Source organism: Eleginops maclovinus, chromosome 3 (assembly GCF_036324505.1).
Source record: "Eleginops maclovinus isolate JMC-PN-2008 ecotype Puerto Natales chromosome 3, JC_Emac_rtc_rv5, whole genome shotgun sequence".
Taxonomy (NCBI): domain Eukaryota; kingdom Metazoa; phylum Chordata; class Actinopteri; order Perciformes; family Eleginopidae; genus Eleginops; species Eleginops maclovinus.
The window spans coordinates 20,900,795-21,044,973 of NC_086351.1; the positions used below are offsets into that span (position 1 = coordinate 20,900,795).

The 144,179-nt window shown below is 40.4% G+C and overlaps 7 protein-coding genes and 1 pseudogene across 11 annotated transcripts; 5 read left to right on the forward strand and 3 right to left on the reverse strand.

Annotated features, from left to right (window-relative positions):
* Positions 1 to 2,357: 2,357 nt before the first annotated feature.
* On the reverse strand, positions 2,358 to 6,228 carry zgc:172323 (uncharacterized protein LOC564165 homolog). The gene is made up of 13 exons (XM_063880227.1): positions 6,005 to 6,228; positions 5,675 to 5,828; positions 5,406 to 5,555; positions 4,842 to 4,961; positions 4,662 to 4,757; positions 4,443 to 4,577; positions 4,244 to 4,354; positions 4,049 to 4,159; positions 3,800 to 3,924; positions 3,529 to 3,698; positions 2,947 to 3,318; positions 2,673 to 2,775; positions 2,358 to 2,451 (listed from the first exon to the last, which is right to left on the reverse strand). Exons 1-13 carry the CDS (start codon positions 6,226 to 6,228, stop codon positions 2,358 to 2,360), a joined length of 1,965 nt encoding a protein of 654 aa, XP_063736297.1.
* Positions 6,229 to 9,199: 2,971 nt separating this feature from the next.
* Positions 9,200 to 12,473, reverse strand: tstd3 (thiosulfate sulfurtransferase like domain containing 3). Its single transcript, XM_063877938.1, has 4 exons — positions 12,213 to 12,473; positions 11,416 to 11,583; positions 10,272 to 10,431; positions 9,200 to 9,796 (listed from the first exon to the last, which is right to left on the reverse strand). Exons 1-4 carry the CDS (start codon positions 12,334 to 12,336, stop codon positions 9,739 to 9,741), a joined length of 510 nt encoding a protein of 169 aa, XP_063734008.1. The 5' UTR covers positions 12,337 to 12,473; the 3' UTR covers positions 9,200 to 9,738.
* A 504-nt stretch (positions 12,474 to 12,977) lies between these two features.
* Positions 12,978 to 52,651, forward strand: usp45 (ubiquitin specific peptidase 45). Of its 2 annotated transcripts, none has more exons than XM_063879395.1 (18): positions 12,978 to 13,333; positions 14,286 to 14,388; positions 14,707 to 14,876; positions 15,512 to 15,612; positions 15,929 to 16,029; positions 26,458 to 26,609; positions 28,286 to 28,381; positions 29,363 to 29,493; positions 37,360 to 37,447; positions 39,992 to 40,073; positions 40,892 to 40,983; positions 42,808 to 42,864; positions 43,590 to 43,721; positions 44,425 to 45,070; positions 46,298 to 46,395; positions 46,540 to 46,626; positions 46,813 to 46,957; positions 49,541 to 52,651. In XM_063879395.1, the coding sequence occupies exons 2-18, from the start codon at positions 14,286 to 14,288 to the stop codon at positions 49,669 to 49,671; spliced, it is 2,412 nt and encodes an 803-aa protein (XP_063735465.1). In that variant the 5' UTR covers positions 12,978 to 13,333; the 3' UTR covers positions 49,672 to 52,651. The 2 variants fall into 2 exon arrangements, with proteins under 2 accessions (XP_063735465.1, XP_063735466.1); XM_063879396.1 differs by having other exon boundaries at positions 44,428 to 45,070.
* A 2,428-nt stretch (positions 52,652 to 55,079) lies between these two features.
* On the forward strand, positions 55,080 to 62,106 carry pnisr (PNN-interacting serine/arginine-rich protein). The gene is made up of 12 exons (XM_063879417.1): positions 55,080 to 55,183; positions 55,690 to 55,798; positions 55,903 to 56,079; positions 56,716 to 56,951; positions 57,332 to 57,494; positions 57,922 to 58,112; positions 58,206 to 58,346; positions 58,433 to 58,532; positions 59,149 to 59,202; positions 59,572 to 59,766; positions 60,168 to 61,242; positions 61,733 to 62,106. The coding sequence occupies exons 2-12, from the start codon at positions 55,696 to 55,698 to the stop codon at positions 61,764 to 61,766; spliced, it is 2,469 nt and encodes an 822-aa protein (XP_063735487.1). The 5' UTR covers positions 55,080 to 55,183; positions 55,690 to 55,695; the 3' UTR covers positions 61,767 to 62,106.
* A 728-nt stretch (positions 62,107 to 62,834) lies between these two features.
* On the forward strand, positions 62,835 to 73,133 carry coq3 (coenzyme Q3 methyltransferase). The gene is made up of 6 exons (XM_063878638.1): positions 62,835 to 63,112; positions 64,331 to 64,468; positions 67,390 to 67,489; positions 69,582 to 69,836; positions 71,273 to 71,432; positions 72,376 to 73,133. Exons 1-6 carry the CDS (start codon positions 62,913 to 62,915, stop codon positions 72,540 to 72,542), a joined length of 1,020 nt encoding a protein of 339 aa, XP_063734708.1. The 5' UTR covers positions 62,835 to 62,912; the 3' UTR covers positions 72,543 to 73,133.
* Positions 73,134 to 73,779: 646 nt separating this feature from the next.
* On the forward strand, positions 73,780 to 92,085 carry faxcb (failed axon connections homolog, metaxin like GST domain containing b). 2 transcript variants are annotated; one of them, XM_063878634.1, is made up of 7 exons: positions 73,780 to 74,029; positions 75,595 to 75,716; positions 80,090 to 80,225; positions 80,435 to 80,631; positions 84,790 to 85,007; positions 88,099 to 88,215; positions 88,740 to 92,085. In XM_063878634.1, exons 1-7 carry the CDS (start codon positions 73,994 to 73,996, stop codon positions 89,057 to 89,059), a joined length of 1,146 nt encoding a protein of 381 aa, XP_063734704.1. In that variant the 5' UTR covers positions 73,780 to 73,993; the 3' UTR covers positions 89,060 to 92,085. The 2 variants fall into 2 exon arrangements, with proteins under 2 accessions (XP_063734704.1, XP_063734702.1); XM_063878632.1 differs by lacking the exon at positions 73,780 to 74,029 and having other exon boundaries at positions 75,275 to 75,716.
* Positions 92,086 to 111,522: 19,437 nt separating this feature from the next.
* On the forward strand, positions 111,523 to 129,040 carry fbxl4 (F-box and leucine-rich repeat protein 4). Of its 3 annotated transcripts, none has more exons than XM_063879489.1 (9): positions 111,523 to 111,630; positions 112,993 to 113,623; positions 115,671 to 115,995; positions 117,273 to 117,517; positions 118,490 to 118,703; positions 122,664 to 122,735; positions 124,592 to 124,716; positions 124,860 to 125,047; positions 125,888 to 129,040. In XM_063879489.1, exons 2-9 carry the CDS (start codon positions 113,127 to 113,129, stop codon positions 126,049 to 126,051), a joined length of 1,830 nt encoding a protein of 609 aa, XP_063735559.1. In that variant the 5' UTR covers positions 111,523 to 111,630; positions 112,993 to 113,126; the 3' UTR covers positions 126,052 to 129,040. The 3 variants fall into 3 exon arrangements, with proteins under 3 accessions (XP_063735559.1, XP_063735557.1, XP_063735558.1); XM_063879487.1 differs by having other exon boundaries at positions 111,621 to 111,722; XM_063879488.1 differs by having other exon boundaries at positions 111,629 to 111,790.
* Positions 129,041 to 133,651: 4,611 nt separating this feature from the next.
* LOC134861713 (zinc finger BED domain-containing protein 5-like) lies at positions 133,652 to 136,878 on the reverse strand (annotated as a pseudogene).
* Positions 136,879 to 144,179: the final 7,301 nt, after the last annotated feature.

Below are 144,179 nucleotides of genomic sequence, written 5' to 3' on the forward strand. Positions count from 1 at the left end.
CACAGGTTTCAAAGAAAGTCACAACTTTTGCCCTTCTTGGTGAATATAAGAACGCGCTTTCCCTCGGCTCGGAGTGAAAGTGCATTTTTCCTCTTAGGACGGAGGTTAGTGACCCAATTGGCTCTAGTGTTATTGCAAACTAAAAGTGGGAGCAAAACAACTATGATGGCAAAGTGCATGTTTAAAGACACGTAACCTTGACTCGCCTGTATGTTTGAACGAGGCCGGATATTTTAGCCGATGTCATGCTTATTATCTGAACAAATACCTGAATAATGCATTGTTTTCACCCTTTTCGTTTATGTTTTAGACAGTTAAAATTCACAATGTAGGTTTTGTAGTGGAAATTCTGCAGCAATTAAATACATTCTAGAAATAATAATACATGCCTATTTATAGTAAATAGTAGGCTACTACTATAATAAATACAATAATAAAAAAGAGCATATATATATATATATATATATATATATATATAAATACAAACACAAAATGTTTTAAATATGAAAATCTGACGAATCTTTAAAACAATATAAAAAGTGGGTCATATATTTGCAGATTGAAAATGCTTTGGGGAATGCTTTTTTTTAAAGTAAGGTGTTTGTAAAGGCAGCTTAATTAATAAAGAAATAAATACGTTTGTTTCTTTGTTTATGTATTTGTTTGTTTATTTATTTTAATGACAAGCCTTAAGTCGTTTATTCCAATGCATCAGTTTTTTGCACCGTAAAGACGAAGCACCATGGAGAGCTCCTGCACATACCACACACACACACGCACGCACACACAGACACACACACACACACACACACACACACACACACACACACACACACACACACACACACACACACACACACACGCACACACACACACACACACACACTCGCATGTCTGTTAATTATATTGTATCACTTTGACGAGAAGTGCATTTATCTCCCTGAACCTCAGCCTAAAAATATAGGCTGATTTCTATCCACCTTTCGGGTCGGGTGCACATTAATAACTCTCTGTAACAAAATGTAGTCTAATGATATGAGCCTCTCGCGGATCCTCATTATATCTCCGATTGACAGTTCTAGGTTCAAACTAATTGTCTCCGGCGTGTTCGGGTGGGATGAGCTTGTGGAAATGATGTCCGAGGCAAATATTGATTATTTTTCTACATGATGTCTGAGCATAATCATCAGTGAATCAAAAATGACTTATTAAGCATTGATATAATAGACTAACATCATAAGAGAGACGCATTGTCTCTAACGATAGCTAATTACGGTAATTTGTAGCATTTATTCATTTGAGTTTTTTTAGCTTTACAGTTTTTATTTCAAATCTCAGTCTATAAAAAAATACATTTTGTATTATGTTCTTTGGCAAGGCAAACTACTCAGATATTCTGATATTCAGCATTTTATTGAATTGGAAATGCTGTATTCTATTGTTATTTACACTTTGTTATTTTACCCAATTTGTTTTTCAAATCTTTAATCGCATTTGAAGCAATACATATTAAGCAATTTTCATCATTCCTTTCTTCAAAGGCGAAATAATGTAGGGTTCTACTAATGTAAAATAATATTACATTTATGATCTACAGTTGACCTTATTCAGATGTGTTCATTTGTAATAATGCTGGCAAATTAATGTTATTGCTGCCATAACAACACTGGTCCTGTTCCTATCTTTTGTTACAGATTCTCTCAGAAAATTGGTATGTTGCATCTCTGTTTCTGTTCTACGCCCCTAAGCAGGACACTGAGTGTGTTTGGCATCTGCTGGCCAGATCCAATCGCTCCTGATCAGCAGCAGGAGGAAAAGGTGTGGATGTGGATGGAATGAGGACAGGAAACGGCTGTGTGCCGTCAGTCCACTGCAGGACAGAATTTGACTGAATGACTCCTTAGCCCTCCAGAAAATTTTAGGATGACCACCCCAACCCTCAGGTGACTCTGTCTTTCTCTCAGTTCTACTATACACTCGCCTACTTTCCCTTTTTTCACTCCTTATCTTTCCTAGCTAAAGCTACCTAAATATGCAACACTTTATTCATTTCTTGTAAAAAGTATTCATAAGGCACATCAAACACAAACACTTAAAAAGACATCAAAAAAGACAAGGTGATTGAATGCTGATAGCTTTATTTTCGGCAAGTAGAAAAAAGGGGGAGTGTAAGGCACACTAAAGTTTAGAGGTGTTGGCATTTAAACCCTAAGAGCTGAAGGTTTCACTCTGGTCATGGTCTTCGTGTCCAGGGCAAAGGGTAAAGGTCAGAACCCAGACATGGGCTGGTCAGTGCAAAGCTCAGAGGGGCGTGGAGGATTAAGGGCGAGAAGAGGTCACTTGGGAATTCATGCTGCTCATTCCTCATCAGAGTCATCGGCTGCTCCGGTGATGATGTAGGTTTGTTCCTGGTGGTCCATCTCCAGCACGTCATCCTCATTTTTAACCGTTCTAAACATTAGGGAAGAACAAATAGAGAACTGAAGTAACCCAAAAAAAAGCTTGTTGGACTTCTTGATCTCTGTCTGCCTCTGTACATGGACTTATACCTCACCCTGTCAGAAATGTTGCTAACTTATTCCTTCTTAATCAAGGATGTTTATTTTCTGAGTTTTATTGCAATAATTAAAAAGGTTGTTTAAAAAAATAGGAAAAGTAGATAGTACCTTTACCTAATGAGTACCGTCCTCCTCTCCGTCAGCTCCACAGCCTGCTCTGCGTAAGGCTCATTGACCTCATATCCATCCGATCCATATCCTGTCCCATCACCAATTCCTCCACCAAGTTTTCCACTTCCACCAACAGCGGATAGTGCATCACTTCTACCCAGACTATCAAGTCCCCCACTGCCTCCGATTCTGCCAACCATTCCAGCAGAATCCGTACCTTGTTTGTTACCTTCATCCCCATCTATGGCTCCACTACTTCCATCACCCACCCGTCCACCAACACCACCACTTCCTCCTCCAGACCCCATGCCAGTGCCCCCCATACCACCTGAACCTGCAGTGTCACCACCTGGACCCATTCCAACACCACCCACACCGCTGTTTCCATGTCCGACGGTGCCATTTCCCAAATTTCCACCAATACCCATACCTCCAGCGCCAGTGCCCAGACCTCCAGTACCAGTGCCTACACCCCCAGCCCTAGAACCCAAACCTCCAGCACCAGTGCCTGCACCCCCAGCCCCAGTACCAAAATCCCCAGCACCCAGTCCGCCAGCACCAGTGCCAACACCATGCATTCCTCCAGCACCCATTCGTCCACCACTACCCACACCTCCTGCCCCAGCTCCTACACCAACACCCCCAGCTCCTGATCCATGACCATTACCGATATCAGCCCCTCCTGCCCTACCAGCAGGGCCCATCTTGTCATCTGGACCTCCAGCACGCATTCTTCCACCCATTCCTGCAGCACTGTTACCTGAACTCGTGCCCATGCCACCTGCACCCATAGCACCACTCATTCCTGCTCCACTCCCCATGCCACCAACACCTCCCATCATGGTGCCACCACTCATGCCCCCAACACCTCCCATCGTGGTGCCACCACCCATTCCACCAACACCACCCATGCCTCCTCCTCCTCCACTGAAGCTCATACCACCACCAATGGCGCTCATGCTACAACTTCTAAGAGACAGGGTTTGCATCATGCCAGAGAGCCGCAGATCCTCTCCTTCAACAAGTTTCCTGTAACAAAAACAAATATTTAAAAAGAACCAATCATATTTCTACTTTTTTAATACATATTTAATGGCATTAAATCCATTGTAGCACATTTTTTCCTTCACCTGTATGTTGTAATTTCAATCTCCAGAGACATCTTGACATTCAGAAGGTCCTGGTACTCACGCAGGTGCAGAGCAATTTTCTCCTTGGTGGATTTCAGCTCAAGCTGCAGGGCCTCAATCCGAGCCTATTAGGTCAATAGAGCCATACAATTACTGTATGAATTAATAAGTGTGTTGACTTTGTATCTGCATACATATACACTCTGGTGTGATCACATGCACCCTGGGACTACACAAGCCTATCTTCACCTGCAGGTCTTGCAGTTCCTTCTTGTACTTTTCTTGTGTCTCTCGGATCTTGGCCTCAAGAGCTTCATTCTTGGTGCTCAGGGTATCCAATTCACGGTCTTTGCTTTGGATCTGAAGACATTTCATTATGATTCAATTCATTCAATATAAATTGTTAATCACTCCTTCTTTTAAATGTTACATTTCAATACTCACATCCTTTTTGGCACCTGCTATTTTATCTCTAATGCCTCGAACCTTATCCACATGCCTCGTCGTCTTACTGGTCAGATCTTCAAACTTGTTTTTGTACCATGAATCCATCTCCTTAAAAAAGGAATGACAAATGTGTCTGAATGTATTTTAAAACACAGAGATCTTGACATCTGTCAGTGCTGATGTGTGACTATTTTACCTGGAGATTTTTGGCTGCTATGTCGTCATACTGCGTTTGGATTTGCTTCAAAGCGGCTGCCAGGTCAGGTAGTTCGAATGCACTCTGAGCTGTCGCGTGAGCGGAGTAGATTTTGCTCATGAGCTCCTCAATTTCCTTAGGAAAAACATTTCATATTAACTAATCAGGAAAATGAAAGGCAAGCAGTTTCAATGATTCTTACGTTAAGTTGTTATGCACCTGATGATGGACCCGTTTTAGGAATTCAATTTCAACCTCCAGCTGCTCCAGCTTCTTCTCCAAGGCGATGCGAGAGGATGTGGCTTCATCAACATCCTAAAGATGACACACCACTATTAACTTGGGACTGCAAATTAATTTGATGTTAAAGGAGAAATTGGTTATTTAAATGCAACCTACTGGACGGAAGGTTTCAATGTCTAACTCGGCTTTCCTCCTCAGCTCCACTGCCTCCTCATATTTGATTTTGATTGCCTCCAGTTGAGCAGCTGTGGAGTCCTTAGCAGCAAAGGAAATGTCCTAAAAACAAAGAAGCCAGAAGTAATTTGGTTGTCTTTCAGATTAGGAGGTGTGTGAAAATTGTAGATCAGCCACTTTGTGTTATCATTTTCTATTTTAACTTCATTCCTGTGTGAGTGTGTGTGGTTGCGTGTGTGTGTTCAAATGTAAAATCAAGCCATCTCATCTGTGCATAAATCATAGCTGAAGACAGCTGTGCTCCGGGACACCGTAACACGCGGAGGCACCTCTCCATTTGTCTGCCAGAAATAAGCCTGTTACCAGGTTAGCAACCTTGAAAACACCAAGTTGACGTCTTGTATCGTTGCTTGGATGGATCCAATACAGCTCAGTGAGGTGTAAAACCTCGCCGGAAACAAAGAATTCACTCCTTATGATCTTTTAAGCATGTGAAATATAAAAAGGGAATGGAAGCGATGCGCGGCTTGGAGAATTCTGTCTCACCCGCTGAACTCTCATCTGGTCAGCGATCTTTTTCAGCTCCCTCAGCTGTTCCTCGTATAGCAGGCGCAGTCCTGATGGATTCTCAAAGCGGTTTTGGTACGCCTCGATCTCAGATTCCAAAAGCTTGTTCTGCTGCTCAAGTGATCGAACCTATACAGGAAAACATCTTCTGTGATTTAAAATGCATCTAACCAGACACAGATATGTTTCCTGTTCATTTGCTCACATAGATCGGCAGTAAAATGCGGGTAGTTTGAAGGCCTTCTTACCTTGTCAATGTATACAGCCAGTCTGTCATTGAGGACAATCATCTCCTGTCTTTCAGTTGTACGTGTGCTGAGGAACTCTTGGTTCTCAGCCGCAGCAACATCCAGATCAATAGCAGGTTCTCCAGTAGGCCCAACACACACCATGGCTCCTGCACTCACACTGAAGTCACCCATGAGCAAATACATGACATTTACTGAAAGGGTTGATGGCATATCATGAGAGAATTTCTTGAAATAGAGCAAAAACTACACTTTTAATAATAATCCTATTACGGTAGTTATTGCCTCTCCATCCCTCCATCTGTAGTCACTGCCGCTGACATTGCTTACCCTATTCCACCTATGCGAGTCCTGCGTGCCGCCGAGACATTCCTCCGTCCCGCTGACTCCACACGCATGCTGCCGGCCCCTGATCTGCAGGAGTAGCCGGTGGTGGCATGACGGGAGTCTCTCCTGGTGGGGGATGGGCTGGACACCCTAACCTGGTAGGACAAGCTGCTGCTGTCCTCAAAGTGACGGCGGTAGGACGAGATCCTGTCCTGGCTGCGGCTCATGGTTGCTGCAGTAACTGGGTTTCTCCTCTGGTTCTCTGAAGGGTGATGGAGGAAATCCTCGAAATACTCAAGCAAGGCCTGTCTGTGGTACTCTGTAGTACTGCTTTTCAACCTTGTTTGCGCTGTCTGATTGTCAACCCAGACTCTAGTTTTATACCTCCCATTTCTAGCTAAAGCCCTCATGAGCCATCACCTGTGGAATCTCGAACCTCTGCACCAACTCAGGCTTGACCTGCAGCTCAGATATCTGCCAGCAGCTTGTGAGGAACAGAGCTTAGTGGCTGACCTCATCACCCATTAGTCTTTCTGTAAAACACAGAGTGTGATCACGTATCAGCTTCCCTTTTATCAGATGGATTTTGCCAGGATTGTGGTACATCCACCACCTCAGTGTCCACTCCAGTACTGGGCAGCAGGCAGGCAGGCAGGCAGGCAGGGTCTGGGAGCAGCTAGTAGGTAGAGCAGTGATGTGATGTGCTCTGATGGGACGAGGGACTTTAATTGAACGCTGAGCCGAAGCTGCAGGGTGACCTGATGAGGCCGCGGCTGCAGAGGAACAAAGAGCCCCAGCTAGATTTGACATAAATTAGGACTTATTTGTCTGATCTTTTTCCAACATATTAAAACCAAAGTAATTAGAAAAAAAGGAAAATTAAATGAACTGCTTCTTAGGGAAAATAAGGAGGAAGAAGAAAAGGAAAGGGGGGGTTGAAGCCTGGAGTTTACGGTTGACATGGCACGGTGATACGAGGGAAGAAACAGTGACTGTTCTGGGCCGTTCTTTATCAACACCTACAGGGTCACTCAGGGTCAGTTAATGCTGCACTGTCCTTAATATTTACTTTAAACATGAACTACCAGCTACATTAACCCTCATGGAAAATCTGACATTCACACACACACATATAACAACAGAATACCTGAAACATAAAGTGTCTGAACGTCCGATGATATTGGTTTTCAGCGCATTGAAACCTAAAATCCAATTTTTAACCCCCAAAATTATTCTTACCTTGGATTCTGGAGGAAAACTTTGTTTTTCTCCGTGCCTCCACAGTGAACAAAACATTTAAAAAATACAGAGGGTGTTTTTGATGAGTAAATCTATATCACCATATCCATTGAAACACTCTCACACATCCTTTGCACATTAATCCAAGTCTCATTTATGTAGTCTCATATTCATATGCTTTACAAAAACATGCATTTTCACACAAAGCTTATCATATAAAACATTCCATTACTAGACAAATAGCATGCCTACACAGGTGTGAGACTGATGTGTTTGAATTTTACAGATTTGGTCAAAATTAATGTTTTTGAGAAAAGTAAGCACACAAATGGATAAATGAAACTTGGATTATACTGCATGATTTCTAAAAGAGTTTGTAAAAAGCTGTTTTGTCATCTCCCATTGACTTGAATTCATCAACACTGTTCTACATTTTTGGATCCTTAATTCACAAGCATACCAAAACATCTATTTATCTGTAACTCAATCAAACTGAATATTTGATATAGATTGTCATTTTGTGGGTAAAGTATTCTTTTATTTACCCTTGTGAAACCTTCCTTGATAGAGTAAGAAGGCATCAATATTCCTTTCTATTGACCTCAGATCTGGCAGCACTTTGGGGAAGAGGGGGAACGGTCATTCGTACTTTCCATCTTACCTAAGATGCTCCTTCAATGGTGAAATCAAATAATATCACTGATGATATTGTGTTTTCTATTACCAAATGTATGAAGCCTCACTTAAAATGCTAATATTACTTTTTCTTTAATTATATACAGCTCAAAACAGTTAAGGGTAACATAAAATAAAGATGGACATCCTTTGTTTCAGAGTTATTTCACTTTGCTTTTGAGTCACAGACCCACTTTAATATTTAAATATAAATATGAACAATAATGTGGGGTTTTCCTTGACTGCTTGGAGGATACTGTTTGCTATAAACAGAAATGGCTTTCACACTTCTGAGCCACATTATTCACTCATGCATCACGAAAGTCAATTATACGTCAGCCTCCTATTTAGTGACATGATTCAGAATCAACAGCTTGATTCAAAGTTTTGTAAGGCACTTGGATAAATTCTAAATCCTGATTTAATTCATCTCTGGAATGTCATTTGTGTGGCCTATTTGGACTTTCAGCTCAAGTCGTAAACGGGAACAAAGTCCATGGCCATGGTCGACTTACAGGCATTATTCTCAGTTGAAAACAAACGCATTCATTATCATGGATGACGGAGGAACCTGTTAATGGTCCCTGGAGGGTGGGTGGCAAATTCATACTGGGACACAGTGGATATTAGACATGGACCTTCAACACCGTAGATCATCTGAGTCCCAACGGCTGTCACCTCCGCCGGCCACTCTATGCCTATTTATAGAAGAAATATATTCAAACAAATGTTTTCTCATATCCTTTTTTAATAGAACTGATGGCCATTTTCCAAAAATTACAATGGTTGGATGCAACTAAGGGAATTCTCTCAAGTATTTTATTTAAGTAACATTTCAAGGTACTTTACTTGAGCAATTTCTTCTACATTATACTTCTACTCCACACTGTTAATTATATTTATTTGGCAGCTTAAATTACTTTGAAGATTTCGACTATTAATACAGATAACTTATTATAAAAAGTGTTTATTATTGACTTGATGGAATAAATAATGCAAATTATCTACATTTTTACCTGCAGCAATGATGAAATGATAAACACATTCATGGATCAATAACTGTAATTCAATAATATATAATGTATATGATTCTGAAATGGGCTGTTACATGTCTGTAGGCTGTAGAATGATTAATTTACTTTTGGCACTTAAAGTATAATTTGATGCTACTATTTCTGTACTATAAAAATGGAATGAATATTAGGGCCCCTTTAGGTAAAATATCTGAGAACTTCTTCCATTTGTACTTTGTAAAAAAGAAAGAAAAACAAAACACACTGAATATCACTTTTAATCAAAACTATAATAGTATTTATTGAATGAGTTTGGCAAAAACTGCAGATGCATCTATGACAAACACAATATTTAATATTTACAACACATGATCTGAAATGTTGAACTATCCGTATTATGAGAAGGATGGTGCAATTATAGACAGTGGAGTAGTCATTTGCATAGTCTGGAAACAATAACTCTTTTCATTGTACATTCATGATTGTAGTATGGTTTACAACAGTCACTGGTTATATGTATCTATTGAAAGATGTTATCAGTATTTAAAGAGTTCCATAAAGAAATGAATTTACAAGTACCTTCAAGTGACATTGCAGTATTTTTTAATCAGCAGCAGAGATGTGTTCTGTGCCCTCTGGTTTCAGTCTTTGGGATTCACAGAACATATTTTATTTTTAAAACTGGCTCTTAAAACAACAGAAGGAAGAAGGAACCTTTTAAAAAACCTTCCTCAGTACACTCTCTCACATTCCAGTCAGACCTTGAGTAAAGGCTTTACTCATTTTTTTTTCCTTTTCGTTATTCTTGGATCAGTCCTGCTGCTCATTTTTCGACCAGTCTTGCCATCCACCCGCATAATTATGAACACTAAGGGAGGGAAGAAGGAAGAAAGTGAATGAAATGTTGCATAAACACAGGTGACTCCAAAATAAAACTGCACTAGTTTGACTTTACTCGTTAATAAACATAGTAATATGCTACATTTAATGAAGTTATTGTTAGCATCTTAAACTAAGTCCCCTTTTTTCTTCTTTTCAGTCAGACACTGGATGTGTGGTAGTTCTTAAAAAAACATTGCATGATGGGTTGTCCTCATGCACAGGTCAGTAACCTCAAGTTGGTGGGACTTATTACTGATTCACTATGAAATGTCAGATATAAACCTAGCCATGAAAGTTTACTGGTACACCAGCCTTAGTCCAGAATTGAAAACATGTTTTAACAAGAAACAACAAATATCATTTGTTGTACATGGCTAGAATACCTTTGTTATTTATGGATTTAACAATGAGGTGAGAAGTAATTATTTTTGACAGATTTATGCCAGGGAAACATGTCTCACTCTTTGTATCCCAGAGAGGCGGCTGTGTCCAGTGCTGATTTGCTCCTGATCCCTGCCAGACAGGTAAACACGATGTTGTCTGTCTGCTGGGGCATTTCACCTCCGTATTTTTCATTGAACTCTTCCGCATCCAGCTGGAGGGCAGTGCCCACCTGTGCCACTACAAAGTCAAACAAGCACAGACAAATTAAGAATTAGAAGAAGTACTTAAAATATGTGTTATTAGGTAAAAAAAGAATCTTTAACTGGTCCGGGAACGATGGTGAGTACAATCAAACCCTTGCACCAAATTATATTTCTAAGGATTTTTTAAAAGAATGTCATTTAGAACGTTTGTAAGCAGACATCTAAACTGGGAATGTAATATTGGAGACATGTTCCCATAATTAAGGGCCTGTAATTATAAACTGAGTCAGAGCCCTGGTTGTGGGTGATGATGTATAAATGTTTGGTGTGATGATTTAGGACATTTTTTATGACCCCTAATAACATACTAGTAACACAGTGGTTGTCAATCTAGGGGTTGGAACTCCTAAGGAGGTCTTAAGAGGATTGGCTCCCCAGATGGTTAAGGAGAAAGAGGATTAAAATGAATTCCCCTTTAATCATCATACGCATACATGTACACAGCACACACAGTGAAATTTAGTGTCTGTATTTGACCCGTCCATGTATTAGGAGCAGTGGGCAGCTACTATACAGCGTCCACAGAATAGTGAGGGTGTGGGGCCTTGCTCAAGGACGAGGTAAACTTGAAAAGTAACAGTCCACACTCCATAATACTTGGTTCATGACCCTCTTGTTCCCAAGCCAAGTCCCTAGAGACTGAGTTCCTGCTGCTCAACTTATTATTAAATAAAATATTTAAAATAACTGACATATTGAGACTCCAAGATGGCTGTAATTGTTATAATTTGTGCTTGGATGTGGGTATTATATACCAAAATGCTTAGACACCAACTAATTATTTAACCAATTGCCATGATAAAGTGCATAATGCTGTTTATGCAGAAAGATTATGACCTATCACTGCATTTAGGTGTGGGAAGGCCACCTGAATTATTCTGAAGTAATTGGACCTGACGTTATATTCATGCCAACCTAACATAACATTTCTCATTATTTTAGGAAGTGTAACACTCACGGGGGACGTTAATTGACCCAGGGATGGAGCCGTACTCCCTGAGCTCCCAGGGCTCCCTAACATCTATTACCACAGCTTTCTGGCCGGATAGGAGTTGCTTCAGCTGGTCATAACTCAAATCTGGGTTCAGTGGCGCTGAACTGAACCCGCGGAGCAGCAACTCTGTGTCTGAAAGCAAAACCAGAGGTGGAAGAAGCACTCAGATTTGATACTTAAGTAAAAGAGGCAATATCACGTTTTCGAAATTCCCATACAAGTAAAATTCCTACTTAAGTACCAAAGTATTGACATCACAATATACACTTAAAGTACCAAAACGTATTATACGTAATAGCCCATTTCATAATCTTATATATTAAATAATGGATTATAATTAGTCATGCTTTAATGTGTTACTCACCGGTGGTTAAGCTTATTCTAACTGCTTTATCTTTATTGCTGCTAGATATCTTAACCTTAAATTATATTGCAATGTTTATGAATGCTTTGTAAATATTGGCTTCGAAAATGTAGTTGAACAATACGTTTGAAGTAGTATCACATGAAAAGGCTCAGATAAAATACAAGTACCTCCCAAATTAACTTAAGTATAGTACTTGAGTAAAAGTACTTCATTACATAGCACCATTGAGCCAAACAGAGAGCATGCTATGAACATTTTCATAACATCAGAGTGAGTCACGAGCCAATCAGCTGACATTTAAATGGACAGTAGCCTACAGCCTACAGATAGGATAACTTGTAAGAAATAGTACACCGTAAAGGTGGTAATAATAATAATGTAATGTGAAGCTTACGTTTGCAACCGTGGTGAGTGTTGACAAGGCTGGACACAGAGCTTCGTCCTCCAGGAAGGACGGTACTGTTCCATAACAGCCGCGGAACAACACCGGCAAACCTCCAGCACCTTCTGAGAGCCATGAGTGAACAGTTACACAACGGCTTACACTTATATTAACACTTCGTCCACATAAACCTGTAATTACGCAGCTATACTGCGAGCTACAGCTACCACAATTCTCGCTCCTGACCTGCCAACAATGACCTGCGCATGCGCAGAAGTACGGATCCGCTCAAGGTCTAAAATACCCTCCCCTAACTTCTTATCAAACCTAAGTTATTAACCTAATATATCAAAGGCCAAACCATTATCAACACAAGCAAGTGATATGTGCTCTATATGGCTTAAACCTTTGCACTATGTCACATATTGTATAGTCATAGGAAATACGGCAGAGCGCTATCCATTTATTAATCAAGAGTTATCATAATACATCCATGGCACATGCCGCTTTTCAGAAGCAAACATGGCTTTTATTTCAGTTTTCATTAACACTAATTTAATAATGGTTTCGAGTATACCACTAATTTCACATCAAATAAACAGAAAAACTTGACATAATAATTAAGGTTGCACTTATAGTTGGACAAAGGACATGTAAGGACATCAAGACCGGTGTCTGTAAATAGAACATACGAACAAACCAATCCCACAGGTCCTGGGTTTAAAAACATTGAAAAGGCTCTTGAATGCCTCAGAACCTGTCACGCTTTGCCTTTTGCCGAGACATTTCCCATTGAACCTGAATGCAGCATTAGGCCAAGCTGAGCTGCCGTAGTGCGTCACATGTTGACTCGGACTGCCAGTTTATGCAACCGAAAGCTTAAACAATTTTAGACAGGCAAAGGCCAAAACGAACAATTATTAAGAAGATTATGATGTTACTATCGGTACTCTGTAGTTTGCACTGACATGTTTTAACATCTCCGTTTATTGTTGGCTAAAACACATGTGTTAATGTTGTATTTATTCTGACAAGCTAATGTAGCTAGCCTGTTTGCTAGCCAGGAAGAGTTGACATCTCACTGTTGGCTTCAGGTTAGCTAACACAGTCAACATAGGAGCTAAACTTAAGAGGTGAGTTCATACAGCTTTGCCAAATAGAACTGTGGGGAAGTTATGTATTTATTGTTACATTGTAGGTCCTAAATTCGACTATCGAGGCTGCTTGAGGCTTCTTAAACAAACACTAGTGGGTAACGTTAGTTATCTCTTAACGTGGTATCATCTTTTATTTGGCTTGCTATATTTATTCTTAGTTACGTACTAAGTACGAATTATTTGGAAATTAGCATATTTAGCTGTTTTGGTTTTAGTCAACAATGATTTTGAAATAGTAATGTGGCTTTGAGGGTTTTAGGGTTAACAGTGCATAAACAGTTTTAAACAAACCCTTACATTTGAGGAACATTTAGCAGGATATTTATCTTAAACCTATTACCTACTATGGAATTATAAGGTCCAAACAGTGGAATATTCTTCACAAGCAAAGTAATCCATTCCCCATAAGAAGTATTTAACCAGCTAAATACCAAACTGAGGGTGTTAAACCCCCTTAAACGAACATGAATCTAAATGTCAGCAGTTAATAAACAGGGAAAATGGAAATATCTATTGATGTCAATATGATGTAGAGCTAAGAAAGTAATTGGTTACAAAGGATTTGCTATTTTTTCACTTTATTTGAATTTCAATTATGTGTAATGTATTAATATAGATCAGATTTAATTTGGTGCCTAGTAGATACCCTCATAACAACACATTAGGTTGGCTTGCAATAACTAAATTATTTTAGGTCCACTGAGCCAAGTACAAAAGGCAACCATTATTATGTTACTGTACAGATATTTCTGACCGTGCTCTAGCTAGCTTTCAATATATTGTGTGCTACAATAAGTAAAAATGATCATGGCAGGTCTACCCTTGTGCAAGTGTTGCTACACTGAAGTACTGTTGTTGGAAACACATGTTAAGGTAGTTTATTTTTGTAAAGTAACACCTATGTTTGCCCTTAATTTTTTTAATTCAGATGCGGCTAAAGGACCCCTTCTCCTTGAAAGCCGCCGATATGACTAAGCGGACTAATAAACCGAGGAAACCTCGAGATGAGGAGTCATCAGATGAAGTCAGCGGTAAGTCACTGAAGCAGCATACGGCACCAAACAGTTGACATTGGGGCTTTATATTTAAATTCGTCACAATGTTCACCAAGTTTATCAAATAACTTACCAAGTACATTAATCCCCTGCCCTTTACTCATTACAGTATTTACAACACAGCATTGGTTTCAACTAAACTCCAATCATTATTATTATTACTGTTATTCACTGCAGGTGCTGTGCACATCATCCCCAGTTTGAAATATAATCACAAAACATTCTACAAATGTTCCCAAAAGGTACATTTTAAAGGGTCAATTTTCCATTACAGCATATTTTGTTTTTAATCAGGGTTGACTTGCCAGCATGTGAGTAAAGCCGTGGACCTGAGCTCAGTGAAGAAGTCGGTGCTCTCCAGCGTGTGGGTGGTGTGCTCCGATTGCCTAAAGGAGAGGACCATGATCGATGATGAGCCAGCAGCATCCCATGACATCCTTGTGTGCTTAAAGTGTGGCTTCCAGGTAACAAATATTTAAATTGTATTTTTAAGATAAGAAAAGATAGACCATTATCTATCCCCGTGGGGAAATTCAGGAGTTGAAGCAGCAACAGAGTGAGAGTGAAAAACAGGACAGTACAGACTCACACAAGGTAAAATAATAATAACAAAAAAATAATATAAAATCCAAAATAAACTGATGTAGTAACTGTTGAAACAAGAATCAATAGTAATAGTAGTAAGTTGAATCAATAGTAATCAGTGCAAACTAGGGCTGCACATTGACGTTGGGGCCTCATTGGTATCTCCAGATTAAGGCTTTAAATGAACAAACATGAAGTCCACTATGACAGGACAACAAGATGTGCTTGTTGAACCAGACTGTTGCAGAAGTGTGTGCAAACACAAATATGTCTGCTGCGGTGTTGACAGTTCAATGCGCATTTTCACATGATCCCTGTGGACAAAGATTAAATTGTTTTGCAACGTGTAACATTTGCAGAATTTCCCTAGAGATGCCTTTTTTTTAGATGATTGTTTGTAGGGTTACATGTTGTAAAAAATGGCATGCTGCACCTTAACCTAAGTGGAAGTCCTTATTTTGTCTGAGAATAAACTTTTGTCTTTAAAAAAAAAAAAAAAATGTCTTTCTTACAGGGCTGTAACCAGTCTGGGGTCCAGCACTCTGTCAAGCACCACCAAGCTTTCCATCCGGAGTCTCACTGCATCACTATCAGCCTGAGCACGTGGAAGGCCTGGTGAGAAACCTCAATCTGCATTTATTGTCAACTTTATAAAAAAAAACAAGCCTGCACACACTGCCAATGTGTGTCAACTTGCTATGACACACGCCAAGATGCCTCCAGTGCGTGGCTTTACATAGGAAAGAAATGGCAGTGGGTTTTCAATACATATTTCCAGACTTAAATGTCATTCAACTATTATATTTGATTTTGCTCGTGAATTGATCTCCAATTCAGTCAGATTCTGTACTCAAATAATGTTTCAATAGTTTCTCGAGGGTTTATTTATTTCCCACAGAAACTTACTATCCTGTTTGTCTCATTGTGTCAGGTGTTATGAATGTAATGAGGAGCTCTCCACTCACTGCAACAAGAAGGCTTTGGCTCAGACGCTGGACTTTTTACAAAAGCACTCCGTCAAGGCTACATCAGGTAAGGTGTTCATCAACACGGCAACTTCCTGGAGGTCTAGCCCTCTCCTGATGAAAGCTTAGGTTACACACAATGCATCTTCACTGCAGGGATGTAAACTCACATGATTTTCATTTAAACAACCTTGTCAGTTAAAGTAGAAAACGAGTGGCCTCTGAGACAGACAACCTGTAGGCTACTCATACTTGGATATTAATGGTTCATAATTATGTGTCTGCAGTGCCTATACCCAATAAGCTAATAGCACCATGACTGTATATCTGACTTTGCATGGAATATGAATGAAAGCAATGGACATAACTGGTCAAATAGCTTCAAATGTTTTATTGTTAGTGATCCACCCAACTGACTGCAGTACACCTGCTCCCCCTGGTGGTAGTGGTCATCTGAATCCTTGGCGCTTACCTGTCATTCTCCGTATCAGCCGACGTGCGTTATGAGGCAATATTGCAGTGTGAACCGCCCTGTGATAGGGGCGTTGTTTCTTATGGATGGAGACTTTTCGTTATGCTTAGGGCTTGCATTTTTTCCTTATTGCCTTCTTACGGTTATAAAATGAGCAACAGAACAAGGTTCATTGCGTAGGCTTTCACCTAAATGAAATTTGCTTTGGTGAATTGCTGCACAACATAAACATAGCAAAAGGAAATTAAATTAAAATAACTAAAAAAAACAAGAGATGGGAAGAAATTTGCAAATATTAGGAGGAAAAAATATGAACAATATATCTGAATTAAAATGAAAGATGTATGGAAGAAAGTTACAATAGGAGTATGATCAAATATAATTGTGAGTTTTGAAGTTGTAGTTTTGTCCTGCATGTTAGTATGTTGGACATTAGGGAACTGAGTAACTCATAAAAATAGTAAAAAGAAAAAACATTTCAAATACTTCTGTATTTTTTCCAAGGGAAATCAAATAAGGAAATGCACTTTTCTTAATTATTGGAGTTGCAGCAGGTTGCATTCATATTAATATTTGACAGCCTGTCTGCCTACTATTAGATTATGTCCTCTCACCTCACTAGGGCCACCTGAGCCCTCCTTGCCAGGTCAGTCAACCATATAGATATTCTCACCCCAACCCTCCACCCCTTTCCATGCTTACACACTCCTACACCTTCTGTTCCTGCCTCCCTGCACCTCCCTTACTTTGTGCTGGCATGTTGAGAGGCCTCCTTACAGGCTGTAGTTGATCAGGGTGGTGGGCATCGCCACTCTCAGCCCCACTGACCGCCTCAGCTCGGCCCAGTGGCCAGAGGCCGGTGAAGCTGGTCCCCAATCAGTCTCTCAGCCACAGATTTAGAGTTTGTGGGATTGATGCGACAGAGACCCCCCCCCCCCCCTGCACACTGCATGACTGCACACATTAGCGGAATTAAGGCGCTTGAGTGATGCTTCCCGGCTGGGTTCCCTGAAGAACAAGAGCAGCTGCGCGGGGTTCAGCAGCCACTGCTCTGACGTTCTTTTGTCTTTCTATCGCTATCTGTTTCCGTCCCTCGCCTCCTCCGTCATGCCGCTGTGTGTCTCACCACCTCTGGGCCTGTGTGCTGCACTAGTGGGAGCCAGGGTCCTCAACAAGTCAGTGCGACTGGATCCTAACAGCTGGAGCGCACTGACTCTCAGCGGGCACACGCAGACTGTGGAAAACATCATTCAAATCGAGCAAAAGCACTTTTTTCTTTCTATCTGTTTTACACTTCTTTTTTTAGCTCCTGCAAACCGTTTTATGTTCCAGATTAGAAAAAGGTGAATTGTATTGAAAGAATGTGTTCTTCGCAACAGAGAGCACACGCTGTTCCTGAAACAGCATTTTATTTGTGAAGTACATTGCAAACCTGAGGAATTTGCAAATTCATTGAGTAAGTTGTGTTTTCTGAGGCTACACCCAAGCAACGAGCAGAGTTTTATGGGCCAAACAGGACCTTAAAGTACAACACATTGAATATCAAACATATTCATTCAAGATAATTCAGCCATTGCTAATCATTCTGCTCTGAGTCATGCTGTTTCTTTAAAACAATGTTGTTTTTTCAAAGCCTATGCTGTACAAAGAAGGGTTTTCTATGTTCGTATATCCCTGCTGCCTACCTGTTGTCCACGTTGGTGGGAATCGAACTGGACACTGGCTTCCTACAGCTTTCCCCTTTGGCCCTTTAAATTACCTGTCACCTTTGCTGCCACCCAATTGTTCCACACCGGTCAGCCAGATTGGTATGGAAGCAGGCGGCCATTGTTGTGGCAAAAAAGGCGGCCGTTGTCTGTCGAGGAGCTTGAGAAATTGCATTTCAGTATGAAGGCCATGTGTTCGGTAGCTGCCACCGTTGTATGGTTTTTTCCTATAGACCCCAAACACAAAGGAGCCCCGGCAAGGATCTTTCTTTTTTTTAGAATCTATAATAATTTTGTACAACAACAGCTCAGGCTAGAAAGAAAGTCGATTAACTGTGCTCTCTCGACATCAAGGCTTTCAGCTCAAGTGAGTCCCAGTAAAAAGCGAGTTGACCTCAGCGCGCTAGGATCCAGCTTGATACACAGCTGGGGAGGCTTTGTGGAGCAAATTAAAATTATTTTCTGAAAAGACACCAGAGCATATTTGTCATTGGAATGTGACAATTGTGTTTTGTTTTTTTGGTAGCCATTGTTAAGGGTTCTGTATCATTATATAACAAAACGGTGTATTTTTTTATTTCACATTCTGTTAGGCTGTACTGAAGGTCTATTTTAAAAGTGTTAACCAGTGTGTTTCCCTCATATTATTGTCTGGATGTGCTTGCTTTTGTAAACTTTCCTTCAGTACATTCTAGGGATGTGAACATAACACTCAAGATAAGCTGATCTTTGTGAAATGGAATTATCGAGACATTTATGAATATCCTAATGAGAGATTTGAAAAAAGATGACAGACTTGCACAACTTCTGTTATCCTTTATTAATGCAAGGTTGCCTTATTATCAATCATATAGTATTATTAATGACCTCATCAGGGTTTCCCGCAGAAAATTAGTTAGTTAAGGTGGTGGGCTGTCCGAGGGGACGGGGCGTTGTCGCCTGACCGGGGGTGGGCGTGCAGGGTGAGGTAGGCCTGCTTCGTCACATGAAGAAGCCCGCTATTTTTGGTTTTTCCAATTCATGACACGGTTTAACATTTTTTTTAAAAAATGCGTTCTGCAGAGAAGCGAGGCTGGCGTTGGTCACGGTTTGGAATGAGGGAAAACAGGACGCTCATATATATATATATTTTTTGGAAGACCTTAGTTAAGGCGGCAGGCATGCGTTGCTTAGGCGGCCGCCTAGTGCTGTGGGAAACCCTGACCTTATTTATGATTGTTTAATTTGAAAAACTAAAGCATGTTCTCTGAATTAAATATGTGTCTGTCTTTGATGCAATAAAACAAAAATAAGTGTCACAACAACAAATTAATATCCACGTTACTGGGGGAAAAAAATGTATATCAAGATTTATGTGCATTTGCTCATTCGACTCAACTGTTGAGCAACACTTTTGCAGCCCACTAGTTTTTAGTGATGCGGATGGTGGTCATCTTAACAAAAAAAACCGTTAGAGACTAATATATTAATATTTTAATTGTCGTAATCTTCACAGTACACCTATGCATTAAAGTAACCAATATAAGTGTTCGATTTTTTGCTGTAATGACTGAAAGGATGAATGTTTTAGAGTATAAACCAAACATTATTCTTTTTTTATGAGGACCCCGTTTTGATTCTTTTTGATCAGATAGGATACAAACGTTTTTCACAAGATTAATATCTCTATCGACTTGTCCCCTTGGAGACCTTGCCTGGAGTTAATGACATATTCTGTTATTCTCATGTTCTTTGATTCCTACACCTTTATTCACCTGGTCCACTGCCTCTGGTCTTCCTCGGCTCACCATCAGTTAAGCTCTGCCGAGTCAGTAGCCAGCAAGATGCTTGTCCCCTGGTGGTGCTTTCATGGAGGTAATCAAGGGTGATCCTGTCTTTATTCCCACCACCGCACATGAAAGTAGGCCAGATACTGGGTAGCAAAAGCTGTGTGTTTGTGTGTCTGTAAGTAACACGGCACTGGGTTCTCTTGGCCTCAGATGGCAAAGAAACAGGCTTTTTTATGCCCTGCAGTCACAACAAATTAGTGAATTAATAAGACATTTGGTGTTGCCTGGCCTTCCTCTTGACTGCCTGCTCTGCATGAAGGGAGCTGGCCTTGAACCTCCACACTGCTGCACTGTGAGCGAACATGGACGCATGAAGCCCACTGGCCATACAATATGACGGTCTTAGGCCCAACTGTGCATCAGATTAGAAAGGCTTTGAAAAGGTCATTGAAAATATAGAAATGACATTTCTACAGGCTTTTGTTTTTGGCAAAGTGGCTCTGAGACTTAAAAATGGCATTGAGTAATTTTAGTAGAGCAGCACATATTGCTGTAAAAGAAACCTGAAAAGAATCTGTTTTTGTTCAATGCTTTGTTCAGTGAGCTTAGATTTCCTTAAATGAAGCCTGGTGCTGGCCTTGCTTCAGCTTGACAAAATGTCAAAACAATCCAAACATATGTGCAACAGAAAATTGTGCTTTTCGAATTACTTCCGTTAAGACTGGGTGATTCACTGAAAACAAACTATTGGTCGCCAGAGTGTTGGTTATTCCCAATTTCTATTACATTTTTCCATTTTAGAATGTCTGAATTAGCGCTGACGTTGCCGTTGTATTTCTATGGAGGAAGTGGCGCCAACTGACTACGCGTAAACGCTACCCATGGCGTCACATACCACTCGAAATATCACTGTGTGCTACTCAAAGTTCAAATTATTTAACCTTTGACCTCGATAGCCACTGACCTAACTTACTGTCTTCAACACAAGGCTCGGCGCCAAACCAGGCAGCGAGCAAAGAACGTATCATGTGAAGGCAGCTTTACTGTGTGAGTTATCATGCTATCAATGAGACCACATGTTCCAGATGTTCCTACATTCTGTCCTCAGAATCAGCAGCTGTCAGTCTTTCCTCTGCTCAGAGCATTGTTTTGTTTTTTTCCCTTACCTACACAAATAATTTGTTAGTTGCTGATTCGCGGCACAGGATGTCAAAACAGGATCTGAGCCCAGCGGCACAGAAAGACTGAAGTCAGGTGCAGAGTGCGTCCAAAGCATTCCAAATGCACGTTTTTGAAATTTCGAGGCCAGGCTCCCTTGGCACAGCTTTTGGTGACTTTTGGCACAAGGTGAGATCAGAAAGAACGCATTATTATAGGTGGGGGGTCTAGAGGCTCCCACAGATTGGGACGCTTATTGTTGTCTGGGACTTTGGACAGAAATTATTTAAAGTTATAAACCCTCAAAATCTTATAAGCAGAGGATCTGTGCGTTATTTTAGCCTGACTTACAAATATATGAATCTTTTTTTCAAATCAACTTTAATTGTTTGATTCAATTATAACTTTACCATATGATGCTGTAAATGCTACTTCAATACATTTATAGAACAAATACCACCGGAACCACTGCTGGAAATTGCAGAGGAACCTATAACGGGCAATTACACTTACTATCCGAGAAACAATTTAAGCCACAACTTAGCACATTGACAACATTTGGTCCAACCATATACTAGGTTTCAACTTATTCTGGTTTCTTTGCAAGTACTCTCCTGCTGTTCCCTGTGAAAGAAAACAAGGCGCACTTTTTTTTTTTTTTTTCATCTCTTGTGTGAAAAAGAGCAGGCAGTGCAGGAGGTGTTGGTGTATTTGCTTGCATGTGGACAATCCTGAGCACCGTGATGCTTTCCCCCACCCTGGGGAGAGGCTCCACAGTGTCACTGCTGCCTATACTCGGTGGCTGAGCAAGGAGGGCCAGGTGGTGGTGCCGAGCGCAGCACAGTCAAGCGTGGACGCAGCGCATGCTGACATTTGCCTTCGCTGACTGCTGCAGGGAGAGGAAAAATCTGCTTTTCCATATGCTTGTGCTCGTTGCAACCCTTCCCTCCACCCACTGCCTCATTCTGCACCCCCTTCCCTCTCCCCAGTCTCAACCAGATGGCTCCCTGAACATTGTTTACCTTGGGTGACGGTCCCAGATGCAGAGTGTGTCCATCGGCATCCTCATTCCACCCAGTTAGTTTCCTCATTCCTCTGCTTCCTCTAAGTCGCTGCTCTTACATTCAGGTTGAATCTGATGATTATGCCAATCATCTCACAAACACCACATGTAGACACAGATTTACAGACTCCTCTTCAACCTCTCCATTACTTATTTCTTTGTTCAGCTGTAAACACGTCTCTTCACACCTTCTCTCTTACACCATTCCAGAATGTTTTCCTGATCAGTGCTGCACTCTTTTCCCCATCTCCACTTGTTTTCCATGCATTGTGTGATATGACATATGGGGGCTCCCTTATGGCTGCATATTGAAGATAGAAATAGGCCTCCAGATGTTGTCAGGAAAGAGGGCCAGATGCATTTAGCACCTCTGGGTGGAGCGCCACAAAAGGATGTCGTCCCTACAAGCTGAACCTCGCCCCTTCGTAGTCACAAAACAACAAGATGTGTTGCACATTTTTCAGTTAAGGCAATGTTAATTCAAAGCAACACAGTCGGTTTAGCCATGGGAAATATAATAGCGCCGCAGACCTGAAAGACACGTTGCACTTTCTGTGTGTGTGCGTTCAAGTAACTGCTTTTTTCCGTCTCAAAGCTGTTTAACAAGAAAAGCTGCCCTTTTACCCTCGCTCCTTTCGAGTTGAATTTGATTGACAATAAAATGCAAATTGCCAGGCCACGAGTGAAAAGCCCACGGTTCACATTCCGGTAATGTCCTTGGCCTTGAAGAGGGAAAAAGCTTCGCGGGGGTAGCGGCCAGCGCTGGAGTAACCACCGCTTGCAGGTTGAATAGCTTTTTTCAAAAAGAAATCTGTTACACAAGGAGTGGTTCTATGAATTGAAAATGTTCAAGGGCAAGGCCATTGAATGTTGAGGAGAATAACGGCGAGAGTAAAGGTGCAGGTTACTAGGATGATTACGAGGGTTTACGGTTCAATTGAATTTATTTTGTTTAGATTGAAGCAGGTTCAGGCCACTGACCTCGCTGCCGGCCTGCTCTCTTGACTAGCTTACATGGGTGAAGTGCTCATGGACCAAACTCTTTATTGGTGTTTACCAGCATTTAGTTGATTTCTCCACAGTTTGGAGGCCTTAAGATACTGCCATTAGTCCCTGCAAGAACTTTTCAGAGCTAACATGTCTCATTATTTCCTTGCAATAAAGGAACTTGTAAGAGAACAATAGCACCTTCTCAATCGTGTAATCAAAGCAATAATCTTCTGAACAACACCAAATATTTTTATTTTTTTTACTTGTAATGTCCTGTAACACGCGTAAGAAGCATTTTTAATATTTGTTCATCATTTCATATGACGAAGCATTTGCTATAAAGCAGCTATTGTTGTGCAATTTCATCTTGTTGGTGTATTGGAAGATGCTCCAACGTCTGATCTTTTCGAGACATTTTATTTGCAATCAAACAATCTTTCTTGAAAAACATTGTAATCGTAGCAATTTTTTTCATCTCAGTAATGGTAGAACAAAACAGGACAATATCACTCAAATATGAATAAATTAGTATATTTTTTAAGCCATTAACGTTTCTCTGATTCAGAATTCCTCAAAGGGTTACTGCAAGCAAAAGGTGTACGTGTATTCTTGTGATTGTATTCAGCTGCTTCACTCTTGCATGACGGAAGAAAATGGTGTAAAATTGTGGAAATGATGCAGGAAAGGGAGAAAAGTTTCATCTTTTTTTCCTTGATGTTTCAGAATAGGACATAACCCTTTTTTTCTCCTTTTCCACAATTAATAGTGATCATCTCTGGGAGTTAATTTTTTGATTCTACCCTTAATGCTAGACATGATGCAGGTATTTTAGTTGGCTAGTCACACATTGCAACATTTTGTCACTTTTTGACTTGATACATATATATAAGTTACTGTATGTTTTGCTATACAGACCAAAAGGACCATGTTATACTGAGCTTGCCATTTATTCATCATGAAGCTAATGATAATTTGCATGAAGCTAGTTGCCTGGGATTCTTTTTGGGATGTGCCAAACTTCTCCAATATCACATGAGTGAACACCTCTCTGTCTCAATTAGCACCTCCCAAGGTATCTTCCATTCATTGCTTCACTCGTGTTCCTCCCTTTACTTTAAAACCCATTAGCACCACATCCATTTCTTCATTCTTTCTGATCGTAGCGTCAAAGTGTTCTCACACATAGACACCCCCCCACTCCAAACTGCAACTACCAATTTTACATAGAAAGTAGGAGGTCTAGAAGTCTAGTTATGATTTATTGAAGACAAAAAAATGCACTAGTCTTTAAATTAATGTAACCATCCGTCAACTCTTTAAATGCTCCATATTTTGACAAGCCTGCTTTAAATATGCGACATAGTTTCATATCCTTCAATGGATTCAAAGGCTTTATTGTCATATGCACAATGGCTCCTCCAATACAAAATACAATATACTTAAGGCAGAAAAAGAAATACAAAAGTAAAATAGTACAAAGTGTTACTTTATGACTGAATCTGGTGAGGTAAGTTGCTGTTTGAGCTAAATCTGTTACAATGCATGTTTTATTCTACATTGTGTAATAATGGTGGGGTTTACACACTTTTTTGTGCCAGAAGGTCAATAGACTTTTCCAAACTATTGTTTTTGTCATGAATAGTTACAGGCGAATACTATACAACAAAAGTAAACAACCCTGAACAAAGGCATCAACGGACCACTTTGTATGAAAGAAAGTAACAGATTCAAAGATTACGATGAGGTATCATCAAAATATCTGCAGTTCAAACCTAGACATCATATGTATCACTGTTTACCAAAGTGAACTCAAATCACACATTAACATAACTTACAGAAGCATGTTGATACTGGTATTGGTCGTTTTAATGCAATATAAGTATTTTGCATTGTTTGTGTTATGTATTTATCACGCCCCTGGTATGTGAAGGCCTTTTACTCCTCTTTAAATGTGATCAATGAATGAGTAGGATGTAGCAGGAACACCATGTGAATATTAGAACAGCAGATATGTTATATTAAATGACTAACCTATTGACGATATCCATCATTTGTAGCGCATAAACCACTGCTTGGAGCTCATTTAACCGTCTGTCTCACTTGACCGTTATGACAATTGGCAAATCATTAAACGATTTAAGAAAACATGAAATATCCGTTGAGTTGTGAGAGTGTTTGTTGAAGTGTTTCTGTTAATCCCCAAACTGTGGCTTAAACCTTCGTTTCAACATGGTGACAAGTTACCTATTTAAACCTGGATTCTTTAAATCAAAACAGTTGTGTGCATGAGGGCTTTACCCTCTTCCCCTTTAATCTCCATTTCTCAGGATTCCTTACTAGAATCTGTTGCTACGAACACGTTTCAGAAACGCAGTTTTTGATATTGAGTCATCATGGTGTTTTGTTATCTGCTGGCAGGCCTCAGCTTGCACAGCTCCACTACCTACTCTGCACGTCACTGTCAGATCGGACCATCTGTGACTTAGTTAGTGTTTAAGGTTAGTTTTCATTGGTGATCAGGAGTAACAGCTGGCTCTGGAGAGCCATCTCTCTAACCCCAGCCCCCACCCCTTCCTCACTAACCACCGGAAACTTCTACAGCTGTCATCTGCTTTCCCAAATGACCCAGCTTTCCTTCCAGCTGCCATCCCAGCACCCTGCTCCCAGCCCAGTCTCGCTTCAAGGCTAAGCCCAATAGGTTTTCCTGTATCCTGACAACATCTCAATTTAAAGGATGCAGACTTTTACCCTCAATCTGAAACAACTTGCCAACTCTGCCACCACCTCAGCTCCATCTTTAAGCTTCACTGCCAAGACCAATCCAAAAACAACCTCAAAGTTATAGCTAAATCAAGGTTTGAAAGCAAGTATGTTTGTCAATTTCAAAGACTGCCCATTACAGCTGTACAGGATAGTCTGAAGCTTCATTCATAACGTTCACATTGAAAATCTAAATCAACATTCAAGTTCTGAAAAACTTTCTTGTCATATCTATTTGTGTATAACCTTGTATTTCTGCATAGTTACAAATATTAGGTTACACTAAAATTGTTATTATTATTATTATTTGTAGACTTGGATTTCACTGGTGGCTTTGGATTGGGCAGTTTGGACGCCTGTGGTCAAAACATTTCCATTTCACCTTTTTAATTTGATTGGATTTATGTTATCACAATAACTAATCACTATTTGATGAACAAAGCTTCACACACAAAAAAAAACAAGGTTTTAAAAGAAACAAAAAAGCTGCCACTGTTCATCTCTTGAATATTTTCCCCAATAGTTTTGGAGTTTCTGCTACTCTGCATCACTCAATATTTTATCATTTCTTTTTCAGGAGCATCACCCAAAATCATCAAACTGCAAGAGGATCCATCCGATTATGCCGACTCACCCAAAGGCAAGAATCCTGCCACCAACAGCACCTTGGTCCCTGTCAAAGGCATAAACAACCTCGGGAACACCTGCTTCTTCAACGCTGTCATGCAGGTTAGTATGACTGAGTTAGGGCTGCACCATTTGGAAAAAAAATCTTGTTGCGATTATTTTAACTGATATTCCAATCGCGATATGATTCACACTATTAAAGACAATAATAATCTTTGAATTTAGAAGTAGATTTAGAGATTTGAATATGATATTAACATACTAACGTCTTGTCAAGTCAATAGAAATGAGGTAGAGAGGATTTGTAGCCCGGAATATCTCTGGCACATAACACATATTTAGCCTTTAACATATATTGTGCTTCCTGCAGTTTGAACATTGCCCTTACACCTAGTTTTTATTTATTTATTGAATTGTACAGCCGTACCATGAGTAAGTTAAAACAGAACTCTGTTATATACCTGTTAGTGTCTATATACTCTTATATTAGCCTTATAAGTGTCTATAAACTGTTAGAGCAGAAACAATGCATCATGCTTTATGACATTTCTTGCAGTTCTATTACATTATTTAGTCAGGAAAAATAACAGAAGTAGGTGTGATCAAAGTATCATTGTAAGTCTGAAGCATGAGCTTAAGATGGATTTCTCAAAGCAAACAACCTGCTTGCATATCCGTGCTTTATCTCAAGAGACCCTTTGATAGCTTAAGGAGTCTCAGGGATTTCCATTTTAACATGACATTATAAATATGTATGCCTTTTTATATTGCGGAAACCATGCTCAAGTGCTGCTTCCAAGAAGACTGGCATTTAGTTAACTAAATTACAGTCTTACTGACCATGAGTGTAAACAGGCTTGACTTTGAGGTCATTTTGAAGTATATTCAACGCAGCCGTAAATGCAGAGTGGTGTTTACCTCCCATACACCAGTGGTACTCAGTTGTTGCCAAGCATGTTCACCATTCAACACAGCTAAAGAGCCCCCCCCCCCCGTGTTTCTCTGGTCGTGTCATGGTGACTGCAAACCAACATGCCGCTTCAACAATGAAGCTGTATTTTCCACCATTTTGTTAATCACCCTCAGGGCCTTCGTTGTTGATTGACATTTGAGTGAGCACGCTTTACATGCCTTTTCCCTCCCTCTCTCTGTCTGTTTGTATTGTCTCCTTGAAAATTGCAATCTTTTTTGGGCCAAAACACATAATTGTCTGAGGATGAGCTGTGTGTGTATTCACAATGCCGGGCCCCATTGTGCGTTTTCCATAGCAACTGTCTTCATTGCCAGGATGTGACAAAAAATATCTTTTGAAAAGGGGGAAAGGAAAGGATGTTTTCTCTAACATGGAGGGACAATGACTGCTTCAGGCTCCTCTCCTCACCAAGGATATTCTCTTAATTTCAAACTCACAGATCATGGATTCATTTGAAAGGCTCTTTCAGAATAATGAACTTACCACAAGTTTCCCAAACCCTACCACAATGGAGATAACATTTCACAAGGTTCATTTCAAATGACCACATTGAATTGCCACAAGCTGTGTGGATACCGTTTCATATCTTTAAAGGATTCGGTTTTTTTTGTCTATTTTTTCTTTCCCCCAATATTGTGGGTTTGGTTTAGTGCATATGACCAATTTGAGGATGACTTTATGAACAGTATTCAGCTGGTTGAAATGTGTTAATCTTATGTATACCCAATGGCATTTATAACAGGGATGGATTTAAAAAAAAAAATTGTTTAGAAAATGTAACTACAAACATCTGTTTTCCCTGCAGAACCTGTCTCAGACACACATGCTGATCGACCTCATCCAGGAAGTGAAGGAGAAAGGCTTCAAACTGAGGATCAGCCCCACTGGTGAAACCAATGTGGTACATTCTGCTTTGCTGTCTCTTCTATTCTTTAAGCCATAGTGTTCTACAAACTAGCTATAGATTGAGCACATGCAAATTACCTTTGAAATGATAATCCTAATGAAGCACCTGTGTAACTCAATGTTCCCTGTACTATTATTAGCTTTCATAAGTGACAAAATAAACTGAAAATGTATTGTTTTAATTAAATGTATTTACATTTGTTTAAGTTATTTAAAGTAACAAGATAATTAATTTTGTACCTTGTTTTAAAATGGCATATTTCTTAAGTAAATAAACTAAGTCAGTACCAAATTTCTCAAAGCTTTATTTATACGTTATAACTGTTTTAAATCCTGTGTTTTTGCACAATATCAGATGCAATGTTCACTAATATTGAAATTCCACATATTTTACAAACAATATATGTGGAATTAGATTAAAGGGGTGGCTGCATAGGATTCTACAGGACTCGTGTGATCCAACCAAATGTACGGTAACTTTCCCAGAGCATTTTAAAGACTAAATGTCACAAATTTGAAAAAATATTTAAAAGAAGACTATTCCAAAATGGACAACATGTTGTAATCCAACATAATCTGCTTGATTTATTGCCATTTAGCCTTGCAAAAAACTAACATTTTCACGGTGGTTAAAAACCTGTTTGCTGTTTTACTTTACACACAAACAGGGAGGAACACATCTTTTTTAACGGGTCAGTCTAGAAGCAATCTAACAGCCCCATAAAAAACATTAACAAAACCTCAGTAACACATTTTCTTTTTAACTATTTAAGTGTGATGACGTCATTAAAATTGCCTATAGACAAGCTCAAAGTTTTATTGGTCACATGTCTGCAAAAAGAACATTTTACATACAGTGAAATTAAAATAGACATGCATACATATAACCTTTAAATGGGATTGTCTAAAACTGACATATTATAGCTTTTATTTGCACATTAAATGTTGAAATGAATTTTTAATGTTCGCATTCCAGGGTCCGATGACAGTAATGCTGCCCAGCCCGGAGCCCCTGACGGCGGCCATGTTTCTCTTCCTCCAGAGCATGAAGGATCCAGGGAAAGGCCCGGTCAATCCCAAGATCCTTTTCAACCAGCTCTGCCAGAAGTAAGCCGCTTCCCTTCCTATCAACCGCCATAAATTCCCCCACTATGAAATGCTATCTTTACACTCTGTATGCAAATATTCCACCTCAGGGGCAGTGTAGTATGCAAACTCAGCTGTGATTGTTAGAACTGTAGTTCTCCATCATCAAAGCAGTACAGCACAGCAGCAGCAGCTCTCACCTGCTTTCATCCCCTCACTGACCACTTAAACCAGCCAGACCCAGGTAGCACCTGGTCCCTGCTGAATGCCTTTCAATGCTCTACACACAACACACTACAGGCACTGCACCTTGTTAAATGTGTAGCAGCAGCTTCCTATTTGTGGCTCTTTCTGCTGCTTGCCACACTGCTGTGCCACCTGTGTCATGTTTGATCCAGAGCAAGGTCGAACAGGCGGTGTGGCGGGCGGAGGAAGCCCCACATTTGTCAACTGAACACTGGGTTTGTTCTCTTTTACGAACAGTGTGGATGTTTGGTTGGCTGGGTTCCTGTGTGAGGATGGTAAACTGCTGGTTGGATCCACCCTGTGTGTGTATGTGAGTGTGGGCCAGGGAGGGGGGTCTTGCACTGTTTAGTAATGCAGGTGGGTGACCAGGACATTTGACATCGGGTGACTGGGTGCATCTCTGGTGCGGATTTGACAGTTATTCTGGTACCTAGCTTTCATTGTGTGTGTTGTGTGTGTGTGTGTGTGTGTGTGTGTGTGTGTGTGTGTGTGTGTGTGTGTGTGTGTGTGTGTGTGTGTGTGTGTGTGTGTGTGTGTGTGTGTGTGTGTGTGTGTGTGTGTGTGTGTGTGTGTGTGTGTGTGTGTGTGTGTGTGTGTGTGTGTGTGTGTGTGTGTGTGTGTGTGTGTGTGTGTGTGTGTGGGGCCACCTCACCTAGTACCATCTCATCCTGCAGCACACATGCAGGCAATTGTGCATTCATACAGCGAGCGCTGCACACACCTTTATGCATTCATACGCGTCTAATTTCAAGTAGGGCTAATCTATTCCACTGACATGCATTTGAATAGAGAGATATGACTTTAAGGTTCAACACCCAATACCCATATGGTACACTTATACCTTAAATTAGCTTATATAAAGGCTGTATGTATTGATATGTATGAGTAAATGCTAATATGCAGCCCTATTCTTTAAAAGAATCACACAACATTTTTTATTTACCTAAATCTTATTACCTTCACAGGAGCTGTGCTTATATTGGGTATTCAAATTCCCTTGGCATCTTTTATCATTCATTTAAAAGTGCTGGCTTTGTTGTGAGTGACAGCTGAGAATAGCTTCACATTCAGTAACGTTAAAAAGTTAGCTGAGCTCCAAGAGTGATTTAAAGATACCAGCAGGTAACAATTTAATTAAAAAAAAAGTAGTTGACCACCAAAACAAAAAGCGTTGATTCGGAAATACCAAGAAATCAATATTAACAGTGTCTGGTATTTCTTGGCTTTGCAAACTTGGATTTACTATATTTATAGATAACAGTTATTCTCTGGTGCTAGTTCTCAGGTTGTGGGGATTTGCCATATGATATCATTTTGTTATAGAGGCCCTATTCCGCTTTTTGGCGGCTTCCCTTTCCTTTAGTGTGTAAATGTGTGTAAAGGTTTTTGTGCATGTAAATAGTCTTCAAAGAATAATACCCCGAAGTACCCTCCAGCGGGAGTATCTCTCCCAAACACTCCCCCACTGACTGAAATCCCTCAATTGGACTCCTTTATTTACTTCCGTGACATTGTGACCTCATTATGTAATACTTGCGCTTCATTGACTAGCACTCAAACAAACAAATATGCATTATGGCTAATGGGTAGGACATCTCTAAGCTATTGACCAATCACAACAGAGCCGGCCAGCTAACCAATCAGAGCAGACTGCGCTCTGGTTTCAGACAGAGGGTGAAAAGAGGTGCTGCAGCACAGGCAGTATGAGAAAGATAAAGAGCTTTTTGAACAATAAAGCATGGAGACATGTCACAGTAGAGGCACACAATACTTATGTGAGCATGATGGGGCCCCTTTATTATCTTTAGGATTAGAATTTTGACTGACACAGCAGATCATTTACACATATTTATACAAAGAGAAAGAAGGAGCTGTCTACTTTTCGTACGACTCTTAGCGAAAAAGATGCATTTTGTTTTGATTCGGTCAGCCTGTGAAGCAGTGTTACTGTAGGAGCTATGCAAAGGCACATTGTTTAAAGGTCTCCTATTATGCTATATTTGAACAATATATTGTAGGGCAATATCTATACAAAACTTGTCTGTGAAGTGTTTTGCTCAAAATACCAAACAGATCACCCATTGCAGCATGACTCATCGCCCTCTATTTCAGCCCTGTTCCTGAAGTGCTGATTCTGTGACTGTCGCTTTAAGTTAGAGTGGACCTGAAGCTGGCCACGCCCCTTTGGAGCGTCATGCAGCTCTCTGTCTGAAGAGAGAAGTGTCTAACAGAGATTAAACCCCATATTATGTTCCAAACCACATCAAGCATTCTCAGTGTTTACGACTAAAACAGTGACATTATACACACAACAACTCTTAAGTCCCTCCTGCAGACATCCTGCTGAACACACACACACACACACACACAGAGGTGCCGCAGAGGGGATTCAGCTCGCTGACTGTATAAGGGGGACGATATGTTGGGACGTGTCCCATGGGCTAGACGTTGCCAGGAGTTCAATGTAAAGCCAGCCCACATTTGCGATATGATGTCATAACCAAAGCAAATCTGGATCAGCTCGTTTGTACCCCCGTTTTTAGAGATGTGGGTAAGGAGGAGAAGAGAGAGGGTTGTATTTTCGGACACTTTATGAGTCTTCGACACACCGGGGACACGTACAGTATTTATGTATAAAGGCATCAATAAGTGCATTTTGCATAATAGGGGACCTTTAAGATTAAAGGATCCACAAATTGCAGTTAATTATCACTTGCGATAGATACATTGCAATCTTGCCTCTTTTGGCATTTTAAGGTAAAGTTATATTTATCGAATGATGGCCATCATGATTTCAGCTGCGGTTTCTGATTTACTTGGAAGAAGTATTGCACTTTCAAGGCCTAATTCACTTGTATGCTATTTTTTTAACATCCACAAAGCCTGCTTGATCTGAAACGCTTCTCTAATGGATTCCTCCACACAGCGACTCCTCTACATTCAGCCCCGTCCAAAGCTTTGAGCTGAAAAGGAAAGAGTCAAGAACAGCTCCTGTTGACAAGGAACACATTGCTCCACTTCTGACGTCTGTAACGGCTACACTCTGAATATACCGCCATCGTCTTCACCGCAAGCTCTTGTCATTCTGAGAGGTTTGGGTCTGCCCTTGGCCCTGTGGGGGCCGAGAGCACTTTATCATTTCTCTTTCTCTGTCTTTCTCAGTGTGTCGGTGTTGACAGGCAAGTTAATAAGGATTTCTGGCTCCGAAAAGAGGGCGGGTTTGAGTGTTTATGTGCAGCACTGGAGCCCTATTGAGCCCTGGTTCGTGTTTATGTGTTTCCACCTCATATATACAGTGAATGGATTCTACGCTTGTGTTCACATTTGACCTCAACCAGCTGAGTACCCAACAGCATGCATGTTCCTCCTGCCAAGGGAAAGAGCTCTGGTCTGGGCTCGGAGCAGTGCCAAGCTCCCTGGGTTTGACGGTCAGCACCACACACTGTATCTGGTGCCAGAGAGGGTCCCAGCTTGTACTCAGGGCAGGCTTCTGCTAGGCTTATCAGTGGTGTAAAACTGGGAGAAGTAACGTTTGATTTCAATATTTATCTACTTCCTCCTGGGCACCTGGAGTCTGAGGTCAGGGACGGCGGTTTTCATACAGCCTGACTATTTATCGAGATGCGAGCTCTATGCATATCTAATGTATAAGCTGGACAAAAAGTCCACACAGGCATTCATCTACACCTGCATCTTTCAAGGACTGATTCATCTTCAGCACGGCCACTGGACACTTTCTTGTAGAAAATGAAAGTATTCCAGCTCTCTGCTCCATCCATGTGTTGTGTGAAAATGCCAGCATACCCACAATGTTGTTCATAATACTTTTAGAAGAAGTCCTGCACCCCTAAAAGAAATAGCACAATAGATTCCATCTAGTGCTCTGGCATCCAGGACACACTCACACACACATCTACATTCTTGTGGGACACAAACAAAGAGGCAGGGCTGGCATACTGGTCTGATCAGGAGGTACACCCCATTCAGGATGGGAGAAAAAAGAGGAAGATATTCACAGATGGTTAAAAAAGTAATACAAATGTTGGTTTGTGTATGAGCCGAGAAGCACATTCTCTGGATTCTAACTTTACAATCCGATGATGAGAATCCATTCACTCTGGTCTACCGGTGACTGTTACGGAATCTGAAGAAAGGAGGATGTTGATTGCTTTTATGTACAAAACAGAAAAACTCTGTGCATGTGAGCACACGTTGAGAAATACTTTGTTTACAAAGAAGCTGACCGTGAATCATCTCCAAGGCTGGTAAAGATTTTTCTGAATTTTTAAAACCTTCAATTTTTATCAAAGACAGACAAAGGTGGCACATATTTGTCCAAAAGTTTGAATAAAGGAAGCATATTTACAGCAGGACAGTAAAAATATGCAGGCAGAACCAAAAGGCTTATCATATACATTAAATCCCCTTAAATATGAAATACAAGATCATAAGATGTATATGTTGCACAGTGTAGCTTGAAGGTCCCCTATTACGCAAAATGCACTTTTTGATGTCTTTTATACATAAACATGTGTCCCCGGTGTGTAAGGAGACTCACGAAGTGTCAGAAAATACAACCCTCTCTCTTCTCCTCCTAACCCACATGGGGGTACAAACGAGCTGATCCAGATTTGCTTTCGATATGATGTCATATCGGAAATGTGGGCTGGCTTTACATTGAACTCCTGGCAACGTCCCGCCCACATGACACGTCTCAACCTATCGTCCACAATATACAGTCGCGAGCTGAATCCCCTCCGCAGCACCTCTGTGTCTGTGTGTTCAGCAGGATGTCTGCAGGAGGAACTTAGAGTTGTTGTGTATATAATACATATAATGTCTCTGTTCTACTAGTAAACACTGAGAAGTGTTTCAGAAATAATGCTGGATGTGGTTTGGAACATAATATGGGGTTTAATCACGGCAGCGTTTAGCTGAGTTTCTCCGTTAGAAACTTCTCTCTTCAGACAGAGAGCTGCATGATGCTCCAAAGGGGCGTGGCCAGCTTCAGATCAGCTCTAACTTAAAGCGACAGTCACAGAATCAGCACTTCAGGAACAGGGCTGAAATAGAGGGGGATGAGGCATCCTGCAATGGGTGATCCGTTTGATGTTTTGAGCAAAACTCTTCACAGACATCTTTTGTATAGATATTGCCCTACAATATATTGTTCAAATATAGCATAATAGGAGACCTTTAAAAAAAAAAAAAAAAAAAAGGCTAGCACATCGTCAATGAAATCAAATAAAATAGCAAAATGAACAATCCATTGTAAAAAAAGGAAAACAAGCATTATAAAAAAGTTTGTGACTTATAGAATTAGTAAAGTCATGACAATATTTAATAGCAAAGAAGTTATTGCACATAGCAGTGTTATTGAACTAGAGTGGTGTTGGTCTCTATTGGAATTGGTGTGTGTGTGTGTGTGTGTGTGTGTGTGTGTGTGTGTGTTGTGTGTGTGTGTGTGTGTGTGTGTGTGTGTGTGTGTGTGTGTGTGTGTGTGTGTGTGTGTGTGTGTGTGTGTGTGTGTGTGTGTGTGTGTGTGTGTGTGTGTGTGTGTGTGTGTGTGTGTGTGTGTGTGTGTGTGTGTGTGTGTGTGTGTGTGTGTGGCCTTGTGTCTGGTACTAACTCATCCGGCTATTAATTGTGTTAGCACCGCAGCTGTTTGCATTGGCCAGATTGAGAGCAGCGCTACAGGGCCCTTCTGCTTCTCTCCACTGGGATGAGCTTCCAGACCTCCTCATTCCCACTGATCCCAACCAACCTTTTCATTTTTTTTTCATTTCTGTCTCACACTCCTTATCTGTCTCACTCATTTCCTTCCCTGTTTTGCTTTATTTGCCTATGTGTGTCTCTCTCCTGGGACACTAGCTAGCTGAACCAGAGGGAAACATTCCTTCACATGCTGTTGAGTTTTAAGGCCGGCGAATAAATGACATATGTGCTTTTGTACTAACCTCAAACCCTCCACCCACACTTGCCCATGTGTCTGCACGAAAAAGGGCATCAGAGACAGATATCGTGACTGTATGTACAGTAGAGGAGGGGGTGGCTTTAGGCTCCTTCCAGACCTCCTGGTTATGACCTGTGTCGAGGGCAGGTGGTTGGCCATCACTCCCCCAACCACAGACATCCATTCTAAGGCCACTTGTCAGCCTGCTTTAGAGGGATTATTCATTTTGAGTGAATTTTTCTTATAAGTAGAACTTTGAATGGAGTTAATGAATGGCTGTAAAACACAATGTGGATAGGATGATTAAAAAATAACACACAAAAGTGATTTTAGTGCATAGCTTTTACAACATTTTTATCAGAATAGGCCTGCATAAATTGGAAAAAATACCTAATTAGGATTTTGACAGATATTTAAGGGATTCATCTCTTTTTAATATCTTCTTGCAAGTGATATTTTTCCAACATTAATCATAATTCTTATTAACATAACATTATGGTGTGGCTTTTCCTTTTTCTAATAAACGGATCTCTACCAAACCAGCTCTTTTTTTTTGTCTCCATAATGCCATTTGTATACAGGGATATTTCTGCAGCTCCACAATGAAATGGTATTTTGATATTTAGCCTTTAACAAATATTGGGATTCCCACAATTTTAATATTGCACTAGTCAAATTGCAATTGCGATATGATTTCTGTTAATTGTGCAGCCTTAGAATAGTGCCACTTTCTAAAAACCAAAATACAAAAAATATATGTTTACCTCTTTAAAGCATCAGTAGAAGCATTAATACTACACCATAAAGTCCAGGGCCACTGGTATAGTCCATTAAGTACCGATCGAGGACCTCCACAGTACTTTTAAAGGACTAAACCCACCTCTTTAACATTTGAGTTAAACCTCTTTCTGTGTTGTGCCTGTCGGACCAACCTGTCCTGTGGTTATGTGGCAGGCTCGGCCCCAACAGGTTGCCGTGGCTGCAGCCCCGGCTGCCCATCTGCCCCTGGCATCTGTCCTCACATCTGCTTCAGTGCGGACGGCCAGGGGACGGAGCCAAGGAGAGCCTCCCCTCTAACCGCTGTGCGTTGATGTCCAGGATGCTTAGCCAATTAACAAAATTGCATTACCATTCTAATCAAAAAGCCAATGCGATGCTTTTACTGCCAGCATGGTTAAGGTGTATTTTACTTTGAATTAATATTATTATAAATAGTATCTTTGTTCTCTCTGGAGTACTTTAACCTTGTAATGGATCTTTTTATTCCTCTGGGATAACCCAAGGTGACTTGGCTATTCATTGTATAATTATTTACAATTCTCTTTATTTAAAATGCACTACATTATGAACATGATATTATCCTAAGTATATTTTTGAAATGACAAAAATATAGATTTTTTATTTTATCCTTGGTGTGCTTAATTATGTCCTCTTCATGTTGATGAAGTCGTGCAGGGATGAGGGGAATTTGTTGTTATAATATTAGAGACCTCATGATTGTTTAGAAACCCGAGAATGCTAAGCGGAAAGAGCAGGTTTGAATCTCTGGAGGAACATGTGGAGAGAGAGGGCTCTGAAAGAAAGCCCTATTTTTTAATTATGCTGCTTCCTTTTTCGGTTCTACTCTCAATGTTCTATCTCTCTATTGTTCTTGATTTACATATGGTTTTTTTGTGTGTTTTCTCCAGGGCTCCGCGCTTCAAGGGCTACCAACAACAAGACAGCCAGGAACTTCTGCACTACCTCCTGGACTCCATACGAGTTGAGGAAACTAAAGTGAGCTTATACCTATTCACACAAATGCCCGTGTAATAACTGTAAAAGGCCTAGCTCACAAGGTTTTTCAAGTACATCATGTATTAGGCTGGGATCTTTTGTAACGTTAAAGTTTCACTCTTTGTTCCAGAAAGCTGCTTCAAATCTGTACAAAGTACTCAATGTACTAAAGGTATTTGAGGTATCTTTACCGATGCATTTTGACAGAAGGAAATGTGAGGACATCTTATGTACATTCTAAATCCGGTTTTAACAAAACAATTCAAGGTATTTAAAACATTTCAAATTGGCTTTTTAGTTTGTAATTCCTACACACTCATCATCCTTTATAAGCTGTGTGTGTGTGTTGATCAGAAATATGTAACTTTTTAGGATGCAAATAGGAGATGGTGAACATGGTTTACATGATGCATGCTAGGCTAAACCATGATAGCATTTAGATGTTAGCATTTTTCTCTTTCATGCCACAGCCTGCTGCCTTTTTTTTGTCATTGATTAAGCAAATTATTGGCCTGGATTGTTGTATGGTCTACATCAACAATGTATCTGATTAAACGGGCCCTATTGTGCTTTTTAGGGTTTTACCCTCTGTCTGCCTGGTTTCAGACAGAGGTTGAAAAGAGGTGCTGCAACACAGGCAGTATGAGGAAAATAATGAGCTTTTTGAACATAAGAGCATGGAAATATGGCACAGGCAACATGCAAATATGAAACTGAAAATGAGCATGATGGGGCCCCTTTAAAAAAACACTCTCTGTTTTGAAAGCCATTGTAGTGTAGTGTGTCAGACGTGCAGCTGTGTGTTTGTGAGGCTTTCACATAACCCGGACTTTTGTTTTTGGCATGGCTTGCCAGGTTTTGTGTTTTAACCTTATGGTGCCATGTTTTTGGCAAGTACAGTGAACCCCCCCTCCCCCTCAAAACCCCTTCACAGGGCAATTAGAAGACCCCACAGTAGCCCTTTTGCAGGGCTGAGCAGGCCCCTGTGGCCCCACCAGTGGCTGTGTGAACCAAGGAGGAAAAGTTAGCGGGTGTGTTTTAGTGGTCAGACCCCAGACCCAGGAGGGGCCGCGGGCCGGGCTCCCTTGCTTCCCATTCAATTTTGTGAACGCTGACAGTTGTGCCACTTAGGGGACTTGCAAGTGGCACGACCGGCATCATTGTGTGATCTTGGGAAACCCACAGCTGCTGAATGAGCTCAAGGGTCGTCCCATTGTGCTCGAGGGTTACCCACAGCCCCCACCCCACACACACACACACACACACACACACACACACACACACACACACACACACACACACACACACACACACACACACACACTCACACACACTACCTCATCAGCCAGCCTCCCAATCCAATCAAGGCAGTAAAGAGGGAGGGGGGGTACGGCCTACTCTATTCATTCACTCAGAAACTCATCTACACTGCCAAGCACTTCCACAGTAGTATTTTAACCGACAATATATTAAGATTTTTTTTAATTAACACAAATATTAAACTACAACAAACGATCACATTTATTTTAAAAATGTTGTTAATATTTAAACACAGGACAACATGACACAAAAAAAGTTATTTAGCTAACAGTAATTGCTCTAAACTTATTCAGCTTTTGAAAAGGCACATGTGACATTTTTGAGCACTGTCAAATATTTACACACCGTCTTGCATGAGTGTGTGTCACAGAGGGAGACTGGTAGTTTTTGCAGAGGGTGTCGCCAACATTTAGAGGCCCTAAGTGTTTGTGTTGATTGGCCATTAGTATCAGAGATCTAAATATGCTAATTTGGCCCCAGTCAATTATCACCAATTAGCTGAGACAGTAGGTATTTCTCTCTCAGGGCATGGACTGTCCTTCTTCGCCCTGTCTTCGTTTTAGTTTCCACCCCTGCACCCTTCTACCAGCAAACCCTCTCTAACCTCCCCCCTCCCCTCGGCCCATTCTGTGTGGGACAGTGCACGCTGTTACTTTATGGGAGGGGGGGTGAGGGGGTTACTGGTAATTAATTAGTAGGGGAGCCTCAGCCTGGTTTGACTGCTGACTGTGAGGGGTGCACGCTGGCCCCGGATAGGATTAACAGGACTTTTGACCTAAATAGCCAGTCCAGTGCGTGGGTCCCGGGACAATGGGGGCCCGACTGGTCTCGACCACAGACACAGACCGTGGCCAATTATCTATTGATTGGTGCTTTACTGCGGCTATGCGGCTCTTCACAGCTCTATCACCAACACACTCACTGACCACGTCACCTTCGATGAGAGCCAACAGCTCATAGACACACACAAACACGCACTGATAATTAAGACATTTAACGTTTCTCGACAGTCACAATAATTATTTTACACTAACGATGCTTATAAAATGTATACCTGTCACACTGAGCTGCGGGCTACATTTTGATATTTCACTAATGGACGTAATGGAGAGCAAGACAAACACCCCGGAGTGAATTTTGATTTTAATTTATTCATTTTGCATCTAGAAATATAACTTTAATTCTGAATTGTTCTGTTATTTTGTGTTTGTTTGTTGTGTACAGAGGGTGAAAGCAGCAATTCTGAAAGCATTCAACAATCCCACAGAGAAGACAGCAGATGAGGAGACCAAACGCCAAGTTAAAGGTGCCAACAGTTTACACACTGCAGTGAGGCCAAGATCAATATCCCCATCTTGTGGCAGATAATGGAAGTACAGCTCAGTTTTCCCAAGGCATAGAGTGTAGTCTTCATTAAATAAACCCTCACAGACAATTATTCTAATTTGCAAGATAACAAAATTAATCTTTGATGCATTTCAGCTCTTTCTAATCCATAAGAGCCCAGTGCAGCACACTACCACAGAGATCTGCTCGTGATGATGGCAGGGGGAATGAAGTGTTCAAAACCGTGGTTACACTTTACACAGCTTGATGTGCGAAATGCTCGTTGCCCCAAGTGAAATATATGTTCTGTGTAAGGGTGGAAACGTGCAATCACAGAGTTAAATAAATTATACAATCACACATTTTTTTCTTCCTTTTGCAACAAATAACTGTTTATTTCATTTGATTTACATTTCCATCATCGCAACATTAGTCTATAATGATTTGTTGAAAACACTGCCGTTTCTTTTGCTGTAAGTTAATGACTATTTCATTTTAATTACATAAAAAGAAACCTGATGTTAATTCCATACCCAATTTGTTTGGTTTTCCCTTAAAAAATAACCGATAAGAATAGTGTTAAAGTGATGGATCGATAAGCAGTATCGGTAAGAGTAGTAGTACCGTTAAAATCTGAACTACTGTATACCCATCCCCTATCTACATCTGTATGTTTTTTTGCAATGGAGCTAATACAATTATTCCTCAGCTTTTCTTTAGAGCTATAAGAATGAGCAAAAAAAAGAAAATGATTCCTTGATTTCTTGTAATGAAAATGATGTTTCTCTCTCCCACTAGCGTACGGAAAGGAAGGCGTGAAGATGAACTTTGTTGACCGCATCTTTGTAGGGGAGCTGACAAACACGATCATGTGTGAAGAGTGCGAGCATGTAAGTGTATGTTGCTGATCTATAGAGTAGAACCAATTAGGCGCAGCTCAATGCGATGCCCTCAATAAAACATGTGTAATGCAAAGGTTGGTAGAGTTGGGTTTATATGCACTCATTGTGTAACCCAGATAAAGGTTGTTAGGAAACACTCCCCATCTATTCTCATTTCATAAAGCTGCAGGACTCACCTAGACAAGATTCCCTGCCATACAATTTCCAGCAATACTTCCATAAATCATACGTTTACAGATATTTTTCACTGACCCAAGGTGAAGCTAACCAACATTAAGTTTCTATTTCTTTTCTTGCTAGTTACTTTCAGGGTTAGGGTTTGACTCTTATACCCCCACAGAATGCACCGAAAAATATGTGAGAGACAACATAAACTCAACAGGAAAAACAAAACAAGCAAAGCCCCTCAAGGACCAGCTTTTACACCAAGTGTTCGCAGCAGGCGTTACCTATCACATGACGGAGCTCGGAGTTGTTAACAAAGCAAACACCACATTGAAATGAACGAACATCCTTGAAGGAAGAAAGCACTAGGTGTGGGGCTGGGGAGGAAAAAGCAAAAACAGTCTCTAAAAGCAGCAGAGGTTTACTGTTAAAAAAACGGCAATCATTTAGACTTTTCCAAAAAGGTGCTCATTGGCCAGTTTAATAGGTAAACCTGTTCAACTGCTCGTTGAATGTCTTATCAGCCAATCACATGGCAGCAACTCAATACATTTAGGCATGTAGACATGGTTAAGAGGATGTAGTGAAGTTCAAACAGAGCATCAGAATCGGGAAGAAAGGTGATTGGGTTGGCATCGTTGTTGGTGCCAGACGGGCGGGTCTGAGTATTTCAGAAACTGCTGATCTATTGGGATTTTCACACACAAACATCTCTAGCGTTTACAGAGAATGTGCTTTTTAAAAGGGAAAATATCCAGTGAGCGGCAGTTCTCCTGGCGAAAATGCCTTGTCGATGCAAGAGGTCAGAGGACAAAGGCCGGACTGGTTCAACATGATGGAAAGGCCACAGTAACTCAGATAACCACTCGATACAACCAGGGTACGCAGAAGAGAATCTCTGAACGCACAACATGTGGAACCTTGAAGCAGATGGGATATAGCAGCAGAACACCACACCAGGTGCCACTCCTGAAACTGAGGCTACAAATCACACAGGCTCACCAAATTGGACAATAGAAAACTGGAAAGATGTTGCCCGGTCAGATGAGTCCCGATTTCTGCCGTGACAATCGGACGTTAGGGTCAGTATTTGGCGTAAACAATGTGAAAACATGGAACCATCCTGCCCTGTATCAAAGGTTCAGGCTGCTGGTGGTATAATGGTGTGGGGGTTGGTACCAATTGAGCATCGTTTGAATGCAACAGCCTACCTGAGTATAGTTGCTGACCATGTATATCCCTTTATGACCACTGTGTACACATCTTCTGATGGCTACTTCCAGCAGGATAATGCGCCATGACACAAAGCTCAAATCTCTCCAACTGGTTTCTTGAACATGGCAATGAGTTCACTGTACACAAATGGCCTCAACAGTCACCAGATCTAAATCCTGTAGAGCATCTTTGGGATGTGGTGGAACGAGAGATTTGCATCATGGATGTGCAGCTGACAAATTTGCAGCAACTGCGTGATGCTAGGGACCAAAATCTTTGAGGAATGTTTCCAGAAACTTGTTGAGTCTACGCCAAAAAGAATTAAGGCAGTTTTGAAGGCCAAAGGGGATCCAACCTGGCACTAGCAAGGTGTACCTAATAGTGGCTGGTGAGTGTATAAGTGCTGACAGTGACATGTGATTTCTGTTTCAGATCTCCACAGTGAAGGAGGCTTTCATAGACATATCTCTACCCATCATAGAGGAACGGGTGAGCTGCTACAATTATTCATGAGAAATTCAGTGCAATTGACGTTAAAGGACTTAATTTGAAGTGATAGTTCAGATTTTTTGAAGTGGCGTGGAATTAGGTACTTGTCCATCGTCAATGCCATTGATGATGGGCGGCACGTCCTCAGTTTTTTTAGAACTTATAGTTAGAAGAGTAAAGAAATGTAAAGCTACGGAGGAGGGAAGCTTCAAACGATGTAAGCCACCAAAAATGGTCTGTCTAAGTGTGTGCTATAGTTAGAATATTTGATCCCTTTATCTTGCCAACAAAAAGCCCTTATGACAAGGACCTAAAGCTGTTTTCTCTTATAAGCCAACAGACTCCACACGGGAATTCTTGGTTTACGGCCTTGATTGGAAAGCTTTTTAAAGGGGATAAAGTGGTGGATATTCTAAATATAGTGTACCTTTTTTAAGGTGGCAAACATATATTTAGCTGCTTGTTTCTCCAAAATTGGGGTGATCCAATTTCCTTCTACTGAAGGTTTTTAAATAAGTACCTTATTTGACTTCATACCAAACAATCTAAACTATACATTAAATTAAGAAAAAATAAGAATGAGGTTCTACTGTTATTTGAAAGATGCCAAGAATAGTTTAGCATGTTCTTGATGCATGCAAACTGCATTGTTTTTTAGCAGAAAGGGTTATGTGATGTTGTTTATGGTCCCCTTAAAACTGATGAGTCATTACCTTTCGCATCAGATGTCAAAACCATCCAACCCCGGGAGAATGGGGAAGATTGGCCGGGAGCAGGAAGCCCAGGTGACTCACAGTGAACAGGTTCTGTCTGCAGGGCACTCTGTCAACAGAAACACCAAGAAGCTGGGTGCACAGGTAGGGGGGTGTATGTAAAGTCTGAGCACTGCTTAGAATGAGATTGTCTTCAGTGAACCGTTTATTTTTGTGGTTCTTATACAGAAATTATCCGGCAGATTTGTCAATTTGTTTCTATTTGCACACTGATAGTAGACACAAAGCCTGGGCCAACATTGTATTCATTCAATTTCAGTACTCAATAAAACAAAAGCACTCAATAAAACAAAAGCATCATGTGCTGTCATAATCAAAATGCTTTTTTTATTTGGGTTTGCTTCACAGTTGCTTAATTTTAGAATGAAATAAAATAGAAAAATAATTCATATAAACATAGGAAGTAAAAAAAAGATTTTAAAATGGTTTTACTTTAACACATAAAGTTTAGTCAAAATGTTTTATTTAATTTAACAACAATATATAAGAATATAAACAGTTTTACAATATAAACATTGGTGTGTTAGTAATCGTTGTAGTGAGATATCAATGATGAAAACCCGATTTTTTTATTGAAATGTACAGTGTATTACAGTAATAATCTCATACTAATAATTATCTATACTCTTCTGTATGCCTTATCTGGCAATATCAATTCTATAATCAAATCTGAGCTGGGCAAAAATGGTTTTGATATGAAACAAGATCCTTTTACTGCCGACACCAACATGTTCAATTGAGACTGCAGGTCTGAAGTTTACTTATCTGTCCTTCTTCTTTCCTCCAGAAGCAGCAGAGCAGGAGGTCTTCAAGCTCTGTGGAGGAGAAGGGAGCATGCTGCAGTCTGGATCGGCCGGAGGAGGAGAGCGTAGCTGCTGGCTCGGCCCGCGGGGTCTCTGTTTGCAAGATGGCGGCCGCCGGCAGCCTGTCAGACGGCAGTGAGAGAGACTCCGGTCCTCAGGACAGCAGTAACGACGCTGACAGTGAGGCCTCAGAGAGCGAGTGGGCCCCGCGCATCTCCACCAGCCACAGCCACGGACACATGTCCACCCCGTCGTCCACCTCCACCCTCACTCCATCCCCTACGCCCGCCTCATCCACCTCCCCCTCGCCTTCTTCCTCCACAAAGCCGGGCAGCGCTGTGGAGCAGCTCGTTACCGCCGTGTCCAAAGTCAACCTCGGCTTTACCTCCGGGGACTGCTCTCCCCCCACACACTGCCCTCCAGAGGAGGACTCTAACCTCCACCATCAGCACCACCAAGGGGCGTTCCAGGCGCTTTCCCAGAGTTACACGCCCAGCTCCAAAGAGTGCTCCATCCAGTCCTGCCTCCACCAGTTCACCTCCGTGGAGCTGCTGATGGGCAACAACAAGCTGCTGTGCGAGAGCTGCACCGAGCGCAGACACAAGCAGCTGCGCAAGAGCAGCTCCACCGGTAAGACCAACGATCAAACTACATCAACAAAGAGATTTAAGGAGCAAACATGTCGCATACCTGCAAATAAATCACAGGGTGCCGTTTCATTCCCTTTTTTTATTACTGTATTTTTATTAGAGTAGAACGCCAATATCGACAAATCATCTTAAAGGTCTCCTATTATGCTATATTTGAACAGTATATTGTAGGGCAATATCTATACAAAACTTGTCTGTGAAGAGTTTTGCTCAAAATACCAAACAGATCACCCATTGTAGCATGCCTCATCCCCCTCTATTTCAGCCCTGTTCCTGAAGTGCTGATTCTGTGACTGTCGCTTTAAATTTGAGCTGAGCTGAAGCTGGCCAGGCTCCGTTGCAGTGTCATGAACTTTCTTCTGTGAAGAAAGTTTTGTACCGGCAGTAAACTAAACGCTGCCGTGATTAAACGCCATATTATGTTCCAAACCATCAAGCATTTTTTCTGAAACAGTATGGACCTCAAACATTTCTCTATCGTGGGGTTTACCACAAGGACAGGCCCCTTTATATCCGGCTTCTTTACACATATTCTTTCCAGTACCTCGTTAACTCTGAGTGTTAGTGATGCTTGCTAATGTAAACGCAGACCATATTACTTCCAAAACAGCTGCGGGAGTGGTTTCAACTCGCCGACTGTATATTGCGGACGAGAGGTTGGGACGTGTCACGTGGGTGGGACGTTGCCAGGAGTTCAATGTAAAGCTAGCCCACATTTTCCTTATTACCTCATAAGAAAGACAAATCTGGATCAGCTCGTTTGTACCCTCATTTTTAGAGATGTGGGCAAGGAGGAAAAGAGAGAGGGTTGTACACTTTGTTCTACTTACACATCGAGGACACATATTTATGTATAAAAGACATCAAAAAGTGCATTTTGCATAATAGGGGACCTTTAAATGATTAAAGTGTTCTTTTTGAAAACCCACAAACATGACAATACAAATCCTTCAAACAAACAGTGTGTGTAGCAGTGAACCAGTAAAACTGATGAACCTTTACCTGAAATCAGTTCCATATTGGTCTGTTTCCAAACATCACAGTATATGCATCCTAGTGTCAGATGAGGAAATGTCAAGAATCTTACTTTTTTCCCCGTAATTGAACCCTTTCTATATTTCACTCTCTCAAATCCTTTTTTCCAAAGATCCATCACTATATTAATCACAATTCCTGTTTAATTTCAATTTGTTCTTGTTGCCTTCAGACAAGAAGATGGAGAAGATTTACACCAGTGCTAGGAAGCAAATGCTCATATCCTCGCTGCCTCCTGTCATCACGTTACATCTTAAACGCTTCCATCAGGTAACACACACGCTGCCTTTTTCTTGCCCTCCCTTTAATCCAGCAGGTAGCCAGATGTTGTATTGTATGCAGCGCTCGGTGTGTATCTTGGTGACGGTGGGTTGTTCTCTGTGTTACTTTACCTGTTTTTTTTTGTACTTGAAGGCGGGAATGAACTTGAGAAAAGTGAACCGCCATGTCGATTTCCCCCTGATCCTGGACCTGGCTCCATTCTGCTCGGCGTCCTGCAAGGTTAAAAACTATTCTGTGGACTCGAAATTGAATGGATATCAAACTTATAATAAAAACTCTTTATTCAGTTCAGTTTGATTTGAATGTCCTTGGTTGGTACTGTCCCCGGAGCCCTCTGTGTATTTCCTTTATTTTTTAAAGCTCCCTTGCCTATTTTTGCTAACCTTCCTCTTTCGTCTTCACTAGAGCCTGGCAGCCGGTGAGCGTGTCCTCTACAGTTTGTATGGGATTGTGGAACACAGCGGATCAATGCGGGGGGGCCACTACACTGCTTATGTAAAGGTGCGCGCTCCCCAGAGGAAAATGGAAGCGCACCACAGGAACCTGTCAGGTTAGAGATTATCTCATTTGAGCTCCGTCCTTCAAGAACTTTTATCTATGTTCTGTGTCTGTGTGTGTTTACGCTCGGTTGTATTCTGCAGCAACGGTTTCCCTCCATGGTACCAAAGGTGTACAAAGTACAGGATGAATAGAGGCTTTTGTGTTCTATACTTCCTTGTTGTTTTCTTTTCTTCTCAAGGAGAGTGTCATGGTTCACACTTTAGTGCTGAAAGGTAGTTCACAAACTCAATCAAGTCTTTGCTGCGAACAGGTTAATGTAAGGTGTGATTGAACCCATTAGTTTGTGATGATACACACATTTCTTTAGTGAGCTTATGCAACGGATAAACACCAACTGGCTAGAATAGATGAATAGATGTTTCTTTTAATGAAAAATTGCTTCAAAATAAAGATCAAGTCATCTCCGTTTTATAATGATATCAGTTTATGGTCGGTATTGGCATCAAAATAAACTTAAAGTACCAAAAGTATTTGTTGAGCATAATGGCCCATTTCAGAATCATCTAAATGAAGCAAGTGATGTTGCAGTTGTGCTTCTATGGAGACAGTGGTGCCGCCCAACTAGGCGCCATGCACCGCTCAAATGTGTTGCCGAGCCTTACGCTCAAAGTCAAAATATCTTAATCTTTGACTTCATTTAAAGTTGACCTTCCGACCCGCAAATGCAGCTTTACTGTGTTCTTCACAGCTTGTAGAGAAGGAGCTTTATTGAATGACTTTGTATACTGTTGTTGGATATTCTCAGCTGTTACTTTATATCAATGTTTATGTTTTACTAGATTCAAGGGTTTTATTATCATGCGCACAGTAGCTACAGTCTAGTTATTGCAATAAAACATCTTTGGTCCCGAGCTCCTCCAACCACGCAGCATCTCATATGTATATATATATATATATATATATATATATATATATATATATGTATATATATATATGTATATATACATATATATATATATATATATATATATATATGTATATATATATGTATATGTATGTATATATATATATATGTATATATATATGTATATGTATGTATATATATGTATATATACATATATATATATAATAAAAATGGTGCACAAATGAAACAGAGTAGTATAAATTTGAATATTTATTATTTACTAATTAGAATAAAGTGCCGGTGCAGGTTATGTATCGGTTTGTTTGGTTTATTATCAGCTAATAATCTGTAACTAAAGATGAGATGGATTTAGAAGACAGTATTGGTTTCCAAACTGTAGTGTAGTAAAAAATGTAGTTAAAGTAAAGGAACCTAAACACCTTTAACTTAGCGTGCATTTGAATTTGGTTTTGAATTTAATTGCATCATATTTTGTCCACCTTCATTACACTCCACTCCACTCCACTACTGAACATGTGTTTCCTTATCATTTGTTCCCTACACTGCTGCTTTTAATTTCTAACAACAAATCTACATCGTAATGCCGGACTGAAAGACTGAGATACCCAGAAATGAAATGATGATCTACGGTACAGTCAATGATGGAAAAAAATTACGGTAACAGCGACAGGTTCCCTGAACATTCCGTCCTCAACGAGCACAAATGATAATTGGCTGAAGGGTCCAGTAGTATGTGAGATTATCTGCAGACAGACACAAACAGGTGCATGAAAACAATCTCTTTAGCAGATTTTTTACTCTACAGCCCCGGAAAAAATTAAGAGACCACTTCACCATTAACATTTTCTCTTGTTTTATTATTTATAGACATGTCTTTGAGTTCAACTTTTTTGATTTTTTTTATTGTATTCTGTAAACTACTGACAATGTTTCTGTGTTGGAATTCAATAGACACTGGAATGGCTGCTTTAAGAAAAATGTTGAGTGGTCTCTTAATTCTTTCCGGAGCTGTATGTTCGAATCACTAAAGGTAGGGTCACACTCGATGAGTTGAGCTGTAAATGTTTGTGCACGAAGACTCTGCAGAAACACATTTCCAGCTAAGCAAAATCAAAGATGCACACACTAAAGCTGGCAGTATACAGCACACATATCATTCAGCATTATCAAGGTTTTTGAGTTGTTTTTCTGATTTTGTTTGTGCTAGCAAGCAGCAGCCAGGGAAGTAATTTAATTCCTCAATAGTTTCAGCATTTAGCTGTCATGGTTGCGTACAACTTTTGGCATTGAGAAACTTTAAAATGTTTCATGCTAGTATGGCTATGTCTTTCTTTTTTGTTGGATATTATCATTTAATCTTACCTTGCTATAAGTTGGGGGAAAAAGTTTACAGCCTTAAACAAAGAAACAAAAACTGTAAGATTTGCAGTTTTCTGGGAGTTCTCTATCCAGTTATATGGAGAACAAAAACTGAATGACTCTAGGAAATACATCAAGTAGACGATCTGAGATCTGTACACGGGCCCTGTTGTGTATGAGAGGAACTCCCTCATGCACAAAAGCCTAAATAACACATTACAGGAAAGGGAATACCTCAAAAAAGCATAATAGGGCCCCTTTAAATTCATCGTTACATAGCTGCTTTACTCTCAAAGGATTCTCTGTGCCCTACAACATTGACCCTGTGTGTGTTTGTGTGTGTTCCAGGTGCTAGGGATGCCGGCAGCAGCTTTCAGGGCCAGTGGGTGTACATCAGCGATACCACCGTTCAGACGGTACCAGAGTCAAGGGTACTCAACTCTCAGGCATACCTGCTCTTCTATGAGGAACTGCTGTAATGTAACTTGCTAAAAAGTACTTTTCCCTAGATCTCCTTTTGTTTTTGGTTACACGCCTGTAAAACTCTTCAAACTGTATCTGTGAGAAGCTGGACGAAAGAAAAGGGACTTTACACTTACTCGTCTTAGTTGAGAGGAATGACTGTCTCAAATGAAATCGCACCTCTTAATATCTTACATATATATAAAAGATAAACATCATATGTTAAAGTGATTATTTTCTTATTTTCATTCATGTTTCTTACCCTTTAAAGAAAGGTCAGAGGGAAAGACTGTGACTGAGCCTGAGCTGTTCTAAGTTTATCGTCTATTACTGTCACAATCTCGTGCCAGACGTATTCACTGCAAACAGGAGCTTTTTTTACACTTCTCAAACAGGAAATAAGCAGAATTATCACATGCCAAACTGCAATCAGCACTGAGTAATGGATGGTAAGTGTGTGTGATGAGTGAATGAGTGAGTAAGAGACAGGAGAATGTAGGTTTAAGGTGCAATGTGTATCATTTCATTAACCATCACTATGGTAACTGTAAATTAGCATTATTAATAGTGAAATTACCAAACAATGGTCAAGAAGAAGAGGAGCATGTTTAAAAGAATCATACAGAACAAATATGTTTTATTGCATTGCTCAGATTTATCACGATATATAAGGGGGGTTGTTGGCCAAAAAACATCAGATATTTTAAATGAATATTGTACATTTTGTTAAAAGAACTTTGAAATTCTCTGAGATTCATGTAGTCAAATTAAGACAAAAACACTTTTACATTCTCTGAGTTAAAGTAGTAAAAGTAGGGCTGGGCGGTATCACAAATAACTCATATCACGGTACTTTCCCAACATATAACGGTATCACAGTATTTATTTCTTTTTCAATGATTGGAAATGTATTTACATTTATACGTTTTGGCCACACAAAAAACACCGGATCAGTGTTGACCCTCATGATTCTGGTGTGGTGAAGGAATCAGAATGCATGAAACAACTGCAAAATGTTAACCATTTTATTGTGCAAACCACATAACAAAAGCACTGTTTAATGTAAACAAATCCCCCAGTCCCTGAAACTGGGCTTTTAAATACTTATTTTATGATTTATGATTGACCTTCAAACTTCTGTTCAGAGTAAAGGTGACTCCTTTCACTGCCACACCGCTCGAGCGCCCTTCTTCTTTTTCTACGGTATTGCGGGACATGGAAAATCAATATCATATGGATTAAAGTTCACGATATTTTGTATGAAACGGTATGCCGCCCAGCCCTAGGTAAAAGTTCACAAATGTACAAGAAATGTAGATTAAAATAAAGAAATGAACCAGAGAAGTAAAGTCATGGCTTGATTTTAAAATATTGGATCAAGCTTGTCTCGGCACAGACAGTAAATAGTGAGAGTTTTCTGCAGTATGGAACACGGAGACATTCTTCATTAATCCATCATGTTTTATTTCCTGATGCTTAAAAGCTAATGGCTCATCCAAACCAGTGTGTTGTTTTCTTCTTCCCAACTCCCAACAATGTCTCTTCGTGTTCTCATGATAATATGGTGATTCTGGGCTAAAATCTCAAGTATTTCCTTATTGCTAAATCCTATTATTTGAGTAAGTCAACTTCTGCAGGCATAGAACACGGCAAGCTGCGTCTGTGGTGGGATACGGTGATTCTTAAATTATTTTGGGTGAATTTGTGAATTGAAACTCAGACAATCTCCAGTATTTTTATCATAAATGTGTGATTTTTTTTTTCTTTCTGGTAATTATATCATTTAGAATTATAGTTTTTCTCTGAATATTACACATCCCCTTGCTCTGTGTATGTATTTTTTATTTTTTTATTTTACAATGGCCCTATTGCGCCATTGTACAGAATTGTTCAGATGTGTTCTTGATTGTTTTTGGCAGAAATGTAAGAAGTGTCAAGAGGAAAAACTTGGTTCAGACATTTTTTCTTTTCATTACAGAGACTGAGACTGGGGCAGAGGACAGGAAGCTATATCATTTGTGACAGAGTTTATGTCAAATAAATGCCTACATTTAAGAAACTTAAACCTAATAATACAGCCAGAAAATGGCTACTACTAATAACCAGATTATACAAGTTTACATCAACATAGTGGTTTAAAATGTTACACATAGCACCTTTTTAAAGAACAGTACACGTTATTTTACAGCCTCATTTTAAAGGATTGTTTTTTGTTTTTTTTTACATGAGAATGTAAAAATGTAAGACTATCAGTGGATTACATTTGCCAAAGACAAGTTTTGCGACTGGGAGTCGGAGCTGACACGAGGACTTTCGCTTTCTTTAACGTTAGTTAATCCAAGGCCGCTGGTGTGGTCCTTGAGTGTTGCACAAAAAAACATACACACTCAATGTTTGTCAGACCAACCGAGTAACTTGTGTGCCTTCATTGTACGGTACTTCTACTGTGTAGGCGCACTCACAAACTTTTTAGGTTCAACAAAAACGCAGTGACTATCCTGAATACTATCACAAAAATAACCATACAAACAAAACAGTCAAGACTTAACTATAAAAACATCTTTGCTGTAATGTGCATGGGTTAATGTTCTAAATGAATGTATTCTTGAAGTGTTTGTCAAATGAGCTGTTCATCTTTTTCTATGGAAATATTGGAAATGAAAAGGGTTGTTCATCAGGATCTCATTTTTACTTTTGAAAAACTAGGACAAACTCAGTGCCTGTGCTTCAGGTTAAAGAAACTCATGCATGGTGAGAAGACGAACATTTGCATTATGAAACGCAGAGGGATATTTATGTACAGTGTAACTGTAAGCAAAAATAATAAGGAGGTTTATGTAGTTGTACATACTAAGAACAATACAGAACCATGGTGCTTTAGCCGTGTAGGGTTTTTCCTCAACACAAAGTTTTGTTTCCATTTAATTTCAGTTATGAAACATTTGGAATGAGTACAACAACATACTGTATCAAAATAAATCTAATTTATCAACTGGATATTCTCTTGTTTCTATCTGTGTTGAGAAGAGGGGAAGGCTTGGCTGTTTCTGTTTTGGACTTGATGTCATTTTTTTTACTCAAATTGAGATGTTGTCCACCACCGCTGTGGGCTGTCGCCCTGGATCCGGCTGTGCCATATTCAACCCATCCTCGCCGCTGATCAGGCACGACGGGTGCAAAGCAGCACTGCTTCAGAACATGTCGCGAGCTGGTGAAGAGGAGGTGGGTGTGGAATCAGGAAAAAGGGCAACGTCCAAAAACATCGCCCTCCACGTCCTGTTGTTCCCACACGCTGTGACATCTGAGTCGCTACGTTAAAACAGGTTGTCAAGTTGCCACCAAAAAAAAGAGCAAATCTTTTCTGAAATGCATTTGTGTATTTTTATAGCAGAATGGGGTGGGGGTGGCTTTTGGCTCGGGGACATGCTGCTGATGCATTTGATGTGATTTAATCTCACTTAATGAAAGGCACCCTCCCCCTGTGTACAAAGTAATGCTGGATTGCTCATTACTGCACCTATCTACCAGCAGCAGGGCTACAGTGTGCTTCTCTCACCATGCACACCATCGCCATTGTCACTCACCTCGGTTGACACCATGCCACACACACAGACACACACACACCACCGTGCATCAACACATCGCTCTGATGCAAACAGCTACACTGGCCTGAGGCTTTGCTCCACACACTGCACACACATCAGGGTCCATATTAACACCAACAGCACAAGACAGAGCCCTGACCAACACCTGCACATAACCCTCTCCTCACAGAAGATGTGTTAGATAATTTCAGGTTTTTAGGAAAGTGGTGGCAACCATTTAGAGCTGCAGAGCAACTGGACATCAAGCACTTCAGCTGATGTGGTTTTATTTTTAACTTCATTTTGCTGCGATGCTTGGAAATTTACCCAACCCATGCTTAGCAACTGCTGCCCTCTACTGATTAAGACATATTGCTTTCAGAAATACAACAAATGGCCAGATTAACCACAAGTGGACCCTTAGCTTTGTGGAAATTATTTTAAGATGATTTGATATAGGCAGTTTTTATTGGTATAATTCACCATATAAAGATACAAGGGGGCCTGAAAAAATCCAATGGTGGAAGAAGTATGTATATCCTTTCCTGAAGTAAATATAATACCACACTGAAAATACTTCACTACAAGAACTGCATTCAAAGCCTTACTTTGGTAAAAGTATGTATTATAACTCAGTAAAAGTATTAATTATGCAGTAAAATGTTCCCTCAGTGTATATGTCATTTTACTGTCCAAGGTTGTACTAATTTTAACTCCTTTATAAACTGTTGGGTAGTTTATTTTGTTTCAATTCATCAAATTCTGTAAAATCATCATGTTTGTATTTTTGTCGCTGTCCTGTGCGAACCACTTATCTTTAAAAAGTCTAAAAAAACCCTCCATGAGTGTCTCTGAAAAAAACAGCCCAGTATTCAACTATGTGACAATGCATTTTCCAGCTGATTCAAGAGGCTTTACATTGGTTTTGTATAGAACTAGGAGAATTTTATCAACAAATTCACAATAATTCATCCATTAGTTTATCACAAACATTAAATTCAAAACAGAGATTTATGGTTTTCACTGGACAAGCAATCAGACAGAAAACTAATCTGTAAAGTGACTAAAGCTGTACAAGTACATCTACCTCTCAAATAGTAGAGACGTAGAAGTGTAAACGTGCATTAAATTGAAATATTCAGATAAAGTACAAGTGTGGAAATGTATATGTCTAATTAGGCACCGTACTTGAGTAAATGTACTTGGTTAAATTCCATTACTGGTTGAAATATACTTAGTTTTTTGTTTAAATAACCAATACAACTTGTAAAAAACATGGAATTTCAGTACTCCAGTAACCTACTGATACTGTACTTAAAAGTAAACTCGGTAGCGTAGATTTCGGCCATTGGCAAATCCACCTTCTCATAAACGTTTAAAGCCAACTGCTCTGAAACCAGGGTCATGCAGAGACAAGCTGAGGGTCTGTTGCTCTAGGCCTGCCGTCATTTGTAAAGGTGTGTGAACTATGTTAAAAGTTAAAAATGTAAGAAATAAAAAAAATACGTTAGTGTAAATCTGTGTACATTCATTGTTTTGTGCGAGTGCGTCTGTGATCTTTGTGACCTTAGTTACTTCTGTCATCACCTCATCAGCATCTGAATGTCTCGCAGTCACTATGATGCCTTTATGGGCAGCTCGAACGTACGGTTTCGTAATGAAAAACACACTGTGAAGTGTAAATTAACTCGTTTGTTAAGAAGGACTGCCCTCTAAAATACACCGAGACAGGCTAAAATGGATAAATGCAATAAATCCATTAGATGTGCTGTGTTATAGGGGGCGATCTATGTTAATACGTTTTATATAGGAATATTCCTGACGGCCTCTGAAGGCAGCAGCGGTGCGTCTCGTTTCACACTTCCCCGGAGCTGAGTAGTTCACTTCACTGGTGCAGCCATTTTGATTCTGTACCGCATCGCTGGAGAGAAACTGTCTGGAAAAGGTGGGGATTATGTTACTCTAAGCAAAGCGTTTGTGTATGTTTACTTCGTACTTTTCTTCCAGTGTGTTATGTATTCACATTTTAAAGCACATTTGTTCACACGATATAATAATTGTGCTAGTATCATTTAGCTTTCGTGATTAGCTTAGCTCACGTAAGCTTGCATTTAGCTCCACAGGCAGCTTCAGAGGTTGGGAATTCACTTGCCCAGTGTATTTCAGTATCATGCGTCAGTGTTGACACTGGGTTATTTCATGCTGCATAGCGAAGGTTTCCAACTCGAAACCGCAAAAATGACTTGCTGCTTACCCGTGTTGCTAAATACAGCTAGCTGCTTAGCTACATGTAACGTTAGCTTTCATCTTGTAGCTAACAGTCGCTCTTTTCTGGCCACTAAACGCAGTGTAATGTTACTGCGCACAAACTGCAGCAGCTCTAGTCATGTCAGCAGAAGAGGTGGCGATGGTGCAAATAAAGTGTAACTCTAGCTGGCCTGTGCATTTCAGGTGTGAATGCAGAGGAGAGTGATGTGGGACCAGGGAGGACAACCCTGGCCGCAGTGGCCGCTGAGCCAGCAGCAGTGGATGCAGTCTTTCCAGCACACGCAAGATCCAGGTGAGTGAGGGATGCAAATGCACCATGACAACATTTTTTTCAAAATATGTAAGCTTCTACAGGGCTTCTTTGCACAATAGACCTGTAATACTGTCTGTGTGCAGGTCAAGTGGACTGGGCTGCCCTGGCACAAGCATGGATAGCCCAGAAGGAGACGACAGGACCAGAGCAGCCAAACATGCAGCCCAATGGCCAGGACATCCCAGGCCTGGAACCAGGTGGACCGGGCAACCATGGTGCCTTCCCTGGCGACCCGGCATTTGGCAGAATGTGGCAGCCAGGTACAATTTTAACCCCATGAATCTTATCAAGTAGGGACGATATGGAAACATATAGGACTATTATGATTGTTGATTGCTCTCAAAACACTTTGTTGACATTCCCATCATGATCCAGCCAGTCTGATTTAAGATGCCGGGGGACCTTGTGGTGTATGATTGGTTTATGTAAGAATTATTATTTGTTCACTGATAAATTGTGTTACCTAGAAAAAATACACATCTATCAGTGATGCAAAAAATATTTAGTCAACCAAATGGAAGATACATTCATTCCAGTATTTGTGCCATTTTAAGCACATTTTTATGATACTTTGTTTAATATTTAATTATTATATCCAGGATTATCGTGACTTGAAACTTTAAAACTGTCCAATGCCTAATAGCAAGCTTTTTTTCATAATTTTTGTGCTAGTTTTTTTTTCTCATTTTGGTACTGTAATGGTAAGTCAGGAACAGCTAAGGTGATTTGTGACATTATTTGTGGTCCTTCGTGTAAATGAACTCGGATAAACAGCTGGATACCAAGTCCCTGTTGTGCAGATGTTGAGAAAAATCTCCAGAGTTGTATATTTATGGTTACACATACATGTCTGTGTTGCTTTAACTTTTGTTTATTACCTCTGTTGTCATTACCAGAATGGGGAATGCATGGCCAGCCCCCTCCTCCTCCGCCCCCTGAACAGGCCTGGATCCCCCCTGGCTCAGGGCCGATGGATGTGGTGAACCCCAGCGAGGACAGCAACAGCCAGGACAGCGTGGAGTTCAACTCGGAGGCCCACCACGGGGTTTACCCCCAGAACAGCCATGGGTATGGGGCACAGCCCGACAGCTACGCCATGGCCCCCATGGCCATGAACCAGTTTGATTATCAGGTATGCAGATGCTATAGTAGAAACTGTTGAAGCGTTTGGGTTTTAGTGTGACAACCAAGTAACACAAGAAGGAGCAAATCCATAGACAAAGAGCCGGGTCCCAGCATCTAGCTGTATCAGTCATTGCTTTCTTGATGCGGTGCAGAGGAAAGTGTTGGCTTGTTGAGGATCCAGCATGGTTTGGTATTGTTTATAAGCTGCTTTTTATTTTACATTTTTAACCAAACAGACATTTTAGCCCAGTCAGGAGTGATGGATGAATGTCAGCTAACCTTATCTGGGGAATAACAAAAACCAACCCCACACCCTGTAGATAAGAGAGGACCTATTGTACTTTCAACTCCCTTTTTAAATTATCTGTTTGTGCTGTCTCTCCACAGCATGGCGCCGCGTCATCCTTCGCCCCCGCACCCACCAGCTTCCACTCCCCATACTGGCAGGGTCCTCCTCAGAACAGACGAGATGTCAGACCCCCCGGCTTCAGAGAGCGGCCCAGATCCCCCATCCAGCTTCCTGTCAAACAGGAGGTCGCAGCAACGTTAGGTGAGTGTGTTTTCACTTTGAGAATAGCCAGCCATCACATTAAGATTATCAGCTAAAAACTGGCGGAGGGGCAGTTTGTGTGTAAACTTCACTTCTACAGAAAGTAATTATCTTAATTTAATTACAGGTATGACATTTTACTTGCACTTAGTCAGGCATACCAGACTGGACATGAAGTAATATTATAAGTACTAATTTAACATTTTATTATGCACTGCTAAAAAGAAGGTATAGTTATGTCTTTTTTCTTAGTTGTCATCCCCTACCTCTTTGCACTAATTAGGGATGCACCGATGCCAAATTTCTTGGCCGATGTTAAGAATAACAATTTTGGCCGAGGCCGGTGTTTGAATGTAATTTTTTTCCACTATTGTTATTCCCCTCTCTGCCTGTGGAGGACTCATTTTGACCTTCATGTCACCTTCAGATGCGGTAAAGAGGCGTACACTACCTGCATGGATCCGAGAGGGCCTTGAGAAGATGGACAGGGAGAAGCAGAAGAAGTTCGAACGAGAGCAGATGGAGAAGGAGCGCGCAAAGATGACAAAAGAAGAGGCCAAAGAGCGCGAGGTCGATGAGGGAGGCGACGGGCCACGAGTTCCCCGCAAGAGCAAATTTGTAAGCTCCAAGGGTTTGGATCATTTTCACCTTTTTCATCCCTGATGAGTTTGCATCCCTGTAAATATCATTCCTTGCTTCTGTGTCCATCAGGATAGCGACGATGAGGGCAATTACAACAATGAGGATGATGAAAAACCCTCCATCAAAAAAGAATTTTCTGGTCGGAGCCCGTCACCTCCTGCAGAGGACAGCGAACCTGAAATGACGGATGAGGAAAAGGAGTTCCAGATGGTCAGTTTGATCTTTTTTCTGCATCTAAACAGCCTATTTTTCAAATGGATTGATTTGAAAAATAATAGATTTTATTCTTTTGTTAGATGTTTATAACAAAAACCCTTCTGACGGAGATCCTTCTCGAGGTCACCAACGAGGAGATCCAGCATGTAGCCAGAGAGACGCACCGCAAAGCCACTCGAGGTCTGCTCTTGTTTTTTCCACTTTTACTTCATCTATACTTGTCACCAAGACATTTGTTGTTCCAATCTGAAGAGAATCCAATACGTGCATAATAATCTCTTTTGAAATGGACTCAATAAGGCCCTGTAAAGTAGGGCAATTGAGCGTCAAACTTTTGGAGTATGTCTGAAATTTAACCATTCTCTGCTAATGCATCAGAAGGAGAGAGCAGAGCTTTTCACAAACACTATTTCTGGTTCCCGGTATTGAAGGTCCTGCTGAAAGACTGTATGATACGAGTGGATAAAGTCTCAGCATTGAATCTGACCAGCATCCACCTTTTAGATACCAGAGACTTCCTCCGCTGAAGTGACTGCATTAGTACAGATTGGTTCTTCCCCGCCTGTGCGACTGTTTGACTTGGATTGTGTGACAGAATTTCGTTTGTTAACCCTCTCTCTTTTCTCCATTTTTTTGGTTTTGTTTTTGTCATTTCTTTTCTCTCTTTTTTTCACCAATGGCAGCTCTTGTGAAAAGTGCTTTATCTGTGACCCCCCCTTTCTTCTCTAGCGACTCTCTTGAGAAAATGGCTGTATGTGTTTTAACATGTTGTTCCTGTTGTTGATGTGAATCAAAGCTCCTGCAAAACAGCTGGCACAGTCAAGTGCATTGGCTTCTCTGACTGGTCTCAGTGAGTATCCCTTTTTCTGTCACCGGGGGGGTGGGATGGAGAATATATATCAAATAAATGGCAGGGTTTTGGAAGGAAAACGGGAAATCGTAGACCCTAACACCCAAAATACACTTATGATTTGCCATCGAAGTGAAATCTTTATGATTAGAAGCATGTTCTTTATCACAAAGTATTCTTTAGCAGCTTTCTTTAAGGGTTATCTGTTTAAGTTTTAAGGGGTTGATCAGGGTGTAATATAACGTTCTTCAGAATTAAGTGCCTTCCATTGTGGATTTTGGGTTGGGATTATGGGCTTTACAGTGAAACGTGCTTGTGAGAATAAATATTTGTCCAAAACTCAACCACCCGGGGGCTCTGTTGTGGCAGGCGGACTCGGTGACTACGGTTCAGACGAGAGCGAGGATGAGGACGAGCGCAGCGTTCGAGGGTCCGAATCCTCCGACACAGATGATGAGGAGCTGCGCCACCGCATCCGAGAGAAGCAGGACGCCTTCCGCCGCAAGGAGCGGGAGGTGCAGCAGCTGCAGGACAAACAGGCGCAGGACGCTCTGCTTGCACGGGGTGAGATATGGTCATTTTCAGGTTCCTATTTTGAATTTAGTGTCTCTTCTGTGACATGTGTCCATGCTTTAATGTTCAAAAAGCTCCAGAGCCCAGAAACCAGAGCCCAGTCTGCTCTGATTGGTTAGCTGGCCAGCTCTGTTGTGATTAGTCAACTGCTCAGAAATGTGTCCTTCCCCTTAGTACAATGTGTTCGAGCTATAGCCAGTCAAAGCATCAGTGATGTCATTATGTTATGATGGGGGGGGGTCTTATAAGCTCTTATAAGTTAGTGCTGTATCAATATCATCTTGAAGAATCCAATCATAGTTATTGTAAAACTTTGTAGTGTTTGTGGTTTATTTTCATGACATGATGTTTCTTTGATTATTTCTAACCTGAGTTTTTGTTTGTTTCCACAGAAGAGATGGCGAAGGAGAGATTGAGCAGAGAAAAGGGGGAATATGATGAGGGCCAGCCAGAGAATACGCACAAACAGGAAGTTAAGGAGACAAAGGCGGAGCCCTTGGTAGAAAGGCGTAGGTCCCGTAGTGAGAAGGAGGGTAGCGAAAGCAAGCACCCGGGCAGAGGGAAGGAGCGCTCGGGGCGAGGCGGCAGCAGTTCACCGGCCAACGGTCACAGCAGCAGCTCCCGCTCCACATCGAGCCACAGCACCCGCCACTCGTCCTCCTCTTCGTCTTATTCTTCCTCGGCATCCTCCCGTAGTTCATCGCGATCCTCCTCTCCGCGTAGGAAGAGGAGGCGTAGCCGCTCGTCCTCCCACAAGGCTCGCAGGCGTAGCCGCAGCCGCAGCTCCCATAGGCATCGCAGCGAGAAGGGCAGGGAGAGGCGGAGGAGCAGCGCAGAGAGATCAGGCCGACACAAGAAAGATCGCAGCGAGTCCAGGGAGCGCAAGAGCCGCAGAAGTAGATCCAGATCCAGAGAGCGGGCCAGAGCCAGGGCCAGAGACACCCGCAGTCGCAGCAGAGAGAGGGAGAAGGAAAGGGAGAAGGAGAGGAAAAGGAGTCGGGATGGCCGAGACAGCAGTCGAGGCCGTAGCAGCAAACACAAGCAGAAGGCCTCCAGCAAAGACAGGGAGAGAAAGAGGGAAAGGAGTCATAGCCATGAGAAAGACAAAAAAAAGAAAGAGAAGGAGTCAGACAAAAAGAAAGAAAAGCCTAAGGTCAAGGAGAAGGAGAAAGGAAGCTCTGCAGTTACAGAGGAGAATGGCAAATCTAAGAAAAGGAAGGAGAGCGACTCGTGCATGGACTCTCAGAGTGACAAACACTCCCGGCAGGATAGCAAATCCAGCAAGAAGGGCTCCGCTAAAGCTAGCAAGAAGCGCTCAGAGTCCGACTCAAGTAGGTCCCCCTCCCCTGAAGTTAGCAAGGAGAAGAAATCCAAAAAATCCAAACGTAGTCGCTCAAGGTCGACGGAAAAATCTCACAAGTCTGGTAAGAAGGCAAGCCGCAAACACAAGTCTAAGTCGCGATCAAGGTAGTATTCTTTTTATTCCCTTTCTTTCCTACTGTATGTTTTCACTGTATGTCTCATTGTGAATTCTACAGAGTCATTTCCAATTAGTATTTTTGAAGTGAATGTTATGGAAATGTACTGTCAATTGCAGTCAAATCTGCCCAACATTGTAATGTCTGAATGAAATAAAGGGATTTAATGCCTCATTTATGTGTTATCTATCATGCACATTTGCCATTCCTGAATTTCTAACAAGTCACAAGATGTCTCAACATCCTAAAGCCAATAGTGTCTTTTTGTAGCTACTTGTTTAGATATGAAACCATTTGTTGCCTTACACTGTGCACTGCAGGGTATATTTTCTACTCTAGAGTCTGCAGAACATTAGATTTTAAGGAGAGTACAGTATGTCTGGTGGGAGGGGGGTATCTGTGCATGTCTATATATTGTAGTCTGCGTGGGTATGTGTGATTGGTGCAGTATTAATTTTGTGTCCACGCCTCTCTTTCAGGTCAACGTCCCCCTCCCGTCGTAGCAGACGCTGAGGAGCACAGTTAACCCTCATGATCTGTGCACTTTACCATTTTAAATTCCATGAGTTGAACAGGCTTGTCTCATTATAGAGGCAATTGTGTAGGTGAACCCCCCCTCTCATACACACGTCTTTCATCTTTGTAAATATGTTATTTTTAAAATGTGTGACTGAAGAAAAACTTCAGACTTTTTGAATGGTAGGAGTTTTCTCTTGTATCATTATGCAAAGCTTAATAAGACTCTGTGGACACTAAAAAGCTAAAGTTGTATAATTTTAAAAACCGTAACAGGATTAACTTTTTCTCCTCAAATCATTATTGTAATATGTTCAATAAAACTGTTTGTTCCTTGTCTCGCCTCGCTGTCTTTTCTTAGTGCTACTTAACTTATAACACCCTCCCAACCATCCCTAAAAAACACATCAATTGCTCAAACTCTCCACATACAGGGGTAGGTCCACTATATACTGGCAACTGGTTTTGTATTTTTTTTTTTATTACACTACTGGAAGCCCAACAGCTAATCCCACTTCATAATGGTATAAAAGCCATTTCCCATTCCAAATATATATCTATATTCTTTCAAACCCATCCAGAGACCGTCAGAAATGATCCACTGGCACCTACTATCCCATGTTGAAGTGAACACAAAAGCACATAAGTCAGAGTCACCTGGTAGGACTTCCTGTGAGGCTTGGCTAAGTGAACATGGTTATGAACAACTCTTTTCAGTAGGGATCACATATCAAAAACTGCTAAAATTGTGCTGCGTTGAATGTGCTGCCATAACGCTGCAATTTAAAGTTAAATGGTCATTTTAATTTCTGGGAAAGTGCTTGAATCTGATAGGAGGCTTAAAACTAACATTAAACATAAAGCTAGTGAAGCAGCAATTAGCAATTATTTAATCAGTTCGTTGGTTTTGAAAGAACCATTACAGTGCAATAGTCACCAATAATTAATTACTCAAATAACAAAACACATAAACTTTCCAGTTAGTCTACTTGTTTGCCTTCGGTAATATTTATTGGCTGACCGGTAGGAACCAAAGTGTGTGTTGTTTCTGCCCGAGCAGAAAAGACATGCGCACAGTCGGTCAACTGAAGTGCAGTGAACAAGTGTTCAGAAGCTATCTGTCAACGAGTGTTTTGACACAGCATGTATGCGAATAAGCTCAGTCGCCTCATGTTCGGGCTGTACAGCCGGAACACCGCCTCTGTGTGCGGGGTCTTCCAGGTCCAGAGAGCGGCAGGACGGAGCGGGTTCAGCTGGACGGCGGTATGTAAACAGCGGACACTGTGGTTGCAGAGGGGCGTCTCTCTGGAGAGCCAGCAACACACCGTGCCATGTCAAATAAGGTAGGCTGCAACACTAACATTACAACAGTCACATTACAGGTGCCACTTAGTTAATGTTAACGTACCTTCACATGTCACAGTAGGGGCAAACAATTTAGAGGATAGGTGTTAAACGGTACCAAGGGTGAATGGTTTAAAGCTCCCAACAGAAATAAAGGTAAAAGTGCAGTGATTTGATAAGCTCAGAGAGTTGTTATGACTCAACTAAATATGGTTAAAGGCTTGGATATTTACTAAGGATCAAGAACAATAGTGGTAACCAAAAAATTGTACATCATCCCCATTTATTTTGATTAGACCACAAACTGACCTCGAAGGGTTTGTGTCAACCAACCAACAGACCAAAACATAAGTAATATTCAGTCGTCAAAAAGTGAGAGCTTACATCTGAGAAGCTTAAACCAGGAATGTCCCCCTTATTCTTTGAATAGTTATTTCACTAATTGCATTACATCCCATACCTTTCAGCAAGGATGTTTTTCTTTGCCAACATTTGGAAGTTCAACCTCAGCTCCCTTTTTAATAAGACTATAATAAACTTTGTAGCCAAGTTATTCAGAGACTAAAAGACTCAAAAGGCAACATTAAAACCCTAGTGTCTGATCCCTGCAGCAACAACAACATAATATCATAAGTCTTCAAATGTTTGGAGCAATTGCTATACAACTATTTTCCTCGTTTCCTTTAGGGTAATTGCTGCTGTATTATTAATTATGTTGCTGTCATTGACCCCCCCCAAACCATTTAGTTTACGGCTGACATTTAAAGGGGTAATGTTTTGAAAATGAAGTAGTTGTACATTTGTGTTCTCTAATACAAAAAACAATTGGACTTTTCCTTAAAAATCTGACACTTGTATCAATTACAATATTGATAATCATTTGCCAAAACAATATAGAATTTAGCATGGAATAAATAATTATAGTTTTCTGTTGTTATCCCTCATAACAACAGAAGCATTATGTTAACACACTGACATTGTAAGGATTTAAAATTCAGTTTAGTTGGTTTAAAGATTTAACACAGTGATGGTGAAAAAAAATATCGATATTAACATTGATATACATTTTGTATATATATACAGTTTTTTTAAAATTGAAGCACAACTATTAATTCCCATGTTGTGTGCGTCATTGTCTGTATTGTGTTCCTGTTATTAAGTGTCAAGTTTAGTTGTTTGCAGCCTTGTTGTAATCCTGTCTGTCTCACCCTGCCCAGCGCTCGCTCAGCCTCCCACAGCACGGTGGACCCGGACGAGGTGAGGAGGTTCCAGTCACTGGCCAGCAAGTGGTGGGATGAGCGGGGAGAGTTTGCTGCTCTTCACTCCATGAATGACCTGCGGGTGCCTTTTATACGGTGAGTGTTTCTACATTATATGCATGCCAATAGTCTTATTTTCAAGATGTCACACCTATGTCACTGTCAACACAGGGTTGAGAGGCATCAAGCAACTGTGTCCAAACGTAACCTGGGGGAGATTCAGCCTTTTGGTATCTGAGAGCAAAAACACATACATTGAAGTAACATGAATTGGAGGTGACAGGATTCCTGCACACATCAGCGCATTCACAACCAATAGTGGTTCAGCTCCTCCAACGCTCCATCGGGGTTGTTTTGGTGCTGCTGCGTCTGTTTTGATTGATAAGATCTGCTCTAGGGGCCCCCACAAGATAATCAGTATTTTACCCCCCCCCCCTTTCTGTGGTCCTGTTGGTGGTGGGGATGATGATGATGATGTGTGTTTGTGGTGACAGTGTGACAGATCCAGTGCCAGTGTGTGTCTGAGTGAGGCTGATTTGCCTGATGCAAGTCCGCCCTCAGGATGTGTCTAAATGAGACCGCTGCTACTGTTTCTGCTGCACCTTTTACTCTCTGACACTCTTACTGTGGTACTATAAAGCCAAATAATGTTCATTTTCTTGAATAGCATGAGTGACTGTGAAAAAAGATAATAGAGTTTAGCTTCCTAAGACAGTATTACTACAATCATAAAAGATAAAGTTGTTTTTAAACTTCACGGTTTTCTTATTTTAGTTTTGTATAAAACAGTGTTTTTATTCCCCAAATCTTAATAAATTGACACTTGATTATCCTAAATACAGCAAGCTACAGAAATACTGTAATGCTGCTTAAGTATATAATATTAAACCACAATGACTTTATTGCAAAAATACTTTGGGCAAAAAATGCACTTCATTTTTTATATATATATATAAATATTGAAGAACTCATTATATTGGAATGCTTTTCCCTGGAGTAAAGCCAAAATATTGAAAAAATGTATTCAAACTAGGGCTGCACAATATGAGAAGATTTCTGCGATAACGTTGTGGAACATCTCAATACAATGTTACACGTGATAATAAAAAATAAAAAAATACAGCGTTTACTTTTGTTTACTTCAATAACATAGTGACATCACTACGTAACACTTTCGCTTCTATTGGCTAGCGCTCCAACACATTGTAGATTATATCTTTAGGGGTGGGGGACATTTCAAAAAGGTCTGTAAGCGTTTGACCAATCACAAAAGAGCTGGCCAGCTAACCAATTTCAATTCATTTAATTTCCGTCTTTATCTCGAACAGATTTAAAAAAATACATAAAAAACCAATGTTAAACAGAATACCGTAATGGTAGAACACAGCATTAAAAAAATAAAAATAAAGTGTCAAACATTTGTATATTCAACAAGAATAATAATGTATCATAAGTGTTCAAAGAGTCAATCAGAGCAGACTGGACTCTGGTTTCAGACAGAGGGTGAAAAGAGGTGCAGGCAGTATGAGAAAAATAAAGAGCTTTTTGAACATTAAAGCAAGGAGACATGTCCAAAGAGAGGCAGAAAACACAAATATGAAACTGAAAGGTGATGTTTTTCTATTTTTTGTTTTTAAATAATGTGATGCATGATTAGAAAAAAAGTCAAATTACTGTTCATTTTGAAAAGCTAAACATAATTTGTTGTATTGCTAGCATTAGAGTTGTTATGCAAGTAATAGTACATCATGAGGAGTTGGCTTGACATTGTCCTCACTCTAGGGTTAAGTAGCTTCTGTCTCCATCTTGCTCTGTGGGGGGAGTGGATGTCAGCAAGCAGATAACCCTCCTTCTTTCACTGTTTGCACGGCTGCTCCTGCACCCCAACAGAGCTTTAATGAGCACAATGCATTACCCACAGCTCAGCCTGTTCTGCATGTCTACTGCCCGGGGCTGCAGCAGTCAGACAGTGTGTGAGGGAGCATGGAGGGAAGGGAGGAAGGGAGGAGGGGAGCACAAGAGCAAGCAAGAAAGGGAGGATGAATCTGTAGCCACAGGATATCTGTTGATGTTAGCTGGCAGACACTAATATTCAGATGGTTGTGACCGTAGACAAAATGTGTCACTCTCATATACCTACTTATGGCCCAAGATGTTCAAGGGAAAGACAAATCAGGCCAAAACTGCATTTCTATAATAGATCGTTTTTTTGGCCACGAAAGTTGTAATTAATGACTGTGCGTTACGGATTTCTTTGGTTACGTCAACCAAAGGGGATGATGCAAGTTTGAAAGAGCTCCATCTGGGCTAATGGCGTACCGCTTCGTCCGTGCACTGTGACACATATGCGCTTTGTAAAGTTAAATGTATGTTTGTAATGTTCATTATTACAGTTTTATACTCTACAGTATATGTAGCAGAATCTATCATGATGTTACTCTGAACTGAAAGTATTCTTTTGGCCTCGAAAGTTGTAAGTCCCAGGCTGAACCGACAAGGTAAAAGGCAAGATCAGATCATTTGACTTATTCAATAAAGAGGCAAGCACATGTTAACAAAATCATAAATGAAAAAGTAAATACATTGTGCATTGCGTGATACAAAGAGCTACCAAAATACTCTCTGTGTTGAACCTGTTTTTATCCAATACTGAGATTTATTTTCTGCATATGTATGCAAATTGGCATATATTTAATGTTAATTGTAGTTTTTTAATGTTTTATTCTTACTATATATACTTGCCGCTAATGTCAATTTGAGTGTGTGTGTGTGTATGTGTGTGTGTGTGTGTGTGTGGTCTGTCTGTCTGTCTGTCTGTCATAATTCCTCACTTACATATTTAGACATAACCCTACATACATCCATTTCCAGGGTGAAAAATTAATGTACACAGTAAATGTTCAGATAACAAGACTTTGTATTTTTGTAACATGACGGGTGTGTGTTGAAAAGTAACAGGAGTAAGGCGTTTGTAGTTTTATTTGAAATTTGACCCAGTTTTCATCGACCTTTCTCAGGGATAATCTGCTGAACGTGCACAGACAGCGGCATCCTGGGAAACCACTGGCAGGACTCAGGATTCTGGATGTGGGCTGTGGAGGAGGCCTGCTCACCGAGGTAGGGGTGTCACTCTTTTGTGAGAAAGATGCAGAGCGAGTGCAAATTAGGACGTGCAGACAAACTACTTTTGCTTTCTCTGTGTCTATTCCCAATAGTTTGAATTGTTGCCTTCACGTCACCTCAAATTCTAGGAAGGTTTTCTGCTTTCGTTGCTTCATATTTCCAGTGCTTTCACATACCAGTGCCCAAAAAACCTCTAGACGTCAGCCCGATCCCCCTCCTCTGGTGATGTGGCTGGTCTCAGTGTGGTGGAGCGGACAGTCGGTCATTTACTGTTGTTTATCTGTTTGTTAGCGCTGCTAGCTGAGGCAGCTTCTGTCTCTATTATAACAGAGGACACACCAGCTGTATGGTTTGATTTGAGAAGACAAAATCAGGCCCTGTTCTTCTGCGGCTCTGTCACACAGGCTGTCATGTTCAGGCGCAGAAACACACACTGAGAAATCCTCAAAGTGTCTGTTGGGATGGCAGCTGTGTCTCCAGGAGTCTCGTCACTACAGCTCTTCCCTTCAGAAGGGATCAGATGTGGGAGGGTGGACATCGGCCCCTGGGCCTGCAGCTCAACACACCAGCCACAAGAGGAGGCTGTAGTTCATATTACATCACTTCAGTTGCTTCAGCTTTTTACCATACACTTTTCTCTATACACCCCTCTTTAGCTCCATATTAAAGCAGTACAACAGCAGAAGTCAATGTGGACTATAATGTGAATCACAAAGCTTCAACTGCAGCCATATTTAATAACATCATCACTTTTAAAACGAATGTAAAAAGTACTTTTTCGTTATATTGTGTATTATACTCTACGGATACAGTATATGTCTTTTCTATTGTGAATGCATATAACCTTGTTGCTTTTAATTTTTTATTAAAATGTTATTCTTAACATATATATATATATATATATACTTAGCTATAATGTTAATTTTAAAGATCTTGACTCGTGTTATGGTTTTCACGGGCTGGAACAAAATAATTACCTAATTTATTTGGGAAAAAAAGTATCTGTCCGTCCGTCCGTCTGTCTATCTTAAGAAAATAAATCCTTCACAAAGGTCCTCAATTTGAATAAGGTGATTGATCGGATTAAGTAATTCTTTATTTAAAAAACAAATACTCAATCTAAAATTTAGGGCACACAAAAACACATGAGGCTCCCAGATAGAATGGAAGGCTTTGTGTTCTCTTTTGAGAATGTTCATCATGTTAGAGAGGCAGGAATGGAGTCTTGGTTAACGCCACAAAACAACATACGGTCTTAATTGTTATTCTCCCAGTTTGTTTGTTAAGCAATACATTGAAAACTGAATTTTCTGACAGTTCTTGCAGAAATTTTACTTGAATAATTATTTACTTTTTCATTAAAACATGGTGATATTTTCTCTGTACTCACTAAATGATTAGATTATTACTCATCATTCGAGCCATAGTTTAAACAAAGAATTTCTGCCAACCATTTTTAAAAAGTAACGTAAAATAATTCTGGTGTATAAAAACTGTAAAAAAAGTGTGAGGATATACATTGTATTTAGTTTTTTAATAATTGTTAGCATTATTTTTTCCTTCTCAGAGTCCTAAGGTTAAAGTAATGTCTGTGAAAGTACTAGATTATATAAGATACATCAAAGAGCAAACAGCTTTAATCTGAGATGTGTGTGATATGGTGTGAGTCTGTGAATTAATGATGGATTTGGTTATAAAGAGGATGATGCAAGTTTGAAAAAGCTCCATCTGGGCTAACGGGCGTATCTCTTCGTCCGTGCACTGTGACATATATGCGCTTTGCACGTGTAAAATTAAATCTATATTTATAATGATCATTATTATTAGTATTAATATTATTAGTAGTTTTATACTATATTTTATGCGTCTCAGAATCTGCCATGATGTTACTCATAATATTCCTTCTCCCTGAAACTGAATCGTTTGTGAAGCCAAAAAAGTGAAAGTATCTTAATCCATCATAAATGCTTAATCCCTTTAACTCGACTATGGGAGGCCAAGAAATTCAATTGTCGAAGGCAGTTGTAAAATAACTGATGTGCAGTTGATCTTGTTTTGACCTGTTTCTCCTCCTGTCCCTCACTAGCCTCTGGGTCGGCTGGGAGCAGACGTGCTGGGTATAGATCCGGTCGGAGACAGCATTGGTACGGCCCAGGTGCATACGGCCTTTGACCCGGACCTCCGTCAGCGGGTCAGCTACCGCGCCTGCACTCTGGAGGAGCTCTCCGCAGAGGAGGAGGAGCATGGGGGGGGCCGCTATGACGCTGTGGTGGCCTCGGAGGTGGTGGAACATCTGGCCGACCTGGAAACATTCGCCTTCTGCTGCGGCCACGTGCTGAAGGTGTGTGCGTGTTCCCCCAGCTGTTAGATCGAGTCAGATATTGCTGCCCCTCTATGTGTGTCTGTGTGTTCACCTGAGCGTGTGCTGACGTGCATATGGTGATCTGTTTGTTGTGTTTGCATCTGTTGTGTTTCACTGGGAATAGGTGAGCATGTGTTTCCATGAGTTTGTGCTGCACTGAACCTTAACCAGAGAGAAAACTGAACCTCAATACTGAGAGGAAAAAAATAACACTGAGAGCAGATCAGTGGACTGCTGAGTGCAGAGGAAAAAAAGACAGCCTAGTCTTCATTCATGTCCAAACAAAATACAGAGGGATTGAGTGGAGTCAGATTCCAAAGGGTCAGTTAATTTCTGATTAATATTCAAGATATTTTGCAATAGAAATCATAATAGGGAACTTATTTTGGGTTAAAATGAATAAACAAAAAGCAACATATGGCATAGTTTACCTATAAATTAGCCCATTTAACTAAATCAAACTATTTATTGCATTCAGCAGAGCTTGTAACATACAATAGATGGCTAGATAGATTTATAGAGGACTACATTTTGATCATATTACCTGAATGAATATATTTTATTTATTTGAATATATTGCAGCGAACTGCAGTTAGTATTTTATTTTATTCTGGTTTTTGTAACGGGTTAAAGGGCCCATTTGCAGATGCACAGTTCACAGAAACTTCTGCTTAGGCTCCTGGAGGTTGCTGCTGGTTTTTAATTCATGCATTTTATTCAGTCTTCATTCTGAATTGTTTCATTATTTATACTATAGTCCACTTTAAACCCTAATTTTGCACATAGCCCATATTGTCAATACTAAGTTAGTTCCCCCATTAGATAATCAACCAGCTAGCTGTAAACACACAACATGAGACATTGTATGTATTTGAAAGCCAATGATTTTTCTTTAGCAAATGAATAGATTCTGCCTACTTATTATGATACCCCTATATTTGTATCTTACTACCCATCCATTTCAGTTAATTACCATAAAGAGTTTTCACCTTGAATATTCCCGGAATGATGCATTCCTATACTTTCTCTTTCTCACTTCTCTTTCACATATATCTTGCTTCAGGGCACCTATGCTGGGTTGCTTTAGCGTTAGTTCTTGTATTGTTTGGATTCATTTGACTGCACTCCTGTGCCTTTATTTCCATCCTCTTCCTCTCTCCTCCCCCCCTTCTGTTGAAATAGTTAATCTCAATGTATTTGAGCCTTGAGGTTTGGCACTGCTGCTTTCTGGATTCTGTGTATCTAATCCAGTCTATAAATACCCTTAAGGACCCAAATAGAACCTAACTTGTGTTCATAGCGCCTGTAAGGAAGTGACGTCATTGTAAAATATGTTTTCTCAAGCAGTATTAGCAGAAAGAGCTGTAAATCGTTTATATTTTATAAACTAAGACTGTTCCTTTCTGTCTCTGCAGCCAGGCGGCTCCCTCTTCATCACAACTCTGAATAAAACCAACCTGTCCTATGCGCTGGGTATTGTGGCAGCCGAGCAGCTGCTGCGCATCGTTCCCAGTGGCACACACGACTGGGAGAAGTTCATCAGCCCTGTGGAGCTGGAGCGCCTCCTGGAGTCCAGTAAGACCCTCCCTTTCCATATTTCCTTAAATAGCACACACAGGATAAAGTTATATCCTCTTTAAAACAACAGATTATGAAGAGTTTATAACCAGTGAGAATAATATTCATCCTGTAAACCCAATCAGAAAATTGTTAACTTTTGTTTGAAGGCCTCATTTATCTGCTCAGAAGAACCACATTTAACATGAAAATAAGTTTAGATTGTTTAGAAAACTTTTATTTTCGCGTCACATACCCTTCCACATACTGTTAATAATTCAGGGGCGATTCCTGCTTGATCCAATTTACAAAAAAAGCAGGCTTAACAAAAGTGACTGTTTCCAGCAGTATAAACAACTTTGTTGGATTTTTTTCTTCAATGACAAAAAAATGTCCAGTCACTGACCAGATGGGATTTGACACATAGGATAATAGAACCTGACATAATGTCCTCTTCCGGCTGTACATGTAAGTTAAATAAATCAACATTTTACTGTCGGGATAAATGAAAGTGACCCTATCATGCTCATTTTCAGGTTCATATTTGTATTTTGTGTCTCTCCTGGGACATGTCTCCATGCTTTAATGTTCAAAAAGCTCTTTATTTTTCTCATACTGCCTGTGCTGCAGCACCTCTTTTCACCCTCTGTCTGAAACCAGAGCCCAGTCTGCTCTGATTGGTTAGCTGGCCGGCTTTGTTGTGATTGGTCAACGTGTTACATAATGTTACATAATGATGTCATTATGTTACAAAGTGAACATGGTTCACATATTATTAACATTCTTTTTTCCTTCAGGCTAATGTCACAGCCAGCTACTAAAATCAGATGCATTACTATGTCATGTGGTTGCCGAGCTGGAGTTATATAATTGGCATAAAAAGAAAAAGCAACGTATGTCTTAGTGCAGCTGTCATGCCCTCTGTAACTGCCCCCCCCTTCTTTTTTCCATCCTCTCTCAGATGGTTTCTCAGTGCAGTCGGTCCAAGGAATGCTGTACAATCCCGTATCAGGAGCCTGGAGCTGGACCAACAGCACGGCCATCAACTACGCCCTCCACGCTGTCAAAGCGAGAGAAGAACCCCACACAGATCAGGCGGAGGAGAACACTGCAGACACACACAGCTGAGACACAGCCGCAGTACAAGTCAGAAAATAGATTCACATTTGTGTGAAGTCCTAACCACCATGTAGCCAGCTGTGAAGCAGCAAATGATACAGAGGTTATTAAAGGAAAGGGACAAACACTGTTGAGGTTGGAGTAGAGATGTAGCTGCACTCAAAACAACATGGCTTTTTCAGCCTTTGCTTTGCTTTAAACAGTGTTTCGTGTGCTGTTCGAGGCAATTGTGCATCCTCTGATTGTGGCTTTACAGCAGTGAAAATGAATGAATTAAAATGAATAAGGCTGCTAATAAGAAATGAGATATCCTGTTGGTTTTTACTGCACATTGGAAATCATTTTTACCATGCTAAAGCATGTGTCCACACACCAGGATAGGACAATAGCATCCTGTGGGATTATAATGGGTCTCATGTGGAAGTATTACATAAGGCAAATCAAGCCTGAAGCAGAGAGTAAGTCATGCCAGCACGATGTTCTTAAAGTGCATGCAGAGTTGAGATTTCTAAACAAAACGGACTGTGAGGTTGATGGCTTTCACAAATGGTAACTTGTGTTATTTGACTGTGTAGGAGATATTAAATGTGTCTGATGAGATTGAAAGCTTCTGTATTGATTTGCAACTAACTTTTAAATTACAAAAACCTAGAAGAGTTTAAAGAAAAAGGACAAAAATAATCTTGTTTTTATTCCCACTTCTTAGATACGAAGATTAGCTGTTTTTTCTTCAAATTATTTGAGTAATGTTATTGTATTTTAAATAATTCTGGTGTAGTAAAAAAACATAATTGTTAAAGGATGAAGAATGATATGAGAAAATAATCAGAATAATACTTAATGAAAATAATAGTTATTAATACACTCCTCCATCAACTAAAACAGTATAATCCTGCATGTACATTTATGCAGAAGCATTTCTAATCTTATGAAATCTAATGGTACCACAGCCACAGCAAACCTTATCCTGACCACCTGAGATTGTTGAATTTAATTTCTTTATTGTCACATTACACTGTTGCATTAGTACTTTTACTGAATAATCTGATTACTTCCTCCACCACTGTTAGTGCCTTCAGGGTGCTCTTATTCCCACAAAATGGATCTGTACAATAACACATTCTCCTGCTGTAATGCGCGTCCCCTAAATCCGCGGGAGTGCGCACCTAACTTGCAGTAGCCATGGCTACAGTGAGGGATTTAAGTGCACCACTACTCATTAAATACACACCGTCAGTTCATCCTGTTCTAGAAACCTATCGACCTAAACACATTGTCACCTGCTGACCAGGAGCAGACGGGGTTTAATTTGGCAACAGGATGTTTTATCTGTGACCCAAGCTGTTGTAAGCTCCTCCAGGATCTGTGCGGAAATCGTCTTTTCTGGAAGTTTTCCCCAACACCTCTCGGAATGTTCCACAAACAGATTCAAAGAACGTCAGGTGGATTTCTCCCTCAAGATGAATATCTTCCTACACTTCCGAAGTTTTTCGAGAGTGAGTATACTTTTCTTTTGATATAATTCCGATAAAAAGATGTTTACTTTTCTTTTTTTTAATGAAAAGGCAGTCTATTAAACTACGTTCATATCAGAGAGCTAACAAATGGATTTTTTGTACTTATATGTGTATAGTGAGGTTACTTCTTTTATAGCTGTTTTTATTCTTAAAGGTAAACAAACAAAGTATACCAACTGTAGGTGAAGAAGCCAATGGTAACTTGAGTAAGCTGTTACATACACAGTTTAATTTCTAATACAAATCTAAATTACTTGTCGTCATAAGTGTTAGCCAATAGGCGCTGTGTGTTCCTCAGGATAGGCACTGGTTTCACTGGGATGCAGGACTCGTCAGGGCGCGGTGTCTCCCCTCTGGAACAGACAATAGGCCGGCTGCGTCAAGCTGCCAGAGTTTGGCACGTTAACACCGGATGTTTCCCGAGTTCACCTCGAAAATAAGTGTTAGGAGATCACAGCAATTCTTTTACTCAAACCACAAGCCCCTGTTAACCCTTTATTTGGATGCGTTCACCTGTTGTGGTAATTGTTACCTCAAAAAATAATCATATCACTTCCACTTACCAACTATTTCCAGAACTGCCAATAATTGTAATAGTTTTACAACAAAAATGTAATCAACCACATTGGGTAATCAGTCGAGTTATTTTCCAAACAAAATGTCCAAAGATGTTCTGGTTCCAGCTTCTCAAATCAGGGTTCTGCTGTATTGTACAGGATATGCTGTACTAAATATATTTTGGTATCGGATTGTTGGTCAGAATAAAAAAGCTCTTTAACTGATGTGTCAATTTTAGCTTGACGTAAAAGGGAGAAGTACATTGCAAATGAATTGATTATTTATTAGTTGAAGTAACAACAGAAAAGATCACTGTAAAAGTGAGAGAATGAGGAGGCTATATGCTGGAATCCTATAGTGGTATATGATGAATAGTACAGAAAATGTCCCTTTACAGTAGGCCAAAAATACCTAGAAAAAACTCATTTACAAATAACAATAAATATAATACATTATTACTTAACTATTAAATATACACAATAATGACTAACAATTGGAGTCAATACTTGTATAACTTGGCCTGGAAAATGGCTACAGAACATTGTACAAATCATCAAAGTTGTTACACAGTTCCAATTTACTTTTATTTTGAAAGTCGTAACCGGAAGTCAAGGTGCTGCATTTCCCATTAGTTTGATAATGTTCTCCCAAACCTGCAAGGGAAAGCGGTCTGGGTGCGGAGCATCATCCTAGGGGAGGGCGAGCCGACATGTTTACTCCTCCTAATATTCTGGAGAACTATTAACCACCGCCGTCATGCCGTAGAAAACCCGCCGGGCGTTTGGATGAAGCCTAACGGGGACCACAGCGTGGAGGAAGCGGGGTGGCTCTAACCGAGGGAGTGGAGGATGTACTGGGCTGCTGGCTTCGCCTCTTCCCGGCCGTGTGTGGTTGAACTCGGGCGGAATCACAGCCTGCCGCTCGGGCTGTGCGGCTTCGAGCAGCAGCAGTCCTTATATGGCTGTATCATTGCATTCCCCTTACAGGACTACGGGGGCATTATGTCGGCTCTGGGCTCGGACTCCTGGTGGAAAAAGACCCTGTACATTACCGGGGGGGCCCTGCTGGCTGCTGCAGCCTATTTACTGCATGAGCTGCTCGCCATCAGGTAAGCAGCACCATCACTTCCTATTATTTAACCTGCTCACAGTGACTGATCGGTGTCATTGGAATGGGTTTAGATATATACTGTGAGTGGATATTATGGGAGTCCTTCCATTGGATGTTATGTCTGCAGATCTCGCGGTAGATGCTGAGGTTCCAGCCACTGTTTCCTCCACCCAAGGACACGACACGGTGGAGAGAGAACAAATCAAATAAATAAAAAATGAGTCATACGTCGGCTCATGTGCCACAAGCACCTGAGCATGAACTCTGCGTGAGATTTACGTACAAATATTTTTGTCCAAACATCCACATCCTTATAATAATGTTGGATGAATGATCTGAGGGATGGATGAAAGTGATTATCTCTATTCATAGTGCAGGGAATGCTTGCCTGTCAATGGGGGGATTACTTTTGGGAGTAAGTACATCCTGTCACAGTGGCCTGGTAGTGTCTCTCCTTTCACTCTCTCTCTCCCCCAATACCCCCCCCCCCCATGATAATCTGTGTAACCTTGCATTTCGTGTACAAACGCTGCTGTCTTATCACGTGCAGGCTGCCTCCTGGCAGCATCATCTGCTCCTAACATGTGATGTACTGTTGGTACAGGCACAGACACATCTAATGTAGCCTCCATGAGACAGACTTTATGTCTTTAAGTGGCCCTTCAAGGAGATTTCAGGACCATATTTATATTGACAGAACATACAATAGGACAGATGAGGCGTAATAGTGGCGTGGATATGGAATGGTTTCAGCACCATGTATTAGTGGACAGCGACTTTGAATACTTCAGTCAGTTTCAGCACCTAAACTCAGTGTGTAAAGCGTGTGCATACTGTAGTTACAAGTTTATTAAGTACATCTTACTCAAGCAAAAGCAGTCTAATATAGCTGTGCAGTTAATGCCCCTTATGTTAAGGTTATAATGTTCTAATTTTGTCAAAACTGTTCCATAGAGCTTTTGGACCAAAATAATAGAAACACCTGCAAGTATACTTAAAATTGCACAGCATCACAAGTAAAGCAAAACATACCAAAAAGAACTCTAGAATCATTGGTAACCCATTCCTCGAATACGTAAATTACCATAAAGCAATGTTATAACACCAAAAAGGAAATATAGCCTACTCTTTGTTATATATGGTACCTGCAGTGTCAGATATAATGTTGCCACTAAATTCCAGGTATTTGCTCCATAAAACAGAATCAAGGGGTGCAAAACACTTTTGTTTATATGAATGCCTCCAAATGTTAAACATTGCAGGATCAGTTTTTTATTCAAAGCATCAATGGGTGAAATGATTTTTGATCGGTTGGATAGAGCACAGCAGTAAAGGCGCAGTTAGTTGGTATGTCAGTGGATTTATTGTCCTTTTCATCTTTTAAAAGCCTTTGGAGCGATGAGTTAGATGTTAGCTTATCCTGTTACAGTTCAGAGAGGATGGATTGAACTTTGTGGTCATTTAGAGTTTAGAGTGTTGCTGGATTGTATTGAGCTATAGCCGCATTTCTAGTGTTTTAACCAATCCATTTCACTGAGGGTAGTCTTATATTAGAAATATGTTTAACCCTCTGAATTATCAGGAAAAGCAGGTTTTATTGTATATTTTTTGATTTTATTATTTACTTAAGCTGGCAACTGACTTTCTGTTACTTATAATGAAAAAATCTTGCAAGAAGAGCTTTGGCCAGTGATAAAAGATATGCTAAACAGACTGAACATGCTCTGTCTGTCTGCCTGCACAATACTGGTAATGCCAGGATGCAATGTCTCCTCTTACCCTTTCCTCTGTGCAGCATACATAACATAACAGGAAGCTGTTGAGTGGAACTGATGATATATAATCTGTAGTTCCCCTTAATGATGTTCATCTTCTTACAAAGCTTTGTCATGTTTAGGCTAAGTGTTAAAGAAACGGTTGTAAACACATAAATAACGTTTCCGTGTTCAGGCCCTTTTTATGTCTCTCTTGATGGTAATTCCAACAAACAAACAGCAAATGCAACAAACAGGAAAGGGAACATGTGTTTGAGGTCCGAGGTGTTGTTCAGCTTTTATCAAATACTCTTTTTTTCATTTTAAACAAACAATTTCCTTTTAGATTTGAATCAAACATTACTTGCCAAATGTGTTTTTGTCCCTGTGATAATAGTACAGGGATACAGTGACAACCACGTGCGTATTGGCACAGTAGCTCCAGGGACGACAGGGAACACAGCCAGAGAAAAGAGCATTAGTAGCAGAGTTCATTATGGTTTGTGTTCAAATAGCAAGCATGAGGGATGGGAAACATCCAGCAGCATGTTTGCTCACAACTGGAGCCGTTTCATGACTAGTTTTGACAATAATTTCAGTGCTAAAAGAAGCCCCTAATGCTGCCCATCTCAGGTAGTATTACAGAAGATCAGTCTCAGTATATCACACATACTCAGCTTGGAAAGTTTTTCTAATTTGAAAGACGACCTACTCATAAAAAACAGCTGTTTTTTTGGGTTTGCAATTTACAATTAGTTGTTTGATCTACAGAGTGTCATTAAAATGGTAAAAAAAAACAAGGCATCCTGCTCAAATTTCATGTTTTATCCACAACTCTATGATATTTAGCCTACTGTCGTAGAACACTACTTAAGCCATAAAATATCTTAATTTAGATAAAGAGAATTAAGGTGGATTAAGATTATGTTGACTTTTGTTTCTATAATAATTACTCGAACGATCAGTCTGTTATCAAAATAGTTGAAGATTAATTACATTGTTAATATAATACCTTTGGTTTTTGGATAGGCCTGCATAAACATAAAGAGTAAACATAGGAAATCATGTACGTGACACAATGAGGGATACATCTTAAGTATTTGCTGAACTCCTAATGGCTGAGCATTTTCAGATTAGCATATTGGATTTATTTTATATAGAGTCCCTCCAGGAAGACACAATATAGGTCTGCTGCAAAAGCCACTGTTTGAAAGTTAATGAAGTTAAGCCTCTGCAGTCTCTGAAAATAAAGAAATGTGTGTTGCCGGGTGGTTGCTCAGGGACTCTGGGACGTACTGCTGTGTCATCACGCTATAATAAACTACAGAGGTGACCCTCTCCTCCCAGGATGCTTTGTTACCGCCTCAAACTGAACAGCAAGTTGGATATAGAGTTCTGGTTAGTGACCAAAAAACAACTTTACATGATGTTTATACTGTTAACTGTTTGAAATTCAACCTACCCTTGACTTCAGTACTCCATTTTTATGTATAACCTCTGTGTAATGTTAATTATAGCATCATTTATGCTGGAGGTTTTTTTTGCACTTTCTGTATTTAATATAGTTTATCAGTATATGTACTTACATCCACTTCTGGTAAGTTTCTTGGTGCCTTTCATTGGTTTGTACCTGTACTCAGAACAATAACAATAAAGGGAATTTAATCTAATCTAAGCTCTGAGAAATGAACTATCCTAGAAAGGATAACTCTCTACTGTCTTTTAAGTTTGTATCACTTCTCTAGTTCCTCTGGGTATTCAGCAGGGTTTACAATATCAAACAGATAGTGTTTTCCTCCCTGGAGAATCAGCCTTTTCCTGCAGAAAACAATCAATGAAAGCATGAAACAAGACTGAAACAGAGGGGAAAATCCATCAGAGCATCAAACACAGCTTTGTGAGGGAAATGCTATTTGAATTGTGCTTGCTGTCAATCAAATAATTCCTCAGTAGCAAACATGATTGCAACATTGGTTTGACAATGTATTTGGATTTCAGTTTATGTTTAATTAAATAGAGAAATGGGAGGCATTCACATGGTCTTTGGATGTGTTCTGTCTTGTTGTGTTCACAAGCTTTGAGTTGATGTGAAAAAAACATGGGCACTTAAAAGATGAGGCTATTTTATTGAGTTTTCCAGTATTGTTGACAACTACGAGACATAAATGTGTAGCAAAAGTTTGGCCTACTTTGTTTTCACTTGAAAATCCCACTCGGGAACAACATCTCTACAATTATTCCAACACAGAACAAAGGTTGTATCTCACAATGTTAACAAAAGCTACACTTACAAATTCATGTTTGCACCTCATGATTTGGATCCTCTAAGAAATCTCTTCTTTTGCCCATGCTTCACCCTTTGATAAGTTTCATGTAAAACAGGCCGGTTGTTTTTCAGAAATCATGCTTTAAGCAGACAACGTGGATACATTACCTTCATGTCGGAGGTTACAAGAACAAATTATATTAAGTATTTTTATATACAATATAATATAAATACAATTGTGTGTCATCTGCGTAACAGTGATATATAGTAGACATTGCAATCTGAACTAAGAACATCACCTTAAATACACTGTTGTCATTTATAGTCATTTATTGTTTCCTTCTTCTGTAGGAAAGAGCAGGAGTTGGACTCTAAAGACGCCATCATCCTCCATCAGTTCTCCAGGCCAAAGAACGGCGTTCCCAGCCTCTCACCCTTCTGCCTCAAAATAGAGACATACCTGCGCATGGTGGACCTGCCCTACCAGGTGAGGCTCAGCAGGAAGCATTATAAAAGGAGGAGACATTTCCCAGAGCTCACCAACTAACCACACAACTTTTCCCCCACGTTTGTTATTGAAATTCTCTTTTCCAGTTTTTTTTGGCCCTAATGGCTTCCCTAAATAACAAGCTAATTTTGTCAGGAAATGTTTGTCACATTTTAGATATTCTAATCTGATTCTGTATTTCTCTGCAGAACTACTTTGATGGGAAGCTGTCTCCGCAGGGTAAGATGCCGTGGATCGAGTACAACCACCAGCAGGCGTCAGGCTCAGAGTTCATCGTGGACTTCCTGGAGGAGATGCTGGGAGTCAACCTCAACGTAAACCTCACCCCTGAGGAGAGAGCCGTGTCTCGAGCTGTGACCAAAATGGTGGAGGAACACCTGTACTGGTAGGGGACTCGTATGTAGAGAAAATGTCATGATGGACAAGTGACAACTGAACATAAAAAAATATGATTCAAACTGCTTTTAAAGGCAAGTACAGGGACTCTTCTGTAATTTGATGATTGGCTGAATTAAATATAGAAACTGTATTTATATTTACATATTTATAAAATAATGCATATTTTAACACCTAAACCCTATGTTAATCAGTATCAGGAACTACCCACACCTGATCTCACTGAAAAATAACAATAGGACATTGATTTACATTTTTATTTATTTTTTTTAATTTATTACGTTATGTTTTTTATAAATACAGAAAATTCTACACTGAGATTTATTTTATATATTTATAAACATAACTAATGTTTTTATTGGTTGTCAATTGACGCAAACTCTAATAAAACAATTTTGTGTTTGACAAACAAAAAAGCAAAAAGGACCAAAAATAAGAAAAAAATAAAAAACACTCAAAGAAATTATAACACATATAAATCAAATAAAGACTAAATTAATATATACAAACATAATGGAAAATAGGTTTAAATTAAATAAATACTTACAAATAAAATAAAGACTCATTTACTATACACAAAAATATGTTTAAAAATATATACTTGTATAATATATATACTACTATACTATACTATACTATATAGTATACTAGTATAATATGAAAATATTCTTCGACATGGTGTGACCACACCTAATGACAATGACTGTAGGTGTTCAGATCGCGTAAAGGAGATTTAAAGCTTAGATTCAGTTTTATATTTACTTTTTAAACGTTATTCATGCAGCCTTGGATCCCAGGCTGTCTTTACCCTCAAGATCAGTTTTGTGTTGTCAGCCTTGCTTGCTGTGGTGAGTCACTTCTGAGCCTCAGGGTGAGAAGCTGCTGCTAGGAAATCGTTCATCATCCCTCCTTCCCCTCACAGGCTCCGTGTTTTCCATTACCTAAAAGCTCCATCCATCTTTCACTACACACACACACACTCACTGATCTTCATGGTTTGATCTGGTGTCATGTCTTCCATTCACCTCTATTTAATATTGCCGAAAACTGATAAGAAAGAGTGTGAATTGAGGTTATGACATGTGAAACCTCACTATATAATGTGTGAAATAGCCTATAGATGTGAAATAGCAACTCTTGTGTGATGTAAACATGGATTTAATTCAGCAAATCTTTAGAGGTCATGCATACATCCTCCTTGTCTGTCACCTCCATGCTCTTTTCTCTGGTCCTCCACCCGCCCTGTGTGCCCGCCATGTTTAGACCCACTTATAAACTTATTGATTGAATTATTTATGTCAGGAAAGGGCAATCTGGCAGCTTGGTTGCTCTCTGAAAGGCTAGCTTCTGGCCAGCAGCACCGAGTGTTAAGTCATACAGTACACACTCTGATCGATGCTGCTATAAAAATAAGATAACAGGAAACTGAAGGACTAGCATCTGCTGCCTCTGTGCTTTATACTCTGTCCACCATTGCTGTCTAAAGGGTAGTAAGGATCTTTTGAAGTGGGGTTGTATGAGGTATCGGTGAAACAGCAAATTGTATTTTAGCAGCCTAAAAGAAAAGTCAGCCAAAAAAAGTCAATATTAGTTTAAGTGTTTGCTATTTTTAGAATGTTTAGACCACTTAACCCCTGTCGGAAAGCCCTATTGGAGATATGATCTTTGCTCTTTTCAAAGGCACCAGACTCCATTGACATAAACAGTACTCTTACATCACAAAACAAAGAAGCTGCTGGTCCACCACTGATCACTTTGTTTGTGTTTTTGTGTGATGTTGGTATTTCAAATGGTTAGTTTAAAATACTGAAAAAGTACATTTAATGTACTGTTCGAGGCAGCGGAAGAATCAAACTACTGTTTTTGTCAATGAAGTCTGGTGGGACTTCAGTTCAATTTAAATTTGATACTGCAGAAATATTTCAAAGATAAAACGTATGTTCATGCTGTTTCTGCCGGATGTTTTAATGAATATGCAAATGTTAGCTAACATGTTCATCTACAACCTTGTATCGTGCTAGTATGTCATATATTTTGTACAGCTTCCACTATCATAGTGGCCAAAAAAGTCAACAGAGGACTAAATATGACAATTTTTATCCTCAACAATGAATAAAAACACAATAAATGAGCTTTTTTTCAAGCCTTTTATTATTTTAACTAAAAGATGCAAGACTGCAATCACTTCTGAGTCAGTGAAATGACTGATTTCTCAAATATCATCATCGTAGTCACAGCTTTAAGTAACATACTGACTGGAAATGAAAAGTGCAGTAAAGCAAACAAAAACTGACTGGCCACATCTTAATAAGATATTTGAATCTTCTAGAAGGGTTTTTCCTAATCTTGAAACAAAGGACATATCCTCCTGGGACAACAGATCAGGTAATGTAACAGGAAGTAATGTATGGCCCCTGGACGGTCACCAATCCCAGATGTAATGTAGGTCAGATGCTTAAATTCAATTTGCATCGAGCGACTTGTCATCCAGAGAGATCGAGAAGAGTGCAGACCAGAGGCAAACGCTGCTCCACAGTCTCATCACGGCTCAGGGGTCAGACACTACCGGCAGAATTACAACATAAAGCTCCGAGGCGTAAAGACGATCTGTGAGAGAAGATCAGTCTGTATTTCCTACGATGGTAGAGAGTGTGTAAGGATATAGCAGCTTAATCTTGTTAGTGTCTACAGGCACAGGCAGCTCGGGTGGAAAAACAAACAGAGCAGAGTCGACAATGAATGTACCACACATCAGAGACAGTTGCAGTAGATCTAACATTCAAACACTTTGTTGTCAATAGCTACAGCGTAGTTTTGGCAATGAAAATCTTTAAGGGGCCCTATCATGCTCATTTTCAGGTTCATATTTGTATTTTGTGCCTCTCCTGTGACATGTTTCCATGCTTTAATGTTCAAAAAGCTCTTTATTTTTCTCATACTGCCTGTGCTGCAGCACCTCTTTCCACCCTCTGTCTGACACCAGAGCCCAGTCTGCACTGATTGGTCAGCTGGACGGCTCTGTTGTGACTGGTCAACCGCTGAGAGATGTCCCGCCCCTTAACACACTACAGGAAAGAGAAACCCCCAAAAGCATAATAGGGGCTCTTTGAGTCTGAGGCTACTCCAGCAATGCAACGTACAATATACTTAAAGACATATAAAATGCAGAAATGAGTTAAGTAGATACACATGAAATAGAATAAGAAACACAATTTTAAAAGAAATACTTTACAGTGGAATCAGCTAAAATATATCATGCATATTATATAGATAAATACATATATATGTAGACTGTAAACACATGTATCTTTTCCTAACGTAAGTAGGTGAAAACACTTCATAGGCTTATGTGTATAATTGAGATGAAACAGCAGTCTCCTATTGGTGTCACAAATGAGGGATAAAATAAAGCAGAGCTAAAGAGGGATTTTAAGGAATCTGAGTTGGGCTTGTTTGATCTGTTGGGCTTGTTTGCACACAGAGACTGGATCTGTCTGTCTGCTGCTGTGAGACCGATCTCTTCCTTCCCTTTCATATTTTTAGATTTTAAACTCAAGCAACACAGACTCAGACTGACTCAACAAAGCAATGCAGCTTGAGGTTTTCCACTTCAAACCTGTGATGGGGTTTCTGGGATGCTTTCACTGTCACCGTTTCTTCTCTTACCAGCAGCCTGACAGTTTAAAGGTCTGAAATATATGATGTTGTCTCCCTGTGAGCTGTATAGCTGATGAATGGGAAGTGGTGGTGTACTTTATTGATTAGGACGAGGTTATTGTCAATAGATATAAAGCTTTCTTGATAGTAGGATATGGGATAAACCTTAAATAAGTCACTTCCGTTTTTTACAGAACCAGAATTTATAATAAGGACATGTTTGGCGGAGAGAATTGCATTTCCTCTTTTGCATAATTGAGGGAAGAAATCACATAGCAACTCATCCACTTTGTTACAAATAATGTGGGATGGACTCTCTACATCCATCTTCAAAAACAAAACATAATGCATGTGAGAACCTTTTTCTTTGGCTTTAGGATATGAGGGGGCAGATCTGTGATATAAAGTAGTTTGAGTCTCATCCATCCTCTGTCCGCTTAGGATACCAATGTGATGTAAACACCATGTTGTCTGCTGTGTGTTCTATCAGGACGATAGCCTACTGTCAGTGGGTGGACAACATAGAGGAAACGCAGAAGCTTCTGGCGATGACCGGCCCCCTGAGCGACACTCTGAAGTGGCTGCTGAGCCACATGAACGGCAGCATGGTGCGTAGGGAGATGTACGGCCATGGCATCGGACGCTTCTCTAAGGAGGAGGTCTACGTGCTGATGGAGAAGGACATGAGGACTCTGGCCACACTGTTAGGTAGGAAAAGGACCGTGTGTTTTGATTAGCATTCTTTGTGCCTATTACCACGTACATTAGTAAATGCACGAGAAGGGATTACCCCAACTCTGTTATGTAATTTGATAAAAGTGTGGCTTTTTTTTAAATCTGGGATAACAGAATTACATATTACAGCACACATCTGTAGCCGTTGGTACAGTTCTCTCTATAATCGGACTGGATGGTCATAGTATTCAGAAACTCAGTCTATTGGATAGTTGATGAGAAATTTGTCAACCTTTCCAGAACAGTTGTGTGTTGTTTATGTTATATTCAGGAGATCAGAATGAAATACAAGTGACAGAGGAAAGATAACATTAGTCACAGGATGTTTTATGGGAAGTAGACATCTTTATCAAGCTAATATATTACTGCATTGCTATGTCATAATGACCAAAGGAAAATTGTCAGATGATTATCGAAGTCTAATGTGAGCTAATGCAGCATCAGTATTAATGACTAAAAGGTACAGACAGTTTATGACAAAATATATATGCAATGAAAAGGCCCATTTTATAATATTAATAACTAATTAACATATATTTCCTGGAAATAATGCATTTACTTTCCTTGCAGATGAGGTATATCTTGTAGCGATGTTTGTGAAGATGATGAAGAAGTCTCTACCTTTTGTATATGATCAGATTTAATACACCACATAGACAAAATACCAATATTTGTTTCACTTTATCCAAACAAAACATCACTGTCTTTTCCTGTGTTTGTACTTAGTGAGGTATAGAAGAGATAAATAAACAGGAAAGTTCTGGATGTCAGCCACAGGGATAGGATATCAGTGCTCAGATGGAAACAAAGAGCCAGATGCTGGAAAGAAAAGTAATTTGCATCGATCTGTTTGTGCCATTTCAACAGAAGACCACTTGTTGTAAAACGGAAAGTTATTCTGTGAAAGCATCAGCATTAGCTTCTGTTTTAATGCTTTCCTGATTCATGAGTGTGAATCTTAAATGCTTAACTGCTGCGAAAAGTGTAGCTTTTCCAGTTTCATGATGAAAGGATTTTATTTTAAAGTGTATTTGTTGAACAAACAGGGAAGGAGAAGATAATAGATTTAGCATAAACCATATCTAAGGCCACACATGCCTAATATCAGATAAACCTGGCCATAGTGTTCTGTCTCTGTATTGTTAACATTCTTTACACGTTTACTTTAACAAAATGTATGATATATTTCAGTTTTGGGGGGGGTCATGTCTTGCTTTCTGAAGCACAGGAAGGTGATGCCTAACTATGGGTAGCCTAATTATATCTCCCTTTTTTTGCATTTTTTATGATTATGAAGAACTATTGTGAAGCAGCTCAACTAATATAAAGACATTTTGTTTTATACAGTAGGCTATATTTGAATAAACTATCCGCATATTGGTGGGATGGAACTACTATGAAAATAAAACCTTCTGAAATGCTTATGCTTACCACTAAACTACTGTTGTACCAGACTAGCTAATTTGAGTTAGCTAGTTAGCGAAGAGCTTAAAATAGTTTGCTAAAAGTAATGGATAGAATTAACAGTAAGCTAAGTGAGAATAATCTTTTGAAATAATTATCAAAAATTGATCATGTAACCTGCTGAAATATGTACCTAAAGTAAATGGATGAACATGCTGATTAGCTAGCTAAACATAATGATTGAACAACAGTTGAAAGGCTAGTTAGCTAAAGAAAATAAAAGGCTAGTTAGCTGAATAGAAAAAAATCTAGTAGCTTAAGAGAAGAAAAAAGCTAGTTGGCTAAAGAAAAGAAAAGGCTAGCAAAGAGTGGTTACATGCTGCTATTCCGACATACCTCTACTCCGACATTGACGTCTAATAGTCGGAGTAGCGCCATTTTCATATTTTTTTTAAACGTGCCACTACTCCGACAAAACGTTTTCCATTGTCGGAGTAGCGGCACTTTCAATTTCTTTCAAACATTCCGCCATTCCGACATGGTGCGTTGGGTCTGCATAGCTCCACTTAAGTGGACACGCAGGGCCCCCGTCCTCCCGAATCCACCGCCACTGCTCCTCCAAGTCTCTCCATCGTCATCCCATCAGCTCCGGTCTACAGCTCCGCAGAATTGGGAGCAGCCTCGATGGCTTGCATAGCTTTAACTTTCTTTGAGCGACTCCCTTGCAGATCGGATGCAGGGCGATCGGACAACAACGAAAATGAGTGCCAACCAGTCAGTGCATCCATTACAACAATAGGCTATATTATATTATACAAAATAAACTGAATATGTAAAAAAAAAAAAAAAGTACATGTTGAAAAGACACACAAACAAAAATGAAAGAAAGACGATGCCCCGACGCGCCTGGGTAGACTGTCGGAATGGCGGTACTAAAATTGTGTCGTAATAGGGGTATGTCGGAATAGAGGTTGCACCCTGCAAAGAGTAATGGAAAGACTGTTGAAATTATAAGCTAAAAATGTAATGCATACTGTTGATATAGTTAGCAAAAAAGTAAATGGATGAACAGAAATAGAAAGCTAAAAGTATAAATGGTTGAGTTTTTAGCTAGTTAGCTGCACCGTAGAAGTCCGTTTTTCTGCTCCGTCCTCTTTAAGTTTCCGCTGCCACCATGTTTCATTCTGCCCTGTCTCTACCCGACACAGAATGGACGATTAAAGCACATTCCAGTTTGCTTACACTGTTTATTTCAATCCATCACTGGCTCACAACATAGTATTTGCAACTCTGAACAGCTACCGTTCCTAGGTTGTCACACTCTAACATGTCTGTGTTGAAACAAACACTACATAACAATACTATTGTTACAGAGTTAGCTCAAAGTCAAAGAAGTTGACTTAGCTTAAAGTCATGGATAAATGGTTGAATGATCTAGCTTCTGCTACTGCAAATGTTAGTAGAAGTGACATTAAATTGTTACAAAATCAACAATCTATTTTGTTACTGACTGGTGCCAACCAAACACCTTTAGCTTTATTTCTATATACTTTTTTTTATTTTGAATCCTTACATTTTAGAGCAATGTTTATTTTAATTAAAAAACGACTCATTATTATGCTCCATAATTTCAAATGTTTCTGTATTCCTTCTCCCATAGGAGATAAAAAATACTTCATGGGTTCTAAGATGTCCACATTAGATGCTACAGTGTTTGGGCATCTAGCCCAGGCTATGTGGACTCTTCCTGGGACACGACCAGAGCAACTCATCAAAGGTCAGTGGATCCCTGTGATACTCTGCACATTGACTGTAAATACTGCTGCTTTGGTTTGATATTTATTATCAACCTGTTTTGCAGAATATAAGCTTCAAGATAAACATATATTATTTGCATATTTCCTCAGCGGTTTGTCATAGATGTAGTTGTCCGTTCCAGCCACTAGATGGCAGTGATATTCTACTGCAACGCAGTGATGCTGACAGGCTTTGATTGTTGCTCACATCTTGCACTGAGGAGGGAACACTTCGGTCTCTTATCTTTTCAGATAACAAAATCAGAGCTTGTATTGTCACAAATGAGGGTTCTTTGCTGTTGCTTTGATACATACTTTCTGATGAAAGCACTTATCATAAAAAGATAGCACATAATTATGCCTCTCAACGTATCCCAGATGTATTGTCTTCCTCTGTATCAGACTCAAAATGTCAGTACACGCCATGCAGTGATACTTCCTGCTGGTTTAACTGTATCTGTAAAAGCTTCTGAATATAAACCTGCTGTGTCTATTGTCCTTACAGGCGAGTTGATCAACCTGGCCATGTTTTGCGAGCGGATGCGGAGGAAGTTCTGGCCCGAGTGGTTTGTGGAGGTGGAGGATTTCTATTTTCAAGGAGAGAGTGAGAGCAGCGGCGGTGGCTCCCCTACAGGCCTGCTGGACTTTGGCCTCTTCTCCAGGACTAACACTCTTGACGACAGCGACGCCAGCAGCCACTCAGACGGACCCTCACACACGCATTCGCCCAAATCCGACCACTCACTCTTTGACTCAGACGTGGGCACGGGATCTGAAAATGACATTCAGCTTAAGGAAGAGCTAATTCCCGACCTTGAGGTTTGACCTGAGGGCGGTCGTGATTTGCTGACAGGATACGAGGATTGCGTTGGTTAGTTTTAAAAATCTTGACAGGTTGCCAGACTCTCACGGCTGAAGAAATTACTCTTCAACCTCTAATACCCAAAATAATGTACCTTCCTGATGGACCCCCTGGGTATTAATATGCAGTGCATACAAACTGAACCCCATAACACTAATAATGTATGCTTTGTCCCTTCCTATAACATCAGAACTGTCCCCGTGGTAGTTCCTCTTTGCCTTATTTGTCTCATCCTAAGACGCATAAGCTGGTTTGAACACAGAGGAAATGTCTCATCTAGTGAAAAGTGCGACGTCGACCGAGGAGCAGTGCATTCCTGACAGGTGGCACCTCACTTGCTTTGAAACGATGCAACTAATCACCACTCCGCCACGTGTCCTAACGCACAAACCCATTGAAACAGGTGGAGATCGATCATGATGCTGAAAGGAACAGCTGCCGTTAACCATCTGTGTGCTGGAGAGGAAACACAGATGAGTCCGTGCTGTATATTGATCCTTGTGTCTTTCCCTTTGTGCTACTGTATGTGGGAAGAAAACATGATCCCCATCAAACCACAACCTTAGTACCTTAGTAGTAGTCCGATGGAATAGAAACAAGAATGAAAAAGAAGCAGTTTTGTGCCTGTTTGATTTAATGGGTATTATCCTTATTTCTCTGATTTAGTTATTATTAGCTTGCATTTTTATGTTTGAGGAAATCCGATTAGTGATTTTAAATTATGTTTGAATTCAGTAAAATGCTGTAGTTGGTATATTTCATCACTAGATGGAGTCAGTAGTCAGCCTGTGTTTATTCTGGAACAACAAGGTCATTCCACCCTGCAAATAACACAGCAAAAATTCCTCCTACAGCCCAAAACTTTAATATTTCACTTATAATCCCTGTAAGCCTGCAGGTTAAATATGTATGCATACTTACAAATCAGCCTTAGTTCTTTCAGACTTAAGAAATGTGGGACTATAGTGTGCAGCAGTTTTTTCTTGTGATATAATTTGTTATCAGTGCCACTTTATTATTATTTCTATATGATCCAATGTGTCAAATATATATATTTTTTGTTAAACTTTGTTTTCTTATTGCTCTCAAAGAGAGACTTTATTTTGCACTAGTGGAAATTTATTTTCACCTTATTTTAATGGATCAATCTGTGGAGGTAGGCAGACCGTGTAAGACAATTGAATGGGAAATGTGTATAACAGCCGTACAGGACGCTGGGTGTCTGGATCATGATTGTGTAAGTGAGCTTACTGTGTGTGAATGTCAGGTGATAAAGTCTACGCCGAGACAGTCAGAATACCAAATCAACAGAACTGAACGTTGCTAGTCTAAAAACGAGCAAAAAGTGGGTATTTAATGGACCAAAATGTCTCTGGAAGCGTTTGCTTTTGTCTGTAAAGTGCTCGTGATGGCAATATGATTGCTGTAAAAAGAATGTGGTGCGTATAGAGTAGATGCAACTCAAGTTTAAAAGAGTCAATTCACCCAAATAACAAAAAAACATCCTTACTTAAAGCATTCATGCCATGCAGATAGTTTTGTTTGCATTTTTACACGTTTCAAGATCTACTGTATGTGTCTATAGGATTGCTGCCTCAACAATCTTTAAAAGTACAGCCTGTACAATTTAGTTGGTTAACTTTGCAACTATTTTATTTATCATTTAGGTACATTTTCTGTGCAAAAATTACAAAAATGTTATTCGCCTCTAATTTGAGGATTGAATACTATTTCCTTTTTTGTAATTAAAAGGTGGAGTTGAGTATTTATGTTCCAACTCCATTTTATTTAGATTAAACTGACATTGAATAGTTCCTATTATGCTTTTTGGAGGTTTCCCTTTCCTGTAATAGTTTTTGTGATTAAATGATCTTCAAAGGCTAAAATCTTAAAGTTACCTCCCAAACACTGCCCCCTGCCTGAAAAGCTAAAACATATTGATGTCACTATGTTACACTCGAGCTTCTATTGGCTAACACTCCAGCACATTTGTATGTGATTTGCTTAGGGGCGGGACATCTCTAAGCGGTTGACCAATCACAACAGAACAGCCAGCTAACCAATCAGAACAGACTGGGCTCTGGTTTTAGACAGAAATAGAAAATAAAGAGCTTTTTGAACATTAAAGCATGGAAACATGTCACAGTAGAGACACAAAGTACAAATATGAACCTGTAAATGAGAATTACAGGGCCCCCTTAAGTAACAGTTTCAATGGAGGACCTTTACTTTCAGTTGATTATTTTCTCTGTGGTTTATGTACTTAAACTGTATTATAAAATCTGAGTACTTCCTACATTACTGATGACTAGTTAGTGGAGCATTTATCTGCAAAAAAGGGAGATTCCTCAGGAGCTGGTGGAGGGCAAAAGCAATAGCAAAGAAATACAAGGATATAAATAATATATCATCAGGTGGCATTAGAATGAATGTTGCTCTGTGTCTGCTAGATGTTACTGTTTGCTAACAAGTTCTTTATGTGAATTTCAGAATAAGACTGTCTGCATGGCTAACAACTTGGGATAGTTTTTCTGCAGTTTGTGTGAACTGTGAATGAAAAGCCTGGTATATACAGTAGATAGGTGAGTTAGTGACGGAACACCAGAGATGGATATTTGGATTCCTTAGACAACGTTCTTCCATCAGGTCGACCCAACCCCTCCGGACTGTGCGATTTTCACTCGCCTCATCCAGTTGGGTCATCATATACAGTTGGACCACTTTAATCAAGCCATATTAAAAGTAAATGTCTTGTTATTGGATCATGTCATAGCATTACTGCTGGGGTAATGTAAATATTGTATGTGTGAGAAAGTGTACCATACTGTGTGTAGAGCTGACTGACTGATCAAACTACCTATGGCTGTGCAGTCATGAAGGACAAGAGCGCCTGGGTGATTTCAATAAAGAATAGCTGTGACAATTTTAAACAAGAGTTTAATTTGCATTCTTATTATGTGTCTCGGGTTAATAAAATGTGTTGATGTCAGCTTCGATGCCGCTTTATTGAGCTCTGCACTGTAGTTTAATAATCGTGATAGCCCACAGATCGTATTATATTGCCATATCTGACTGTATCTTATGTGTGTGTGTTTTCAATCAGGCTTACAACTCGCACTCATCGAGGTGCGGCGGGTTGCTGATTAAGACTCTGCCAGCTGCTGGAGGCGAGTCAAGAGGAGGAGAGAGGAGCAGCATGCGGAAAAGTTACAGGAGAATAAATGAGGGAAGGATAGGAGGAAGTTAAGCCAGGGCAAAGAGGCAAAACAAAATGTGATAGTAACCAATAGCAAGAGGAGAAGGAGGGATAAAGAGGAGGAGCAGGTGGTGGAGAGGAGAGAAGGGGTGAAGAGGCCAGCGCTGAGGAGTGAGGGAAGTCATCAGGGAGGAGAGAAGGAGCCGGATGAGTTTTTGGAGAGGAGACATGAGGACATAGGAGGCAGCAGAAGGGAAGGAGAGAAGTCGATGGAGAGGAGATAAAGCAAACAAGGAAAATAGGAGTTAGAGGAGAGGAGAGGAAGAGGCAGTAGGGCTTGGGGGCCTGGGGAGGAGAGGCTAGGGGGCCCGGGGAGGAGAAGCGAGGGCCACGGATCAGGAACCATGCTCCCACGGGACGGAGCAGGTGCAGGCTGCGAGCAAGGCCTTTGGGCCTGAAGGGGCTGCCAGAGCTTAAAACAATCTGCACTGCTCCTTTTTTAATTTGGCTCTGTGAACAGCCCACCCTCCACTCTGACTGTCTCTCTGCCTCTCTCTATGCTTAACAGATCAGCGATCCACAAAGAGGGGTAAACACACACAGAGCGAAATTAAAATCGGAACTCCCCTGGCACCGCAAAACAAATTAGAGCAAACAAATTACAGAGAGTCAACACACAAACAGTGGAGCATCTGTGGCTCTCTGGACTGCTGGAGCCGGTGGCTACCTCCCACACCACCACCACCACCTATGGTACATGCTCATAATAAACTCTGTGTCAATCCCAAACACTTTTAGTATATTCTTGTCAAATGACTGTGACTGTCTTATCACAACTGTCCTCCGTATGGTGTTGTTCTGGGCATAGTTTTCGTTTGCATGTTTAAAATCAGCGTCTGAAGGTTATAAGAGGCTTAGTGGTTGTTGGAGGTATGTTTGTGAGCATCTGTCCATCATGCATAAATATATTTACAATAGTCAGTGCAACTACAAAAACTCTTCAGCAGAGGATTTGAATCACATTGTGACTCACGTCAGACTTTACACATTTGATTTAAACAAAATCAAAAAAGTCTTGTTACTCACCAACACTTCACCTGGACTGTATTTCAAAAACTTGTCCCCCGAGCCCAAAGATTAATACATATGTTATTAAAAAGTATTCCACAAATTAATTAATTTCCCTTCTTTTCCTGAATCAAGTTAGCTGATTGCGTACAAAAGCAAAAACAAATGGCTGTATGTAAAAACATGTGGGTTTAAAATGTCATTTGTTTGTGTGAAGAGCAAAGTACGAGTTGTTCAGGACTCAAAACTCAATGCTTATGACTTAGGACTTGTCGGTTTTGATTTGAGTTGTGTTAAAGGATTATGCTAATGGTGCTTGGATGTAATTTTTGTTATAGGTTTGGCGATCATTTCTTTTATTTCTAATAACATTGTACACATCAAAAATCATTGCTTGGATCTGGGATCACAGTAACCTGCTTAACCCTCCTGTCATGTTCATTTCTCCCCCCTTACTCTGGTGTTCCTGGTCAAATTTGACGAATCTGTTTTAAATGCTCTTACATTAACATACAAAACATTTATCATCACCAAATTCTTTTTACCACCCCTTTAAGCTGTAAACAATGTCATAGACTACCGGTTTACATAAACAACTGCAGTGAATATACAAAAAATAGACACGTAAAATGTTTGCCTAGTTAACATTTTGTCGATTGTGAGTGTGTACTACACTGATGGATGAACTGATCTAGTGTTAAACATTCATTACTTATGGTGGTCATTTTTGACCGGGAACACCATATGTGGTACAAGATTTACTAATGCACTCAAAATTCAGTGAAAGAGGTGATCAGCAATGGTGTTTGTTCAAAGGCCTACTGTTGAACATATAGCAATGCCTTGAAGCGATCAAATCTAAAGAACATTATTTATGATTGGTGAAAGTTGGTCAGATTTAACCCGATCAAGACAGGAGGGTTGAAAGAACCAGACAAAAAAGACAAGCAAGGGCGATCAGAGAACCAATCAATCAATCAATCAATCAATCAATCAATCAATCAACCAATAAGCAACTGTGTTTGGAAGTAAGAAAGGAAGAGTGAGTATTAAAAAAATGCCTTCAACGCATAACTGCAAAAGAACACTGCACACAGAACCGCAGCTACGGTAGATCAAAGCTGAACTGGGAAGTCAGGTATTGGTTTTTCTAAGCATTGATTTCCTCTACCGAAAAAAGTGTGGCTAACCTGGTGGCTTGCCGACAACTTCTGTTTCTGTCCAGGTCAAACTTCTCTTTAGCAATGTTTCCAGATCGCAGCAATTACCTGCTACCTGTAATCCAATTGAAAATACAAATAACATTAATGGTTAGTGGAATGACACAACTACATATTCCAGTTCCAGTTCTTCTCTTTTGAAATTAATAAAATCTAAAGTATATAGTTAGTTTCTAAAAAACATTATACATTTAATCAATGTATTGCATCTGGTTTTTTTTCTTCTGTGTGTGAGCTCAGTTGGTGTTGGCTGCAGCCCTCTCCCTCGGCCCTGTGGCCCCTCTGGCAGTGGCTTTGGCCGGTCCATCTGCCTCCTACTGTCTGGGTCTTGCGGGACAGGGGCCATGGAAGACCCCCCGCACCCCTGTCAGACCTCCCCCCGCCGAACACCCTCACCAGCCCCCAGGCCAGCTGCTCAGGCCCCAGAATCTGCACAGGGCTGCCAGGTGGGCCCCAGGACATGCAGTTGGACCTCTTCAAGTACACACACATGTACACGGAGGAGCACACACACTCTCACAATACCAACACATATGCTCGGTAAGCCTCTTTACAAATGGAAGCCATACAACACACATGGTTACACGGGTGGCCCACAGGAAAAAACGTTCTCTCGCACACTCACACACACATCGTGCCAACCCTTTAACATACAGCCTTCGCAAGCTCAGGTGTTTCCCACAGCACTCTATAATGCTCTGGGTTCACAGAGGTGGAAAACCAACAGGTGGCGCTGTTTTCTTGACTAATTATAGCTTTATTTATTCATTGGCATGTGGAAGCTTCCAAATGACTTTGGCTGGCCTGCTCATTCATAGGATAAAAGCCAATGTGTATGTGTGTGTGTGCTCCACAAGGCTTAATTTTATCCCATGGAACACAGCATCACCTGCCTTTTAGTACTCATAATATACCTTGCAGTATGTGTTCCTGTGAGTGTTTTATTGTACTAGAACAAAAGTCATAATGTTATAATATTAGCCTATACACTGTTTAATAATTCCAACAGACTAACGGGACCTCTAAAAATGTGGTGTCTCAACTTTTGGGGCTTTGAGGATGTAACAGTCCACGATTGGAAATCTCCATGAGCATCTGCTCTGATAAGATATGATGTGCTTTTTTTCTGGCCTACCTTTGACTGCAACAGCAACTTTATTTGGTTCAAAATGCAGTTGCCCTTACATAATTTAAGAAGTTAACCAGACCTGGTGTTTTTGCTTTAGCAATCAATTCAAACCAGAGCAGACTTTCAAAATCTTCCCTCAATAAAGGAATAAAATCCTGCTAATTAAATGATACCCAATCAATACCCCATCAGTGCCTCTTTGCCCTGCCAGAATGTAACATAAACGTACCGCAAAGTTTTGTCTTTGACAATTTTCTGAAAATTTGGCTGACAGTTTGTTGAGTTTCCATCCATTCATTTGAATGGGAACCTGGCTCTAGATACAGTTTATCAAATTCTATGTTGATATGGACGGCTTTTGAGCACAAGTTATCTATAATATAATTGTTTGTGTGTGAATAAGGCTACTGTCTCATGTCAATTAAAATAATGTAATTGTTGTATTAATTGTGTTTCTTATATAAGATAAGGAACTATGAAACATGTTGCACCATGGGTATACTTTTTTTAGTTGAGGTTAGCGGAGTGATATGATAATCTTGTCACGTTTGTTGTCAAAATTCAGATGTCCCACTTTAGGGAAGTACATTAAAGTAAACTCAGTTATCCTGATGGCACTGACCTCGTGCTCTGCTATTTCCACGTCCCGAAGGTAGTTTTAATTCATTTAAGACATGTTTATTAGTAACGATAAGAGGTAGCCATCTTTAACGGCAGATACAGAACGTTGGCCTTCATTTGGAGCTGGGCGTCCGGTCGCCTGTAAGTCCAGTATTAAATCTTCTTCTTTTAGCTCTCTTTAGCTAGTTGCTAACTCTTATCTGTTTTAGGTTCTAAGCTTTACAGCTAGCATAATACTATAAGTGCGAACAATACTTAAAAGCAAAAACCTGACAACAATATAATGAGTTTAATATTGGACTGAGGAAAACTACATGTGAGAAATCTCTTTATGGTTTCACTGTGATAATGTAGATATACATCTTTTGACAGTGGTGTAAAGTAACTAAGTAGATTTACTCAAGTACTGTACTTAAATAAACTTTTGAGGGACTTTAAGTGCTTCACTTGAGTATTTAATTTATTTGTTGCTTTGTACTTTTACCCCACTACAATACAGAGGTAATGTTGTACTTGTACTCAACTACATTTATTTAATACCTTTAGTTACACTGCATCATCTAATTTATGATGTGAAATAAAATCAACACTTAATAAGACTTTAGTTAAGTAAAATTCACAACCTACCCTGCAATATGCAAAGTCATTCATATTAGCTGCACCTTTTCAACTTTTGATAACACTTGAATGCATCAATAGTTGTATTCACAACATATAATATATACTGAACTGAAATGGGTCAATTTGCATAATCAGTATTTTGTATTGGCACTTATGATACTTTTGTACTTTTACTTGGGTAACCTTTTGATTTTAAGAGTTTAACTTGTGACTGAGTCATCCTATCGGGAATGAAGGTATTGGGAGTACTTCTTCCGTCTCTGAATATTTTCTATTGCAGTTTATTTATTTGTTGTTCTTAACTGGAATTTTGTTGACATAAACCTTTTTACCTGTATGTTTGGGATTCTGCCTGTGTATATATGTGTTCACGTGCTTAAACTGTGAAGGATAAATGTATTTTGTATTTTCTGGTAATGTTTGAAGAGTAGTTGTAGCCTATCATCATGGATGTGGTAACTTCTGTTCTCTTTCACATTTTCTAAGTTTTGTCGATCCATAAATTGTTGAAGAGTCAAAACTTTCCCCTTCACTTTCCGACCCTTGGAGACAGACTGAGACAGCGGGTCTCCTGATACTGTGGTGTGTTGTAGCAGAGACAGACACCGCCATGTACCAGACCCTATCATAGCTCCCCTTCTGTCAACCCATTATCTTTCTCCCCCATGCTCCTCTTCCCCTTTCTCCCCTTGCCCTCCCCTTGCCTTCCCCTTGCCTTCCTTTGGATGTTATCTCCAGCCGCTTATGCCCTAATACCCCAATTGTTGTACTGTAAAAACAATAATTAGCAATCCCAAACGAGACTGAGGGGCGAATTTAACAGCTTTCTTCTGATGTGTTACCACCCCACCCTCTATTTTCCTCTTTATCTCCCCCTCCTTTTTTCATAAGAGCAAAGAGACGTGGAGAGGGGGGGTTCGGGGAAGGTATTGGCAAAGCCTCTTTAAACTCTCTGGTATTATGGAGGATTATTTTGTGCTGAGATCCTGGCTTGTGTGTCTGTTTTTCCCCCTCCGATCCTTTCTCTTCCTGGTTGTGGCAGACACGCTAGGTAAACAGTTTGTGTCACACTTGATTGCGTTTGAGAAATTAAAAAACAGGAATGACAATAGGCCAGGGCTGGGGATGAGGGCTGGGGGGACACTGACACCATAAGACCCTGGCTCTTTGGGGACCCCTGGTACGCCTATGACAGAGCGGCCCTCGCAGCCGCAACAATACAAGACCTCGTCCTTCAGAGAACACTCCTCGTTCCCAGTCTCCTAGTCTATCTGCACTGGGCCATCTGCTCTGTTCTACCTCTTCCTCCTCCTCTTCCTCGCCCTCCTCTATGACTCCTTTTGGAGAGCCAGTGTGTTTGAATCTGGATCAGTTATTCAAGTGTGTATAAGCTAAATCACTCAGCCAGGTTGGAGGTGTGAGTGAGTGTGTTCTCTAGACATATTCCCCTTGTGATTCAGTCTGTATATGCATTGTCAGTGCAACATCTGTCACTGAAATGTGTGCAAAAGATATATTAAAACACGCTGTGTACAGTGGAAAGAGGAAACATTTTGCTAAAAAGCTTTCTAGTTTCTGGCTGTGTTTAAATTCTAGAGTGCTGTGAAAACAGCTGAGCAGGGTATATCACAGACATACACATCTCTGTGTTCAGGACCAATGAGGCTCAGTAAGGATCCATCCCTATAGGGGGCAGTGTGATACTACAAAAGACAACATGTCCATACATCATGTTTTTAAAGAGAACACGGAGCACTGGAACTACAGAAACCCAGTGCTCAGTTTTGAAAGCCCATACATATTTTTACAGTTTTTTTTTAGTTGCTATTGACGTCAGCTTTCAATAGTAGCAGGTAGTCAACGAAAGGTGGTTATGTTAGGTTGAGTAGGTCACACATTGAAGTAATGTCGCTCAACGTGGAAAAGCTCATTTATTCTTTTGACAAACAGACCAAAAGTTATTTATTTTGTATTATATATTCTTTAAATAATATCCTTTATTGTCCCCGTTATGGAAGTTTGTTCTGAACTCCGTCCTGCACGCCACAGAAGATACAAGTTATAAATGCTACATAGTACACAAGAAAATACATTAACATATTAACACATTATATCCGTAGACACACCTACTGACAATGGGGACCTGTAGCACTACTCTGATGGCCAGCATTCACATCCATTCATTTGACATCTTTCTTGCCATATCCACATTTCAGTCGAGTTTATTTCTGTGAAGAAAAAAATAGTAAAAATGATTACTGATGAATGTAATAATATTATATATAATACATATAAAACATTAAACAGGCTAAATTATAAAAAAATACATATTGATACATAAAAGCATAAGAAGTAGTTCAAAGAAGATCAAATCAACACATAAGAGCACAATAGATACGACATTAGCACCAGTACGGAAATGACCCTCCAGCTGAAGTGAATTAACTGCTTAAAACATTTCTTTCCATTCACATTTCACATCATTTATGTATTTCAAACCATTTTGTGTCCACCTAAGGGACACATTCACCGTTTCCTTTAGTCTTTACTTTGTGTGATAGCATTTACTTGTGTCCGGCCAGAGCCACAGGGACTTAGCTTAAAGCCAAACACTGACGCTAACCCATTTATCACCCTGGGCTTTTCTTGCCTCTGTTTGTGCTCTCGCCGTGTTACAATCAATCATGTTTAATTCAATAGGCCTCACTTTGCTAAATCAAATCTGGAGTTTTGGATACCGATTTATGTGTACCCGTGCAGCACATTTGCTCACGATTATTTGCATTTGACAATTTAGCAGGAGTGAACTTGAGACAGGTTCCACCCAAACTGTCACACGTCGTCGCGCCTCTGTCGAGGGACCAACCTGCAACCGGCCTGCCTGCAGCTTGCGGGCCTCCCCTAATATATAATCTGTTGTTACACTGTCACCACGAGGAGCACAACCAACCCCGCGGAGACGCCACCGAAATTCATTAATCTAATTAAATATGTCGTATTGCCCAAATGAGACGGCGGTATGGCTTTGCTGCAGGATAAGTGCAAAGTAAGGCTGGGTCCCACAAGAGTAGCATGCAGCCGACGTGCGCTAACGCTACTGCGCTTCATTACACTCTTAATTACCTATTGTTTCTAACTAGTTGGTGGCGTTTTAATGAGAATCTACAGGCAGTTAAATGTAATCTAAATTTTCTAATCTACTGGTCCATTACCAGGGAGTCAAAATGTTATTGGTTTTGTGAGTAATCAGACTTTTAAATGGTGCTGATATCACTCCCGGAGGGCAAGGAGTGGGTTTCGACTGTGTAATTGAATTCAGTTTTTTTTTTTTTCCCCTCTTCTTCCTTTTCTTTGTCGCGAAGCCAAGAGGAAGAGTTTTCTGTTGCGGCTGGTCGCTCAGGTCGAGGAGCAAGTCTTCGGTTCCGGTCCGATCACAAGGTTTTCCAGCTCACAGGTCACCATAGCGACCCCTTCAAGAAAACGTGAGCCGCAGAACGTGTTTATGTGGACTGTTGAATATGTGTGTGTATGCATTGGTGTGAGTGTGTGTGTGTGTGTGTTTCGGTGTGTTTGTGCCCCAGTCAGCCTCTGTGCTCTGCTGTGCTGTCACCTGCAGCCAGATAAGCCAAAGGATTTATCACCCAGTGAATTGCCTTTGAGTGGTGGATAAAATGGCTCCAATACATTCTCATATGAAAACGCTGCGAGGTTAATGAGAGCCAAACTCACAGAGGGCTAAATCTATTAGGTTTTCATGGATGGAATCAATCAACATGCACCACACCGGCTGATTTGTCATATTGAAGCATTGCCCGTTTGAATTCCAAAACACAATCCTCCTCACGGAATGATTCACTTTGATTTTGATTGCCTCTTCATCAAGAAGATGACAGCTATGAACTAATTTTCTTTTCTATCATGTTACACACTTATTAGCTCCGGCTGTCCTTGGCAGATGACTGATCCTTTCCTTTTATAGAGCTACAGTTGGATTTTCCTCAGGTCTGTTCAAACAGTCACCATGTCCCTGTATTCTTTTTTTAAGTAAAATGATTTTGTTTTCAGGATTTTCATTTGCATAAAGGATTAGATGTGGTTTAATTAAATTCTTTGAGATGTGCCTATGCCTGTTCTTTCAGAAGGCTTTTCCTGATACTGGCAGTTGTTGCTTATATGGGTTTTATACCTTTTGATCCCCACTGGTACAACATTTAAAACAGCAGTTCAAATTATTGGGAAATTTGCTAATTTGGGTTGCTGCTTAAAGTAAATAAACTACCATCAGCCTGTGTTAGCTTAGCTTAGCACAAAGACTGGAAACAGAGAAAAAGCTAACCCGGCAGAGACACATTTCCAGAACTAATCAACATGTTATATGTTGTTTGTTTAATCATCACAAAGCATAGATGTAAAAAAATGATACATTACTATGATACGTGTTTTTTGTTGTTGTTGTTTTTATAGGGGGGTCAAGTAGTTATTGGCAGGGGGCAGGCAAGCCCCAGCCTCTCGACAAAAAACCTGCACTATCATGTTTATTTTACACCACAACTTTTGTGTTTATTCAACAAATGATGTGATGACCCCTTAACTCCTACCTGTAGTGTATTACGTTCAACGATTCTCCCTTTTGTCAGTGAAGGTAACACTGATTGCGAGCACCTGGGCGCTGCATTCCCGGGGTTAAAAGCACCGATCCAGAGTCACTCACCCTCTCTCCTTTGCTGGACATCTTCTCTTTGGTGCCGCGGCGTGTAGGTAAGCTTTGTTATTGTCTAGCTTGTGCTCATTTTAGTTCCTTGTCGGGCGGTTTTAGTCATTTGTTTGCTTTGAATTAAACAGCTACGTCTGTATTTGTTAATGTTCGGTTTTGAAAATAACACAGGTTTACAAGCTGGTCTCAGATGCTAATGCTTGGGAAGTGGCCGTCGATTTGTGATCATAATGTAGACACCCTGTAGCATCTGTATGAAATGCATCGGGCTTTGTAGTAACTCCAACATAAAGCAATCATTGGACTCAGAGCAAAAGAAAACGTTTTAAGAGTATGAAAGTTTGCTACTGTTGGGCGGGGTTGAAGGTGAATTGGTCAAACCAACACAGGACCTTCACCCAGGGGGCCGGCATTCATGTCCAGTATTACACCACACTTTTAATTGTTTGATTGATGACATTAAGTCCATAAACACCATCTTGCTAATGAACAATGTGCCACGTGACATGATGTCTGAAGTTTAACGAACATACTTATTTTCACTCAAACCATGATCTTATTCCAACCTTTAAAAAAGTATTCCCGGCTCACTAAACCTCACCACAACCTTTTCACAATGTTAACCATCGTTCCACAATATTAGCGTTAACCTTCTGCAAAAATATATCACACATAAAGGCCAAGATATTCAACCTAAGTAGAAATATGAATAGTAGGGTAGAGAACAGGGTATCGATCTTCTTATGTAACTCTCTGCAAGAATACCCAATAAGTGGATTTCCCAAAAATGTCAAAACCATTTCTATGGCAGAATAGATAGAGCTAAACAGACCATCCGACCAACTCAAAGGAATATTAGAACAATGTTGTTTGGATTGTACTGAGACTTTTGTGTCTGCTGAGCCAAGAGGTTCATTATTGTTCAGTGTGCTGATACCAGAGTTGATGAAGGATTTGCAGCAGCTGGATTTTCAGATCTTTCTTCAATAGCTCTTTTCAGATGGCAACACGTACGGTATCAGAGAGAGAGCCGGCGTCACTTTATTCTCTTTGTGTGGACGCTGTGATGCTCCTCCAGAGGAAATGTCTAATCATTGCAGAAGGAAATAAAAAAACAGAACGAGGCATTTGTCTTGGCCAGCTCGTACCTTTCTCTCAGCGCGGTGATGGATGACAACCTTGGCGTTGAGTGTGTGTGTTTGTCTATCGCAGTGGTGCAAAGTGACCAGGGACAGGCGCCAACAGAAAAAGGCCCTGTCCCCCAACTAATGAGCAGCATTATTCAAATGGAGTCTTTGTTGTCAGTGCACTGCGCTGCAGTCCGCACACTGCTGTCGCCTCATGCACCGCTTCCTCATTTTGATGTTCTATCGAAATGCATGTGGGGAAATAAGACTCCCTGAAACAGTTGGTAGTGCAGATTTCCCTTACTGTCCTGCATCTGATCATACTGTATGAAATTTCCATTCGTATCTTGTATAAACGACTAAAGGAGATATTTTGTTCCTCTGTATCGCACAGGATTCCGATGAAAGGTGTTTCATAGCAGGATTACCCTCTGTGCTGCTGATACATGATGTCAGCGCAGGATCAGACAGTATGTGGGCACTGAGCAAAAGGCACAGAAAAAAGGCAGCAAAAACAAAATGTCAACAAATAGAGAAAAATCACCCAGTTTGTCCATCACACTGTGGACTCACATGAAAAACACAAACGTGGAGAAGAGCTATCAAGGCCTACGCTGGCTGACAGGAGGAGCAGCGGTGAATAAAAGAGGAGGGGGAAGAAAAGAAGGGAGTCGAAAGAGAAAAATCAGCCTTTAGGACAGGAGAAAAAAAGAATGCAGGGTGTTGGAGGATGCTCCTCCGACCGAGCCCATCTCCAGCTGTCACAAATCATTTCTGCTCGGGAAGTGAGGGGAGGCGAAATGTCAAAATATTTGAATAAATTCCACAGAAGCCTGTTGAGAGTGGGGCGGTGCGGTGAGAGGGGTATTGTTGGCGCAAATGGGGTGGAGAGGGGATGAGAGGGTTGGGGGAATAAAAAGGGTGGGTTTTTGGGATAGCGGAGGGGGGTTGCATGTAAAATAGCCTTCAAAGGCCCGAGGAGGACGAGCTAAATGGAAATAAAAGATTTGGACAGTTTTGCTCATTTTAAATAATTTCCTTCCTTGGTTTGGATTACTCATTACGACACTGACAACACACCCCTCTCCAGGTGTGCTTCTGGATCCTTAGACCACTAGAGTCACCTTGCCTCCATATCAAAGTATTTATAATGTTATCTGCATCTGTGAAATCGTCACATACTTACTGCATTTGTTAGCGTTAAGCTACAATATGTTGTTTTCACATCCTGTGTCATTGATTTAACGTTCTTTTACTTCACCATTTAGTTCCTGATTTTTTTTCTTTCATTTATTTGTACTGCTGAATTCTTCATTTCTCTTTTTTTCTCAAAGAGCATCTTCACGTTTGTAATTAAACATCTTAACAGCTGACATTGTTACACCGGCATCATTCAAATTTTTCATACTGTTAATATATTCTGCCATATTTGTTTGCTGTATCCTCATCTCTATTTAACTCTGTAGAGGCACCCTCAGGCAACTGTGAAATGGGAAACAACACCTGGGACTGGGATTTTTATAACGATTCAAAGATTATCAAAGAGGACATTTTGGACATATCTGTGACTGCGTGAAGGATTGCCACAGTCTCACTGCTTACAGAATAAATAAACAGCTGAGTATTTTAGTCGCTACTTAAGTTGCTTAAAATTTTGACCTTTTGATTGGAAGGTTTTTGCTTCTGCTTCTCCCCGTTTGTGGTCACACCAAGCATCTGTGAGCACGGGCTATGCTAAACCATGGTCACCAAAGTAGATATTGGACCCATTTTCAATAAGCTTCAATTGTTCCAAACATTTTTAATCTAAAATGGAATATTTTAGATTAAAAAATAACGAGAAACATAACTTCTGATTTTAATTCTCAGAAACTTGTTTTTTTTTTTTTGTTTATGTAGAAACATACAGTATTTCTGCAGAGGTTTTGGAAGAAAAATAGACTTTTAGATTGTAGTTTCACCCTTAATCACAGTTAGTCTTGGACATATGGCAACACTGTGACTTTTTCTCTTGCAGTTAGATATCTGTTTTTTGTGTTTGTGATTATTTGCTTTTTCCCCTTTAGGCCTGAATCGAAGCCAACTTCATCATAAGTTGATGTTTAGTTTTGCTTAATTCCCTCTCTGCCCTCCTACTAATTAATTATCATGCAACGGGAAGAGTGAATTAAGGACAGTTTGTGGTGATAAAGGTCTGATGATGCTTGTTTGTTTAAAGTCTCTGAATGCATGTACTCTATCGGCCTGTGTGCATCTACTCACTTTGTTCAGACGATCCCGGGAGTGCATTAGAAGTCGCAGGGTCAGCGTCTCCTCTGTTTGCCTCTGAACTCACTAACACTGTATTTAATTAGGCCTCTAATCAGCCACTAAACACACAATAAAATTAGACAATCTGTATCTGTTTACCTCCCTCTCAACCCTCTCCCACACTTTGCATATTTGCATGTATGGTTGGTTAAAAAAAACATTTATCAGGGAGAAAGATCAAGGTCATGACTCCTCTTCACACCCGATTCCCTGAAACCAATTAAACTGTCGGTCGGTGAAGTTCAGTTGGAGGACACCGAGTGGAAAACAATAGCAGATGACAGCTTCTCTCCGCTATCTCTGGCTGCTTTTCTTGCAGCAGTAATTATATTTGCAGATTCTGTCATTAAGACTAAAAAGCCGGAGAAGTTTTGCAATCAGTCAGATGAATTCGAAACGACCTGAGTGAAGCCTCAAATGATGAAGAGATGTGATCTGCAATGGTAAATCAATGAAGTGTGCTTTATGAAGTGCAAAAGTTTGTAATGTAACATGAAGGCTCTATAAACACAGCAAACCATGATTTAGTCTTTGTCTTCCTCTATCAAATCTAGCTATTGCTAGTTAGCTTTTGTTATGAAGTATATATTAAGTGTTAGGCCTACATATGTACAAAGTATTTGGTCCTAAATCTATTACAAGTGGGGTAAAAACTCAAATTAAAATTGTATTTGTATGTATTTACTTTTTTTATAGGTTGTCATATTCTTATAGACATGAATAGAAAGGCAATCTTTTGTCTGACCCGTTATTCAGATCTGCTCCAACCTTTAGTGTTTTCTTCCTTGACCCAAGCTCCACCAAACATCATGGTAATAGGACCTGTATGTTTTCCATAATCCTGCTGACAAACAAACAACAGTACCTTGTTGAAGGTAATGAAGTATTTTAAGTAATGCCAGTAAATCTTTACCTGAGAACAACTTCCCCTTTCTGCTGTCCATCCCATGCACCCCTCTCAGCCCCAGAACTCCACACTTTCCCTGCCCTCACAGATAGCACTGCGGACATTTCCAAATGCATAAAACATGTTGGACTCTCAGATATATTTAAATGTATGTGAATAATAAATGTCCTGCCACCTGGAAGTCATGTTTATAATGGCACTGACCACAGACCTGTCTGAGGTGAATTATGCAGAACTATAACTTAGGACGATCCACAAGGTTCTACAACCACTACAAAGTCCCACCGTGCATTAACGCTGGGATCCATCGCCGTCGCTAGTGATGTGTGATTTCCTATCAATAAACAACTTTTACATGCCACTTTTCTTTTCATACCATAGGAGTTTGCTTAAACTAGCTAGCTGTGCCAATGTTGTTCGCAATCTAATGGTAATGTAAGCAAAACAACAGGAAATCAAATTAAAAAAAGCTATCAACATTAGAAACGCTAACATAAATAAGCCGGTAAGCTTTGTACAGGTTAGGGTTATGGATTTGCAAGTTTTCTTTTACAGCTGGTGAAAGTCTAAAGTTTTTTTTGTGTTTTTTAGGCTTTTACTGATGCCAAATGAGACTTCTAAATAACTTAACGCAGAACACAAGGCGGCTTTTAGCTTGGCGACTGACTGGTGCCTTGAAGTATTGCGACCGTCCTGTAGTAGCTATAATTACTTACAAAAGTTATTACTATCATAAAGTGAAAAACGGTGTTTCCCCTCATGGATCTTTATCGTAATTGTAGTGATCATATTTTCTGCAATAATAAAAAATCCAATGGCAAAATCCCACTGCTTTTAGACGAGAGGGCCCTTGCGATGCAAACTAGATTTGGCCTACGAAAATATGTTGTCACTGCAGCACTTTATATCAAAAATACTTTAGTTATATTATTTACCTTCCCGTAATTGTTCAAAGTGGTGTGGCTTTTTAAAGTTATTAACACATGCTCATGTATCCTGGTGATTCTCTGGTGTACCATCTTCAGATGTCAAATACATTCTGGTAGTAGGTGAGTCCGAGCCAGGAGCTCTGCAGCCAAACCCTTAAAAAACTAGGACAATACATAAGATGCATTGCCACATCTTACGTTTTCTTTCTCTGGGGAAAGTGCATTAAAATAGGGAGGTTAGCTACAGAGCAAGGCTGCCTATCACTGCCTCAATCCAAACCGAAATGGGCAGGCATGCCTGGATATTCTCAGAGCCACATGAGAAGTTTTTCCCATGTGGGCTGAGTGTGCTGCAGCTGGGAGGAGAGCACACGTACTGTACTGTTCTATAGAAGCAATAACCAGCTCCTCTATGCAAAAAGAAAGGAGAGCGGCAGCCTCGTTATTTTACTGGCTTTTGACAGCTGTGGCAAAGCAGAGGGACAGAAAGTGTGTTCACGAATGTGTGTGCGACTCAAAAAGAAAGAGGGTGTGTCTTTTTCGGTGTGTGTGCGTACACATGTAAGTGCGTGTGCTTTAATATATGTGTCCATCCCCATTTGCATTTGTGTGTGCTCGGCCATGTGCATATGTATGTGTGGCACAGTGGACCAGAACAGAGCTCTGACAGTAGAAGCACTGCTGCTCGCTGATGCCTGCCTGGAGGAGCTGACAGCGGCCCGGCCTGTCAATCACAGACGTGCCCACTAGCTCTCTATTCACATCATCCTATCTTGTTAACTGGGCACTGTTTATGCACTGTGTGTGTGTGTGTGTGTGTGTGTGTGTGTGTGTGTGTGTGTGTGTGTGTGTGTGTGTGTGTGAACATGAGATTGTGTATATGTGTCTGTTGTATGCATTTATCTTCAAATACTTTAACTAGAAGTTATAGTATAGAGAAAGAAAGAATCATTTTTCAAAGCTGTATCATATTAGCAACTTCGGTGCTATTACCAATACGTCGTTAATATTACGTTGTCAGTAAAACTATTTTTTTTTTTTACTTTGCCTGTTATTACTGTCTTGAGGCCTTAATTGAAACCCAATATCATTTTGTACTTGGTTTATATATTTAAGTCAATATTTTGGGACGTGTCTTATAACAAACTCTATCCCCTAATAAGATTCCACGTTTATTAAACTTATCCTGATTTAATCAGTGACAGGAGCTGTGGAAGAGGTAGTTTCTCTTTGTGTCTCCGGATAATAACCGGTTGCGAAACTACTTTATAGGTACAACAGCTGGCTGGATTCAATGAAAGCTAAGATCTGTGTGTGCTTTGTTAAACATAAGACAAGGAATTTGCTGCCCTTATACTAAAGTAGTATCCCAGGAGAACAAGTTACTTCTAAAATCACCAATAAGTCAGCCACAATTACTTTTACCTTAGCGGGACACAGCTGTGACTTTGGCTCTTTGTATTTATGGGCATTGGAGTGTTTCCCAGACAGTAAACAAAACATCGCCATCTCTTACCTGTAGGTTTTTTTCCTTGGGAGATGAGGATTTGTATTCCTTAATGATCAACATGTCAAAGTTCCCAACAAGAATAACTTCCAATACCTGCATTTAGAGTTTGTCTTCATCAACATAGATTGGTATTGTTGCTTGAGTCTACAGTGTAGAGCTGAAGTTCACATTCTTGTATCACATCGTGCCGTCCTGGTCTCTGGGTGGAGGGTTTGGGTAGGATGGAGTCACAGTGGAGGTTAGCGGCTGCAGAGAAGAGGCTTTTAACACATACAAAACTATCACTTAGACTGCCAGCAACAAAACAAAAATACTTTTCCAAATATCTGTGAAAATGTTAATGTTACAACCATTAAAGTTAATGCACCACTAGAAACAACACGACAGCATGCATATTCAGATCACATTAGCATTATTTTTTGATTTAATTAGCCTCTATCTAAATTTAGTTAATAATTAAAGTGGCATCATGACGAATGCAGTGTACTGTGAACATTGGGAGAAATATTTAATGGATTATTTGGCAAGTAAGAAATGTTTTTCTATCATTTAGAAATAAATCGAGGTTTGGCAAAGATTCCAAGCGTGAATTTTAATTATTTATTGCTTTGGTACACTTCATAGTTTAACTGTGTACCTTTTGGGTATTATTACTGTTGGTCAGGTAAAACATTTTTAATTGTAATACATGCCTTTGCCCTCTATTCAAAATGATTAAATGGACGCTTCAGCCCTAAAATCAGGAACACATGGACGATAGGGTCTTGCTCATGACGCTGCAAGATGTAAACATTAATGACTTACTGCATGGCTTAGCTGTAATGTTAGCTAGTTTAGCACATGAAGTTTAGGTGAAAGAACATAAATCCTACGGGACAATTCAAAGAACAACGATTGTGGATTATCTTGAGTTACCAAGTCCTTATTTCTGGAAAGAAACATTGCTGTTGAGTTTTTCAAATAGTTTTTTTTATAATATTAGGAAGAAGGAGACATCTCTACAGCCTTTATCTCACAACAAAAACACCTAGATTGATAAATAGCAACACAACACAAAACGTTACATTTAAAATAAATATATTGAACAAAAGATCCAATAAATTAATTCCCATGTACATTATTAACATTACGTTACATTTCATGCAGCTGTTGCTTTTCTCCAATTTATTAAGTGCAATAAACAATAAATAAATTGTAAGAGCTTGTGCATTAGCTTCAAACTCTTTAAGTGCTGCTTTTTTTTGTGTAGGGTTTAATGACAAAAGAACATTAGATCACTTGCCTTTTTCTCAAACTCCTAAAGAAAGCAGAGTTACTCTGAAACACACATGCTTTAATAGAACAGGCAAAACACATTCCTCATTTGTTTCAATAACACTCAGGAACCAAACAAGTATGCTTCATCATTTCAGTCAGCACCAGTCCTGCTAACCTTAAGATTCCTTAATTTCTATCCTTTAATGAAACCTACCACCTACAGTATTAAAAGGTTAGTAAATGTGCTGACAAAATGTTTATTTGATTGTAAGAAAATTAAGGCATTTTTGGACACTGGGCTGTCAGCATGGTGACAACATTTTCATGAGAAATACAAGAAAGCCTTTTGAAACCAAAATGTGGTCTTGTGGAATTTTGTTATTGTTTTAACAACCTTCAGTAAACCAACAGTGACATTTGGATGTTTGTTTAATATGAATTCCTGACAACTTTTCAGCTTCAAAATGACACAGGCACTGTCTGAGTCTGGCATTTTCTCTCACCCTGTGGTTTGCTCTGCAGAGCTTAATAAGGAATTCCAATTTGGCTTTGTCCTTCATGTCAACTTTACTCATTCTGGACTGAAAACAAGTAATATTAAAATGAGTATCAACTGTCAAATAAGAGGGGTGAAACATATCTCATTCTGTACATATAGAATGTAAGCCTATAAATACGGTATGCATTCTTTAAATCACACGTTATAATAAGCTTTATTTGTGTGGCACTTTTCATGCATCGGGTGCAGCTCAAAGTGCCAACATTTTAAAACATCAAAAAAACATGTTATAGCAGTTTAACACTTTAACAGACACAGCAGAAAAAGGTATTTAATAAAGATGCATACCTTGTAGATAGAACTCGATGCAAAACGGAAAACAGTACGGATGGAACCATATAAAGAAATACATACAACTCTGAGGGAAAGGAGGCAGTGACTTTTGGATCCCTGTGAAACCAAAATACTCAGGGTAAAGTGTTAACCCATTATAATTAAACTAATTGGATTGTAACTTTACAATAACATATTTAAACTTACACATTCCTTAGGTTTCGCCTGTTAGCTCAGTTTTTTTTTATAACTCATACATTTTAAAATTTGATTTAAATGACTCCTGTATGAATGCTCGTGCTTTTATCGAGATGAAGACAATTTACGTGAATGGAAGTATTGATATCTATCTATCAATCTATCTATGACTTTGTCTTTGCTTAAGTGATGGCAGAAATACTAAAATACCTTTTGTTGTTGTCTCAATTAACAACAGATGGGGTCCAAGAATAGCAAGCCGCATGAATGTGTGGGAGCAAATTGCCTCTTAATTCTATTGATGTTTTTTATGTTGGCTTATTTTATGTTTATTTTCTTTGCTTTGCTTTTTATGACTGCTTTAAAAGTCCATTTTATAATGTGTTTCTGCTGCACCATTTCTTATTGCTCTCTTTTTTATTTTTGTAAAGCACTTTGAAGTTGCTTGTGTTGAAAGGTGCTATAAACTTGCCTTGCCTGTGACCGGATGTTGATAATGTATGTTTTACGGAAGTGATGCTGCATTTACTGTGCTACCGTAGCTGCAAGCATCTTACTGCCTTAATATAAAATCCATGAATTTAGTCGATCAATTTGAACTAAATCAACAAAATATACATGTTGGATTTTCTGTCAAATTGCTGTTGAATGTAAGTTGACATGCAGCTATTAAACGCGACAGGATGCAATTTACTTGATACAATTGCAGTTACGCATAAATAATCCCGTTTATCCTCAGCTGACGACACAATCGTTGCAGCTGCAAGCTGTCAAAAACCCGATACTGTACTTCGATATATTGACCATTATATTCCAGTTATTTGGTTTATTATGACGTGCTCTCAGAAAGTGACTGAATTGTCCGACTGTCCGGGAAGGCATCACAAGCTAAACGGTAGGAATGTTGTTGGGTTGTTGAAATGTCCTGCTAAAGAAAGAAGAGGATTAAACCTTCCTCATGAATGGATATATCGACCTTCGTTTACCGTAATTTAATTGTGTTTTCCCGTCCTCTTTGACTGCGCGGTTTGGCTAAGCTTGCTACGGAAGCTAATGTGTGTGTTTTGACAGCTCAGCTTGTCTGTAGGCTAGCTAGCTAACGTTTTCTAGCTAGCTAACTAAACCAGCTGTTTAACAATAACAACAACTCAAACTGTGGGAAGCAGCTCCACTCTCATGCTAATGCTAGTTTAGGAATACTCATTTCAGCGTTTTTCCTGAATTATGTGCTAACGATAGTTCCTGATACTGTAAATATTAAGTGCCCGTTAGAGTTACTAAAGCTTGAGGAACATTTAGCTAAGGCTTTTAATGTGCAGAGTTAGCGGTAGGTAGTTTAAGCTAGTTAAGTGGTTCACAAGAAGAAGAAGGCATTACATTTTGAAGTCATACCTAACGGTAAATGGTGAACAACAAAGCCGTTTCTCAATAGCATTGATTAAGCAAACTTATTATCGGCCAACCCAAAATGTATTGTGTTGCATTAGAACTGTTTTCATGTCAATGCTCATAAAAGCACTTATGCTAAATATATAACGTATGATGTGGAAAATGTTGGCTCAGTATTTATAAGACCAGCCCTTCCACTTTAGTTTCAGTTTTGAATCGTATATTGCCTATGCAGATAGGAATGCTTCTTTGTTTACATCAGCATCCCAGTTGTTGCTGCCTTTTTGAAATATGGATAACTGCTTTCCAAATGTAAATGAAGCGATACTAAACACATTTATAGCATGGGTGTCTGACTCCAGACCTCGAGTTTCCAGTTTGACCTGATACATGTCCTCTCATTCCTTATTTAAGCAGAAATCCCTGCCTGCTGTATCATGAGGACAGGTCCTTGATAAAAAATCGACTGGATTATTTTAGCTGGAGCTTACTTCTGATGCCAGGGTTGCAGCTGTAGAGAAGGAGTGTACCCTTTTATTGCTCTATTGCTAGGGGTCTGATATGAAAGTAGTCCACCTATGGTAGGACACAATGTGCTTGTCAATCAATACGCTTTACATTCACTTTCCATGAGTGCTCAAAGGCAAGGATATGTTGGTTTACATTAGTTTTAGGTGGTTCTGTGTTTTATAATGCTTCAATTAATGGTTAGCTATTTAGCTAGGTCTGCAAACATCCTTCTATTGTTTTATTTTGTGAAAAGGTTAGGAATAAGCATTCAAAATAAATGAGCATTGTACTCTGTGGTGCCTAGGGCGTGTTGTCTTTGTGTTCTTCTAACTTGTGTTTGTTTCTGCCTAACCTACAGGTCATGCATGCAGCCGGGCCCCTATCCTGCGCTTTGTACACCCCCTTGAGCCAGTGTCCTTCCAGTAGGTGGAGGCTCTTCCTCCCTCTAGGCTCCGTTTCTCCTCACTGCCCCCTTCAACCCCAGAGTTCCCTATGTTAACCCTCTTGAGCATGTTTTACTATATCTGTCTGCGGCGACGCTCCAGGAGTGGGACTCGAGGCGAGGCTTTGACCAGTCGGCGGGCCGTGGAATCGGGCCAGCGGGCGGTTTTGCCGGTCACTGTTGAGGTGGAGCAGTATGCCAAGGAGGTTCTGGATTTCAGCTCCCACTATGGCAGTGAGAATAGCATGTCGTACACCATGTGGAACCTGGCCGGTGTTCCCAACGTCTACCCCAGCTCAGGGGACTTCACTCAGACGGCTGTATTCAGAGCCTACGGGAAGTGGTGGGAACAATGTGCCAGTGCTCCACCACCTTTTCGCCGCACACCGAAAGGTTTTCAGAGCCAGGATTATATTGAACTGGGCTTCGAGGAGCCTGTCTACCCTACAGCAGTGGATGTGCTTGAGACTTATTACCCTGGAGCCATCGTCCAAATTCTAGCCTGCTCTCACAACCCCTTCTCCCAGAATCCACCTACTGATGTCAGGTAAAGAGGAAACCATCAGTCTTTATTAGTGCTCCAATGAAATGTTAAGTCAAAGTTAATAAACACAGTTGCACAATGAAATGTAGTCTGAAGTTGATTAACACTTCTAAAAAACACATGCAATTACAGCGGGTAGGCACAACTTTGAAGTAAAGCCAGTATTCTATTTTCATGAATTTACTCTGGAGACATTAATAGCCTTATTTGAATAATAATAATAATATTATTATTATTATTCAATACTTTGAGCATCGTTAAGCTGTTACAAATTGATACCTGACATTTGTATTCTTTATCAAATTAGCTTCACTTCATTATTTTGCTTTGTTTGTTGTAGGCTGTTGTGTTGTTATGAAAGTGCTCTGTAAATAATGTTTATGACTTCCTTAGGAAATAGGTTCACCTCCAACAGTGTCTATCTAACAGTGAAACCAAGAGGCACAACTGATTTAATCATTTTTGATTATTAAATGTTTCTGGTGACCCTCTGAGATTCTGTGAAAAAGTACGAGATAAAGAAGGTAATAACTTTTGTGCAACCAACCTCATCAAATGAGTATTGGATACAAACCAGCAGTGATTTTTAGAAGTAAGACAACTTTTAATACACTGGCAGACACACACTGCCTGAAGGTGTGTATTCTGGCACAGCAGTTGAATGATAAATCCAAATTTCTTTATTTGTTATTTGTTCATTTATACCACATCTCTGTATTCCACAGTCCACATAATAATAATAATAGGATTAAGTGACTAAATTATATTAATTTTAGCTGTATTTTGTCCGGGCACAGTTTTTCAGATAAAGATTTATTTATATTTTAAGAAGTTTTTCTGAACATGTATTAAATGAATTGTCTCTAAACTCTTCTCTCTTTTTAGCTTTCATCATTCGATAATAATTGTTGGACAGTCACATTATTAGAAGTAAACTCCAGTCCCTTGTGTGATTTGGAAAAAGATACATGTATTTTTGAAACATTGCTTCTGATTGTCCAGCACCATTACAGCATTTAGAGCACTGAGTAGGAATACAAGGTTCATGGAAGTGATTTTACATTCATTCATGGGCAGTTCAACACTGCCCATTTCCTTTACCAGTCGGAAACCGACAAACCGTGAAGCTTTTGTGAATAATCATAATTATAATGATACCTTTTATTTGTATTACACGTATCAAAACCAGTCTTTCAACTATCACAAAAAACACAATCAAATACTATCAAATACACACTATTGCTTGAACAGGTAGGAAATCAGAAAGAAAATAGAAGACTAAAGTTGTATTATTGAATTGTACTTTATTCTCAACATAGAGTATAAAGTACAACGTGAAAATCCAAACAAATCCAAAAATGACAGAAGAAAGTATGAGATACGTCTGCTTCACCCGGTGAGCTAGCAGGGCATCCTTAATCATTTATTTAACAGCAGCAGCAGTCGTACCTCAGGCAGCACCATCCACAGCCAGGCACCCCAACAGCAAACACTCTGTCAACTTTATTCTTTCAGTGTGATATGGGCACAGTCCGCAAGCTCCAGCCTGAGCAGGGGACAGCAGCTCAGATGTATTTTTAGGTCCAAGCCAGAAAGGGCTTTAAAGAAAACAAGTAAAATCCTAAATATATTTTGTTCAGATTTTTTGTGAGGCTTGCTGCCGCATTTTGCACACATTTTGTTTTAATTGATTTCTGATGTTGTCCTCGTTAAAAGACCATTACAATACTCCAACTGTGAGGAAATAGAAGCATGAATGATGGGTTGATTGTCATTAAAACGCAGCTGATTGAATACTAGCAATATTTCTGATATGCTATTAGCATGACTGGATGAACTTGTAAGTGGCTTTCCTAAAAGGTGAGGTATGTGTCTGAGAGCACATCCAGGTTCCTGACATTTGTTTGAATATCATTTCTTAAGGGACCAACAGAGGACTGGATACTAGGATGCAGATTGACTAAATCTCAGACTAGAGTTACAGGCCAATTTTCAGGGGGAACATTTTTTTAATCCACTTGGCTTTACAGTACAACTCTCTTTTTTCCAGGTGGGAGGTGCTGTGGTCAGGGGAGCCCACCAAGGTGCTGACACCCCAGGCCCGACAGTTTTCCCCCAACATCAAGCACATCAGCTTCCCCACCAACCTGCTGCGAATAGAGGTCAACAGCTCTCTGCTGGACTACTACACCGAGCTGGACGCTGTAATCCTGCGTGGGGTGAAAGAGCGGCCCATGCTGGCCCTCTATAAGATGCCCATCATCGACATTAATGATCTGAGTGACAGCGAGGAGGAGCTGTCGGATTTTGGGGGTCCTTTCAGACAAGAAGCCAAGAGGACAGGCAACGGCTACTTTGACAAACTGCCTTATGAGGTGATTGCAGACCTTAGAGTTGTATCAGACTCAGGCAATACTTTTCCTGGTGGAAATTCGGTTTTGTGCCACAAAAAATAAAAATGAATAAAAACATAAGAAGTAAATATAAGAATGTGCAATTAAAAAATCCCTCAACGTGAAATAAAAGTATGTATATAAACCTAATAAAATAAAGTATGCCCAATAAAGTAAAATAGAAAAAAACCCTAATTATATTAACATAAGAAGTACAAAGTATATAAACAAAAATAAATATGTTTACAGTTCAGAAGAGATTCTCAAGCTCGTGATAGGGATAAGTAATAATTTTTAATGGTGTTTTATGGTTATTGTGTCCCTCCATTGATCCCTTTGCTTTAATTTATGTCCCACCCCTACTAGTCGATGTCATTAAAAGTGCCTCTTTGGAGTTATGTTGTATCAAACTTCACTTTCCTTGAGCTCTAACAAGCGTATTCAACGCTTATCCTTCCTCATAAATCGTTCGCGAAGGCAGCGTTTTGGCTTTTCATTGTATACATCCATGTTGAACAGGTTGCATTTCCTTCCATGTTACTGCCACCTTTAGATCAAAGGAGTAGTGAAAAACGATGGCCGGGTTCTGTATGACATAACCTGCACAGTGTTAGTTTCAGCCCTAAACCCTAAGATCATTAGCAACAGCAAGCCCTCAAATCATTTTACCTGCCCCTGAGTGCACATGCACACCATAATAACCAGTATTCCATGAAACACGTGAATGTTGTAGTGTGGACATGTTGACACTTGAAGCGATCATGGACCCAGTCATTTTCATGCCACGCACACGTATCATGTTGTTTCAAACGAGCTTCAAAATACCGGCAGCTCTCTTGATATTCCTTCTCTTATCTCCTCTCCAAACCGCTGCCATTAACTGCAGTCTTCACAACCGCAGTGTGTTTGTTTCAGAAACACAATATAGCTATTATCTGTCAGCTGATACTCGCTTGAACACCGTGTATTGTGAAATCCCTGCAACACACACTCGCACTCGCACAATCCTTCTTTCTCTTTGAGAGGGAACACGAACACGGTGCAATACAAGCCGGCTCACCTCTCCACTGATCCTGCTATCAGTGCTTTTTGTCCCAGATAAACACTATTTAACATTCCCTAGACTACTCTGATATTCTCTGTTCTCTACTAGGTTGTACCACCCTTTGGTTTTTGCTGTGTTCTCCTACCAGACATAACAGTTTTGTCTTTTTCCTAACTTAACCTTATCTCCCTTTCTCCCCATCTTCCATCCGCAGCTCATCCAGCTGATTCTGAGCCACCTGACCCTGCCGGACCTCTGCCGTCTGGCCCAGAGCTGTAAGCTGCTGCACCAGCACTGCTGCGACCCGCTGCAGTACACCCAGCTGAGCCTGCAGCCCTACTGGGGCCGGCTGAGTGATGCCTCCTTGGGACACCTGCAGAGCCGCTGCACTCTCCTCCAGAGGCTCAACCTGTCCTGGACCGGCAACCGTGGAGCTCTCACCCTGAGCGGCTTCAGCAGGTCAGACTGTCAGCGGGCCGCACATGTTGGCAAACAGGCAGACGACCTTGGGAAACTAACAAATATTCAAGGGTTTTTGTCAGAGGGAGGGACATGCTGAGACAAAGACAGTGGATTGAAAGTTAGTTTCTATGACACCCATGTCTATAAATAATGTGTTATAAAGATCGTTATAATGGGTCTGCTTACAAACTGTCTAAGGCTGTATAATTATACAGTAATGTTTTGTGACAATGATCATAAAACATTATTTAGCATTTAAGAATGAATTTTTATTGTACTGTAGTTCCCATAGATTGTTGAACATAATAATTGTTTGTTATGCATTACGATTAATGTTATAATACTACTGCTTATAATCATTTTATAGTGTGAGTGAAGTAATTCAACTCTTGACATATAGGCGGAATTAATACATTACAAGCGGGGTGAAGTTTCTTTTGTTTACCTGGTCCTTGTTTGCTTTAAAGAAAGAAAGTAAGGCATTTTATTCACTATATACATGAGCAACACAAAAGTTCAAATGTATTTCATTCTTAGAAGTAGTAATATAAATTGAGTACTGAGAATTTACACAACGTATGATGATGAACAACTGAATGATGAACATTCAAATTTCACTAATGTAATGTTTCCCAAAACTCACGCTAAATACTCAATTGACACAAAATTAGATTCCATATAATAAATATAGAGGATTTTAATGCTTAAACTCAATATAATCCTTATAAAATGTTTTCTAATGTGTAATAACTATAACTATATGCACTTCAGGCAGATTATAACACATTATTAGCATGTGTTCAATGACTTATGGACTTGAGCGTCATACACAATTTTACCAAACTTTTTCTGTCATTAATAAAAAGATATTGCGTAACAGTCACATTGTGTAAAGTAGGGACATGTGAACTACTATGTCATTAACAGATGTATTCCTCTCCTGATTTTACCTCTACTTCTTCCCCTCAGCTTCATGAAGGCCTGTGGTCTGAGCCTGGGCTCCCTGGAGCTGTCGTGCTGCCACTTCCTGAACGAGGCCTGCCTGGAGGTCATCTCTCAGACGTGTCCCGGGCTGCAGGAGCTCAACCTGTCCTCCTGCGACCGCCTCCACCCGCAGGCCTTCACACACATCTCCAAACTGACACGCCTCCGCAGGCTGGTGCTTTACCGGACCAAGATAGAGGTAGGCACGGTCAACAGTGTATCTGAGAAACCACAATCAAAGGGACATATTCAGGTAGACTGTGGGATGGTTAATGATACGTTTGTATTCTAAATGGTTGCCCTGGCTGTAATATACAGGTTGCTTGTGTAGCCGGTCGGGTCTGACACGTCAATTTGTTACTAACTCTGCGTTGTGTTGTGGATGATGTGGAATGAGATGAGGAGATCTTCTGCCTGGCCAACCAAGATTTATTTTCTGTGTGAAACACAATAACATCAAACCAGCAACTTCACTCGAGTTTCAACATGTACACCTCTCCTCAGCGGAGCCTGAAGCCGACTGAGCATGGCATGTATATTATTCTGTTATTATAGTTACAATTTATTGATATAGAAACACAAAGAAAAAGAGAGATCACATACCTGTGTGAAACACAATAACATTAAAACAGCAACTTCACTCGACAGGGTTTCAACATGTACACCTTAAAAGGGAAAAACAAAGACCAGGAACTGCATGAAAAACCATGTGCATGTTGTATTAGCTTAGCTTGAGTTCAGTAAGCTAGCGAATTTGACTTAAGTGCTGTAAATGATAATAAAATACATCCACACAGGGCAACAAACCTTCCGTTAACAACGAACAGTATCTGTGACTTGAGCAAAATACAATTTGAGCCTCTGTTAACTGTTTTCTTTTACAGGTTTAACTCAATGTTTACACTCTTACTCGAATAACTTACCTCTCCTCAGCAGAGCCTGAACCCGACTGAGGAAAGTAGCGCCAATCTACCAGAACTAATGATGTCTAGATTCTCAAAATAAAAGCTCCCCAAAATAAATAGACAGTAACAAGTATTTACAAAGAACATATGAATAGAAGTGGATTATTGGTGAAATATAAATATGATAAATGAATACATCTGTTACACTTGGTTACCTTTTATTCGTGCAAGACTACATTTGTTTTATTTTGTTAGTCATTTTCAAGTATTGCCTCATATAGAGCAGATATCAAGCAAGGAAGATTAATGAGAGGTTAAGAAAGTCGTTGAATTTTCTGGGAATATTGCTAACATTATTCTGAGCTTTTGTAGGACATTTCGTCTGCATTTTCTTAAAATTAAGCAGTTCACAGTTTATTCTTGAGCACGGAAAGAGTAGCTGACATATGTCTTTATGAAAATAGGCAGACCTCTCTTGCTGATGCCGTTGGGTTGAAAGCAATAGATTAAGAGTTTTAAATTTTGTATTTTACAATCCTTTTTTTCTGTAGCAATTCATGTTCATACAGAACATTTCCAGGTGTGTGTTCTGTCACCACTGTGATGTTGGCGTGGCAAGATCACAAGGAGCCAAAAGCAACAGAAGTCAGTATTGAAGATTGGATGCTAGGCTAATTAGCATACAGATAGAAACATCACATTGGTATGCTGATTATAAGGCAGAAAAAGGTGACTACTCACATTACCCACAGCAGAAAGACTGACATGCTTGGACGTAAACATGACCGCTTGACAGTAACATGAGCATCTTAGCTTTTATCGTCGCTCCTTATTTGTTGCGTTAACGGCATTACCTGTAGAAATAGAATGGTTTGCTGCAGGTGTAATCATCGTCCTCGTTTTTCTACAAAGTGAATGTTTCTAGTGTTGCCGGAAAAGATGATTGTGCCTTTATCCGTAAGTTTGAGTAGCTTGCCATATTTCCAATGTATGAGAAAAGGGTTGTATGACTACAGTACAATGAACTAGTCTTAACTGACTACTTTTGAACCTTTTTAAGCTGTTTACCCTTTACAGCCAAGGTTGTATAATGTTGGTCTATGAGCTTTGAACTGTTTAACCTAAATTATGATAATCCCCTTCTTCAGATTGTTTCGTTTTGATCATTTTTGAAGGGCTTGAAGATTTAAAAACAAAGATTTAATTAAAGAAATTGCGATCTTTAAACCAGGATCTAGTTTTCACTCTACAATAACAGCGAGCCAGACAATAGTCATATTCTTGTTTATAATGATAATAGAAATTCACTACGATCAACTTTTTGTCAGTGTTTCTTATCACCTTTTTTCAATAAAATCCTTTATTGTTCTATCCTTATATCAGTAAATGTTTAACTTAATTAGACCTTCAGAAGCCCTGTCCTAATGTCAGACAAGCTGTTTATTTGGTGGCGTGTGCTTTACGTTTTGCGTATTCTTTATTATTATTATCATTTGAGATGAACTAAGTAAAGTCTGAGCTCAGGGGCTACTGCAGACACATACTGCATGACAGGTTCTGGCCTGTCTGAAGTGTAAAACGGCTGGATCGTGTTCAGCCTCAGCGTTTTCTCCAGTGTTTGTCATGTTTCAGATTGTGGGCAGTAGGCAGTGTAGAGTTTCTGCGGTGGAGCCAGGCAGCGTGCTGCAGGTTGTTTTCATCCAGCAGACAGAGCAGGCTGTGTGTCTGTTTGAGGGCCTGACATCTCAGCTGTCATTACCCTGTCACTGCTCTAATTAAATGGCTAGCTCGGCGAAGAGAGACGTTTATAAAGATGCCAGCGACCGTCTGCAGCACACGCACGCACTCACGCACACACAAAAGGCTTTCACTTCCATGTCTGACACCTTCTCCTGCCCTGAGGTACACGGTGTTGGCAGTTGCAGTGTTGAATTCCCATATCTCTATCCGAGCTGCAGCGCCACTGGAGAGGTCTGTGTCCTCACTGTGCTTGACTTTGGGAGGTGAAAACTAGCTGATGAGTCCTTATTAAATTCCCTTGGATACAATAAGCGTTGCCTGAGTGCCCACGGCAGCAGACAGGAAATCACTTAGGAGGAACTTTGGGTGACATGACTAGACATGGTACTGTAAATGAAACATATATTGTTATTTTTAATGTACCTTGTAGATTTACTCTGGGATAAGTTTGGGGTTTAGTTTGATGATGAACATGTGACTCCAACTGTTCTGTTATTCCTCCCATCACATCAAATACAGCAGCTCGCTCAGCGGCTTTGTGTGTCAAACTATGAGGCTCCACATACCCATCTAGTGCCCGATTTTACATTTTAAGGCTTCCACTAGTGCGCCAATGTTATAATGCTGCCCAAACTACATCGATTAGTTGAATAATCAATGTTTTGGACATTTTTTGTTATGCTTTTTTAATGCTTTTGACTTTTTTTCCGTGATGGATGGGTCAATCAAACACAGCACTTTCTTACTAAAACTCAACGTTGACTTATTTTAAATTTACTAAACGTACTTATGTGACATGCTTAAATATCACATATGTAACTTAGCCTTTTGACTAACTTAGTTACTAACTAACTTCTTAACTAAGGTTACTTAACAAACTTAGTTAATCTAGCCCTAACCATTATCTTTTCCTAAACCCAAGCAAGTGATTTGTTGCATGAAACTAGACTTAAATCCTAAAGTTCCCTCAAGAGGCAGATTCCCTCCCTCACACTCCCCCTCTGCCTGAAACGCCTCTATTGGACTCCTATGTTTACTTCCGTAACGTAGTGGCATCACTATGTTACACTCCCGCTTGTATTCGCTAGCAATTAGAAATATTTTATGTGATGGGCTAAGGAGCGGGAAATCACAACAGAGCCGGCCAGCTATCCAATCAGAGCAGACTGGGCTCTGGTTTCAGACAGAGGGTGAAAAGAGGTGCTGCAGCACAGGCAGTATGAGAAAAATAAAGAGCTTTTTGAACATTAAAGGATGCAAAGATCACAGTAGAGACATAAATACTAATATGAACCTGAAAATGAGCATAATATGGCCCCTTTAAGTAGTGTAACGTTAGCCACAAGGTACAAAGGATGTAAATAAAAGTAACAACAACGTGTTCTGACCTGGTATCCTTGTATGAGAAGTTGGAATAGGTAATGTAATGAATTTATTTACGTGTGTGTATGTAATATTGCTAATAAAATAAGAACTCTACATCATTAACACCTTTCTCTTTGTTCTCTCTGCAGCAAACGGCTATTCTGAGCATCCTGACTTTCTGCATAGAGCTGAGACACCTTAACCTAGGGAGCTGTGTGAGGGTGAGAATGTACAAACAAACACAAAAACACACAGAGGGAAGTCCAAATAAAGCAGTCTGTTAATTACACAACACACCATGTGGTCTTGTTGGGTAGCAGCTTGTCCAAAAGATGGCAGAGACATCAGTAGTGTAGAAAAAATTGAGATGCTAACAATTTTGGTTCAGTGCAAAATAGACAAAGCAATGGTAATTAACTGTATGTGTACACTATGGTCCATCCTTGAAATGTAACTTACACAACAAAGTTTAGTTAAATGTTTGCTTATTAAACACAACTTATTAAACTACATTACATGAGTTAAATATACCCACATACTGGGACAAACTAGATATATTTACAGAAATAATGTAGCTAAATCTTTTAGCTACATTATACATTAGCTAAATCAATTTGTCGAAGGCTACAGCCATCAGTTGGCTAGCTTAGCCTAGCATAAAGACGGCATAGACGGAATAAATCAGCCTGAACCTCTCTAAACATTACAAATTCTAGAAACCAGCACCCCTGAAGCTCACTAAGCAAAATATATGTATACTCTAAAAAACTGAAGTGTTAGGCAAGCAGCAATTTGCAGTGTTTACTCTCCTATGGTTGTAAAGTGGCCTTATGTTTTCCGAGTCAGATACGAGAGTAGTCTTCTCATCCATCTCTCTGCCAGAAAGCTTTTGAGGAAGTTTTGACAAACTATTCCTTAAATGATGTTAGGAGGACATCCACCATGTCAATGTCGAAATGGTATTCATGGACATATGTGTATGTTGACATTAATATACTGGGTTTTTTTGTATCATATATTAAAAAGATTAACTGGGAGGACTTTTTAGTGAAAGAAAATGCTCATAAAACATATTTTCTGACCGACTTATTTACAAACTCACCCGACATCTTACTGACTTAGCAACTCACCTATTTACTTTGTAAACAGCTGACTTTTCATCCAATCGCTGAATACTAAATGACAATTATGATAAGGCAAATGATAAAAGGTGAACGGAATGTGATATTTTTTCTCTTGTGATTTACCTTAACGCTAACATGTCATCATTAGGGAATAAGCTATGCAACATTTGGCAATGGAAATACCAAATGACTGCACATGTTTTAGCCAAAAGTTGAAATATCTCTCCACTTGCAGGCTGTCATGAGTATGGGTAAAGTTTCTGGCAGTTTAATTGTATTTCTTTCCTTTCATCTTGTGATGAAAGGAAAGAAATATGGCCAACATTAACTGACACCCAAGGTAGCTTTGCAAACACAAATCAGTTCTTCTTTTCCGGCAAGGTGTTCTCTGTTAGTCCTTTGTACAGATTGTTTTCTTTAAACCAACCTATGCAGCTAATCAGTTTTTTTGTACATGTTCATAGTTTGCTGAAAATGTCAAGACAACTGGAAGATACTGAGTCACTCATAACTCCATCCCATTACTCAGAGACACAATGTTCTTGTCCTGTACCCAACTCTCTGTCTGTTGCTGTTTTAGCTGACAGGTGGCGTGTTTCAGCTGTTTTATTTGTGCTTGTCATTGTGTGACTGACTCTCATGCACATCAGTTTGGAATGCTAACTTCAGGAATTATTGCTAACAGCATATGGCTGAAAGTTTCCAGGTGAAACTCTTTTTTTCGTAACTTTGTTTCAGCATTGGGTGTATCAATGTACACAAATGCATAAGCTGTTTCGGCCTTAGTTTACAAATCATATTCTCTCAATCAATTGCAACATTGGAGGAGGTTGCTGCAGAGTTGCATATTTTACAAGGTCTGTTTTTAAGCATCAGAGAGACTGTTAACCTGCTAATGCTGCACGCTGTAGAGAGCGTATATAGTTGTCAACGGCTGCCTGTTGCTCCTGCAGATTGATGACTATGACATTGTGGCAAGCATGCTGGCTGCTCGCTGCCGCTCACTCTGCTCTCTGGACCTGTGGCGCTGCAGAAACCTGACTGATCGAGGCCTGGCCGAGCTTGTCACCGGCTGCAGGTAAGCACACACTGTTTCAGTGTTGCAAAACGAATGTCTTCTTGTCCAAACTGAGCAAAAAGAAAGAAATTAGGTCCTTGATTCAGTGAATGTCTGGATTTGTGTGCTGAGTCACCCCAATGCTGTCCTGCATGCTCTCTCAGGATGCTGGAGGAGTTGGACCTGGGCTGGTGTCCCACCCTGCAGAGCAGCACCGGGTGTTTCCAGCACCTTGCCCGCAACTTGCCCCGCCTGCGCAAACTCTTCCTCACCGCCAACCGCACCGTCTGCGACCCAGACGTAGAGGAGCTGGCAGCCAGCTGCCCCTCCCTGCAGCACCTCGACATACTGGGTAAGCTCTTACCTCACACACATCTTTTTATTTAACTTAAGCTAACGTTTTTCATGAAAACTTGATATGAAGCAGAGCAATATTAGGTGTGGGAGTTGGTATAATGACTTTATGTTAACGTTGTTGCTTTGTTCTTAACACCTTGATATTATCAGGACTGTGAAAGTGTCATTTTTGCAATTGCACTTTATATAAACATGTTACTGGATTCCCCCTTGCATTGATTTGGTGTTAACCGCATTCATAATAAAAGCATCACTTTACTTTGGACATGTCTATGATATATTTCCAGTTTGTACTTGAGAATCTCTGAAAAAGTGTTAATTGCAAACTGAAACCCCCCAAATAATCTGCTTATTGTGAATACTAATTAAATACTGCTCATGTTCCAGTTAAAGTGATGGACTCTGCAGCACAGTTAGGCTAGCAATGCTAATGTACGGGCTACTGAAGCCCAGGGAGGCAAGTGAGAATAACACATTCTTAAGTTCTACTTTTAAAGTCTGATCTTTATTGTTTTCTCTTCTGTGTTTATGACTTAAGAACAGGTGGAAGAAAGATTATGTCAAGAACATAAAAAGTTACCTTTTATTTTCATCTGTGAAAACAGGTGGGGAAAAAAACATTTCCCAGGTAAATGTGTTTTTTGCATTCATGTTTTCCTCCAGATTAGTTTCAAAATATAAAAACACATAAACAAAGACCTTCCGTACAATTCACTTGTAGACAAAGTGAATGAGCATTTTATTTTGTACTTACTTGCTTTTTCTCTTGCATTTAATTCTCTATTCGTTACATGTTTTCGTTATATTTTTCTAATATGACTCCTTTAAAATACAGGGACACGGTTGGTGAGTCCTGCCTCGCTGAAGAAACTCCTCCAGGCTTGTCCTCGACTCCTCCTCTTGGACGTCTCCTTCTGTTCCCAGATAGACATGCGGGTGGTCCAGGAGCTCTCCGGCCTCTTCCCAAACGTGGCCATCAAGAAGAGCTTCACTCAGTGACCCCCGTCGCGCCACATTCACCACAGTCCAGAGGAAGTAAAGGAGGAACGTTGAAGCAAACACTGCCCCAAAGTGAATAAGAGGCAGGTCAGATGCTGTCAGAGATTACTGACCTCTCTGCGTCTGACAAGTTCTTCTTTTAACGCTCGGTAAATAGAGCAGTTGTAGCGGGTGAGGAGGTCCTTTGGATTAACTGGCTGTATGAAAACGACTTCTCACAGGATTACCCAGCGTGAGGCTTTTTAGTTGTTATTTTTTTTGGACACTTGAAATCAGGGTTGTTGCAGTAAAGCTGCTGCTTCTTCCCAGAATCTGAATCACCACTTGCCAAGCAATACAAGGCAAGGAAATATGCCTTGGTACTGGATGCAAAACATGTGTCGTCCCTTGAACATCTTGTTAAGACAACAACAAGAGACGATTAAAAAAAAGTGTGAAACAAACCCTTATTGGAAAAGGCTGCAGTAAGATTGAGCAGTCACATATTTGTGTTATCTGGTTACCTAATTTAAGATCAGGGCCTAAGAATGTGCAGTAATCATGCTTGCTTCTTTAAAGAAGCATTCTGCCGGCATATCTGTCAAGCCACTTTGATTTAATAATATTAAACCATACTTGATGCTGTTGGGTTCTAAGGTGTCAGGAGCTTTACAGGTGGAATGGAGTGAACGCAGCCTTATTTCACACGGTTTGAGTGGTGGAAACCTTAATGCAAAAAGTATTTTTTGTTGCTGCGGAATCACAAATATCGCATGTTGAAAAGTAACACACACCGACAACATGGTTCATCAAAAACATACATGAGAACTTGAAGAAAAAAGCAGTGATTTCTTTTGGTTTACACATGCGCTATAAATGGCAGAAGGAAAATAAAACCCCCATGGCAGGAAATGACAGAGTGATAAAAGCGTCAACCACAAATCAACAGTCCAAAACCAAAAGATACACGCTTACAAGGATATAAAATAGAAATGACTAAATAAAACCAGCCGAGTAAGAACAAAGATCACACCAGGCCAAAGTTATTGGATTATAAATGGTAATGCTTAGGTCAAACAGATCATGCTTTGTGTTAGGTCATCATTTTGCCATTTTTAGGGGAATAAAGAGTTAGTTTGTCTTCTGATATTTCACTAAGTCACTGGGTTCCCTATGCTTCCATGAAGTCACTAGCTTTCCTGTCGTCTCTCACACTGTCACTGCTGTCTGACTGCTAATGTGTTGACCTATCAAAATGAAGCTCCAGGATGGACGGAGCGCTGAAGACTTAAGTTGAAAATATTATGTTAAGCACTCTGTGTGACCTCCAGTATTTTTCCTGAAACTCAGGGGTTATAATATTTCATCTTGTTTTAATTAATTTTACACATGTTTTCTCTGAACCAGCACAACAGACATCTTAACAGACCGTGACGCCAGAGATAGTCATCAGTGTTGCTCTTAAACAACAAACAAACATGATGTAACTGAACATGATATCTGATTTTGGGTGAGGAATGTCACAGTAATTGTATGATTGTGAGATATACTGCTGTCCCTGAGTATTTAATTTTTGTAATATATGAAGCCACAGTTGCAATGTGGCAGGTGTGATTGAAAAGCGTTTTATTTAAAAAAAACAAAAAAGCTTTTAAGCACATGCTTCTAGTCAATATTTGTGCCTTATATTCCAGTTTGAATGTGGTGTGGTGTCCCTTTGGTTAGATTGTAGAGAAACGCTTTGCTTTTATGCCCTTCAACCAAAGTAATATGCAGAAAGCTGGTCTTTATTCCTACCACTACTAATGTATATTTGACCAGCTCAAATGCCATATTCTGTCATCAGCCATGGTTATTAATATGCTAATATGCAAAATACTATTTATTTATACTTTCCTGTCTGATCAAAAGTAATTTAAACATGTTATCCCTATATTTCAAATACAGTGGGTTTTTTCTAGCCTATAGCTTACCACCAAAATCGGTTGTATGCCCTTAGCCTAGCTTAACATGCATACTCAAACATTGCAAACAGGGGCAACCAAATAGTTAGCCTAGCTCTGTCCAAACATGATTTTCAACAAGTCCATTGTGGTCTTATATTTTGTTTATTGAACACATTATGAAAACATGCTAAAAGATATTAATGGTTAGCCTTAGAGCATTATTTATGCTGTGAAAGTGACTGCATCACAGATCTCCTTTTCTTATTATTGGGCTCGAAAAACAGAATTCTACAGTAATCAAAACACAAAGATACGTTAGTGACAAATGATTCCTATTCTCTGGTGTTGACAGGGAAAGACCTGAACTCAAGTCATTTTACATAAAGTTTTAGCATATTTTTTAAGTTGATAACTTTGGATGTCTGTATCCAGCATCACAAATACGGTCAAAGAGGTATCAATAAACATATTATTTCTTAAACATAAACATATGACGTCTTTGTGCTAAGCTAGGCTAACCATCCTTCAGATAAATAATTCAAATAAATATCAATCTACTTACTGTAATCATGGATTAGCTGTGAAACCCAAAAAATGCTGAAATGTCCCTTGCATTTTTCGTTGAGATTGTTATTGTCAGTCTGAGTGGTGTTTGAACAAAATGGGGATGATAGTGAGGACACACCAGCCCTCCCTTTCAAATTATGCTAATATAGTTTTGGGAAGATGATGTGTACAGTTACTTTCAGCATCAGCATTTTTTACTTAGTATGTGTTCAATCTCAGAAGGCCACTGTTTGATCAATAAAGCAGTATGGTTTCAATTCTCTCTTAGCTCCCTTCTTGGGCTGACCCTGATTTTCTGTGATGAATATGCATTCTCTCTTCTCCCACTCTGAAAGTGCGATCCTCGTTTGTGCCATTGGTTCGACATGCAGCAATGCTCCCTGGGCTGCCTTGTAGAAGCAACTGTTGTGTGAAAGGTTTCTGCCTCTGTCATGATGAAACTGGGTGCTTCACGTTCACCAGATTTGAAATAAACTAAAAGACTGATGACTGAGGAAGTGTGGCTCTTCTTAATATAAATGTGGCATAATTCTGCATGTCGAAAAAATGAAAAAACATGACGTAGCATATTATGCCTAAAAAATGCTAAAAACTACTTCGAAAACTGCGCAGGGGTAAGGAACGGTGTATTCTGTCCAAATAAGGCTTAACACAGCATGTCGAAAAAAAGAAAGAAACGACTGTCAGGATTGGGGGAAGGACCCAAGCGCAGAACCAATAGAGGAGGCAGGGGTACAGACCAGTGTTGTAGTCAAGTCACTATGCCTCGAGTCCAAGTCCACAATAGCTATAGAAAAATGTTCGCAGAGAGGCCTCAACCAGTCTGCCTGACCAGAGTGAAAAAGTGGAACGAAGAACATTTCTCATTTTCCCATTAATGAAGCTATCTGTCGACATTTCAATGTGAATGGCTCGAAAGCAGAGTCATGTGAAGAGGACGTCGTATCTCTTTTGCACCGCGTGCTTGCTTGGTGAGAAATGGACCGAAACAGTCCATGCCACTATAAGTGAATGGTGGTGATGGATCCACTCGCTCGGACGGCAGATCTGCTATATGTTGTTCTTCTGTGAGCCTCACGAGTTTTCTGCATGTAACACACTGATGCAGGTAGGTTGCCACAGCTCTGGTGATTCCTTGAATCCAATATCCATGTGATCTTATCTCATTAATAGTCATGCCTTTACCTTGATGTTGTACCTTCTCATGATAATGAGCTATTATTGTCCTGGTAATGGGATGGTCTTTGGGATTATCACTGGATGCTTGAGTGAGTCATGGAGAGATGCATTTTTCAGTCTTCCTCCCACCTTGACCAGTCCGTCTTGATCCAGAAAGGCATCCATCTTGTACAGTTTATTCTGACGAGGGAGCTGAGTTTTTTACTGAACAACTTGATCTCTTCTGGATATATTTGTCTCTGTAAATCCCTTATGATGAAACGCTGTGCATCCTCTCGTTCTTGTACTGTGCTGTGATTTGTTGACTTATCTCTCCTAGCACAACGGATGAGACGAGCAACAGCTTGAGTTGCCTTTGACCATGAAGAAAACTTTGTCAATCGGTCTGAAAGACTCACTTGTTCCACTGTTTGTGTAATTAATGTCTGAATCTTTTTGATTTCAGGATCTCCAATCTGTATTTCTGTGATGACATCTGCAGCTGGTGGTATTTCCTTCTCCAATAGAAACTGAGGTCCTGTGAGTCAGCTGGATGTGAGAATCTCATTTGCCCTTGAACCCCTAGATGCAAGGTCAGCAGGGTTATCGTTAGTAGAGACGTATCTCCACTGCTGAGGAGTTGTACTCAGATGTATTTTCTGTATTCGGTTTGAGAAAAACGTGTGGAAACAACGTGCCTCGTCGTTGATGTACCCCAAAACCACTTTGGAGTCAGTCCAGAAATATTTATCAATATCTGCCAAACCAAGTTCCTCCTTTAAGGTGTTGCTTGCTGCGACTGACACTACAGCAGCTGCCAACTCTAGCCTGGGGATGGTTGTCACCTTAATTGGAGCCACTCTGGCTTTTCCCATAACCAGAGCACAATGCACATCTCCATCTTCATTCGCATCCTGAAAGTCAGATTGCAATACTCTTAATGTATCTGCTGGAGTCACTGGAGGAAGTTCCTTGACACTCTCACAACTGTGGTACATATTTTTGAAGCTTGGTGAGTCATTTTGGGATGATGTGAAACCCACAATACTCCGTCCTAGATCTGTATGAATTGCATAAGGTTCACTATCTCCTCCTGTGATTACTTGCCTTGGTGCCAGTGCTCTTGAGCAAGTATAGCCTATCAAAAGGCCAACTTCACAATCTAGCTGTGGTGGGATTTCATCTGCTATTATGCAGAGATAATTCCAGTGCCTTGCCGTTTCACAGGTAGGAATGTGTTTTCGATTCACTGGTATGCAATCCTTAGTGTAAGATGGAGGGAGATCAATGAGGATTGTGGAGTTAAAACCTCTCACTCTGAGACCTGAGACTCTTTGACTGTGCACCAATGTATCCTTTCCAATCATTGTTGCTAACTTCAGCCTCACAGGATGTGTCTCTGTTTGCAATCTGTTGCTAACTTCCTGTTCAATGAAGACCGTGTCACTTTGAGTGTCGATCAACGAATACACAAGCCTTTCCATACCTGGATTGCTGACAGAAGAAACCCACACTGGCACAATCATTGAAGTATTCTCGGATGGTTCCTCAGTAGTCACATTAGGAGACAGTGTGGTTGCTGTTTCATTTGTGCTGCTCTGACTCAGGACTGATGATGTTTTGACTTTAGTGTAGCTGTCATCATGGAGAGATGTAGGATGTTTTCCTTTGCAGTGGTCACATGAGTGTCTGTGACAGCAGTCCTTTGCATTATGGCCTGGCTTTAGACAGCCTTAACACAGTTTATTTTCCCTCACATATTTCCTTCATTCGTCTAGACTCTAGAGCAGGGATTCCCAAAGTGGGGGTGCGCGAGATGAAACATGTATTGGTGGTCTGGTGTAAAAATATTACAGTGTTGTTTTTTAAGTGGGATTTTTCCATGAGCTACAATAAAAAAAACAGGAACCATAAACATGTCCTCTGTAATCCCTTTTATTTTAAATCAAAAAACTATAATTTATTAGTTTTTGATAGAAACGTAGAAGAAGACAGCCGCTGAAACGTAGAAGAAGACAGCCGCTGAAACGTAGAAGAAGACAGCCGCTGAAACGTAGAAGAAGACAGCCGCTGAAACGTAGAAGAAGACAGCCGCTGTCTTCTTCTACGTTTCACTGTAGCCTAGGATATATGCGTGCCAACTCATTTCATTCATTCTTTCAAATATGATTAACTGGCTGAAATCAGGGAAACTGTCAAGTGGAACGTCTCATGACAAAGTTATGGTGATAAAACAAAGCTTTGTTGCGTTTTTTGGGGGGTGCATCAACCAGGTTGGGACGTAGAAGGGGGTGAGCTGCAAAAAAAGTTTGGGAACCGCTGGTCTAGAGATTTATCTTTGAACTCGGCACAATAGTGCAGACCATGGTTGCTGTCTTGACAGAGCATACATGGAGGCCTAGAACCTGTCCTTTAACTTCGGTCTCTGTGGCTGTCTGTGTGTGGAGAACACTAATTGTATTTCCTTTTTCTTTCAGATGATGTTCCTCTGAGTTTGACTCTGCTGAGTGGAGAGCATGGAATGAATGAAGTAATAGGATTACAGGCAATCTCTTCTTCCATTAACATGAACTCAACAAACTGCTGGAAGTTTGGGAATTCTTGCTCACTAAAGTAGGGCTGAAACGATAACTCGAGTAACTCGAATAACTCGATTACTAAAATTCCTTGAGGCAAATTCTCTGCCTTGAGGCCTCGTTTCCATATAACTAGCTCAATATAACGGCGGCGCTCTGTTTCTCTAGGACAGTGTTTCTCAAACTTTTTCAGACCAAGGACCACTTAACCAATAAAAAAACACTCACAGACCACCTAACTCCCCCAATATCCCAAAACAAGATTCAAGATTCAAGAAGCTTTATTAATCCCGAGGGAAATTGAGGTGCAACAGTTCAATACAAAGAAGGAAGGAGAAATATACACTAAATATAACTAAATATAAACGAGAATAAATACAATAGGCCTGCTTACTACTCCAACAGTATGTTACAAATTACAGCCTAATAATAACAGCTTTATGTGACCTTCTCTATATCGCTCGTTCACACATTAAATCAACAATACAAATACAACTACGGATTCTACAAGCATTTCGTTCACATGCGATTTAAACTGTAAATGCTGATAGATTTTACACATCATATGAAACATAGACTACATGTATTACTGAGTTTATGTCCGAGCGAACAGAGAGATACGCAAAATGCACCGCATTTAGTACGACACAAACTTCTGCTGTGTATTTTCAAAAATAAAATACAGTAAAACTATGGTTGCAGGCCCAAGTTTAACAAGAATTTAACAATAAACACAAGGTCATTATTTACACTGTTACATTTACAAATAGCATTGTTTACTCACTCATACACTGCATGTCTCTGCTGCTACCTAATGGGAGGAATGGTGCTGCTTGTGCTGAGACATCAGTGAAACAATGTCTGGATCCAAACTGGAGAGTTTTAGTCTCATATCACAGTCCACATTGATCCTGTTACGCTGCTTTGTTTTCAGACCAACAAGTGTAGAAAAACCAACTTCACAGTTGTAGGTGGTTGGAAACGGCATCAACAGTTTCAGAGCAGCGTCAGCCAGCTCTGGGTGCTCAGGCTGGACGTGGACCCAAAAGTCCTCAGTGTCCAATCAGATGCGATGTCCACAAGGCTGTCAACCTGTCTTGATGGGAGCTTGGAACTGACGTGTTCGATGTGCGTTTTGTCCCCAAATGGATTCCTGATCCACTCATAGCCTGCATCTAGTTCTGGGAAATATCTTCCCAGCTGAAAGTGAAGGCCTTGCAGATGTTCCTTGAAGGCTGCAACTGTGCCGCCGTCCAGCTCTTCATCTGCAGCGAGGAGAAAATCCATAAGCGTCGGAAAACAGTCAAACTCCTGGCGATCCAGACGGACACACCACAATTCCATCTGGAGGCGTGCGGCTTTAATTTTGTCCTGCACATTGAAGGCGGTGACGGCTTTTCCCTGCAGCGCTAAGTTCAAAGCATTGAGTGCGCTAAAGACATCGGCCAGGTATGCCAATTTTGAGAGCCACTGGAAATCATGCAGTCTGTCATACAGTTCATCAGTATGATGCAAGAATAACATCACCTCATCGCGCAGTTCAAATAGACGGGTGAGAACTTTCCCACGCGACAGCCAGCGAGTGTGTTCACTTCCCATTTCATCACACAGAGCTTTAAAAAGACGTGTGTTCAGTGCTTTGGTTTTTATTGTATTAACAATTTTCACAGACTCGTCCAGTACTGATTTGAGGCATGGTGGCATTTTTTTCACAGCCAGCTGTTCTCTGTGAATGCAACAGTGTGTTGCTGTGGCGCAAGGTGCAACTGCGCGTACGCGCGCTGCCAGTCCCTTGTGTTTCCCAGTCATTGCAGTTGCACCATCTGTGCAAATACCAACACATCGTGTCCAGTCGATATTATTCTGCAGGATGAAATCGTTGACTGAGTCAAAAATGGCTTCCCCTGTGGTGTTGGTCGGCAGGGAACGACAAAACAGAAATTCATCCTGCACACCGCCATCATAAATGTACCTTACAAAACACAGCAGATTTGCCTCATTCACGATATCAGTTGACTCGTCCAGTTGCAGTGTGAAAAACTGGCTTTGGCGTAAACGTGTGATCAGCTGATCTTTCACATTTTCGGCCATGGCTGTTATTCGCTGCTGGACAGTATCATTGGAGAGGGGGACCCTGTTAATTTCGTCGCTTGCTTCTCCCCAAACAATACATTAGCCATAACCTTGGCAGCTGGTTTGACTAAATTCTCACCTATCGAATGAGGTTTCCCTGTTTTTGCGATGAGAAGGGATACCCTGTATGATGCCTCTGTAGCCTTCGCATTTTCCCCCGTCGCAAAAAAATGTGAGGGCGCCTTCGTCATGTGTTTTTAAGTTCATCACGTTTTCTCTCAAACAATGCTAAAGGTTTCCCGATGTAATCCTTGTGTTTGCTCTCAAAATGACGCTTGAGTTTGGCGGGTTTCATAGCCTCGTTAGCCAACGACTCGTAGCACAAAACACAGTGTGGATTGGGATCCTCTTCATCTCCAGTCCAGAAAAATCCGAATTTTATGTAGTCGCTGTGATATTTTCTCTTCACTTTAGCGCTGGACTTTCCGCGATCAAGCCGAGTTTCACAGCTTTCAGCCGGGTGGTGGTTAGACGGCGAACCGCTCTCCTGGGACTCAGTAACGCACACAAAATCACTTGTCGCTGCGGCTGAACCACTTGTAGTTGCTGGATCTCCTGCATCAGGACGATGCACCTTGACTGTCACGTCAGATTTGTCATTTCATTTTCTTTTATCTGAACCTGTCTTTTAGCCGTCGATCCATCTTGTCAGTTGACAGCTCAAATTGACCGCGCAAATCATTTATGACATAAGATTGTAACCTACGTAGCTACGCTACATCTATGCTACACTCTATACTAGTCATTTTAAGACAGTTTGAGAAACACTTTAAACTTATAATATATTAATTTCAAATGTGACATTTTACCAAAATACTCACGGACCACTAGGGGTCGCTCACGGACCACCAGTGGTCCGCCAAGGGCGTCAGCAGTTTTTTGAATGTGGGGGGGACACATTTTTGTGGGGGGTCTGGGGGTCCTCCCCCATAAAATTTTGAAAGAAGTAGATTCAATTTCCTGCATTCTGGTGCATTTTACATTCAAAATGATCTCCCTCTTTCATTGTCTTTCCTTGGAGCCGACATGGTCTGCAATTACCTACTACTATTATGTTTTGAGGACTGACACTGACAACTTTTTTGGCACTTTATTTTCTTTTAATGAGAGCAAAATATGAGGATTTAAAAAATCAAAGAGTGAATTAGAAAAGAATGAGGTAAATTTGAGGCAACATATAGCCCTATTTTAATGTCATGCAACAAAAAATCTCTTGAAAAAAAAGTTATGAGGAAACATAAAATGCGTACCTAGGCTACTCAGAGCCTATTACAATCAAACTTAGCCCTCTTCAGTGCCCTGCAGAACATAAAACTATAACTCAATACAACCTTACAACCTGTTAAAGGCTTGCTTTTACTATCTCCATCCTTTCCCCAAAATTGTTGATTTCCCTTTTTTTTGTCCTTTCATTAAATGTTCTATCTTCTCCTATAATCATATGTCTCCCCTATTATCTGTATCATGCCTACAGCAGGATTTTTACAGTTAGAACAAAAGTAAGAGATCATACAAAGGCTCCAAAAGTGTGACCTCTTTTGTCATTTGCAGACACAAATGACTGGCAAATCTCCCCTAAGTCAAGTTTGTCAAGATGCTCCTGGTGGATGTGGCAAACAGCCACATTGTTCAAGCGCTTTTGAGACATTGAAGAGCACAGCCACGTCTTAAGCCTTCTCAAGGCACTAAAACTTCTCTCAGCTTCTGCTGAGGAGCATGGCACAACAAGAAGAAGCCTGACCAACACTTCTACTTGAGTGAACAAACCTCGAACCTCTGGCAGCATAGCTCTCAGGGTATCCACCACTTCACTGAACGTGCTGCAGGGATACTGAAGTTTGAACATTGCCAGCTGTACCTCCAAAGAATGCTGGTCTAGTTCTGGGTAAGAACTGACCACATCCACATCCTCCACCTTTCCAGTTATTAACACCCTTTCCAGTATGTTGAGTGTTTGGAAGCTGCTCTGGTCGAAGCACTTTGTCAACTGGACCTCAACTACATCCAACATTTTAAAGAATTCTATTCTGTAGAACTCCTCAGGGGAAGTAGGTCTAAATGCAGGTGCATTTCCTGTGAAGCGCTTTGGGGGTCTCCGGATATGAGGAGTCTGGATAGCCTCAATGTCCAACTCCTGGATCATATCACAGGCTTGGGTATATATACGATGAAATGTTTCATCAGATCTCTTTACTTGAATTGTGTTTTTCACACAATCAACCGCAGCCAGCATCCCTGAGACACTCACTGTCTTGCTCTGAAGGGAGCGGTTGAGACATTCAAGTTCTTTTAGAACTTCAAGGGCCATAATCAGGCTGAGCAAAATGTGGCCCTTCTGAAACCTCTCCAGAAGCCCCCTTGCAGTTATGCAAGTGTCAGAGGAACCAGATGCCATTTCCTTAAGACTGACCAAAATCTTTTCATATTGATCTACAACTGCCTGGATAGCTACCACCCTCATGAGCCATCGTGTGGGGCAGAGGGGCCTCAGAGTTCTGAAACTCCCTTCTTCCGACTGGGCAACCTCCTTAAATATTGTCTTATATTTCCCAGATAGATGGTACAGGTTGCCAAGTTTGTGGACTAAATCCAGCGCATCAGACACAATAGTGCTTGTGCTACAGGCTGTCTGAGTCACCAGATTAATGCAATGAGGACCACAATGAACATAGAGAGCAAGAGGCTGTGTTTCCTTTATGACTGCCTGAACGCCTTTAGCTCCACCTGCCATATTGGCTGCCCCATCATAGCTCTGCCCGCGAAGGCAGGATAAGGCAGGTTCAATCGAAGGAGGACATCAGTTGCCATCCGAGCCAACTCTTTCCCTGTTGTTGAGGAGACTTGATAGAGGCCTACAAAGTCCTCATGAGGTAGCAAATCACTATCTACATAGCGTAGGCATATGGCCTCTTGTTCATTCCCAGACAAATCTTGTACTCCATCAATTATGATGGAGTACATGAGTGTGGACACCTCATGTATTTCCTTTGATATTTTTCGCACAACGGAGTTGCCCATAATATTTAGCATCACATTCTGCACTTCTGGACTTGTGTAATGGTTACAGGGCTTACTGAGCCAAGGCTTTAGAACATCCTCTGCTCTAAGCTTTAGTAGCTGAACAAAGTGTGTATATATATATATATATATATATATATATATATATATATATATAGCTGATCTAGCTCATATTTGGTTGATTCCAACGTGCAATGGGTGGGCGCTGCGCTGAAGGATCTTTGTGACTGACTAGCTAGTATGCTAATTGTATTGCTAATATTGCTAGCTAGTATGCTAATTATATTGCTAATATAGACAGAGAATGTCTCATAAGGGTGCTAACATTCTTATTAGAAAAGCTGGCTGTGTTTGACCATGGAAGAATGCAATTTAGCTGTTTGGCCACTCAAGGGAAAACTCAGACTTACTTTCCTCTTCCGTATGTCCATCTCGTGATCCGATTCTCAACAGTGAATGTTTTGAATATGCGCATCACGCAGCGTGCCGCGCGCGTGATGCTGCTGCTGTGTGTTAAAAAAAACAAACGCGGAGTGGATTTCTGTTGATATGGGTAATCCCCTACTGATAAAGTGGAACGGATTTGTTTGTGAAGCAATGGAAAGAACGCTGGACTAGTAGAGCATTCATGCACTCATATTTTTGATGGCAAATGTGGGGGGGTCCAAACGACTTTTTTTCATGGGTGGGGGGGACGTGTCCCCCCCAATACTATTGTGGCGACGCGCATGGGTCCGCGGACCACTCTTTGAGAAAGACTGCAAGGATGATCATTAGTGGGACAACGCTGTGTTGATTTACGACACAGAGCCGTTGAAAGAGACGCTCTGACGCTCTGACGTAAAGTAGAAGTAAGTTGACGGTGCGAAAGTCAAATGGCGGAATCAACAAACACCGAGCAGCGAACAGAAGAGACGGGAACGAGAAAAAGAAAAAAAAATGTCAAAAGTTTGGGATCATTACACCCTTAAAAGGGAAAAAAAACAGTGTGCAGTGTGTCCATTGTACATTTGAACTCGCGTACCACAATAGTACGTCTTCGATGCTTCATCATCTGAACCGAAGGCATCCAGCCCACGCATCCAGTCCACGGAGCGGACCCGAGACAAGGTAACGCTAACGTTAGCATTACACGTAAATAATTATCATTATGTTTGCTAGTTGGGATAAAGGATAGTAAAGAGTGTACATTAATTATGGCTGTATGCAACGGCTAGTTTAGAACGTAAATCAATGGTGGCAACAGGTTATGATGTCCTTAAGTTAGCTAAGATTTGCTCAAGAAAATAACCACAGGAAATATAATTTTTTCTATTTGTTGGATTTCTTTAAACCCCAAAATTTGATTATTATTATTATTGTTATATCATTGTTAAATGTATGCCTTAGTTTTAGGTTGTATTTACCTTTTTTAAATTGTGCAATAAAAATGTAAATTTTTCTTAAAAGGGAACCAATTAGTTGTTCATTTCTCTTTAACCCCTTTACTGTCCTGTAAAATTCTCCTAAAACGCCTTATCCGATTACTCGATTAATCGATGGAATAATCGATAGAATACTCGATTACTAAAATAATCGATAGCTGCAGCCCTACACTAAAGTAACCTTTCTGTTCCACTGTGATGCTGTCCAGTCAGGTAGATTTGAATCAGTTTCTGATTTTCCTCGCAGTCATTCAAAAATGTCCAGACCTTTAACATCGGACAGGGCTTCCTGACATGACTTTAGGAAATAAGCAAATGCCCGTAATTCATCACCTTCTTTTGTGTGTATTTTTGGCCAGTTTTTCTCTGAATGTTCCCTGTATAATAAAGGGCTGACCATACCTCTGGTTGAGACGGGTCCATGCATCCTTATAGGCTTCCTCATCACTTCTGAAGAAGATGCCATCAAGTATTCTTCGGGCTGGACCTCCTACATACTTTCTCAGATAATGCAAATGTTCCTTTTGTGTATGAGTGATGTGAATGAAACCTTCCACTCAATGAAATGGATTGGGTCACCGGTGAATACAGGTGGCTCTGGCATTGGGAGCCTGTTCAGAGTAATGCTATCCTGGAGTGCTTGAGCCAAGTAAGTCACATCTGTCTGTGGAGTGGATGCTGTCACTGCAACATTAGTGGGGTGCTGGATGGCAGCTGTATTCACTTGTTGCTGTGGAAATACATGTTTTTCTGTAGGGTCGATATCAGAAGAATAGACACTATGTCCCTGCATTACTTCTTGGTCAAAGGTTACAAGTCTAGCTCGTGCAGCTCTTATACTCTTTTCTGCCTTCAGTCTTTCCAACTCACGTCTCTGCAATTCAAGTTCTCTCCTTTGTCGCTCCTCTAGTAGTTGAATCCTTTCCTTTTGTTTTTCCTCTTTCAACAGCGATTCATACTCTGCTTCCTTCACTGCTAACTCTGCTGCAGCATCTGCTCTTTTGGCTGCTACGATGGAGCACACAGAGTGATGGCTGGAGTTGGAGCGTGGAGTTGAGGGTGTAGTAGTGGAACCGTGGATGGAGCGAGCATAGTCTTTTTCAAGCACCTCACAAAGACGTTGCCTTACTGCTTTGCTGTCAAAATCTCCATCAATGCCTGTTATCCTTTCATATGCTATTTTAAAAATGTCTTTAGTGACTGCCTCACAGGCATCAATATGACGTCTTGTCTCATTGGATGGAGGTAGATGATCTCTTATTTCCATATACGCTCTAGTAACACTTACATTTTGTGGCTTCAGTAATGTCTGACTTTAACTGATCTCTGGCACTACGTGCCTGAATCTTCCATTGTTCATAAATATGAATGAACCTTTTCTCGTTTTTATGAGCTTCCTATCTCTGAAATGCAAGCCTCTTCTCCGTAGGGATCTTTAGGTGAGTAGAGTGTCGAAGTTCCTCTTCTTCGCCGTCCTTATTTGCATCCATTGTCTGGTCCGTGTCTCCGCCGTCTAAAGATGAGTTGTCTGATGCCATTTCCTGAGTGGGTGTCACAACCTTAAACCATCACATCAAGTCCCTCCACAGCATAGGCGAATTTCCGCCTCGTAAACGCTTGTCGCCTTTCAGAACGGTCGTTGCCATTTTGAATGGTCGATGCCATATCCGAGCGACCGATGTTGAATTCCGAATGCTCGTGGAATGTTAGTGAAGTTTTCGTAACTTCTCGGAATTCTTAGAATTAGGGGTAATCACATTTCTCAAAGAAGACAATCAACATGGCGACTGAAGAAGGGTCAGATCTTGCTCCGCCGGCGGAAGAAGCACAGCCAGGACCTTCTCAGGACCGTAACACTGTCTTCCACTCAGCTGAGGTGAGTCTAAGTTGCATTAAGAGTTGCTAGTAAGAGTGAGTAGAGTCTTCGGATAGGTAGGAGCTTTCTCCAGTTTCCACCGCTCCTAATACTAGTAGTAGTACGTTATACCTGGACTCTTCTTCAGCTCGGAGTGTAACATGATTTTAGGGTTTGTGCAAGTAGGCTAAGATAAAACCTCCTTGGTTTCTGGTGTTCTGTTGTTGTGCTTGACTGGGTGAATATTATGAATGTTTTGTTCTGTTCTCTCTGTCAGACTCACTCTCACTGACTCCCTATTCCACCAACACCCGGCTTTTATTTTCATGTCTTATGCGTCTTAGAAAGAAAGCAGACGCTCGCCCAGCATAGGAATAGGAACTGCATCTAACACTTGTCACCTACATGGATTTAGATTGATATGCGGCCTGATTAAAGTGTCAGGGATTTACATACTGAGTAATTCAGCATGTTGATTGTCTTCTTCGAGAAATGTGATTACCCATAATTCTAAGAATTCCGAGAAGTTACAAAAACTTCACGAACATTCCACGAGCATTCGGAATTCAAGATCGGTGCTCGGATATCGGGCATCGACCATTCAAAATGGCAACGACCGTTCTGCGAAATGGTAACGACCGTTCTGAAAGGCGACGACCGTTTACGAGAAGGAAATTTGCGGCTGCGCCAGGGTAGGGCTTTTGTGTTAGCCCTACCGTTAGCCCTACCATAAAACCAACTCATATTCAATGAGTCAAGCCCACTTGAGGGAAATTAAACAACACGAAGGGAGACCAAGTTGATATAGATTTCAAATAAATAATTTATTAATTAAAATAAAAGTCAGTAGATGTTGGCCTGCTGCGAACACAACTCGTCTTGCTTGGGGTGAAGTCGTGCCGCCATACTCTTACCATCCATTCGGCTCTCACCGACACATCCACTGGAAAGCTATGGAAGCTTATAGTACTAATTGTACGTCGACGAATTCGTACAAAGTGGTACACAACAATGGAGTCCGGTGTTTTTCACGCGTTGATAGGCCAACCGCCTTTCTTTCACCTGAAATCCACTCATATTTAAACTTTGTCAATCCAATTATTAGCAGCTACTCCAAACTAGCGTCTCCAATTTCCACAACAACACAACCTACCGGAAGTAATCGAGCGTACACTCAACACACGGAAGTTAACCAGAAGTTATATTGTGCTCGTAGCCTATTAAGCTCAGGTGAAACTTTATCACGGATACATTTGTTTTTAAACGTCGTCGGACGGAACAACAGATGACGGTGGTGGGAGTGTTGGATAAGGACACACCTTTGACACCTGCAGGGGAAGACGACCACTCCGGTCCCGCGTCGTCCATGTGCCAGGCTCGACCGGATGAAGATGAGCAAAAAGAAGAGGAGATGGAGCAGGGGATGGAGCAGGAGGAAGAGGACGAGGAAAGGGGCTGGCATGGCCAGCCACAGCCAACCACTGTGGGCACGGACTCTGGCCATGATGCTAATGCTACCGCTGACATTAGCCAATGATCCGGGGATGGACCGCGGCGCCCCATCTGGAAAATGTACCCTTCAAGGCTAATAGGTAACCAGCAGAGACATTCAATGCTGCCTTGTTTGGCACATACAGCTGGGTTGAATATTGGGTTGAGATGGACGCAACCAACATTTTTTGGGTAGTGGTGGTGTTCTTCCTTGCTGCGGTCTTGTTGCCTAATTAGCATACTTAATTTGTTGGAGATGTGTTTTGACTCATGGCTGTTGTGTGGTAGACTATATATGGCTTTAGGACAACGTAATTATTAACTATACCGTCTCTCTCTCTCTCTCTCTGTGTCTGTGTCTGTGTGTGTGTGTGTGTGTGTGTGTGTGTGTGTGTGTGTGTGTGTGTGTGTGTGTGTGTGTGTGTGCGCACTCGCGTGTTTCTAGCTGTGGGAGGGTGTTGTTTTATTGAATATATTTTCATATTGAAATTATGGCATTTATTTGAGCCCCACCGCTGTATGGGTTAGCCCCACCGTAGTTGAACCAGAACAAATACTCTGGCGCCGCCACTGCTCCACAGTCATCCTTGGTCATGAGCGTGGTGGGAATGATGAGGTGAAGCTCTTACTGTAGCGTCCCCGGCTGAATGATGGTTTGATTCTCGTACTGATGGTATCTGCTTATTGTATACCCTTTCTTGTATACAAGTCATTACCAACGTAAGAGCTTGTGCCTCTATCAGCCAGGTGCCAAAAAACAACAACAACGCGCTATATATTCATTAATTAATTGTCGATCGTCATTATACATGCTTTACTTTCACTGCTCGGTTGTCCGTTGGCTTTCAGTAGATATATATCTTATAACTACCAAAATAAAAATGCAAAAACCAACTCCACCAATGTAAATATTGACACACAAATACCATCTCTTCTACAAAAGGTAACACATTTTAGTCAAGAAACACCAAAGGTCATTTACAATTATTATTATTATTATTATTACGTTGTATATAACACCTTTCAAAACACAGTTACAATGTGCTGTACAATGAAAACAGTACACATTTTAAACACAAAGAGAATGAAATGAAATAAAAGCTAGAAATTAAACACACCCAACCAGATGTCTGGAATTAGATTCTGGAAAAGTATGGAATTTGGTGATGGAAATGTGTAGGAGCCCTGTAATGAGAAATGTGACAGTACAACAAAGTGTCTACATCTTTGGAATTAACGTGCTAATAATTTATTCCATTTTCCCTTTCAGTGAACAGTAGACCATCACTGACAAAACAAAGGAAAATTTGCTACTGAGCCACGCTTGGGCTTGGTAAGTGGAATCGTGTCAGTGTGATTGGGGGGAAAATAGAGTCGTCTGTTTAATCCACACCAACCAGAGAAGCCATTAGTCAGGATGAGTGACTGGATAGTCGTGGCGGAATGATCCTTTTTTGCCTTAACCCTCTGCCATTTTACAGCCTATTAATACCACAGAGAGAAGTGACATTAGCTTGTCTTCTTAACGGCCTTTTAATGAATTGTTTATGCCTAGTTTAATGATGTATATTGTGGCCCTGTAATGTGCCCTAATGACGGAGAACGAGGCGGCCTCGGCTGAAGTATTAATTTGGACTGCCTCCCCAATGATTATTCCTCAGCAACAACGCCACTGCTGCTGCTGTGCGTGCAAGTGCGGATACAAACGTGATTCATGGAGGCTTTCCGCTCTGCACTACGGCTTGATTTCTCGCTGTCACACTCTGATATATCCAGGGGGGATCCACAGCAATTAGTTCAGCTTTTTATTTGTCTTTCAAGAGATTACTGATAAATCTGTGGCGGGAATATATGGATGAAATATATCTGAAGAATAAAACATGTAAACATAGGAAGGGTTAAGGGATCTGGGACAAGGTTGCTATCTTTTTCTTTCTTTCCCTCTCTATCTTAAAACCACAAGTGACACTAGGACATACCT

Coding starts and splice junctions, on each gene's coding strand:
- zgc:172323 (XM_063880227.1), bottom strand. CDS start 6,228: ATGAGCCGCAGCCAGGACAGGATCTCGTCCTACCGCCGTCACTTTGAG. Junction 5,556..5,674: donor TGGCTGTATACATTGACAAG/GTAAGAAGGCCT, acceptor TTTCCTGTATAG/GTTCGATCACTTGAGCAGCA. Junction 2,776..2,946: donor AGGAGGAAGTGGTGGTGTTG/GTGGACGGGTGG, acceptor AACTTGGTGGAG/GAATTGGTGATGGGACAGGA.
- tstd3 (XM_063877938.1), bottom strand. CDS start 12,336: ATGGCTCTCAGAAGGTGCTGGAGGTTTGCCGGTGTTGTTCCGCGGCTG. Junction 11,584..12,212: donor CACTCACCACGGTTGCAAAC/GTAAGCTTCACA, acceptor TTTTGCTTTCAG/ACACAGAGTTGCTGCTCCGC. Junction 9,797..10,271: donor GCCTCTCTGGGATACAAAGA/GTGAGACATGTT, acceptor TCCCTCCCTTAG/TGTTCATAATTATGCGGGTG.
- usp45 (XM_063879395.1), top strand. CDS start 14,286: ATGCGGCTAAAGGACCCCTTCTCCTTGAAAGCCGCCGATATGACTAAG. Junction 40,074..40,891: donor GACCAAACGCCAAGTTAAAG/GTGCCAACAGTT, acceptor CTCTCCCACTAG/CGTACGGAAAGGAAGGCGTG. Junction 42,865..43,589: donor TACCCATCATAGAGGAACGG/GTGAGCTGCTAC, acceptor CTTTCGCATCAG/ATGTCAAAACCATCCAACCC.
- pnisr (XM_063879417.1), top strand. CDS start 55,696: ATGCAGAGGAGAGTGATGTGGGACCAGGGAGGACAACCCTGGCCGCAG. Junction 56,080..56,715: donor TGGCAGAATGTGGCAGCCAG/GTACAATTTTAA, acceptor TGTCATTACCAG/AATGGGGAATGCATGGCCAG. Junction 58,113..58,205: donor TTCCCCGCAAGAGCAAATTT/GTAAGCTCCAAG, acceptor TGTGTCCATCAG/GATAGCGACGATGAGGGCAA.
- coq3 (XM_063878638.1), top strand. CDS start 62,913: ATGTATGCGAATAAGCTCAGTCGCCTCATGTTCGGGCTGTACAGCCGG. Junction 64,469..67,389: donor CTGCGGGTGCCTTTTATACG/GTGAGTGTTTCT, acceptor GACCTTTCTCAG/GGATAATCTGCTGAACGTGC. Junction 69,837..71,272: donor GCTGCGGCCACGTGCTGAAG/GTGTGTGCGTGT, acceptor CTGTCTCTGCAG/CCAGGCGGCTCCCTCTTCAT.
- faxcb (XM_063878632.1), top strand. CDS start 75,457: ATGTACTGGGCTGCTGGCTTCGCCTCTTCCCGGCCGTGTGTGGTTGAA. Junction 85,008..88,098: donor GACTCTGGCCACACTGTTAG/GTAGGAAAAGGA, acceptor CTTCTCCCATAG/GAGATAAAAAATACTTCATG. Junction 88,216..88,739: donor ACCAGAGCAACTCATCAAAG/GTCAGTGGATCC, acceptor TTGTCCTTACAG/GCGAGTTGATCAACCTGGCC.
- fbxl4 (XM_063879489.1), top strand. CDS start 113,127: ATGTTAACCCTCTTGAGCATGTTTTACTATATCTGTCTGCGGCGACGC. Junction 113,624..115,670: donor AATCCACCTACTGATGTCAG/GTAAAGAGGAAA, acceptor TCTTTTTTCCAG/GTGGGAGGTGCTGTGGTCAG. Junction 125,048..125,887: donor GCAGCACCTCGACATACTGG/GTAAGCTCTTAC, acceptor TTTAAAATACAG/GGACACGGTTGGTGAGTCCT.